At 37.2% G+C, this 144,179-nt stretch overlaps 5 protein-coding genes and 2 long non-coding RNA genes across 15 annotated transcripts in view; 5 read left to right on the top strand and 2 right to left on the bottom strand.

The window, feature by feature from the left end:
- The first annotated feature begins 24,699 nt into the window (after window positions 1-24,699).
- LOC148877822 (uncharacterized) lies at window positions 24,700-29,535 on the top strand. 4 transcript variants are annotated; one of them, XR_016105595.1, is made up of 5 exons: window positions 24,700-24,952; window positions 25,055-26,458; window positions 27,954-28,038; window positions 29,028-29,183; window positions 29,287-29,535. It is a non-coding gene; the product is annotated as an uncharacterized LOC148877822 (long non-coding RNA). The 4 variants fall into 4 exon arrangements; XR_016105596.1 differs by lacking the exons at window positions 29,028-29,183; window positions 29,287-29,535 and having other exon boundaries at window positions 24,717-24,952; window positions 25,055-25,347; window positions 25,623-26,458; window positions 27,954-28,411; XR_016105597.1 differs by lacking the exons at window positions 29,028-29,183; window positions 29,287-29,535 and having other exon boundaries at window positions 24,717-24,952; window positions 25,055-25,423; window positions 25,623-26,458; window positions 27,954-28,411.
- A 10,584-nt stretch (window positions 29,536-40,119) lies between these two features.
- On the top strand, window positions 40,120-50,744 carry LOC148877821 (uncharacterized). The gene is made up of 3 exons (XR_016099218.1): window positions 40,120-40,352; window positions 49,766-49,962; window positions 50,082-50,744. It is a non-coding gene; the product is annotated as an uncharacterized LOC148877821 (long non-coding RNA).
- A 9,804-nt stretch (window positions 50,745-60,548) lies between these two features.
- SFR6 (sensitive to freezing 6) lies at window positions 60,549-114,957 on the top strand. 2 transcript variants are annotated; one of them, XM_088944589.1, is made up of 17 exons: window positions 60,549-61,391; window positions 61,991-62,059; window positions 70,810-70,898; window positions 74,314-74,426; window positions 74,792-74,893; window positions 92,823-92,913; window positions 93,059-93,628; window positions 93,981-94,599; window positions 94,685-94,764; window positions 101,332-101,414; window positions 104,763-104,999; window positions 105,886-106,063; window positions 110,579-111,099; window positions 111,329-111,505; window positions 112,138-112,509; window positions 113,556-113,728; window positions 114,513-114,957. In XM_088944589.1, exons 1-16 carry the CDS (start codon window positions 61,141-61,143, stop codon window positions 113,697-113,699), a joined length of 3,696 nt encoding a protein of 1,231 aa, XP_088800715.1. In that variant the 5' UTR covers window positions 60,549-61,140; the 3' UTR covers window positions 113,700-113,728; window positions 114,513-114,957. The 2 variants fall into 2 exon arrangements, with proteins under 2 accessions (XP_088800715.1, XP_088800721.1); XM_088944595.1 differs by lacking the exons at window positions 93,981-94,599; window positions 94,685-94,764.
- A 4,221-nt stretch (window positions 114,958-119,178) lies between these two features.
- On the bottom strand, window positions 119,179-121,997 carry LOC148877819 (small ribosomal subunit protein eS25y-like). Of its 2 annotated transcripts, none has more exons than XM_088944567.1 (4): window positions 121,933-121,997; window positions 121,737-121,811; window positions 121,379-121,513; window positions 119,179-119,491 (listed from the first exon to the last, which is right to left on the bottom strand). In XM_088944567.1, exons 1-4 carry the CDS (start codon window positions 121,933-121,935, stop codon window positions 119,378-119,380), a joined length of 327 nt encoding a protein of 108 aa, XP_088800693.1. In that variant the 5' UTR covers window positions 121,936-121,997; the 3' UTR covers window positions 119,179-119,377. The 2 variants fall into 2 exon arrangements, with proteins under 2 accessions (XP_088800693.1, XP_088800703.1); XM_088944577.1 differs by lacking the exon at window positions 119,179-119,491 and adding an exon at window positions 119,701-120,189.
- A 158-nt stretch (window positions 121,998-122,155) lies between these two features.
- Window positions 122,156-123,171, top strand: EMB2184 (Ribosomal protein L31). Its single transcript, XM_088944557.1, has 2 exons — window positions 122,156-122,435; window positions 122,533-123,171. The coding sequence occupies exons 1-2, from the start codon at window positions 122,370-122,372 to the stop codon at window positions 122,872-122,874; spliced, it is 408 nt and encodes a 135-aa protein (XP_088800683.1). The 5' UTR covers window positions 122,156-122,369; the 3' UTR covers window positions 122,875-123,171.
- A 2,126-nt stretch (window positions 123,172-125,297) lies between these two features.
- LOC148877817 (uncharacterized) lies at window positions 125,298-139,144 on the top strand. 4 transcript variants are annotated; one of them, XM_088944531.1, is made up of 12 exons: window positions 125,298-126,178; window positions 126,287-126,371; window positions 128,163-128,293; window positions 128,426-128,528; window positions 128,716-128,730; window positions 132,334-132,479; window positions 132,636-132,831; window positions 135,372-135,446; window positions 137,761-137,874; window positions 138,152-138,196; window positions 138,479-138,577; window positions 138,731-139,144. In XM_088944531.1, exons 1-12 carry the CDS (start codon window positions 125,886-125,888, stop codon window positions 138,749-138,751), a joined length of 1,323 nt encoding a protein of 440 aa, XP_088800657.1. In that variant the 5' UTR covers window positions 125,298-125,885; the 3' UTR covers window positions 138,752-139,144. The 4 variants fall into 4 exon arrangements, with proteins under 4 accessions (XP_088800657.1, XP_088800654.1, XP_088800665.1 ...); XM_088944528.1 differs by having other exon boundaries at window positions 125,422-126,178; window positions 126,284-126,371; XM_088944539.1 differs by lacking the exon at window positions 128,716-128,730 and having other exon boundaries at window positions 125,422-126,178; window positions 126,284-126,371.
- A 4,136-nt stretch (window positions 139,145-143,280) lies between these two features.
- The window catches only part of LOC148877816 (stem-specific protein TSJT1-like), a 1,721-nt gene continuing 822 nt past the window's right edge, over window positions 143,281-144,179 (bottom strand). The window contains exons 3-4 of the mRNA XM_088944491.1: window positions 144,025-144,145; window positions 143,281-143,813 (exon numbers count right to left, since the gene is read on the bottom strand). Of these exons, the coding sequence (XP_088800617.1) occupies window positions 143,623-143,813; window positions 144,025-144,145 (312 nt within the window). The 3' untranslated portion in view covers window positions 143,281-143,622. The remainder of the gene's footprint in view (window positions 143,814-144,024; window positions 144,146-144,179) is intronic.

Genomic DNA, 144,179 nt, shown 5'->3' with positions numbered 1-144,179 from the left:
GGCTAGTATGCTCTATGCAACCTCACACTGCCCACAACTATATGTTCCTTCCAATAGCTAAGGACATTTGGGATAGGTTAAGAGCGAAGAACACGACTAGAATCTATTAGTTGTGGAGAGAAGCATGTAATATGTGACAGGGGGAGAAATCGGTGGTCATGTATTTCTCTTCCTTAGAATCAGTTTGGGAAGAAATGGACCATTTACAAACTTTGGAGTGGAAGGATCCTATTGATGCTGAACAATACATGAAGTGCATTGAGAAAAACTGAGTCTTTGATTTTCTTGCTGGACTAAATGTCGATTATGATTTCACCAGGCAACACATCCTTAGTGCTGATATTTTGTCACTCTCCATGGCATATTCTTTGGTGCAGAATGAAGAGAGTAGGAGGATTTCCATGATGCAAGTTCTTGTCAATGAGCACACAATTCTTGTGTCTACAAAACCCAAATAGAGTTCTGGTAAACCTAAAGATGTAGTTTGTGAATTTTGCAAGAAGCCAAGGCACACCAAGGATAGGTATTGGAAACCAAACCCCCACCTAAAGCCTGAGAAGTTTAAAACCAAAAAGAAGGTCAATGCTAATGTTGCTACAGCTAGTCATGATTCTCAGACTCACACGCTTGAGGGAAGTTCTTTTGCTCAGGCATCTACTCATGACACCTTTGATGTAATGGAAAAATTGAGAGGCATCTTGCTCCATCTTGAAAAGAGTGAGTTGTCTACATCTACTGGTTCACATACACCTTCCAATGCCTTTGCAAAATTAGGTGCTACACTTGTCTGTCATGCTTCATCCTCTGACTCTTGGATAATTGACATAGGAGCCAGTGATCATATGACTGGTATGCCTTCCTACTTTATCACGTATAAAATTTTTTCAGGGAAATGTAAGATTACTATTGCTGATGGATCTCAAATCCCAATCTCGGGTTTGAATGAAGTTAAACTTACCAACAATCTTTCTTTGAAATTAGTTCTCCATGTCCCATAACTACATAGAAATCTCTTATCTGTTAGCTCTCTTACAAAGTCTCATAATTGTTTTGTAACATTCTTTCCATCTTATTTTGTCTTCTAGGATTTGAGTACGAGGAAGATGATTGGCAATGGACATGAAGTTGGTGGAGTTTATCTTCTTGATCAGTCTCCAAAGTTTGGGTTAATGTGCTAGTTTGAGTCATGTCATGATGAAAAACTAAGTCTATTGAAATAGTGGCATCACCGTTTTGGACATGTGTCTTTTGGTTCATTGAAGTTTGTCAACTATCTACAATGTGAAGTTTGTCAACTATCAAAACAATGTAAAACCACATATTTTGCATGTAGCAAGAGAAATAATGTTGCTTTCCATTTAATATATACTGATGTTTGGGGACCTTAGTCTATTCCATGTATGGGTGGTTATAAATATTTTATTCTCTTTGTTGATGACTAATCGCAATATACTTGGTTGTATTCAATGAAGAGCCAAGATGAATTTCCTTCAATTATAAAAGGCTTTTTTAACATGGTGAAGACACAATTTGAAAAGAAGATTAAGATTATTAGATCTGACAATGCCAATGAATACTTTGAGAAGCACTTACAAACATTCCTTAAAGAGAGATGAGCAATTCACCAAATTTCATGTCCTCATACCCCCCAACAAAATGGACTATCAGAGAGGAAAAATAGACATGTAATTGAAGTTGCAAGGGGATTGTTATTCCAAACGCATGTCCCAACTCAGTTTTGGGAGGATGTTGTACAAATAGTTGTACATCTTATTAACAGACTTCCTTCGCGGGCCCTTCATCTCCAGTCTCCTCATCAGTTCCTTTTTCTCGATGAGGATCCCTTCCATCTTCCTCCTAAGGTCTTTGGGTGCCTTTTTCGTTCATGACATGAGTCCTTCTAGGTTGAAATTTGATCCAAAGTCTGTTAAGTGTGTCTTATTGGAATATTCTTTAGTCCAAAAAGGATACATTTGTTATGACCCTCACTCTGGAAAAAAGTATGTGTCCAAAGATGTTACATTCTTTGAGTCTACTCTCTTCTTTTTCTCTTCTTGTCCTTCTCTTTAGGGGGAGAATGCTAGTGAAGATCAAACTCCTTTTTGTATGTCGATTCCTGTTCCAATTGTAATTGGTATAGTCAATCCTTCTCCTTCTCCTCTTCCTCCTTGTGGGGGTAATAATACTCCTCCTGTGCCTCATATGCTTCCTCGCTCTTGGCACTAATGGTTTGTTAGACGAAAAAAGATGATGACCCTAGAGATTGAATGTCTATTACAATCTAACTTCCCAGACTCTGGTAATCTGGATTTTGAACCTCTTCTTGTTTCTGATATTTGCAATGAACTTGCTATTGAGCCTCATAGTATGGTTTTTGATCTTAACCTTCCTATTGTGATTCGTAAGGCAAAAAGGACATGTGCTAAATATCCTATCCCAAATTATGTCTCTTATAATATCTTATCTCCCTCTTATTGTGCCTATATCTCTTCCACTACTTCTATTTTTATCCCTCACAATGTTATTGAGGCAGTGTAGTTCCCTCATTGGAAGGATGCTATGAACTAGGAAATGAAGGCGCTTGAGAAAAATTAGGCATGGAAAATTGGTTCACTTCTAGTGGGAAAAGTTCATGTTGGCTGCAAGTAGGTTTACACAATGAAGCATAAAGCGGATGGTTCGGTTGAAAGGTATAAAGATGTACTTGTAGCAAAAGGCTACAGTCAATCTTACGACATTGATTATTAGGAAACATTTGCTCTAGTAGCCAAGATGAACTCAATTCGAGTAGTCATATCTCTTGCTGCCCATTAATCTTGGCCCTTGTAACAAATGGATGTTAAGAATGCATTCCTTAATGGCGACCTTCAGGAAGAAGCTTACATGGAACTTCCTCTTAGAGTGAACATCCCTAGGAGTGAAGGAAAGGTTTGTCGTTTGAAAAATTCCTTTATGGCCTTAAACAGTCCCCTAGAGCTTGGTTTGACAGATTCAGAAAAGCTATTTTAAAAATTGGCTTTGCTGAATCTCAAGTTGACCATACCTTGTTTATCAAGAGAGCGAATGGAAAAGTAAATATGTTGATAGTATATGTTGATGACATTGTTATTACAGGGGATGATATCTCTAGAATTGCTTAACTAAAGTATTTTCTTGCTACTAAATTTGAAATTAAAGATCTTGGAAATCTTCGGTATTTCCTAGGGATTGAGGTTACAAGGTCAAAGAAGGGCATTTATATTTCTCAGAGGAAATATGTCCTTGATCTGCTTTAGGAAGTGGGGAAATTAGATTGTAAACCAACTGAAACTACAATTAATCCCAATCATAAGTTGGGAGTTGATGATGGAGATGTCCTTCCTGACAAAGTTGTGTATCAAAGATGGTCACCTTCTCTACTTGTGTTTGACTAGACTAGATATATTATATGTTGTGAGTGTGATTGGCCAATATATTCACAAGCCTAGATCATCTCATTTGCAAGTAGTGAATAGAATACTAGACTATTTAAAATGATGTATAGGAAAAAGGATGTTGTATTATAATCATGGGCATCTCAAGGTCGAGGCTCATTCTGATGCTGATTGGGCAGGTTCTATTGATGATAGGCGATCTACTTCTGGCTATTGTACCTTGGTGGGTAGTAAAGTTGTATCTTGGAGAAGTAAGAAACAATCAGTTGTTGCTCGATCTAGTGTAGAGGTAGAGTATAGAGCTATGGCTCATGGAGTTTCCGAATTGTTATGGCTGAAGAACTTGTTGACAGAAATAGAGTGCAGATTAATACTCCAATGATATTATATTGTGATAATCAAGCATCCATAAACATAGCCCATAATCCTGTTCAACATGACCATACAAAGCATATAGAGGTTGATCAGCATTTCATTAGAGAAAGAGTTGCTAGTGGAGAAATTTGTTTACCTTTTGTGAGGTTTGAAGATCAATTGGCTGATTATCTTACTAAAAGTGTCTCCAAATCAAAGCTTGATAACAATTTGAACAAGCTGGGCTTGACAAATATCTATGCTCAGTTTAAGGAGAGTGTTGAGAATGTAAGGGAATTTATGTCATTTCATCCTTTTTTTGTATTTGGGCTCCTATTCAAGGGTCCATTTGTAATTTTCTTAAAAATGTTAAGAAAGCTCTTCAGGAATGAACAGTAACATACCTGATTTCTTCGACAAACTCATCTTCTTCCTCTCTTCTTCTTCTTCTCCTCCTCCCCTTCTTCTTCTCGAATCTCAAGTACTTTAACTGAAAGTTTTAGACAATTATGTGTTATTAGGGTTTTCATATATGGGAAAGATATGATATCCAAAAAAAACATCAAACCAATCAATTGGAATCATAAACTTGGCAGCCAATTAGGTGTTATTTATCAAAATTCATGGGTGGGTTTTGATTGGTCAAAACTCTTTCTATACCATGTCTTTTTGGCATAAAAAATTTTCCCGAGAGGTTATAGATAATGAATGTTAGTTTTTGTAAGGTGGGAGTTGCAAGCAATTGAATCAAATATACCTCGGGCCTATTGGTTTACTAATAAGATGGGGTATGTTCAATTTTCCTACATTCTTTTGCCATAAAGTAGGATCCATGAAAATTAAAATTTTCTTCTAGCCAATTTTTGGGCCACTTAGTGAATAAATCATGTACCCATGAAGGGTACATGTGAGACTTAAAATACCCCTACAAATATACAAAAAGAAAGGGTCTTTTAAGAAATTGCCTCATTTACAAGTTAACAATTTCCTAGTAAAAGAACACGGGTACATGTATTTACCAGGGTAACACTATCTGGACAAATACATTTATTGTGATAAATAACTTGCTCGCAAATGCACAAGGTTCAAATTCGATTCATTAATATTCAAATTCAAATAAAATCTTATATTGTATATCATAACTAAAATGATTTGAAAATAACTTCTATTAAAATTCAGCCCATGATTCTCTAGTAAACATACAACATTCAAACCAACTTTAAATTGTTGCATGTTAAATTTATATTATTATACAGATACTAGTGGGGTCGTGTAATGCATAGGAAATTTTGATATCCAATGTGATGAAGGAAAGAATTAAAAGAAATGAAATCAAAGAAGTAACCCTATGATATACAATACTAGTGGGGCCAAGGAATCTGAGTGCACCTAGGGTTGCTGGGGAATTTGAGTGCACCTGGGGTTTCCAGGGCCTTCCCGGGGTTGTCAGGGAATCTGAGTGTGCCTGGGGTTGCTAGGGAATGTAAGCGCGCCTGGGGTTGCCAGGGTCTTCCTTGGGTTTCCGGGGGAGTTCAGTGCAATCCTGGGGTTGCTAGGAGATAAGACTGTATATGGAAAGCATATTTGAGGGTTAGTACATAGATTGTATTGTTCAAAGCATGGAGTTATAAATTTTTCACGTCATCAAGATATTTGGATACATCAAGACTTTATCGTAAAAATTGTGGATTATCGCAGGATGCAAACTGTTAACATATATACTAGGAATTTATCACATTTATTCGCAAGTACAATTACATAAGAATACTTAGTAGGAAGCAGAGACATTGAGATAGTATTCTTGATATGTTTACTTCTGAAGTAAGTACATGCAATAATGAAATTACATCTTAAACCATGCTACTCAAAGTAAGGTTTCAACCAGTAGTCATTCATAGTTTCATCTTGTTCCTCTGTATCTACAGTCTTCAATACATAATAACCAAATGCATGAGTCTCTTTGATCATATACGTCCCTTCCCATGTTGGGGCAAATTTTCCAATAGACTTGCCTTGTCTAACACTTATCGTCGTCTTGAGTACCTTATCTCATTCTTTGAAGTTTTTGGGTCTCAATAGTTTGTTGAAATTTGTAGCTAGGGCTTGTTTGTATTTGGTCTGTCTCTATAGGGCCCTATCTCTCTCTTCATCTATTGCTTCTAGTTTGTCTGTTACTAGGTGATTCATATCCTCAAGTCATACCCTTTTTCCCATTGCAAAGGCTATGCGGGTAGACACAACTCGTATTTCTACTGAAAACACTACTTCTTGGTCATATACTAATGAGTAAGGTGTCGCCAGTGTGCTCTTCTTGATGGTTGTGCGATAGGCACAGAGGGTTTCTGACAACTGTTTTGCTCAGCATTCTTAGTAAGGTTTTATTGGTGGCTTCGGCTTACCCATTTCCTTGTGGGCAATATGTTGTCGATGTCCCTAATCTTCACCATATTGCCCTAGAAGGTCACGAACTTCTAGATTTTTGATAGATAGCTATTGTTTATCAGAATCCTCATTGGGACCCCGAATCGGTGAACTATGTGTTGCCTAAGGAAGTTGGCTATGTTCTCTCCGCAAATCCTTTGCAAGGGTATGACCTCTGCCCATTTAGTGAAATAATCTATGGCCACTATGATAAAGCAGTACCCTCTAGAAGGGGGATAGATCTTGCCTATGAGGTCTACTCCCCAAGTATGGAAGGGCCAGGGTGTGATGATTGGGTGAAGGTTGTTGGCGGGTTTGTGTATCCTTTCAGCATGGATCTAGCACTTATGACATTTGCACACATGTCTCTGAGTGTCTTCCATCATGGTTGACCAATAGAAGCCTAAATTCAGGATATGGTTGTATAGTGCTAACTGTTCCTGGTGAGCGACAGGTTCAGAGCTATGGGCTACCTCTAGTATTTCTTCAATCTCATAACCAGCCATGCATTGCAAGGGTTTCCCCATGTGTGACTTCTTGTATAGCATCCCTTCTTGGAGGTAAAACCACCTATCCTTAGATAGTAGCTTTCTCCTCAGTGTTGGGTCTATAGGCAATGTAATGTCTTCTAGGTACTTTATGTATATGCTCCTCCAGTCTTTCTTACAAACCACAAGGCACTCCCTCCCATCCACCTGTGGAATGCACCTATCGCACTCGCATTGTATCTTGGCAGAGCCTGACTTTATCACATGCCAATAGTATCCTAGCCTTTGTAATTTCCTGTATAGGGTGTTTGCAATATCTCCACAATAGGCCTTGTGTATCTCACTCAGGACTACTTCTGCCTCATCTTTTCCTAGGCATATCGTTCTCACTTTGTTCGACTGTCTATGGCATAGTACCCCATTCACCAGTTGAAATTTTGCAAGCAGTTTGCAATCATGCGTCCCTATGGTCTAACTGTTTAATTTCTGGATAATTTCATACCTCCAATTTCCTTTTCTACCCGATCTTTCATTCAGTCGGTTGATTGCTTGTCCATCGATTGGATGGTGATTTATATTGGCTCTTTCTTGGATAGTATTTTAGATCCTATGGTGGCTAGTGCATCAGCGAACCTATTTTTGGCTCTATTTTGGTGCTTGAAATCTACCTCCAGGTTGCAGATTAACCTCTGGATCAGAGTTGTATATGGCAGAATAGTTAACTTTTTCACTATTGTACTTTCGTCGAGCTGGCCAATCATTGATCACTTTGATTTTCTTTACACTGGACTCTATTGCTTTGATCAGACCTAGGACTAGAGCTTCATATTCTGCTATGTTGTGAAAACAAGGGAACTGGATCTTGAAAGAATAGGCGGACATCTGTCCGTCAGGTGAGGTTAAGGTGACCTCGGTGCTGACTAAGGTGCTGGTGCTACTTCCGTCAAAGGTTAGGACCCGCTCACTACTTTCGGCCAATGCAATCATAGGTATTTCTCTAGGTATTTCTTCTGATTTGGAAAAATCACCACTTGAGGGAAAGGTGGCCATTAGGTCTGCTGCTGCTTAACACTTAATGGCCATGGGTTGAGTGTATTCTATCATATACTCACTAAGCTGCGTCATCCACTTGACAAGTTTGCTGGAGAAGGGAGGTCTGTCTAGGAAAAACTTAATTGGGTCATTCCATGAAATGAATCTGACCTTTTGGCCTAAGATGTAGTGCCTAAATTTTTACGTGGCAAAGACTAGCGCTAAACACTAGTGTTCCATAAGGGAATAGTTCTTTTTGGCTAGCTTGAGGGTCATACTGGTATAATATATGGGAAATTCCACTCCTTCATCGTCTTCTTGTGCTAATAGACATCCTATGTCCTCAGAGCTTGATGCGATGTATATTCTGAATTCATGCCCCTCCTTGGGTGGTGACATGGTTGGGGCCCTAGCGAGGGTTGCCTTTAAATTTTCAAAGGTTTGTTGGTGCTCCTTGGTCCACTTGAACTCTACAGACTTCTTGACCAACTTCATTAATGGCAGTGCTGCATGTGCAAGGCCGGGAATGAATCTCCTCAGATACAAGACTTTTCCTAAGAAGGTTTTCAGTTGTAACTCATTAACTGAGGATGGGAGGTCTAAGACAACTTTAACTTTGCTCTCATCTGGGTGTATCCCTGTTTGATCTACTCTATAGCCCAAAAACTTGCATGACTGTACTCCAAATGTTCATTTCAATGGGTTGAGTCTTAGCTTAAAAGCCCTGCATTGGGTGAATACTTTTCTCAGAACCTCAGGGTGGTCATTCCTCTTCTTTTCATTGACCACTATATCATCCACATAACATATGATTTCCTTATGTAACATTTCATGGAAGACACTAGTCATTGCTCTTTGCTATCTGGCCCCGACATTCTTTAGGTGAAGGGAATCATCTTGTAATAGAAGTTCTCTATCAGTGTCCTAAAGGTTGTGTGGGGTGCATCTGCAGGATCCATGAAAATCTGATTGTATCCGTTATGGGCATCCAAGAATAAGAAGAGCTCATTTCCTGCAATTGAGTCTATTAGAATAACTAGGATAAAAACACTAACCTGGTAGAGTCAATGCAACACCTGTGATACGATGAGGTTAGTTTTCTGGTAGAGTACTAACGCTAAATAACTAGGATAAAAACACTAACCTGAGTTACCCATTCTTCTTCTTTAGTGGTACTATGTTGGCCAACCACCGGGGGTGTGCTATAGGCTTGATGAATCCTACTTTCAAGAGCTGCTCTACTTCTTTGATCTTTAGGGTTACTTCCGGTTTGAAAATCCTTTGCGGCTGCTTCATTGGTCTGAACTTAGGATCTATGCAGAGTGAGTATCTGATGAAATCTAAGTCTAGGCATCTAGTCGTATGACCAGGCGAAAACATCCTAAAATTTTATGAAAATACACATATTAGGATAATTTATCAGGTCTTAACGTTTTGCGATAAGGAAAGTTCCTTACCTTTCAACAATGCGATAAGCTTTTCTTTGTCTTTAGATCCTAATTTGGCCGATATGTATAGAATCCTCTTTTTTGTTCCTTCAGCCACTAGGTTAATCTCTTCTAAGGGTTCCTCCACCGCGTCAATGGAATCCAACATGCACTTCGGGGGGTGCTTGAACTTCGTCACAGTACTCTAATATATCCTCTCTCAACTCCTATCATCGTACATGTTATTTGATATTTGATTTTCCTGTGTTGTATTTGGTACACTTTTAATTCGATTCAATGTCGTACCTTTGTTTCATGCTCAGGGTGTGGTTTACTGTCTGATGACATTACAGTAGTGACATCAATTTGCAGAAATGATCCGACAAATTAGTGTTGGTTAAAACATTATTTAGAGTTCTTTGTTAGGGTGGAAATTATGATTATTTTTTAGCATAAAGGAGATAGTATGAGTGTACATTTATAAATGGTTTCACAAATATTTTTGAAAAAAATCACAACTTAAAATGAGCTTCTTTGAAGAACAACTTAGTTAGCAATTTTCAACACAACATGGTAGAAATCAAAACCTAAAGAAAATAACTCATACCTTAGGGATAACTTTTTTACTTGAAGGTGGTTCGTCATTATCGTAGTCTGCGGTGATGGTGTAATAGACCTTTTTGTCAGTCCTGGTTACCCGTACACATCTGGTTCTCTTCTTCTGTTCTACAGCTTCTAGAGGCTTGTTTTTTGCGAGGTCCAATAGCTTCGTCCCTTCGATCTTTGCTATTCTTGTTTCCCCTTCGTCTACCAGCTCTGTGTGGTATATGGTGTCCTATAGATGCATTTTTTATCATTGAAGGGAGCCCTGATGGCTGGGATTCTGATTGCGCATCCTCTGTATTTGTCTTTGATGCATGAGGGCCAGGTCGTGTATTGGGGGGCATCCTAGGAGAGCATGGTAAGCGGTCTTCCCCGGGATCACCTGAAACTCCTGCGTGATGGAGAATGGCCTAGTCATGACTTGTAGCTCGATGGACCTCTCTGTGATGGATGTGTTCCCGTTGAAATCTGTTACCTCTAGCGGAAATCCTTTGATATCTTCCTTTTGTATGTTCATCAGCTTCAATGTGTGGATGGAGATGAGATTGATAGAGCTTCCTGGATCGACCATTGATCTTCTCATTTCGGAGCCACCAATCTTCGCTGAGATGTACAATGTCCGGTTGTGATGGGGTTAGCGACTAACATGTCATCTGCTGTGAATCCTGTACTGATGCAGACACGACTGTAAGGTTGTAGCAAATGCTTGAAGACTCCTGCCAGTGCTCTAATGGCCAGCTTCTGTGTCATCGTGTTTTCCCCTTTCTTCCGGAAGAACTGCTCTAATTCTTGACTTTGTTCAAGTTTTTCTATTATGGCATCGAAGTAGTACTAATTGGCTGCTCCTACCACGTTGACACTGCCTTCCTGGGTATGGGCTAAGAGGGGATCAGTTTCCACGCGCGTTGGGTTTTTTTTATGAACTCATCAAGTTTCAACTTCTGTATGAACAACCTTCTCAGGGTGAAATAGTCGATTAGATTGTGGTGCAATGATTGGTGGAAGTTGCACCACCTTCTGCAGCATCTATCCTTTTCCGGGTCTACTCCTGCTGGCGGTGGTGGCAGGTTGATAACTCTATCCTCAACTAGCTTATTCATTATCATGATTACCTCCTCCCTTGTGCAGGGGAAAGGGGGAGGGACTGGTAGGTCACTTCTCTTTCCTGGGGCGATGCTGTGATAGTATGGCCCCTGTCTAGTTCCTCCATTATTTCTAGATTTTTGGTCAACTGCATATGCCTTGTTTCTCTCGTACGATGAGGTGTCCTTGACTATGTGTGCCATCATTTATCCACACCTCCATAGTCAACTGAACGTCTCCACCTCCACATCGTCGATGCCAATCCTGTAGGTGGGTCGCATACCTTGCACACATTGTTCGGTGAAACTCTTCTCTATGGCAAGCTCGTCAAAGACGGGGTGCATCAATTTCTAGAACCTCATGACATACACTAAGAGATCCTCTCCCGATCCTTGTTCTACATTCCTTAGGTCAGCCATTGTCAATTTTCTTTCTACGATGAACCACTTCGACAAGAACTTCTTGGCCAGTTCTCCCCACGAATCGATGCTTCCAATAGTGAGACTAACAGACCATGTATATGTTAGGCCGGTCAAAGACTTTGAGAAATCACGAACTTTGAGGTCCCCATCTAGAGAGAAGGAACCAAGGATGTTTTCGAACTTGCTTATGTGCTCTTGGGGACTACCCGTATGGTCGTCATACTACAACCACTGTCATGGAGCGGCATACCCGACGAGGTAGGGATTGTACAAGATTCAGTTGGAATATGGCTTCTGTAAGACAATCAAATCCTGCACCCGACTGCGGCTTTCCACCACAAATCCTTGAACATATTCCCTCAGCTCATTTCGGTTGAGCGGAGTTTCTGTCATCGGGTCCGTGTGGGGGAAGGCTTGAGACTAGTTGACAGGCTGGTGGCCTATCTGAGTTGGTGTTGGGTTGGCTCTATTGGGTTGCTTGGGATGGCGGGGATCGGGTTGGAAGTGTGGTGGCTGGTAGGGATGCCATTAGGAGCGGCGGTTGGGGTGAAGGGAGACTGCTCGGCTTGAGCAAAATGTTGAAGCAGGATTTGGAGAGCATTCTTCCTCTCCTCTTGCATTTGTTCGATCTTCTAGAATCGATTCTTGAAACGGGCCTCAAACTCCTACACCTTGTTCGAGAGTATTTCAATGTTGGCTTGGTTGGGTGCCTCTGTTTCGAACTAGTCCTCTACTGCCGGGTTTGTATTCTCTGGGATGTTGCTTTGTTTTGTGGGAATGGGTGTAAGTTTGATCCTTCTTGTGGTCATTGATCAAAGGCGAACCAGAGATTCTACTATAGGTAGGGTAAAGGCTAGATCGGGGAAGTGGTCCCTTTGAAAGAAAGAGAAAGACTAAGAGTTGGAGGGGATTGGTTCCCAGGCTAGGGTATCGAACTTGGGGTGGTAGAGCTGAGAGTTGATGGCAAAGGTACTTGATTGCTGAATGACTTTCATTACGAGGAGGACCTCTATTTATGGGGAGGGGGGATACCGAGATCCTAAAAGGAAGGAGATAAAGGTGTTCATCTCCTATTAGGAAAGAGAATATTGGGTTTCATGTCAATCATTAAGTGCAACACTAAGGCTTCTCCACGTGTCCCCATAAGGTGTTAGACAGTCTTGTATGCCCTTAGCTTCAATCGGATTTGATGTACTTTTGTTATTTAGTGGAAATAAATTAAAGTGCATGTTTGTTTCATGTTGTTTGGTATAATTCTGTGTAAGACCCTAAAACTTGACACTTATAAAAACTTGTATTAGTTTTAAATGTTCACAGCCATTGGATAAGTCTGGGGAGATTTATCCTGCCAAGGCTGATACTGATGTGCCACCAAGTGTTGGGATGGCTTGTTTCGGCCATCAGGGTAAGACCCAAGGCACATGCAGTATGGGATTGCTTGAACCCTTGAACTGGACCAGATTTCCAGTACTGCCCTAGACCTTGGAGACAGATGGGCAAAATTGGAAAGTTACACCTGACCCTTAGACTCGATTATGACACATCACTAGGTGTCAGATCGGGCTGTCTTTGATGTGTCAATCAATGAGATCCTTAGTGAGGGTCAAAACCTGGACATGTTGGGGAAGTCTGAGAATTCATCTGAGTGAGTGGTCATAGTGACAGGATCAGCCCCTTTGTCGGACAATGGTAATGATCGGGAATGCACTCTCTCTGATGGAAACCAAACTGTCGGCAGTTGATTTCAATCGTTGGAATTTTGTTTTGCAAAATTAATATATATATATATATATATATATATATATATATATATATATATATATATATATATATATATATATATGTATATGTACAGTTTCAAAAGATTTGCAAAATGTTTTAATTCTCGGGATCCATGTGAGTAGAGAGTGTGGCACTGTTCCTTGCAGCCGAGAGAGAGGTCTTCTCTTGTCGGGCAGTGCTTGATCATTAAGGGCTGAGAGGTTAAGTGTAAGACCATTTAGGATAATACCTGATGGGCTAATCTTGCACCTGCCCATAGTCCTTGGGTTTTTATAAGATGGCTTGGCCCAGGGACCACTTAATGTAAGTGTTGGTCCCATAGGGTCCATGTGATGGGATCAAGGGGGTCACTGAGTCTTTCAGTGAATTCAGATGGGTCTTGTAATAAAGGCTGAGCCGAACCCATGTGGCTGGTGCGTAGATCAATGCTTGGGTCCCACGCCATACAAAAAGCCCAACTAGGCAGCAGATTGGAAAATGGTTAAACACTGAACACTTAATGGGCCAAAAGCCCATTTAAAACTGGGCTGATATGATCACCTGTTCATGGGGCGAATCTGAGATTAATGTTAGTAAAAGGATTGGGTCTTTAACCTTATCAACTCTAAGAGACCAAATTCAAATTAGATTTGAATCTGGTAACCTCCTGATAAGATCAGGAGTGAACTAACTTGATCTGCAGATAGGATTAAGATTATCCCCTATCCAAATACAAATCTAGATTGGGATAACTCCCAAAATATTGGGAGGTTTCTTAATCAAGAAGAAAGAGGAGAAAACCCTAAGAAAAGATATCAGATTTCGAACTAGTGTTTTGTGTATGCAAGAGACACCTCCTGCAAATTGAGATTTGATCTCTCACAGACTCTGAGAGAAGAGACAGTTCTGCCCTCTTCGTCCTTGGATTTCTCCTCCTCCAGCCACTGCCATTCCCTGTTGGAAGGTTGGATCTTTGCAGCAATAGGAAGTCAAGAAATCAGTTCTTGACAACAGTTTTGCAAGAAAGACAAAAGGATTCGGTGTTCAAAGTTCCCAGAGGATTCTTGCGAAGAATCCAATGTGTAGGACGCACCCTGCTGGTTCCGTTCCATCCACAGTTATGTCATCTTCAGCAGGAGCGGATCTTGGTTTCTTCTTTGGGCGTGAACACCAACTTTGGGAGATATTGTTTCTCCGGATCAGGTATAATCTTTCCTGCTTCATTTGGTTCAGATCTGGTTTGATTATGGTTCAAGTAGAATCCTTGAATAACGTATTCTAAATTTAGGGAATATGATTCCCAGATAGAAGAAGGTAGAATTTTTTTTTTGAAATTCGCCCACCTATTCTACACCCTTCATGGCGTCCATTAGATGGATCATATCATTCCGCACCCTTCATCTCTTATTAGGAAAGAGAATATTGGGTTTCATGTCAATCATTAAGTGCAACACTAAGGCTTCTCCACGTGTTCCCATAAGAATCTTTTTAAGGATTGGCTTTCCTTTTGCTTGGGGACCATCATAATCCACGTGTGCTACTATCTTTTGTGTGCCATACTTAATTAATGTGGCACTAGTGGCGTTCCCGTTTGGCGGATGCTATCTTGTTGGCCTTACGTGGCACTTCGCTGTGTTCCTCCCCCAAGACATTGCATGCTTAGGTGATGCCTAGACATGGTTCCTTAGCGGGTCGTGGCATCGTGACAGTTAAGGGTTTATCGCAGGTCTGAGTGTATGCGAATCTCATCACCGGTTCAGCCCAGGTTTACCTTGTCTCTGGCTACGAGTGGGCTTGTTGAGAACATGCGGTGAATCGCGGGTTTATCGCGATTCTGCGATGCACACTGTGGATTCATCGCAGGTTCATTGCAGAGGGAAAATTAACTACTGGCTGATCACAGGTGTCCATGTGGTATCAATACAGTGTTTAATGTGCTCTGAGGAATTGAATGAGCACTATATACCTTTAGACTTAATTTGAGAGCCTGTAAACTAGCCGAGCAAATTCGGGTTGATGGAAAACGGGTCAGTCATGACCCATTTTGACTATCTTCTTCACCCGTTTGAGAACAAATCAGGTATACATAACTTGCAAGTTGCAACATAATGGTATCATTTTTTGGCCGTTTTCAGCATGTAAGTGGCCAAAAAAGCTATATGGTTATTATTTTCAAATCAAAATTTGTTTTCCATCTTTTTTTTATGAAATTAAGGCTTAGTTTGGAAGGAGTACAAATGCAAATATGTAAAGCGCAAAACCTCATATTTTGTAATATTTTGTGTGTACTCTTTCCAAAGTCAGTCTAAGAGGAAAACTGTAAAAAGAAAAAAAAAAAAAAAAGAATGCAACAGTTTGTTGTGGATTTCAAAGAATGAAGAATTAAGAAGAGTAGCTTATAGAATGGGAGCCAATAATAACGTAAGAAATTTAACAAAGAGAAACAAAACATTACAAAATTATCACAATTCATGGACAGACCTCTAAACTCTTCTCAAATCTTAGTTCGGTGGAGTACTTTATCTCAACCATCAATTACTTTATCTCCAATCTACTTAAAAAAATGCTAGTAAGGCTTAGTTTGGAAGGAGTACAAATACAAATATTGTAGAGTACAAAACCTTATATTTTGTATGTATTTATACTGTACATATTTGTATTTGTATTCCTTCTTAGTTGAGCCTAAGGAAAAAAGATCCAAATCTCAACTCTTAAATGTGAGTTTAGTTTCTTACAATTACCCTATCTCACCAATTGAGGGGTGGTTTGTTGGTGAATTAGCTAGTTCACTTTAGTATTGATGCAAAATTGATCCTGCAACCATTGATTTGGGAGAAAAAAGGGGGTTTATTAGTGGTGCATGTAGAGGTGTAAAATGGGTCATGATGTGTTGGCCCACGAGCTATCACAAGCCATGCCGTGTTTCCTGGTGAAAATTTTGGGTGTCGACCCAGCACGGCCCACGGCCCAGGCCCATGTGTGCCATGTCATGCCATGGGCCTAGGTCGAGCCGAGCTGCAGGCTATGTCATAGGTTTGGTTCGTGCTGGGCTGGGCCACATGGCGGGCCTTGGACCTAGGTCGAATCGGCCTAGACTAATTTTTCTGACTTTTTTTGTTTTTTTTTTGAAATTTTTTATTTCTTTTCTAGGTAAAAGTGTAAAACTAAAATATTTAATTGTCCTTTGAACTTTGGGAACTATTTGAAAAATTAAGAAATGAAAAATCTAAGTTATTTAACACATGAATGAAAAAAAAAATACTTAACCAAATAAGAATGATGGAATAACAAATTGGAAGAAAAATAGGAATTTTATTTCATTTAAATTTGAATGATACAAATTACAAATACAATGATTGGATCATTGGATACTTGGATGATTGAAATATGAAAATGGAATAAATTAATAAAATATAAAAAATACAATATAGTTACAAATTGAAAATACAAAATTACATTGTTAAAAAATTAGAAATAGCAAATAAATTAAATAAAATTAAAAAAATTACAATAATTTGAAAAAAATAAAAAATTCTATACAACTAGTCAACTTCATGAATCATGACTTTTATCATCTGCTTCAGGTGAAATATTCGGTGTAGTATCATGCCCTCCTTTGTCTTGTAATCTATCTTCTGCATCTAGCCAATCCTTAAAGCAAATGCATGTCTCTACACTTTCATTGTCCATGCAGCTTCTTTTGTCATCTAACACCCTGGTACCTGCACTAAAACAAGACTCTGATGGAACTATAGACACCAGAGGGGTTAGTAGATCATGTGTCATGGCGGCGAGAACTGGATAATTTTTTGAATGTTCACTCCACTAAGATAAAATATCAAAATTATTTATTCCCTCACCTAAGATAGAAAAATGTGCTTACAAATAAAAATTAAGTTCAGTAAATGAACTTGTTGTAGAAGTAGCAGATTTCTACCATCTTTCCTAATCCTAGGATGTAATATTTTAGCTAAACAATAAAAGGGAGAAATGTTCTCCTAATAATTTCTAAATTTATTTTCTATTATTTCAACAATACATTTAAATTGTGGATTATTTTTATATTTTGCAAAAACAATCACTAATTACCATTAATTGATAAGGTAAATTACAACTAGTTGGATAACAAATACCTGATAACTCATTGGTTGCATCATAAAAATATTTTAAAAAATCTCTTATACAAACTGTCATTTCCTAGTCTTCCTCAAATATAATATCATCTGGCATTTTTGCATTATAAAAATTAGTAAGAATTTGTTTATGAGAAATACAACTTTAAAATAGTAATTGCAACTTTATAATTTGTTTATGTTAAATTTAGATGTCCAAACATCAAAGTAATTGCAACTTTAGAATTAAAAATTGATAACAAATAAATTAAATTATGTTTATATGAATAAAAATTTTTAAAGCATATGATCTAATAGTATTCCTAGAAACTTTTTTATATTGTGGATTTACAAAATTATGCAACCATTTTTCAAGTTTAGTATCTTCAGGTAATATAAATGGTTGTTCTACATGTACAATATGCTTTGTTAATTATTGTCTCATTTTTTCTTGTGAATATTTAAATGTACCAAAACTCTCCCTCCCAATTTGTGTTTGTGTTGTTTCTCTCCCTTTTTCTTCTTCTTCTTCTTCTTCTTCCTTCACATGTGTGAGCAAATGTTTGCTCAAATAACCAATACCGTTGTTGCTAAAATAGCTAAAGTCTTTTCTACATTTTTGGCAAACTGCTCTTTTTCCCTTACCCTCAATATCCTCTACTTTAAAAAATTTCCAAACCAGGCTACTCAACTTACAAGCCATCTTTTTCTTTCCATTGGTATCAGTACTAGGGGTGAAAGTTCCACTTCCATCAATATCAATAGCATTAGTGCTAACACTATCATGATGCGATTGAATATCGTCTATAATGAACATGTTGGGGAATCAGTTTTGGGAAGAGCCAGCCATTTTTTTATTCTAAAAAAATGAAAATTAATTTAATTGGACTTACTCGGATTGTTGGTTCAGAATCCCAACTTGATTTCAATGGTTAAAACCTTTCACTAAGCCTCCCAAATTGAGATACTTGAGCTGGTTGAGCAAGCCTTCTTCTTGTTGAAACTTCAGTAAAGTTGAGAATTAAGAATTGGAGAATCAGACAATCAACTAATCAGAGTTTAGATTGTAGAGAATGTATGGGTATGAGAGAGAGAGAGAGAGAGATAGAGAGAGGAGATTTAAGATAATTGTTGAATTGGTGTAACGAGATTGGTGGAGGACAAGGCTATTTATAGGAATTGAACATAATTCAATTTCCCAAAATACCCTAAAAACTAATTATTTTTTAGTTGTTGGGAGGGGTATTTTGGTCATTGTATACCCAAAAATCCCCCCTAAACTAGTTGTTATATAGCTATTGGGGGGCACTTATGTCATTTTTTCTCCCCTTCATAAGCAAAATACATAAATACCCCCTACATAGCTAGTAGGGGGTATTTATGTAAAAAACTCCCAAAAAGAAACTAGCCGTTGGGCCCCCCAATAGCTAGTTTTCGAATGGGCCGAGCGCAGCCCATTACAGGCCCTATGGGTTGTGCCGTGCCAACCCATGGACTACGAACCCCTGGCCTAGTATAGCATGGACCATCGTGTCGGGCCTGACACGGCCCACGAGCTATCATGTCGTGTCGGGTCGAGCCGGGTGGATCCAATTTCATGTCGGGTTGTGGGTGACCCGGCCCGTTTTACACCTCTAGGTGCATGACACCAAATACCAAAAAAAGAAAAAAAACTGTCTCAACGATTGTAATGTGGGTGAGAGAAGGAAAAAATGGAAACAATGCAAAAATCATGAAAACACATGGGAGTGCGGGAATGAAGTGGATGTGGGAGCCAAAAAGAAAAAGAGAAAGAATGCAAAACTAATTGGAAACTTATTAATAGGTGAGTGTTAATGTTTGTTCAAACTTTCTTTAGATAGATATAACTATCAAATAGGTTGACTGGGTAATTTTTGATAACTTAGAATCGTAAGGCATTAGAAATATTCAAAGGGGTAGAGATGAGGGAGAAAAAAGGGTGCTTACTTGGTAGATTGGGAGTAATAGGAACTAGGAAAGGGAAAGGAAGAGACTTAAGCTATGTTTGGTTTGAAGGAAAAGGTAGGAACACCCATACAAGGTTTGTAAAGGTTTCTTTACCTTTCCCTTTCTTTCCCTACTTTTTCCTTCAAACCAAACACACCATTAAGGAAAAAGCAGGAAAGGAAGTTTGGAGAAAGGAGAGGCCATTTGACGTTGATTACTTTGTTTTATATACATACATACACGCATATATATATATATTACAAGTCCGGACCCGTGTGTTTGTTGCAATAAATTGAGACAAAAGGAATCTTATGCCATTCCTTATTGGGTTAAAGTGAGATTAAATCCATTGTAATTATTATTTTTATTGTATGTATTGTTTGATAAAGTTGTACTAAATTTCATAATTTTTTATATTTAATAATATTTATTGAGGTTGATTATGCCAATGTTTTAAAAATCAACCCAAACTAGAACCATTTTGGACACCAATTTCTAGGTCGATGGTTTGACCATCCAGTTCAAACGAATGGCTCATTGCAATCTAAAAGAAATAAAATTAAAATAATTAAAATAAAAATGGCTAAAAAACCATTATTTGGGTCAAACGGGTTGATGGCTCAATCGCTTGAGTTAGTGGGTCGCTAACCAAGTCAACAATTTTTTTGGCAAAGGAATGATTCAGGGGTGAAATGAAACTAGTTGTCTAGACAATTTCTGGGTCAAATTGTCTAACTGTTTGAGTCAATGACGGTTTAAAAATCATGGATTAACAATTATTTTATACAATACATAATATAAAATATTATGTTTTTGGGTAGAAAATATAATATATATATATATATATATTATAGGTGTCATATTATAATATTTATATATAAAATATAAAAGATAATATAAAATAATATATCGTACACATTATCTATTGGGAGGTTAGTGTTAGGCTTGGGGTGGGCTAGACAAATCATGGTTTCTAAACCATCGTTGAGCCAAACGGTTGGACTATTCAACCTGGAAACCGTCTAGGCAACCAATTCTGTTACACTCCTAAACCATCATTTGCCAAAAATTGCTGACTTGGTTAGCAACCATTGACCCTGGAGGTTAAATCATCAGCCCATTCAACCTGAACAATGGTTTTTTAGCTATTATTTATTGTAATTATTTTTTTAAATTGCAATAGGTCATTAATTCAAACCAGACAATCTAACCATTGACCCAAAAACAGGTGGCCAAAACAATTTTGGTTTGGATCGATTTTTAAAGCATGACGAATGCCACCCTACCTCATCCTCAGTTACCCAAGTTTGGGCTTCCCAGAAACCCACCCTACAACTATTCAACAGTTAAAACAATTGCCCTAATCAGGGTGGGGCAAGTTAGAGCCCTAGTAGGGGCGGGTTAGATTGCCATCTATACATGGGTTTTAAAATGCACTATAGAAAAATGCAATTGAAAAGATGAAAGTCCAGTTGGTATTGGGTTGGGCCCCTATAGGGTTGGGTTAGGTTTGGAAATTATACGTCACTATGTTAGGTTTGAGTAGAAGCATTGGAGGGTCATGTTAGGGTGATAACAAACCCATACTGAGCCAGACTTGTTTTTATTTTTCATTAGTTTAAAATTAAATTTAAATCAATTTTAAATTAGTAATTTTTTTACTTTTATTAAATTTTAATTCTTTTAGTAAATTGTTGTTGGTGTAATTCAAGTTATAACATTATGCTAAGCTTACTATTGTTTAAAAATTTTAATATTGTTAGAATTTTTTATTATAAATTAAGTGTGAAGACAAACCGATATTGAACCTAGCTTGTTGTGTTTGTTTTTCAATATTTTAATCGAATTTAAATCAATTTTAATTTATTTAGTAAATTGTTACTGATGTATAATTTAAGTTATGATATTATGCTAAGCTTACCACTGTTTAAAATTTTTAATAAAGTTATAATTTATTATTATAAATTAAAATTAAAAATCAATAATTTATTTTGGATTTTCTATTATATTAATCATTTTAAATGAAAATTAAATCAATAATTTCATGAATTAATTAGATTAATTAACTAATTAATTAATTTTGCAAACTATTATTGTTGATTGAGTTTAACTTACAATAGTATGGGCAATGTCAACACATGGGGCCCATATTGTATGTTATACTCACAAATAATTAAGTTGCCTCTCTATCTTTTCCCTAAGATGTCTGTATCTTATTGATCCATGTAAATGAATAGTAAGCAATTAGGAAAGTTTTAGGAGAAAACATGGGGTCAATTAAAGAGAGAGTTTTAGGAAGATTTAGGAGAGATTTTAGGGAAGGGGAGGGAGATTTTTGGGAAGATTTAGGAGAGAGAGAGAAAGAGAGAGAGAGAGAGAGAGAGAGAGAGAGAGAGAGAGATTTTAGGAAGATTTTTAGGTAATTTAGAAGTGGAGGCTAACAATAAGAGCCTTGTTGATGTGGCTCAATGAGAGGGAGGGGAGGGGGAATGGAGGAATTGGGATTTTCTCCTCACAAAGCGCACTCCACACCATCCTCACATCCCCATCCTACCATGTATTGGGAACATCTCTCCATGAATAGAAACACAAAGCATGGGAGATCTTCCCAATGTGCGGTTGAGACACATTGTGAGGTTGGTGTGAGGGGGGGTTTCGAGAAAAGATAGCCAATGTAACATGGACCACCTTACTTTATATATATAATATAGATAGATAATCATATATATTCAAATAATATTGGATTGGATCACATCAAATTAATTTGGGTTGATGCATATTTAGTCTACATATAAATGAATCCAATTTGGAATGTCTTTAGGATCCTTAACAAGACAGTTGCGAGTTGGGCCTTAAAATTGAAAAACCTTAAAATTTTATTTTATATGAATTTTGATATATACAATTGTTTATATATGAAATAATAAAAGGAAATTAAAAAAAAACTACAATACAATTGAAATAAAATAGCATAATAAAATTAAAAATAAAAATTTATATATATATTATATATTATTTTTATATATACATACATACATACATGACACGACCCGATTTACACCTATAAAAAAATAATTAAATTAGTCAAAATAAGGATTTTCATCAAAACAAATCCACCTAAAGATTTTCATTGTGCATTTTTAGGACCACAAATCATCTATAAGGATGTATATAAAAAGTTTGTGCATCACATGCGTCTTCACTAGTTTAATTGTGCAATATTGATTAGTTTAATTATGTAATATTGTTAGCCTATATCTTCACTCTTTACTTGGCCTTACACTAGTTTGTGTATGACAGTGGTGGATGTAAGACCTTTGATTAGTCGAGGCGCACCTCTAGCTTCCCCTCTTGGCTAGGCTTTTATTAAACCATGAAAAAAAGACACTATTTAAATCCAAGAAGTCAAATTTTATATGGCCCCCTACTATTTTATTTGAGTGGGGGCAATTGTAAAAAAATTAATTTTCTTCATATATATAATATGAGTCTTATATGTTTTTATAAATTTAAATATAAACCTAGATTAAAATTTTAATTTTTAAATAAAAATATAAATTATTAGGCAAGGGTATAGACCGGGCTGGGCTCTTATTCTCGAAAGCATGGTTTTCAAAACCGAACCAGACTGGATGGTTGGATCGGAAATACCGGGAACCGGTCAGGTGACGAGTTCCGTTTTACTCCATAACCATTATTTGGCCAAAAACCATTGATTTGGTCAGAAACCCACTAACCGGGAAATCAAACCATTTGAATCGTTCAACGGTTTTGACCATTTTTATTTTTTATTTTTTGTCAAAATAGGTCATCCATTACCATTAAACCCAGGAACCAAACCCTTGACCAATTCGTTGTCTGGTTCGATATTAAAAACCTTGCTCAAAAACAAGAAAAACCTTTTCCCTTTTGCCTGAATATTGTCTTTTTGGTAATAATGACTCCGGTTCTGGAGGTGGAAAAAAAGGGGTCGTGTAGTTGTCGTTTGGGAAGCAAATTAAATTTTGCTGTGGAAAAATGGTTAGAAAAGAGAGTAGGCTGGGACTGTGGGAAACAAAGAAGGACAAGATGGTTTGGGCACGATTGAGATTGGATTCAGTCCTCACAAGACTGTGTTGACACCATGTTTACAGTGACTTGCAGTTGAGATTTGTTTCTCTAACTTTCCTTTTCTTTCCCTACTGTTTAACATAACATAAAAACATCTCTCCATAAATGCACGGCTGAAAAAGCACTGTAAAAATGGTGTGAGCACTGAATCCCAATGCACAGCTTCAAGTGGCTGTAAGGACAGTGTGAACAGTCTTGTAAGCACTGAATCTATTCCACTGCTTTAAAAGGCATTTGCATGTAAAGCCGCCTATCTTTTTTCCTTCTGTTGCCACCAATTTACCAACCCAATGAACTACCTTGTACCTTTTAACTTCTTCAATCCCACACGCCTCATCGTAATGAATTAAATTCTACTCTCTTTCTCTCTCTCTTTTCCTCTAAAGGAGTTGTTGAACATGATATTAAATGATAGAGATGGAGTTGGTAACATGGTATGCTTATTTAGCTTTCGTCTCTTAGGTTATGTTTGGTTTGAAAGAAAAAGTAGGAAAAGAAAAGGAAAGGAAAAGAAATATGTACAAACCTTGTATAGGTTTTCCTATCTTACCCTTCCTTTACCTATCCTTTCCTTCAAATCAAACCCAACCTTGAGGATTAGTTATAACACATATCTAGATGCACTAATGCTACTTTGGCCAACTCAATATTTTTAATGCATTTATGGCATCCCTATTTAAATGCAGCAAGACCATCAATGAGCTCACTTGAAAACATCTCTCCATGAGGCATCCAACAGGCTATCTTTCAATGAATTGTTAAATTAGTATTGTTTTTTATTAAAAGCAAAATTAATGTGTGTATGTCTATGTGTATATGTATTAGTGTAAGAATACGTATTATATATGTTTGACCATATATGATGTACATGATATTTGGATATAATTTTTATGACTTCTATAGAATCTAAGTATCTACCTTATATAATATAGATATTAGCCAACATCCCAAGATTGCATCCACTCAATTGAGAAAATATAGTGCAACATCTATTTCTATGAACTTTTGCTTTTGAACTTTGGGCGATTAAAATATATTATAATCTAAAGCCAAAACACCTTTTAAGCCCCAAAGTAGAAAACCTAAGATTGGGATTTTGTCTTCTAAGCTTTAAAAATCACTAACCCCTTCTTTTGCTAAATGGGTTTCAAGGAATTTCTATCTTTGAACACTTGATATTCAAATAATGACAGTTATAAGAAAATAGGGGAGGTAAGAAAACATTTTGGGAGGTCATCTACCCCATAGCTTTTGCTTACAAAAACTCTTTCATTTATTTCCATCAAAATTGTCCAAATTGTTGCACCGAGATAGAGCACTGGGCATATCAAAATTGTCCAAATTTAAACTTACGGTCTATTTACCCTCCCCCTCACCAATAATCTCATAGCTAATCTTAGGAAAAAAAAACCATGGATTTTATTTTTAGAGAGTGAAATTGGTTGGACAAAGAATTTTTTAGTAAAAATAGAATCTATTCAGGCCCCATTTGGTTTTTAGGAGTAGGGGTTTGGAGTCCGAATCGAAATGGTCTATTCTGATTTCAATTGTTTGGTTGGGCGGAATTGGAGTCCTATTCCCATTCCTAGTGGAATGGCATTCTTTGATTTGAGAGAATGGTCATTCCCTCTCCCTCCCTTTGGAATGAGATCATATTCCTGTTGATTCCAATTCCCATTCCTGTTTAAATCAAACAAACTATGGGAATAGACCATTCTAGTTCTAACTGTAAATCAAATAGACTGGGGGTTTGAGGAGGTATTGCTTTATGCTCTCTAAGGCATTTTTGCATGCCTCATCCCACTCAAATGGGATATCTTTTTTCATTAGCTTGTTGAATGGTTGACAATGTCCTGTCAGGTTGGAGATGAATCGTCGAATGTAAGTCAGTCGTCCTTGAAGACTCTTCAACTCTTGTAGGTTCCGCGGCTCTGGCATGTTTTGGATGGTGTCAATTTTTTACTGATCTATTTCAATCCCTTGATGGTGATCAATGAACCCGAGGAACTTGCTTGAGGTGACACCAAATGCATACTTGAGAGGGTTCATCTTTAGCTGATACCTCCTTAGCCAATTGAAGATGCTATGCAAATCATCGAGATGGTCTTCTCTCTTCTTAGCCTTTACAACCAAATCATCGACATAGCACGCTAGTACGTAGCACTAGCATTCTTAAGCCCAAAAGGCATCACTTTGTAATAGTAGATCCCCTTTGGTGTTCGGAAGGTCGTGAGTTCTTCATCCTTAGGCGCCATATGAATTTGATTGTATTCAGATTAATTGTTCATAAAGGATAATACCTCGTGGCCTGTAGTTGCATCTATCATGAGTTTAGCGATAGGCAAAGGAAAGTCATCTTTTAGGCAAGCTTGATTTAGGTCTCGAAAGTCAACATAGACCCGAATTTGACCATTCTTCTTTCTCACAGGAACAATGTTTGCAATCTAAGTTGGATATTTCACCTGTCGAATGAAACCAGCTTCAATGATCTTGTTGATTTCTACTTCAATTTGCGGAATCAACTCGGGCCGAAATCGACATTGTGCTTGCTTGATTGGTCATACCCCATGCCTAATAGAGAGGTGGTGGACAACAACCTTTGGGTATAACCCAAGTATTTCCTTGTATGTCCAAGCAAAGACATCCTTGTTCTCCTGAAGTAGTTTGAAGTTTTTGACTTCTTTAGGGCTAAGGAGTGCACTGATGTAGATAGGTCTAGGTTCCTCTTCAGTTCCAAGGTTCAACTCCTTTAGGTCATCCACTGTTGCTTGGCCTCATTCTTCAAAGGTAGATGGAGCAGGCTCAAGTTCTTCATCTAAAGAAGTGTTTAATAGATCTTCGTCCTCCTTCTCCTTAATGGTGATGTGATTAAACGAGACAATGTCTTCATCCTCAGTTAGCCCTTCACTTTGTTCTTCCATGTCTTGTCTTGGTTGAAGGTTGAACTTTGATTAAGAAGATTATGGAGATGTGATGACAATAGTCTGTTGTTTAACTGTCAATGTCTCAATAAAAGAAACTTCCAAATTCGCCGCCCTCTTTGTATGAAAAGGAACAACACTTCGAGGCTCTGACTTCTCCTTTGTAGCAATGGCACATTGTAGGCTTTGACTTTGTTATCAGCCCTTTTTCTTCATATTGGCACCCTTGGGTCCTATGCGGGAGAGTACCGAAGTCCTTTGTGGTTAAGCAGATGACGTTGGAGCAGCATCTTGTCCTCTGAGCCTATCGAATATTGATTGTCTCTCTCGGTTCTCTTAACCGGTCAGTAATTATTTTATTAAATTAATAATATTTATCTGTAATAGTCAATAATTATAATATTTTATTAAATAATCAATAACAATACTTTTAATAACATTTTTAATTATTTTTAATATAACAATAATTACTAAATTTATTAACAATATTTATAACTTTAATTTAAAGTAAAATTAAAATAAATATCTATTTATTAATAATATTTATAATAACAGTAATTATTATTATAATCACTAATTATATATTTATTAAATTACTATAATAGTCAGTACTTATTAAATTACAGCAATTAATTACCATAATAATCGGTAGATTCCATTAATTATCCATTAATTACTGTAATTAATGGGTTGTGAGTTCTCATATGGGAATCTACATTCCATTTGTTGGAGAGAGAGCATCCGTTTTCTATATATATATAAAAGATTAGACATTGATTGATATATAAGAAAAAATCTTACTGTGCATGATAGGTGCTTAAACCATGAGATCAAGGTTCTAGAAGTGTCTTTCATTTTATATGAATGTGAATAGCTGTAAAGCATAAGTTTCCTTCAGTTCTCCTCACGGACTAATTTTAAGTAGTCTCCCACTAATAGAAGCTATCTATGTCAAGTGGGGCTATCTCATAATATAGTAGTTTAAGAAATCACAGGGTATAGATAAATAACTAAGGGTAAAAGACTTATCAGACCGATTTAGTCAATGGTGGATTGATTTGGTCGGACCATATTAGGTTTGTGTACGGGTTTGGGATTGAACCGACTAACTCGAAGCAGGTCAACGTAAGTAAATCAGGTCAGTCTAAATTTTGGTCGGGTTGTATGGATATTGGTCGTCCGGACGTTCCAAACCGGGCAAAGCGGGCACCAAACCATCCCATCTAAAACATTTCAAATTCGGGTTGACCCGGATCGGTTTGTATCGGGTCGATCGAGCTGTGTGAATTCTAGTTGGACCGGATGACCCAAACTGGACAAAGCAAGTGATACCAAACCATCTCGACCAGGTCTATTTTGGATTCAGGTTGCCCCAGATCAGTATATGGTGGATCAGGCTAGACCACGTTGAACTGGTCCGAACTTGGGTCAAATTGTTTTGGATTTATGCTGGGTGAAGTGTGTCGATTCAAGACAAAACTAAATTTAGTTAATAATTAATACATTAATTATAAATTATTTAATTCAAATAAAGAAAGTTAAAAAAAAGGCTAAGGAATTAATATTTATGTCTCTAATGGTTAACCAAATGGTTATCCACAACCCAATCCAACCCAAGCCATTTAAATGAGTGGATTGGATGATGGATTGATCACACAACCCACCAAGTAAATGGGCAAATTAGATGGGTTAGGTACTGGGTGGATTGGGTGGGCTCAACGGGTTGGATGAAAAATTGCCACCCCTATGTGAGATCCCCAACCTTTTGAAGAACCTCTGCACTAACTTTTGACTGTTGATGGTTGTTGAAGTTCAAACTCTTATTTTTGGCATTTCAGGAGATTAGTTGGCCATGCTGGTATTCAAAGGTACAGAGATCTAGTCGAACAGGGTTGTTGGTGGTGAAGGCACCATATTCTAGTGGTAATCTCCAAAACTCTTATTGTTGGGAATTTATGTTCTCTTCATTTTATTTATTTTGGTTCCAAGCTTCATTTCCCGGTAAATGATCATAAGAGGAAACTGCAAATGTCTACTTCAATCCATGTTCCTGAAGATACAATACATTGAAGTTCAAATCCAAAATATTTTGTCCACAAAATTTCACATCCCCATTTATTTAATTTTGCTGAATCTGTGAAGGGTTAACTCAACAAGCACTGTAATTTATTTGCCAATGTGGATCAGTTTGCTGTAGTTTGGTTTTGGATTTCCGTATGTTAATGCCAGTCAAATTTTGCGCTTGGTGCTAACATATCATCCACAAGTGAAGCGCCCAAGGCCTAATTTATTTGCATTCTCTTTGATTCATTATGAAAATTTGAAAGAAATAAAGGATAAGAGTGTGTTTCAGACCTTTTTTTTTTTTTTTTTTTGTTTTTTTGCAGCTGGTTCAGGGGGACCAGTTTAGGTCTCCTCTACCCCTGAACCGGTTAAACCTCCGATACACCTATTTTAAGGGCGTATCGAAGAAGCCCCAGAACAATATGTATCAGTGACCAATGTGTATCGATACTTTGTATCTTGGTTATAAGATATGTTTAAGTCCATTTTAAAACCTCAGGACATGTTTAAGTCCATTTCTAAAACCTCAGGGTACTTTTAAGTATTTTATCCAATAATTAACCCTCTTAATATATAAATTTGAGATTTGTAATTTAGATTGTCAAAAGAGAAAATACTCCTCACGAAAAAAAAATAGTGAAAAGTCAAGAGTTTGATGGGGCACTCAAATCATTTTCCATTTATTATATTATAATACTATTAAACAGTTTGACAATGCTATTTAATATATCATTTGTTTATTAAGAAACTGAAACACCAAATTCGTACATGTTGCTTTTATTTAGTTATGTTGTACTTTTCTTGGGAGAGAATGGTTTGGTTTAGTAATTAGTGGCTATTGTCCTCAGATGCAATGAATGGATTGATATTTTTGTGTCCAAGTGTAGCCATTGGGTGGATTAGATTGGGCTGGGTGCGAGTTGAATAGCAAGTGCGGGGTCGTTGCTGAGTGAGATTTTTTGGATCAAATCCTGTGAAAAAAACAAAGAACATGAAAACAGTTGGTAGGTTTTTTTCTTTCAATTAATTTTTATTTAATGTTTCGATTTTTTTTCAATTTAAATAAGATGGTTGAAAAGTTGAATCTCCTTTTGGCCTGCCTATCAGAGTAGGCTCCTTTGGTTGCACATCAAGGGAATGTGGAATCTCCACCCATCCATGTAATTAAAGAGAAAGACAGAGACAGAGAAGAGAGGGGGTACTCAATCCATCTAAATCAACGGAATGTGTGGTTCAACACATTTCTGTTTATGTAAGAGAGAGAGAGAGTAATACCCAATCCATCTACATCAACGCAATGTGTGGTTCAGCTCATATGTATTTATGTAAGAGAGAGAGGGCTACCTAATTCATCTATATCAACGCAATGTGTGGTTCAATACAATGATTAAAGTATAGTATCGGACAAATTAGATGTAGATACGGATATAGATACGTTTTGAAAACGCATAGATACGAACGAAAAATATGGATATGTTAAGGTAACACATAAAAATTTCATAATATATTAATAATATTAAATTTAAGGTCAAATAATCATAAATAATATATAAATATATAGAAAATGTATATTTAATGGTGTATATGAAAAAAATATATTACTATTAAAATAATATGATGCATAGATATCAGACAATTATATTGATAATGTATCATCGAGAGTCCAAAATGCAAAACATATTTTCTTATTATATATTAATTATTTTTGGTTTTACTATTTTTAGTTTATTACATTAACAAAAAGGTCAACCAAATATTAATTTCTCTATGTAAATTAAAATATCCATTAATAATTTATAAAATGTATAATCTCAACTTAAAATATATCAAATCTATTAAAATTTCTAAGATACATATCATATGCAAATTCACAAATTTTGACTTTTAAAATGATTATTCCATTATTATATTTTTATTCCTATAATTTTCTAATTAAAAATCTTTTTTTGGTATAAATATAGATTAGTAGCCTTCATAGGTTCAATTTAAGATTATATTCTAGAGTATTTTGTAAATGGTTTTTTATTTCCTTATATATAATGTTCAAATTTATAAATTTTAAGTATTAAAATAATTACTCTCCTATTAATATTATATTTTTATAAATTTTTTGAGATTCAAATCATACTTCGATATAAACATGGATTTGATATATTATTTATTTCTGTTATTTTATAAAATACTGATTTTAAATTTTACTTTTTAAATTTTTAGTTGGAATTAACTGTAATATGTATTATTTATTTGAATTGCATTTATGAAATAAGCAAATAAAATTTGTATTCATTTACTCATAAATACAAAAGGCGGAGTGACGTGTTGGTTTATAGGCACGGACGTTAAGCTCTCCCAGCTTCTAATGCGAGTTCGATTCCCTCCAACTTTATTTTTCAGAAGAATATGCGTGCATTGGCGTCTTGCGGGTGGTGTATCGATCTATATCGGTCCATATCATATGTATCAGACGATACTGTGTGACACGGACCGATACACACCCATATCAATGGGATACACATGACTAGCATGATACATATCCAGTCGTAACGTATCTCATGCCAAACACTAATGATACCAATACGGGGAATTCGGGATTAATCAACGAATATGGCACTAAACAAAAGCAAGTGGCGAAATAGAAATTCTCCCTAGCCGATGCCCCACACAATGGAAGTTTGCCACCTGTCATTCTGCACGAATTCCCCAATGCATGCATAGCTAACAGGACGGTTAACCCCACATTAGGGCACTAATGCTAGTCTTAGCCCCACATTTCCATGCCGGCTAACCCATCACACAACCAAGAGCCCATATTTCGGCTAGCGCCTTGTGTTCACTGCAGGTGATGGATTCCGACAGGTAAAGTGGAGAACCTCTTACGCCCCCCGCCTTCCGCTCTCTTGTCTTGGTCCCGCCTTCTTCACCAGCCCAAAATTGACAACCTTAATATCGTTGCTTCCACCTAGAGAAGAACAGAGGAGGTAACGAAGACCTCAGAGAACTAGTCTCGTGTAACGTCGAACATTAGATTCAAATAATGAACCACCTGATTTTTTGAGCAGGTCAACTAAAGTACCTCTAGAAGCGTACTCGAGGAAGATATTGTAAATTTGTTTCCCATTCTCAATGGTGAGATAGGTCATGATCTCTTTCTCCACTTGTAGCGAGGAAGACTCGAAAAACATAAGGATTTCACTACCATCAATTGTGTAACCTGAACTAGCAAACTGTTATTGATGGAATGCGATCTGGATACTCCGAGCTAGAGGGCAACTCGAACGTCGATTGCTTAGGTGGTCAATCAAACTTCAAATGAGGAAGGCTTAGAGTTAGGGGTGATCATGGGTCAGGCCAGGTCGGGCTTTGCACTTATGATAAGGGCTATAGCTTAGGCCCAGGGTTCTGGGCCTGAAACATAAGCCCTAGCCCAGGTCTGCACAGGCCTGATTCTAGGCCAATGTCTTTCATATATATAAATCATTACATATCTATAATATTTTATATTAAATGACATAACATGCATATAAACTTACTTTATACATTATATAATATAAAATATCACATATAATATAAACTATACATGTAATGTTATAATATTTATATATAAAATAGACAATATAATGTAAAATAACTTTTATACATATGTAAACATTATACACAAAATGTGTAAGTTTAAATATATGCAGACCGAGTCGGACCCGAGTTGGGGTTGAAGTATTAAACCCAAGCCCGACCCTAAATTTTGTGAGCCTGATGTGGGCCCGAGCCTAGGTCGGGGTGGCTTACCCGGTGTGGGTGCTCCAATGCTTAAGTTAGTATTTTGTTGAGCGAACTGAATGATGGTATGCTAGTGAAGGGAAGGGATATCCATCATATGGATGGCCGAACCATGTAGGGTGGCTGGGCAAATTTTCAAAAAATTTATTTCTCCCTTTTAGGAATCATATTCCCTGATTTAGAAAAACAACATTTTTCAAGGTTCGTTCTTGAAACAAACCAAACCAGATCTGCAACCAAAAGGAAGAAGGGATATACCTTATACGGAATCCACAAACGTAGCTTCAAACATAGGTGTTCACGCCCAAAGAGGTCACCAAAACCTTCTTCCACTGAAAATGATACAGCTTAGAATGAAGTAAGATCAACAAAGTTCTTCAGCAAGAACTGCAATCCTTCAATAAGGATCACGCAAGGGAGTGTGAGTACAACTTCAGATGTGATTTTTCTAGCAAAAGTCAGAATCAAGATCGAATCTTGATCAGTCTAAGACTATGGAGATCGAATAGGGTAGGGCAGCAAGAATAAAGGAAAGAACTGAACTCAGCAAAAGTGTTTAATAGAAGGAATTCACCCTCTATTTATAACCATTCAAGATCAGCTTCCTAATCCTATTAGGAAAGAGTTCTTTGATCCAAATCTTTATTTGGATCTGAACTCTTAAGTGGATAAGACTTATCTTATCCTCTTTCTAATCCATATCCAGATCTAAGCCCAAATTCACCCTCTTTTAATTAATATCATTAACCCAGTTCGAAATGGGCTTTAGGCCCATTAAGTTGTCATACTCACTTCCCTTTTAATTTGCTGGCTAGCTTGGTTCTCTTTGTATGGCGTGGGACCCTAACATTGATCTCTACAAAAACCATATGGGTTCAGTCTAGCCTCTATTACAATGCCTGGTCGGATTCACTATTGAACACAATGAACCCGTGAGCCCATCAGTATGAGCTCTTAACAGGCCCAACATTTATACTAAATGGTCATTGGGTCCAGCCACCTTATGAAGGCCCAAGGACTATGGTCTTAAGTGAGATTAGCCCATCAAGTCTATAAGCCCTAAATGGTCTTACACTTAACCTCTCAACCCATAATGATCAAACACTGCCCGACAAGAGAGGACCTCTCCCTCGGCTACATGGTACAGTGTCGCACTCTCTACTTGGGATGGATCCCGAGAATTAAAACCTTTTGCAAAACTTTTTCATAAATATATATATATATATATATATATATATATATATATATATATATATAACTTTTTCATAAATATATATATATATATATAAAACTTTTTCATAAATATATATATATATATATATATTTACCTATATAAATATATTTTGCAAAATAAATCTCAATCACGTTTGAAATCAACTACCGACAGTTTAGGTTTCTATTAAAGAGAGTTTAGTCCCCAATCATTCACTTTATTCAACAAAGGGTCTGGTTATGTCACTATAATCACCCACTCAGGTGAATTCTCAAACTGCCCCAACATACCCAAGTTTTGACCCCCGTTAAGGATCTCACTGATTGGCATATCAAAGGCAGCCCAGTCCAACACCTAGTGCAGTACCATAATTAAGTCTAGGGGTTAGGTGTAACTTTTCAACTTTGCCCATCTGTCTCCAAGGTCCAGGGCACAATTGGAAAATGGTCAAATTTAGAGTTTCAAGCAAACCCACACTACATGTGCTTCGGGTCTCACCCTCGTAGCTGAGACAAGCCACTCCAACCGACTTGGCAGCACATTAGTGTCAGCCTTAGTAGGATAAACCTCCTCAGGTCTATCCAACGGCTATGAACATTCTAAACTAACACGAGTCTCATAAGTGCCCAGTTTAAGGGTATTACCCGAAAACACACTAGATATAATATGAATCAATAATGTACTATTTTTCATTTACAATAAATGTCGAAAGTACATCAATTTGTTTGGAGCTAAGGGCATTCACTGTCTAACAGCTAGTAGGCTAGTGAGCAGTAAATCAAGTGTACCTTAAGACGTTGGGGTTGGTGCCCTTATATAGATGAGCTACCGTAGGTCTTAAAAAACACCTTTGAGACCTTCAGCCCGCACTACTAGGAATTCGTTCCACGCCAAGAGGTGGACTTCGTGCTAGTTGATAAGGCTTATCGAGTCTACCTGATTCGGGCGGGATGAGGATAAGGCTCACAGACATGCATCATGATCCCGGAGAGGTTTGAGATAGCTAGCTAGATTCTAGAAGTTGGCTATGTGTCACCTCGGCTGGTCGGGCCATCATGAGCTACTCAGACCTCGGCCTTAGCCGAGGTGCCCGAGGTACACAAACTGACCTGGCTTGCTGAGATGGCAGAAAGTGTCGAGTCATCGTCCAATCAGCAAGTCGCTTCCACATGTCCGAGTGTTGATAGATCGGGCCAAATTATCCCTCATCAATTATCACTTCTGGGTATTGCCAAATTTACGGTGGAAAAGCTTTCCCTGCCAACAGGCCTCCCTCTCATTCACGCCATGGATTTTGCTGAGTTAGATGTGATGCCAATGCCTATGGTTGTTAGCGGTGGCGTCTGAGGGTGAGAACATGGAGATTGGGTTTGGGGTGCTTTTGGAGTTAATGGGACGGTGGCGTCTGAGGGTGAGAACATGGAGATTGGGTTTGGGGTGCTTTTGGAGTTAATGGGACGATTAGCACCGCACGTGTTGAGGGGGAATTTGTGTGGGAAGACAGGTGGCGGGCTTCCATTGCATGAGGTGTTTATCGGACATAGATTTAAACTCACTTAGATGATGATTAGAATAATCAGATAGGGGTGATAGAGGTTAATAAGGACAAGGTTTTAAAATCCAGACTAGACAAGAAACTAGTTTTGGGGACGGACTCTTGGGTCGAATAGTTCAATTGTTTATAGTTAAATTCAAATGAATGGTTCATTCTGATTTAATAAATAATCTTAGGTCAATGATTTTTGACCTAAGATTGATTTTAGGGTGAAATAGAACTAATTGTCTAACTGATTCTCAAGTCAACCACTCTCACTGTCCCATCTGGTTCAATTTTCAAAACTAGAGTAAGGACACAAGGCGGATCCATTGACCATTTCACAGAAAGCCTGGAATTCAAGTCAACTATGGGTCATTTGGTAGATAAGTCACTGGTTTTTGGCTTAAAATTAAGGGATTTTTATTTTTAAAGAACAAATGTTTAACCTTATGCATTTTTGGAGAGTCCCGATTGGCTGGAGAAAAAATCATACACAGTACGCCTAGGCACCATGTGTGAACACGACAGTGTTTAGTAAGCATATTAGCATAAGATGCTGCTCCATATGGGCCCATGCGTACGAAGCATTGATGTATTCACTTGTAATAGGTTGCCTAGCCCGCTATGAATGATTTTGTCTTATGTCGGTTTTACGCACCGACTTCGTGACTTGTTTTGGCAAGTCAGTTGGTGTTGTTTAATTTGACTTTGCAAATGATTCCTAGTTGATGTATAAATTTGCTTACCATTTTTTTTTGTTGACAAGTCATCCAAATTTCTGATACCAGAATATACCTTCAACCCGGAGTTTTACATTCTAGTGCATTATTGCCTTATTGGAATGCTATAGAATTTCTATAAAGAAGATTATTTTTCTATCAATTTAGGCTCAGTTCGAAAATATAAATACAAATATGTGCAATGCAAATACATATAAAATATATGATTTTGTACTGTTCAATCATTTCCATCGATCTTATGGCATCTGGCTTCTAGTTAACCGGTCAAGTTTCATTGCCCTATCATGCCCTGATCGACTCTGTGTTGCAGCGGTAGGTTAGAAATGCATAGTGCAAGGATCAGAACAAGCTGAAGCATGGGCAATTCGTCGTGCTTTAATTTTTGCTATACACAGGACTCTTGCCATCATTGACTCGTCCATAATAGCTAGTAGTATACATTCTACCAATAACAGATGGATACATCAAGTCTTAGTTGCATTAAGGCCATGTTTGATTTAACTCTCATTCTTTCTCATTTTTATTCAAGATAAATTTTTAAAATGAAAAAGAATGAATTAAAATGGGCAGAATGAGAAAAATATTGATATGAACCAAATGATGTCTTTTTTCTTTTAGACTAACAAGTGCACTATATTGCTCATTTTTATTTTTCAAAAAAATTCTGTGCTAATGGTCATAAACTATCAACCTAGGCTTCCAAAACTGTTGGTATAGATGTTTACCAGCGGATGGCCAATGATCAGTATCTACCGGCATAAATTTCCATCAGTAAATGTGGATAACTGCATTCACTAGGTCATAAACTTTTAAGTCTAACAATACACACACATGCGCGCGTGCATACACACACACACAATGTTTTCCTTCTTTTCTCTTAAGCATCCTTCGATTGTTGGTATGTTCGGGTTGGTTTATAAAATTGTGTGGGATCCACGGTAATATAAACTTTTTACTAGGTAAGCTTTTAGATCGATTACTTGGAAAAGATTTACCCTTCTCTCATGTGGTTAAATTTTTCCATCAGAACGAGGGGGAAGAAGTCAAAATTAATTAGACTAAAGTGCCCCTACAAAAAAAAGGAATGGATAAGTGGTTGGGACAAGGATAAAAGTGATAATAGAGGAGCATGGTACATGGGTAATTTTACGACGGACTAGAGGGTGAAATGACAAATTTTTGCACGCGAGAGATTAAAAGGGATTTAAACACCCATAATTGGAGGGCGGATTTGGCACTGGACAAAATAAAATGGTGAAAAAGATTGATGTATCTAACCATACAATTGGGACAAGACTTAAATGATGATGATGCATGGGAGAATATTGGAAGATCAGTCTACATTTGATTTGATAAAGAGTATAGAGAATAAGGGATATTGAAAGTTTAGAGAAACATGGTACAAGCAAATATGAGTAATTTCGTCCTCTGTAGCCTAATTTGATACCTCTTATTATGTGGAGTGTACTGATTTGGGTATCAGCTAATTACCATGGCATATTGAGAGTAGTGCAAGGTATGTCCATTCTTTACCAAAATTTCTGAATGCCTCCTAAAAGAAACACCATTCCAGTTGTACGCTTCCTCCATGTCCATGCATATCTAGGTCCAACAGTCGAAAAGTTTGGCCTTTGGGCCCGTGTCAAATCCAACATAACTGTCAAAGCCCAAGTTGGTTCACTTAAAATTAAATCCAAAACAATTTGAGCCGGACTTGAGTTCGGTATGGGTGGTTGGCTATTATGTCTTTTTACTTACTTTTCGACATTTATCATTTCATTATCGTACATATTTAAAATATATATTCTATCTATTAGTAAAATTTATTTAGATTTTGAACCTTGCTTTTTACTAAATTGTCACAAGTTCAAGTTTTATACAAGTTAGTTAATTTTAATTTATTTTGTTCATGAAATACACTACCAAAGTCATTTTTAGTTTAATTTATAAAAAATATCTCATGAGATTGATAATTTTAGTTTATTTATATTATTCAATATTCAATTGCAATCTTTATTTGATTTGAATAACTTATAAACCGGCAGAGGGACTCTACTTCGCAGGGGCTGGAATGGAACTGTCGACCTGTTGATCTGTTGATCCAGTCTTTTGTCAAAAACTGTTGAATTGGTCAACGATCCATTAATTCGAGCAGTCGAACCGTCGACCTGTTCAATGGTTTTTTGCCATTTTTTTTTATTTTTTTCTTTGAAAACCATCCAAGCAGCCGGTTTTGTTTTATCCTAATCTCGATCCCTTGCCAAAAATCGTTGAATTGGTCAACAACTCATTGACCCAGGCGGTCGAACCGTTGACCCATTCAATGGTTTTTGGTCTTTTTTTTTATTTTTGTTGTCAGAACAGGCCATCCGTTTGAACCAAACAGTCGAACTGTCGACCCAAAAACCAGTGGCCAGAACGGTTTCGTCTACAAGTCGTATGAGTCACTCAATTTTTTTCCTGTAATTTGTTTTGTTAGAATGGGTCGTCCATTTTTTTTTTTAATTGGGTAACGTCCAGGCAACCAATTCCGTTTTACCCCAATCCCGGTCCCTAGCCAAAAACCGTTGAATCTGTCAATGACCCATTGACCCGAGTGGTCAAACCGTTAACCCGTTCAATGGTTTTTGGTTTTTGGTCTTTTTTTATATTTTTTGAATTGTTATTGTCAGAACGGGCCATCAGTTTGAACCGTTAACCCAAAAACCGATGGCTAGAATTGTTCCATTTTTAAGTCGTATGAGTCACACGCTTGAATGACATAACACATATGGTACTGCTTAAGTGGACCTCACACACTCAATTTTTTTCCTATAATTTTTGTTGTCAGAATGGGTCATTCATTCATATCGGACGATCAAACCGTCAACCTAAAAACTGGTGGCCAAAATGGTTTCGTAGTTTTTTGCTTCTAATTTTTTGTTGTCAAAATGGGTTGTTTGTTCGAACCGAACCATCGACCCAAAAACTAGTGGCCAAAACGATTCCGTTTTTGGGTCATAAGAGTCACATGCTCAAATGACATAACACGTATGATGCTATTTAATAGATATTTATAATTTTAATTTAAAGTAAAGTTAAAATAAATATCTATTTATTAACAATATTTATAATAACAGTAATTTTTAATTATAATCACTAATTATATATGTATTAAATTACTGTAATAATCAATTATTTATAACATTATTTTTTTAATAATAGTATTTATAATTTTAAAATAAATATCTAATTATGAACAATATTTATAATGACAATAATTATTAATTATAATGACTAATTATATATTTATTAATTACTGTTATTTATTTATAATAGTAATTAATAACAATAATTAATAACTGTTATAATAATATAATAATAATTTAAATAACAGTAATTACTGTTGTTGTAATTAATAGGATAGGGTGCTCTCACGTGGGAATGTACTGCTGCACGGAGAGAGCATCCCAATCGTATATATATATATTTGATGGATAAGATCCAATTTGATTTCGAATATAAATGAATCAAATTTGTTGACTCCATCCATTTGCAACCCTATTGATAAGATCTCGAAACTTTCGATTAAATCCTGTCATCAAAAAAGTGTGGTGTCATAAATAGCAGGGATGCTTGGCTTCGCTGGCCCACAAATTTCGAGCCTCGGTAACAGCTATTTTTCTTCCAAGCCTGGCCCAAATTGGACCTCCACCAAGCCTGCACATAATGTATGTTGGGACCGGACCAAGCAAACCCTAGCTCAAATATTTATGTCATGCATGCATGTATGTTTATAGGGTATTATATATTAATACAAAGATAATAAATATTTTATATATTTTTTTGTAATTTTATTTATAAATAAAATAAAATTAAATATTTAATTTAAAAAGCAGAGTTTATTAATAAGTATGGGCAAGCCCGGATGTCCGACCTGGGACTGGGCCCAGAGATATATTATCAAGCCCGGGGTGCGGGCTGGGCGGCCCTATAGAGCTTTAATGCAATGTCAAAACCTGGCCTGGTCCGGCACATGATCAAAAGTAAATACCTAGATACTCTGAAATTGGATTATTGGAAGGCAAACGAGTTTAGTGTAACGTTTTTACGTTTTAGTGACAAGTAGAGTTGTTAAGTGGGTTGTGCTGCAGCCCAGCCCATACCCTTCAATCGTGCCGGAGCCCAACCCATACACGACACAACCCGCAAGCGGGCCGGCCACATTACACCTCTTGTGTCATTTGTCAAGAGACTCAAAACTCAAGTGTCACAAATCGCAACAAGACAACATCAACACGTCCCCTATGCACTTATCGTTAAAACTTGGAACTTTCCGTAGGCGTTAAAACCGAAAATGTGCCTCTCTTTCCTTCCTCTGTTGCTTGCTCCTTAGAATTCAAAACTTCGTTGCTTTCATTCTGAATTCTGAATTGGTTGGTTTATTATGGGACTTGGGAAATAGGGCGTGCCCAGATCATATTGCATCCTAGAATCCTAAAACAATGGCTAAAAGAAGCGAAAGCACGACGAAGCGGAGTCTTGCAGACTCTTCGAATAAAGAAGAAAGCTTTCCGCATAGACCCGTACGGGCGCTTTTAAATGATCAATAAGGTTAAAAAGAAATAGAGCGATTCTCTAGTCTTTCGGAACAGAGAGAAGGTACTGATCAAGGGTTTCCGCCACATTGTATACAGGCAATTCCCAACACTCCTCCCCCCAAAGAAGAAGGAAAAACAAAAGAATCTTTCTTTCTGTGTTTCTTGATGAGGTTGATTTTAATGATCTGAAGGTACGGACTTTTAATGTTAACATATCTCTTTTGTCACACTGCAAGAAAGATACCAAAGTTCAGTCGAAAGAAAGCATAGGGTCAATGCGAAATGAGCTGGTTGAGCTGAGGAATTGTTCGTCCTGTTTGCTTTTTGAGGTAACTTTTGGAATTCTGTTGACCATTTTGTTGAATATTAATTGGGTTTTGTAATACCGTTTGGGTTTTAGTTATTGCAAAGAATGGAAGTATCCCTGAAAATTCTTGATTGATGGTTAAGAAAGTATTCCAAAGGTTACAAACCCGTGTACTTAAACTTAGTGGATTGGTGTGATGTGGAAACCATTCGGTGCGGAAAAGAAGGATGTACAGATAAGTAACAATGCTTATGGTGCTTCATTGCATCCATTAACATAAATGGATTTATACAATTGAAAAAATTGTATGCAAGATATAATGTTGATCTGATGCTACTTGGAAGTTGGCACTTTGAAGGTCACATTTTCCTATCTAGTTTTAATCTAATGACAATGTAACTGAAATGACACCATGTCTTGATGTTGCTTTCCAAAGTTCTCTCAATAGGCAAATAGGAAGTTATTCTATTGAACCAAAAAATAAAGTAAAAGAAAATTAATCTTTTGAAATTGCGTGATATGCATTGCATTTTCACTTATTAGCTAAGTCTTCTCCTGTGTGAATTTCTCCTTTTTTTGCTGATGTTCAATCCTGTTGGGTTAATCTTTTTTTCCCCATTTTTTATCCCAGTGTCTAGGTTTACTAACAGCTTTCATGAACAGGTCTGGGAAATTTGTCTTCACCTGATCATACCTCTTCTGGTACCACCCATCCCCTCATTCCCTTCAAATAAAATCAACCTATCTCCTTGGAAAAGAAAGTAGCATGATTGTCATTTGTTTGTCTATAAAATAGAATATGGGGTTCATGTTGAAGATATTTTGTCTAAAATCTCTTCTTAGTTTATTGCCTTTTTTTCTTGAGAGTATGTAAGAAGAGCATTTAGTGAAGATATTTTAGCATTATTTAGTCGGTCCAACTTACCTCTTCATTAATTAGATATTTTAATTTGAAGTTAACATCTTTCTCTCAGTCTCTCTAATAGGTAAGGGATAGAATTGTGGGGATGACGAAGGCACATTTGTATTAGCATGAGACATGCTTACTTCTTTTTCCTTTAATAATAAGATCATGCTTACATTATTCACCTGATTTATAGCTTCATAGATCCTCCAGTTGTGTAGTTTTTAAATGCCACCTTGATAAGACAGGGCATATCTCTTTCTGTGTTTGTGTGTCTTAGCTATTTGCACGTTGGTTGCTCTGGTTGGTGACTTTATCTCAGTCTTTTGCCTTCAAATATGACATGTGAAAAATGAACAGTTTGATTTCGAATGTTTTGAATTCAAGTTACGAGTGGCATACTGATGGTAGGAAGTCTTAAATGTTTTTAGGAAAAATTTTCAGGAAATAGTATTATTTAATTATTTGTTTATATACAAATAATAGTAGTTATTCCCATTGATTTAATGTTTCTTTTTGTGTTAAACTGGTTTTAAAACACAACTGGACATTTATGAATCTGGCAATAACTAATAAGCAGGAAAGGAAATTGCTTTGGAGAATACAATACACTCAATTTTAAAAGTTAAAGTTAGATTTTATATATGATAAAATCTATTAACAATGCAAAAGGGGAGCATATTTGAGATTCTAATGCTGCATAATGGGAAGGTGGAGTGAGAAGAACAGAATGCTTGGGATGGTAGACATGAGTATAACTGCATCCTAGAAAATTCAAGGAACACCTAGATGTATTTGAAAGAAGAAATATGAAAAGAAGAAAGGGATTAGGCTTGTAACCTTCACATGCATTTTGATTTAAGATGTTATTGGCTGAAAAATGGTTGCATTCCTAATGGGAATGACTGAAAGATGCTTTGCTATGCAGTTCATCAAGCTTTTGGTGATTGTTTCTAGTTCCTAATGGGGATGACTGAAAAAAAAGGCCCATTAAGCTTTTGATGATTGATTTTAGTTTCTAATGGGGATGACTGAAAAAAGGTTCATTAAGCTTTTCGTGATTCGTTACTCCCCCTCCTAACCCCCAGGTCTCCCATTGATGGATGATTGGGAGTTTTATCTTAATTACAATTCTTTCTTCTTCCGATCAAGTCGTCAAGACCCCATTTTCTCCAACCTCTAAGCTTCATAAGTCAAGAGAAGCTCCATTTATCGTTAAGCATGACAAGATCTCAATTTTCTTCTAAAAGGGCATCCCAGTGCACAAGACTCCTGCCAATGCAGGGTCTAGGGAGGGGCAGATGTACACAGCCTTACCCCTGTTCATACAGATGTACACAAGATTTCAATCTTCTTCTCTTCTTGATTATTTGGTCATAAACTTCCTGTCTTTTCCTTTTTTATTTACTTATTTTTTTGCCTTTTTGGCCAGTAACCAGATCAAAAAAGCTTGTTAATGTAAAAACTGAGAAACTGTGAAATACAAAGTTTCCAATAAAGAAAAACTAGGCTTAAAAAAAAAAAAAAAAACGTAAGCAGCATCACATACTGGTTTATAAGCACCAGTACTAAGTCTACAATATCATGGTTATCCCATGTAGCATGCAATGGTTGTTGTTAAAGTGAGCCGAATAGGGGTAGTTTAGTCATCTCATGTTTGTTAAGTACCTTGCTTATGTGGCAGTTTTATTAGAGATACTCTACCCCACACTTAAGTAAGGGCAGTTTAGTCTTTGTAAATGTTATTAGAACCTAGTAAGCATTAGGGGGTCGAATGAATAGTGAATCAATCAGTTTCAACTAAACCCTCCTGTTTTCTCTTTCTCTTTTCTTCTTCTTCTTCATCTTCTTCTTCCTTCTCTCCTGGTTCGGGTTACTGTAGATGCATTCGAAACATGGTATCAGAGTGAGGTTCCTGACTTGCTTCAGTTTGTAAAGCATCTCAGTTGTGTTCGTGACACCTTCTTCTTCGTCTTTGGTTAGTTAATGGAGAGAACTGGTTTGCCCTAGGTCTGAGACATCACAGCTCGTTTCTCTCTGCTGCGCACAGTCTTCTTCATCAAGGAAAGTGATTTCAGCAGTGAATGGTTGGCTGATACTCTCAAAGGAAGGCTGGTTATCTAGTCCTTTTGTGTTGCTGGTATTTCTGGGTAGAAACCCTTTAAGAATCAGTTAGTACTGATTAGAACCTAGAGAACTAGGTTCATTGTTGCCTTAGAACGGGCTGTGTACAGTAGCCGAATGGTGTAGGGGCTGTTGTAAGTGGTTGAGTGGGTTAGGGCTGCTGCAGGTGGCCGAGTGGTGTAAGGTGTAGTGCAGTGACCTTACCGAGTTCTTTGTGGTTGTGTAATGCCCTCTTAAATGTGTTAAACAAGTCTGAATTGGGTGTAGCAGATTTAACTGTGTTATGGTGCTTGTGGTGCACAACTTTTATTGAGTGGTTGTAAGAGGGCCTACATGTGATTAGTGAGTGCTAAATTGATGCTTATGTGGTTCGTGGGTTTGTGAAGTCAGCAATAGTGTGAATAAGAACAAGGCGTGGGCTCTCACTGTTGTGTTTAGGGGCTGCAATAGGTGCTGAAATATCAAACTGTGAATAACATCAGTCAGCTTGTAGCTGAGAAGTCAGGTTAGAGGCAACTGTGAAAGAGTACAATGGCAGCAATAGGAGATGGGTACAATGATCAGAAACCTAGTGTGATGGTTTCCCCCGACTACCTAGGGGTACAGACGACCTCAATTAAACTGAATGGGGAAAACTACGTTCCATGGGCTAAATCTATGGAAGTTTTTCTCAAGGCAAAGAGGAAAGTGAAGCATGTAAAAGATGAGAAGCCACCGGCTAACACTCCAGGGCTTGATGATTGGGAACAAGAAGATGCTCAAATCATGACTTGGCTGTGGAATAGTATGGAGCCCAAAATTAGTGCCAACTTCATGTTCCTTGATACGGCTAAGGATATATGGGAGCATGCTAAGAAGCTATGTTCTGGACAGGATAACACAACAAGAGTATATCAGCTTTATCAAGAGTACTTTGATTTACAGCAAGGAACCAAAACACTAGAAGAGTATTATGCCTACATGAAGAATATAAGGAATGAACTCAATGTCTATCATCCCCTCACTTCAGATATTAAAGTTCAGCAACAGCAAAGGGAACAACTAGATGTTACAAGATTTTTAGTGGGGTTGAAGTCGGAGTATGAACCAGTTAGAGCCCAAATATTGGCGGGCTCTTCTCTTCCTATACTTGAGGAAGTATTCTCAAGGCTTCATAGAATTTCTTTGGGACAGACAGAGAACTCCACACAGTTTGATAGATCAACACTTGGACAACTAGAGGAGGTGGGCATTGTACAAGAGGGGGAGGTCATGCTCCCCGAGGAGGCTGTGGCAGTTCCATGATTGGTCGGGGTGGTCGTGACTCAGGGGGAGGTCGTGGCTGAGGGAAGAATAACTCTACAAGGAAGTGTACTCATTGTGGTAGGGAATGACACACAATGAATTTCTGTTATGACCTACATGGCCCTCCCTCTAAATGGGTTAATCATGTTGTAGCAGGTGAGGTTGATATCAATGACAATAAACAGGCAGATCGGACTCCTCCCACATCTACATCTACTTCTGGGAGGGAGATGGTGAGTGTACCCCGTGATGAGTATGAACGGTTCCTTCAAACTACTTCGCAGCATACCATTGCCACACTTGCCCAATCAAGTATTGCTTGCATGTCATCTAAAACCCCTCCCTGGATTATTGACTCTAGAGCCTCAGATCATATGACCGGGACTCCAGGTGTGTTCTCTTCTCTTTCTGAAACATCCACATCACATACTGTTACACTTGCCAATGGGTCCTTATCTCCCATCTGTGGTGTTGGTAATGTTGACATGGCTTCTGTGCCCTTGTCATCGTCAGTGTGGTGAGCCAATTCATGCAGAACCCTCATATACCTCACTAGGATGCAGTTCTTAGAATTGTAAGGTATCTAAAAAGAGCTCCAGGCCGTAGACTATTGTATAAACCAAGAGAAAAACTTGAAGTAGTGGGGTATACAAATGCAGACTGGGCAGGCTCAGTGAATGATAGAAGACCTACTACAGGCTATTGCACATTCCTTGGAGGAAATCTTGTGACGTGGAGAGTAAAAAGCAGACAGTTGTGGCCAAAAATAGTGCTGAAGCTAAGTATAGGGCCATGGCACATACTACCTGTGAGTTAGTGTGGTTGATGAATCTTCTACAAGAAATTGGGTTTCACATGGATAAACCTATGAGGCTGTATTGTGACAACCAAGTTGCATTCCATATTTCATCCAATCATGTATTTCATGAGAGAACAAGGCATATAGAGGTTGATTGCCACTTTGTGAGGGAGAAGGTCCTTGCTGGAGAGATAAATACAAAACATGTGGGCTCGAATGATCAATGGGCAGATTTGTTTACAAAAGCTCTAAGCTTAGGGAAAGTGAACTATCTATGTAACAAGCTGGGATTATATGACATATATTCTCCAGCTTGAGGGGGAGTGTTAAAGTGAGCCGAATAGGGGTAGTTTAGTCATCTCATGTTTGTTAAGTACCTTGCTTATGTGCAGTTTTATTAGAGATACTCTGCCCCACACTTAAGTAAGGGCAGTTTAGTCTTTGTAAATGTTATTAGAACCTAATAAACATTAGGGGGTCAAATGAATAGTGAATCAATCAGTTTCGACTAAGCCCTCTTGTTCTCTCTTTCTCTTTTCTTCTTCTTCATCTTCTTCTTCCTTCTCTCCTGGTTCGGGTTACTGTAGCTGCATTCGAAACAGTTGTTATGTGCACAATCCAACTATAGTGAAATGTATCCTTCCTTGTCTTTCATTAGCTTTACTCCTTTTTTTAGCATGTTGTGTTGTTTGACTAGTGGTAAATATGTTTATTTTTCTTTTCTGTTTTTGGAGAGGGCCCTGTATATTTTTGACAAGTGGTGCTTATGCTGTGTAAAGAGACTGAGCTGAATGGTCCTTAGTATCTTTTCTTGTAGTATGTTTTATTTATTTGTTAGCTAATGGGCATATCTTAATGGGCCTGTTATTGCTTTTACTGGTTCTCTTTATGTTACTGCCTAGCTGGCCACCCACCTAAGGGTATACTTGTAATTATGTTAAGATTGAAGTTTAGTAAAAGGATTAGAGAAGGGAGGGAAGAGACATTCGAACTCTTCTTCTTCTTCCTCCTCTTTTCTACATCTTTCTTCTCTTGTACTGTTGTTCTCTTCTTTTCTTCCTCTTTTTTCTCTAATTTTCCCAAGTTTACATCAGATTTAGAGGACTGATTTACAACTTGCTGGGGTAGTGATCCACCATCCATTGTTTCTAGATGATTTTATGGGTCAAGTGAAATGGTTGGAACTATTTGATCAATAGCATTCACTTTATTATTTGGAAAAGTTTGCTATGGTTTGAAATCTATGTATATGCAAAAGATCAGGATCATTATGTTAGACAGTTGTGATATAGGCAGTCACATCTGAGATTCTGACCATGTTCTTTTATTTTTCTATGCATAAAACATATGACATGGGAATAGGAATATGAGACTTTTCAAAGTATTTGTAAGAATACCCATATTTTTTATTCCCTATGAAAATTACTTATCTGAGATACTAATTAGGAAAAAACTTTACTTACCTGGGACCTCTGAGTACTCAAAAACTGAGAAGAGACTAAGTTTACATATAGGTTCATTCTAACCTATTTTATAGTTATCCAATTTCCAATCTGATGATGCCATTTATATGTAGGGATAATTAAATCTGCTGCTGTGAAAACTAGGAATGCAACTTGGGTTGGGTTGAGCTGGGGATTTGTTAAAATTTCAATGGGGAGCCTGATGTAATTGAAATTCTTCAAATTGGGCAACCTGACTTCAACCCCTAATGAAAACATGACATCATTCAATTCTAGTCAACTGCATATGATATATTGACACATTCATTTCTTTTGATAGATATTTGGCACTCCAAAAGACCACATGAATCTAAGCCTTTCCATGACCACATTTTTGTGCAAATCTGTTATCGATGATCACATGTGGTTTTGCAATTACCAGGTACAGTTTGCATCTCTTTTGTATGTATGTGTGGGTCTGTGTGTTTTGCTCAAGGGTTTGCATTGTTCGTTGGGTCATTTTGTTCAGGCCCTTAATTTAACTGTTTCTTTACATTGGCTTTGAGCATTGTAAATATTGGCTCTGCCTTTCCCCATATCATGCATGTCCTTACCTTTGAACCATTCCTCAGCATGCAATACGTGTTCCACCTATTGGGAAGTCTATAACTAGAATATTATCCTGATGTTTTTTCACATTTACAACTTCAACATGAAACCTTCTGACAGCTCTATTGTCAGCTCACGCATACATGAACCACATGCAGTTGTTTGTTTGTTTGATCAATTATGCATCCTGGCCCACCAAAACTTTAAGTGTTGTTCACAAACTGTCCAAGTGTTTTACCAGTAGCAGATGAATGAGAATTATTTTGAGACATAAATAAAGAAATTCTGGGCTGAAACCAGCCTGCTAATGGCTAACTATAAGAACTTCCCATGCACAATGTACCCTTTCTCACTGGCCTACCCCTCAGGGAGAGGAGGGGTACAAGTCATTCCTATCAGCTCCATCTGTAGCTAAAGCATATGCTAAGGAATTGGCAGATCCTAATGGATTGAAAATGTATCCATGAATCAGATTCCTTGCCCCCTTATCCACCCAATTATTACTTGAGAGTTTCCTTCAATCTCCAATCTATCATAACCCATGGAGGCTGACAACCTTAGCCCCCATAGAAGAGGCAACAGATCAGTGTGATTGGAGTTCTCGTTTACAATAGGACCTAAATAGACTTACATGATTTCACATTCTTGGTTTCTGAATGACTTTCCTGTACCTGATCTTACTTGGTATTGCACTGCTTCATCCAACAAAAGCTTAATTTAGCCACATTGTGGGACTGGTTAAGACAAAATAGTTGCAATCTTCTACTTGAAGATGAAACTGCAATATGCCAGCTCAAAAAGATGTTTTCATTGCTCAAGTGTTTGTACTGTTTTCTTGTTTTGAGCCAGTGGGCCATTCTCACTATAACAGTCTAAGCTCTCTCTCTCTCTCTCTCTCTCTCTCTCATCTGGAAACTCTCAAATCTGAATTTAAAATTAAGTTGTTTTTTATAAGCTTACCCACATAAATATGGCTCCACTGGACCCACCTGAAATTGTGAGCAATAACGGGACAATGCTTAAGCATGTGGTCTTTTGTTTCCAACCAACGGATGGCATATGTGTTCTCATTGATATGGTCTGTTCAGTGAATGACTAGTACTAATCTAGTCCAAGAATAGAAATACCAGATATTCCCCCATTCTTTTGGACATCTACCAGATGGGATGGGTAAATCACTGAGGAAAAGTTACCAAATGGTTAGTTCATTCAATTGAGTTGACTTTCTGGGCTACAAGGTCTTGTACTAATCGTTGATTGGATAGTCTGGATTTTGTGTGATCATAATAACATGGTTAGAAGTTTTACCATATTGAAACAGTTCCATTCAAATCCTCACCTTATTTGCTCCCGGATTCTGTTATATTATTTCTTCTTTTCTTCTATTATTCCAAAACAACTTTTCATGATGCTGATGCTTTTTTCTTCACAGATTTCTGTTCCTCACAATGAAACAGAGAAAGTAGATTGGGGGTGGTATTGACAAAATGACCCTTGTGGAGGTTTTTCATCATAAGCTTTCAGTTTAAGATATCTCAAATTTGAAACAATAATAGGTGCATAATTAACATAGGAACTGATTATAGATAGGAATTTGATCAATATATATGGTGGCAGCTTTGGAGGTTCAGCATTTACAAGAACCCATTTTACATATCCCCAAACCAGGTTTCCCTCTCCCCCTCTATACATGTGTTCTTTTATTTTGTTTTCTCTTTCTTCGTCATGGATTGTGCACTTGTGATGTCTATACTGTTGTGCTGAAATTGAGAGTGATTAAACCGGGGAGGATGCAAAAGCTCATCCATCCTGTCAAAGTGGCCATCTTATACTGTTATACAAAACTGCACAAGATCTAGTGGGTAGTATGTGCTGTGCATGTATATAACAATGAACCTATGATGCCTAGATATGGATATGAACACAGACACGGATATCCCATGTAATTTTCTTCTGTCATGCATTTATATCTTGTTTTTGAAGCTAAATATCATTTCTCAAGACTTGTGCATTGCCAAGTTTAATTAAAATTTTAACATATGCAGATTCTTTTATAGTATAATTTTGTTAAAGCATATCCAAGTATAATAGGTGGACAAAAAAAACAATCTAGTGGGAAGAATGTATGTACTTTGGTGAAGAATCTACACCCCATATATACTAGTCTACTCATACTTCTTTGGTATTTGCTATAGAGAATGGAAAATGAATGATATGCCTACTTGCATTAGTGAGATGAAGAGGCCTGATTCTGTTTGTTTATTTTCATGTAGGACATGGGCCATGTGGTATGTTTTGGTACTTGAAGAATCACTGAATTGGACACATCTAAAATAGGTAGTATGAGAATATATCACGATATCTCATCAGTAGGAGCTAACGTCCCAGAATTTATTCTATACCTTACATGCAGTGAAGCCTTGTGCCTAAGCAGTTATTATCAGCATAAGAGTTTCGTGTACGTGTGTAGGTAGATGGATTCTTTAAGTACATTATCTTCACTTTTACCCATAGAGATTCTCTTGGTTTTGTTGCTTTGAGGGTCCCCTGATGACACAATATTCTCTTTCTTTATGAATCTCTACTCAGATTTCTGCAGTAGAAAAGAAGAAAAAAGCTGGCAAATATGCAAAGAAAAAGAAGATTGGGACAAAGACGAGGAAGATGCATGGGCTGTCAAATCCAGTGGAGCCTGACGAGTTTGTAGATTTGTGGAAAGAATAATATGCTGATCAGTGGATGATGTGTTTGTAATTTTGGGTCGGGGTGTCAATGGACCGGTTTTGGGTTGGACCCATCCAAATAAAATTCAATTTGGACAGATTGAATGGACCAATAAGGCATTGATTTGGACCAGTTCCAGATTTAATGGTCCAAAGTATTTATTGGATTGGATTGGATATGGTCCATCCGTAATGAACTTATATTGGATTGGTTCGGATCGAACCAATATCCGGTCCATTCCATTAATAGAAGATAAGAATACTGAATACAGGTGTCAATGGACCAGATTTGGACCAAATCTGGGCCAATTGACACCATAAAATTCCTTGTTTGCAGTGTAAGGGCAGATTTGGTTTAGACTTTAGAGTTATTCCCCCCGAGACCACCCTTGTTCCTTGTGAAGAAGCATGTCCTAACAACTCTTCATGTTGAAGGGTGGTTAATTTTAAAAGATTAAGAAAATATTTTGGCAGGTAAAATATTTGCATGAAGAAACAATTATTTATAAAAATACTTTTTTCATTAAAACTTCCAATGTTTGGTTGCAGCTCTGAAAATATGGTCATGGCAGAATTATTTTGATGATTCAATCAAAACATCAACACAACATACGCAACAATTGAGTATCACGCGATTCAGAAGGGACAATGCCCTTTTTTTTTCAGTATAGTATTTCAAGGATAAACATCTTAGGATGGGGTTTAAAGCTTTTATTTTATATAAAGAAATCCCGACCGTACAGTATTTTTTTATATGATATGATATAATATTGGGTAAAAGACTTGAACATGCTTTGAGTTTTTCAAATAGTTGATAACATGTGTAAATTGGGTTGGAAGAAAACAGTTAATCCCATCTGTTCAATGAAATGTCTGAATGGGGGTTAGTCAAAAACCCCTCTCCTTGTTTTAAGGTAGAAGACAACCCCATTTCCTCAATTGCTTGGGCAATAGTGGTGACTTCATGCCTATGGGTGGGACTGGTTGAGATAACCAAAGTTCAAAGTAGCGACATAGGCTGATACACTAGTAGGGCGTATCGGCCTGTATCGGTGTTTTTTAAGTTTTATTTATTTTTTTCAAAACTGGTTCAGAGGGGTTGATTTAAGGCCCAGCTACCCTCTGAACCATCGTCCGACCCGATGCAACCCCAGGAGGGGCATATCGGGAAGCTATTGGCATGACACATATCAGTCAATGCATATTGATACTTTGAACCTTGGTCATAACTGAATTTGAGAGATGTCAAGTACAGTGGGGTCCAAGTTCTTGTTTCCAAGGTATGTATGTGTTTCGGGACTGGCAGTGTGTATGAGTATGGATATGCCCTCCAAGGTTCTAAATATTGACACGAGTCGATTGGCCTATGTCAGTACATTTTTTTTAAGTTTTATGTATTTTTTTTTAAACCAGTTTAGAAGGATCGATTTAAGGCCTGGCTACCTAACCGGTGGTTGACCCGATACAACCCTTGAAGGGGCGTATCGGTAAGCCACCAACACAATACGTATCAATCAATACGGGTTGATACGTATCAATACTTTGAACCTTGATGCCCTCTTATATGAGTTAGCTTATTTTGTATGCTGGAAGAAGCCACCAATTTATAGGGTGATGTCTTAAAAACAACCCTATATCATATCTTATATAAGGGTAAAATTGTCTTTTCTATTCAAACCGTTAAAGGTAATTGTGGGAAGGTATATTTAAGTCTAATTGAAAAACTCCTAGTATGTTTGGGTCAATTTATGAAAAGTCAGGTATGTTTAAGTCTTGCTCTTGCCTATGATATCTTAAATTTTGACTTGAATCAAGAGTTTCAATGGATGAGATTGATCTAAACAGACAGTTATACAGTAGAACTTAAAAAAAAAACAACAACAAATAGTTTAGGTAGAATGACTCGCTCTTAAGAGGAGCTGGTCATCCTATCCCATTCTCAATATAGTTTTGATTAATATTTACTAAAAACCAAATATTAAATCATCACCATCCATCATATAGCCTTCGACCCAACCAAAAGGGGTCGACTACATGAATCATGTTTAATCATTCCCTGTTGTCATATTCATCGCTAAATTATGGGTATTTAAATCATTTTTTTAACTCTAAAATATTATTATATATAACCAATTGCACTTTGCACCCAACCATTATCAAATGTTACAAGGTACAACTACATCTGGCCCCAGGCTCTCCACAGAGCACATCCCAAAAACGCCCCACATACACATCTTAGCATGCATTGAGAACATCCCTTGTACTTGTCATTAGGAGATGTTCCCAATACACAGTTAGGATGTTTTGTGAGATGTTTTTGGGACGCTTTTTGGGCCCTATTGAACAATCATCAATCGATCATTCTTTGAGGAGAGACATGTAAAATTCAATTAGGGATAAGTAAACTGTACTTCCCTTCATAAATCCGATCTATCTATCTATCTATCTATATATATATATATATATATATATTAAAATTAGTCTGTCCATGTCAGTATGTCTCTCCTTTGAGAGAAGCTATCTATCTATTTTCTCTATTTTTTGCATTTTTTCTTATTTTCTTTTGTTTTAAAAATATAAAACAGTAATCATTGTTTATCTTGATTAGATTAATAAAGATGCACACTATTAGAGAAAGACCTTTGGGTTTTCCAATGCCTCTTATTTTAATACATGTTATTATTACATTTAAGAGAGAGAGAGAAAGAGAGAGTAGTAATAATATAAATCAAATAATATAAATAGGTTGAGGTTAAACAATCAAAAATATATTAATTTAAAAATCCACTAAACTTTCACTAAAAATAAATATTAACAAAGCATAGTAAATATTAAAAATGTGTTTCAATTCCACTTAAAAATCAAACTTACTAAACGCTAATAAAAATAAGAAATTTAAATATAAAAATATTAATTGATAGTTTTAATAATATCATTAGACAACTTATGAGTTGAAATCTTAATTGTGCATAATGAACTCATTAAAAATGATAAAAAATAATTAAAATTTAAATTTTAGAGCCCATTTTATTAACAATATTTTATTGCAAAAATTATTGAATAATAATGAAAAAATACCAACAATTAATTAAAAGTAAGAAATTTAAATATAAAAATATTATCTAATAGTTTTAATAATACTATTAGATAACTTTGTATTGATGCACTTTTAATTAATTAATTAATTAATTTTATGAACTAAGACCTTTATTGTGCATAATGAAATTAAAAATGATAAAAGTTAATGAAAATTTAAAATGCATAACCTATTTTATTAACAGTATTTTATTGCAAAAATTACTCATATACAAAAATTACTGAATAATAATGAAAAAATACCAACAATTAATTAAAAATCCAAAAAATTCTAAAAAACCTAAACATAATTAAAATAGTACAAATAATTAAATAATATTGAAAATTAACAATATTTTATATTATAAGGGTATTTACTAAAAATAATCAATAGTATTTTATTATTAAAAAATATCAAAAATTATTAAAAAAAGACCCAAGCTAGAAATTATTAAAAAAATATTAAAAATTAGTTGTGTTTTTTTATTAACTATGGTGTTTATTTAGTTATTTAATTTATTTCATTGAGAGTAGTGCAAATCAATTTTGTAGTGACTAATATGCAAAAATAAATGTTGAAAATACTAAAAATTATTGAAAAACACTCATATGTAAATGGACCTCTCATAGCTTGGCTTGGTTCGTGGCTTGGCTTGGCCCAAGGCATGGAACGGGTTTGTGCGGGCTCGAGTAGTGGGTCGTGCTGAATTGACCCCCCCAAATTATCCCAAGGGAGGGAGGCATGGCTAGGACACCTGCACTTTGTGCATGCCGCTTGTGGGTCGTGTCGTGCTGACCCGGCACAACCCGATTTACACCTCTACTTGAACCCACTTGACACTAGGGACAGGGCAAGGATGAAGTAGAGTGTCTTGACTATTGGGCAAGGACAGGGATAGGGTGCCCTTCTCTGAAACCACCCCGTTGCCATTCTTATATAATGTTAATTATTAGTGAAATTAATAAAAATGCTAGCTTTTGCAATTATTTTTATTTATTTAAATTTAATCAAATTTTTATTTAAAAATAATAAAAACAATAACATTTATTAAAATTACTACAAATTATTAATAAACTAAATTTATTAAAAAATATTTGTTCATTTTAAATTAACAATAATTATTTTCTATAAATCAATATTAAATGAAAAAAATTATTTTTAAAAATTTAGATATTAACAATAACTTTGAATACTTTTAGTTAATTAACAACAAATTTTGATTATTAATTTAATATTAATTAATAGTAAATAAAATTATTAAATCTTTTAGATTTTCCCATGTATCGCATGGGTCCCCGCTAGTCTATATATATATATATATATGGATGGTCCATGTCAACATGTTTCTCCTTTGAGAGAAGCTATTTATCTATTTTTCTTAATTTTTTGCATTTTCTATTTTCTTTTATTTTAAAATATAAATAAAAAAGTTCTCATTGTCTATTTTGATTAGATCAATAAAGTTGTACTCTATTATAATGAGAGAGAGAGAGAGAGAGAGATTTGGGTTTTCCAAAGCCTCTTATTTTAATGCATGTTAGTATTACATTTAAAAAAGACATTTGAGAGAAAGAGGGGGGGGGGAATAGTAATACAACATAACAAAGTAAAATATTAATAAATCAAATAATATAAGTAGGTTGAGGTTAAGCAACCAAATATAAAACAACAAAATTAAAAACATTATTTTAAAAAAATTATTAATTTAAAAATCCACTAGACTTCCAATTAAACATGGGTTTGATAAATTTAAATACAAAAATGTTAATTAATAGTTTTAATAATATTATGATTTAAACATTGGTTTGATATATTACAAATAGAACCCACGGTCTAATGTTGTATTTTGTTTTGTTTATTCTTTTTATTTTATTATATGACTTTGTATTAATGTATTTTTAATTAATTAATATTATTACTAAAATTAATAATTTTATGAGTTGAGACATTTACTATGCATAGTGCCTATCACAAGAGACTTATAAGTTTTATTGAAAATTTAAAATGTGGAACCCATTTTATCACTAAGACAAAGAAGACAAGTTAAATGGGTCTATATTGACCCATTTTCGAAAATGGTTATGGTTTATCTACATAATAAATATAATAATAATAATAATAATAATAATAATAATAATAATAATAATTTGAAACTAAAAACTTTAATTAATAAAAACTTAATAAATATAATTAATATTAATAAGAAAATTAAAATTAACAATAAAAAGTTAGGATAATTTAAAAAATAAAATAATAATAATAATAATTAATTATGACATAAGACTCCTACTTAGGGATGACCATTTATAACTTATCCCAACCTTGGGCTCAAGCAAATAATGCATATAAAATTAATAAAAATTAGTATTGATAGGATAATTAAAATTAATAATAAAAGTAACAAATCTTATATAACTTAGCCTAACCTGGTTAGATCTATAATTTAGATGCTCAAACAACTTTTTTTTTTTAGTTAGGTATAGTTCAAAGATGCACCAAGCCCTCACATAATGTGGGTAGTAGGGTTGTAAACGGATTATATTCAAATCAAACTGGTGGCTTGGCCTAGGCGCGACCTGGTGGCTTGGCCTAGGCGCGACCTGGTGGCCTGGCACAGGCGCCAACCTGGTGACATGCGAGACGTGCTCGCCGACAAATTTGGATGCATATCCTAACACTCCCACGACCCTTGGAAGTTGGCCCATGTGCCGAACGATTCGGAGGGTGGTCAACGTGCATGGCAGTTGCCTCAGGGAATCTCAAACCACTTAGATGACTTCTCGAAAATCTTGGATGCGGTGTGTGAAGCCCATGCCAAACAATGCCTATATAAAGGCACCAACCCCAATGGCATAGGTGGGGGGGGGCAAGTAAGCATGTTCTAGCTCTCATGCTTTGTGATTTTTAGCTCGCAGTCTACTATGAGAGTACTGACTTAAGTATCGGAGCGACCTAGCCGGGTTAGCCACCACGGATCCTCTGACATTGATTCCTTGCAGGTCTCTAAAGAACTATGAAGCTCAACAATCAATCCAGTTCGGCCCTCTGGTCAGCTCAACGCCTAACCAGCCTAGCTCGCCCCAATCAGCTCGTCACCTAACCTGCCTAGCTCGACCCAGTTAACTCGGTACCTAATCTGCCCCCAGCTCGGCATCTAGGTCCTCATCCAGTAAAAGTTCACTTCGGCCTCTGAGTCATCGGCCACTTGGAAGAAGACCAAATGATGAGGTACTTAGCACAAAAAATTGATACATCACCAAAAAATGATTCATCAATTGACATCGTCTGTTGGAAATGCTACAAAAGGCTAAGTTCTCATCCTCCGAAAGGCTAAGTCTTCCTCTTCTAGAAAGCTAAGTTCTCACCTTTTAGAAACTAAAAGCTCTCACTTTCTAGTTTCCATTTTTCATGAACTCAAAGACTATGCAGGAAGTTGATGGCCAACAGACTAAGCAGCTCTACCAACTTTATTTCAACTTGGATAAAGCCTCATCAGTCCTCTTCGCAAGGTACCCTCTACAATGATGAGCTCTTTGTGGCTTCCGTGGGAGTAGGCGTTCAACAGATTGCATGGACGCCCCTGCTGGTTGAGCCTTCCAAGGCTCCCGTGCGAGCCGGTGACCTAAATTCAGTAGTACTACCCCTGTAGGTCGAGCTCCTAGTAGCTTCTTGTAAGAGTGGGTAACCAACGTCACTAACGAGGCTGATGCATCGTAGTCATAGCTCTAAGATGTCAAGTTGATAAAAGACCTCGGCACCACATAAGATCCAGTCGTCTCTTCGGCATGGGCAAAATCAAAGATCAAGGAGAGTAGACTATGAGTTGCTCCCAGAGCTTAAGGGATAAAGTGTCGAACTGGAAAAGACTTCAGCACCACATAAGACCCAGTCGCCTCTTCGGCATGGGCAAAATCAAGGGTAAGGAGAGTGGACTATGAGTCGCTCCTAGAGCCTAAGGAATTGAATCGACACTTACGAGCTCATCGAATTAGTCATTTCAGGCTAAAAGGAACAATCTACTCCCTTCGTCGAGCTACTTTTAGCTCGAGAGTGGGGTGCAAATGATGAGGGCGGATTTGGCCCTCCAATGATTTTTTGACGCATGGCATCTCAGAACAATTAGGTGACACCCGAAACCACTTAGGCAACAACCTACCTTAGCCAAGTTGATGGTGTCCCACCTAGCGACTTGGCCCAGGCGCGACTTGGTGACCTGGCCCAGGCGCCGACCTAGTGGCCTGGCACGGGCGCCGACCTGGCAGTCTGGCCCAGGTGCGAACTAGCGGCTTGGCATTGGCGCCGACCTAGTGACCTACGAGATGTGCTCGCTGAAAAATTCGGCATGCATATCCTAACACTCCCACTATCCTTGAAAGTTGGCCTACGTGCCGAACGATCCAGAGGGTGGTCAGCGTGCATGGTGGTTGCCTCAGGGAATCTTGGACCACTTAGACGACTTCTCGGAAATCTCAAATGCAGTGCGTGAAGCCCATGCCAAACAATGCCTATATAAAGGCACCAACCTCAATGGCATAGGGGGGCAAGTAAGCATATTCTAGCTCTCATACTTGTGATTTTTAGCTCACAGTCTACTATGAGAGTACTGACTTAAGCATCGAAGCGACTTCGTTGGGTTAGCCACCTCGGGTCCTCTGGCATTGATTCCTTGCAGGTCTCTAAAGACCTACGAAGCTCAACAATCAATCCAGCTTGCCACCAGGCACTCGGCCCTCTGGTCAGCTCAACACTCTGGTTAGCTCGGCGCCTAACCTACCTAACTCGGCCCAGTAAGCTCGTCACCTAACCTGCCTAGCTCGACCCAGTCAGTTCGGCACCTAACCTGCCTAGCTCGGCCCAGTTAACTCGGCACCTAATCTGCCCCTAGCTCGGCCTGGTCAGCTTGGCATCCAGGTCCTCATCCAGCAGAAGTTCACTTCGACCTCTAAGTCATCGACCACTTGGAAGCAGATCAAATGACGAGGTACTTAGCACAAAAAAATGATACATCACCAAAAATTGATTAATTAAATAATAATAATAATAATAATAATAATAATAATATTATTATTATTATTATTATGTTGGAATTTGCATATGTTAATATCTGTGTATACAATAACTATACTACACAATATTTTCAAAAACGGACTGGACCGGATGGTTGGACTAGAACAAACTAGAAAACAGTCACCTAACCAATTCCATTTTACCTCAGAACCGTTTTTTTGGCTAAAAACATTGAATTAGTTAGCAAACCATTGATCCGGGTAGTTGAACTGCCCAATGGTTTTTGGTTGTTTTTTTTTGTATTTTTTTTGTTAGAATGGGTCATCCACTCGGTTCAAAAGGTCAGACTGTTTGACCCGAGAATCAAACCCCTGAAGGATTGGATGTGGATTTAACCCTAGACAAATATCACTACACTTAAGGTGTAGGTTGGGCTAGGCTAGACAACCTTAAAAACTACTAATGCACTATTAAAATTTAGCCTAAGAATTTAATTTTTTTTGGTTCATTGGGCTACACAATGGGGGTAACCCATCTTTCATAGCTACTTTAGCTTTAATATTATCTAAAAATAATTAAAAAAACCAAAAAATAATGCATGCATGAGTTTCACATGGTTTGTTCAATCTAATTGCGAATATTACGATGCATACAACTTGGGTGGATTGGGTCAGAATGAGGATCAATCCAAGTCTAATCAAAAGTCTTAAACCTTAAGTTTGGGCTTAGATTAATTTAATTATGACTAAAAAAGTTAATTATATATTAATTTAATCATGAATATAGCTTAATTTTATATATTTACTGATATTTAGGTATTTTAAATATTTAAGTGATATTTACAAACAATTGAAACATTTAATCATTAATAAAGTAAAATAAATAAAATGGAACACTAACAAATAATATGGAAAAATAATTATTTTATTAAGTAATTAGCAATAATTTATTTATTTTTGTTAAAAAAGATTAATATAATTAATTCAAATGACTAAGATACTAAATGAATAAAACATTTTTATAACAAATTATTAAAATAAAGATTTAATTATTTTAAATAACATTACATTCTTTCATTAGTTTTAAGATCATTTCCTTGATAAATTCCATGCATCATACGGATCCTCACTAATTAATTAATTATAAAGCATTTTGTTGGACATTCCGAAGCATCTCTGGTGGGATTCACATTAACAAACAAACTAGTCCTTGACCTTTTACGGTGATTCATGATGGCTTCCCTTTCTGAAGTGGTTGGAATTTTAGGCTGGCGTCTGTGCTTGAGCAGTTGAGTGAGACGATAAGGAGAAACAAATCGTCAGGACTTTTTTTGCCTTTTGCTTTGCTCTTGCCTAGCCGGCAACAAGATTATCTTGAAGACAATACGTCACCGTTGATATTTTTCTTCATATATAATTCCAACCATAGTTCTATTCAGCATTGATGTGTTCGCATGCATGCTGTTTTACTACTTTGCATCACTAAAATGGAAATGTCATAAATTGTATTCATTAATATTGACCTTAAGCCACCAATTAAGCTAACTTTTAATTAGGTTTCATTGATTCATTTTGTATAGTATAAATATATTGTTTTTTTGAAAAAGGATTGTTACTTGTAATAATTATACCGTGGATTTTCATGAGAGGGAGTGATATTAAATCGCCAAGAATGATATTTCTTGAATCACCATCGTGATCTTGAATTGCCATGGTAATGTGACAAATGAAAATTAAAATAAAAAAGGGATAACCTAGCAACCTTAAAGGTCAAAGGCCAACAATTTTAAGGTATAACTAATGCATCACGGGCGAGCAGTAATGGACTCTCAAGCTTGTGAGGCAAACCATTCATTTGGGTAGGGACTCCATTAAGTTGTAGTTTCCTTTGTCTAAGTTGGGCTCAAATGCAGTACTAGATTGCATTTGTTTTCTGTTCAATGCTCAGAAAATTTGTGTCCTTTTTTACACTGGAACAAACGGTGAAGAAAAGCAAAGGCCTTTTTTTTCTTCTCCCATCGGCAGAGGTTTCATGTGATCGAAAGTTGAAACATTGCAACTTCTACATGGGACCGGGTTTTTGGCCGTCACCCAGCTGCCAGGTGCAAACCTGCCCCTGTTTCATCAGCAGGTTATTGTCGTGGTCTTTTTTGGTCTTTTCCTATTGGTGTGCATAGCACATACGGCGCAGATTAGCACATTATCCACTCTGGATGATCTCTTTAATCTTCCCCGCCGTCGATTAAGGATTAACTAAAACTCGACGCCGGCCGGTCTCGATAAAAGGCACGGACAAAACTGAAAAGCAGAGTTTCCCACTTAACCACTCACTTCTCTCGCGCTGACGTCTCCAGTCTCGTCGTCTGCTTTCCTCCTTTCCGCCATTTAAAAAGAAAAATTTTATTATTTCAAAAACCTAGAGTAGAAAAGGCAAACCAGCGACCACCAATCAACCGAACCAACCAACCAATGAATACGGATCGCGAATGCAGTAGGGTTTAAAAGCCAAAAATCAAAGACGTTGACAGGGAGAGGACATTAATGGAACCAAGAATCCTAACACCTGGAATCTCTCCATTGTCTCCAAGCGCCCACCACATCGCAACACGCAAACCCTAGTTCACCGCCTTCCGGGTTTAGTGTTAGAGAGAGAAAGAGGGGGTTGGGGGGGGCAGAGAGAGAAAGAGGGAAAGGGTCTTTCACGCTAGCCCCACCAAAGATCCTCTCTCTCTACAGTGATTCCTGTCGCCCTCAATCACGACTTTCCAACTCTTGTTTCACCTTCCATTCTCTCTCTTACCCGCTTTGTGTCTATTTATTAATTGGTGTTCGTTTGTCTTCAAATGAATTCCGCCTCGGTTGTCAAAGACTCCGAAGAAGGGGCTGTCTCTGATACAACTGTCCTCGAGGCTTCTAGGGCTTCTGACAGAGCTGAAGCTGCTGACAACGTAGAGGAGGAGGCCGTGGACAAGAGAGGCGACCCGATGGAAGAGGACTCCGCCTCTCCGCCTACCGTCTTCCGCATCAGACTTAAGCAGCCTAATTCCAATTTGCGCCACAAAATGAGTGTTCCCGAGCTATGTCGTAATTTCAGGTATAATTTTTCCTTGTTTTATCTGTTGAATTTGTGTTGGTTGTAATTGAACCTGTTGAGCTATAGTCTGCAGCACTTCATTTTACTAGTGTTGCTTGAATTGGTAATATTCTGTGCTAATTCCCGGTTTGTGGGTTTGCTGGAAGAGAATTCTCTTTTCCGACTTGAACCTCGAATGTTTTCCTTTTTCTTTTTGAGTTTTCTTTTTTCTTTTAATGCCGTACATAAGATTCTAGTGGGCAATGGTTATATCCAGAGGAAATTGCATTAAATGGAAGTCCATGGATTTACTGAAGTGTCTGCATTTTTTTCCGGGAGCCTTATATTCGCTATATGCTACTAATAATCTGTACTGTGTCCTAAGTTCGATTGCTGAATTTTTTGTTCTGCGTTTAGTTTTTTATAATATTTTCTATTCTATTCTTTTATACCTCTCTCTCTCTCTCCCCCCCCCCCCTCCCCCCCCCACACACACATGCACCAAGTGGTATGATTCTTCTTTTGGTTATGGTTGCTGGTTTGGCATTTAATTTTTTTTCCTTTTTCTAAGAATCAATTAAAAAGAACTTATATTTTCCTATTTCTCTTATGTTTGTTAGTTCGGTTTCGTGGTGTGGGAAGCTGAACATTATAGCATGTGCCTCAGAGACTTGTGCAAGAATTCCAAGGTTTGCCTATCTCATCTTAAATCATGCAATTGACATTTTAGTATAGTAGATGCATGTATTTTAGTATGTGATAGTTAGACGCAGAATCATATTGAAATAGGGTACTGATAAATATGGAGAATACTTTGAAGACAAAATAGAACTTAAGAAATAGAATTTAAGCCAAGAAAGCTACATTTTCCACTGATTGCTATTCTTCTTTGTTGCACTAACACTGCTTTGGTGAAAGTGAAATGATGAGAGGCCCATCATATGGATTGTCGAACCTTGCAGGTAGGTAGGGCGAAATTTCAAAATTTCTTTCTCTCTCATATGAGAATTACATTCCCTGTTTTAGAAAACTGCATTTTCAAGGTTCAATCTTGAACCCTAAACCGGATCAGATCTGAAACCAATGGTAGGAGAGGGATGTACCTGATACGAAGTAGCAGTAACTCCTAACGAAGATGTTCACGCCCAAGGAAAACGCCAAAGACTGCTCTTACTGAAAATGACACAGCGTAGGGTGGAGTAGAATCAACAGGTGGTTCTTCAGCAAGAACCGAACTCTTTAGCAAGAATTTGATGGAGGGTGAGTGAGCACGACTTCATATTAGTTTTTCACCAAAAACTGATATCAAGAACGTTTCTTGATCGCTCCTACAGGTGGAGATCGAACTGGCTATGGCGGCAGCAATAGAGGGAGGCAAGAGCAGAAAATGGCGTCAGTCTTACTGGAGCTGTCTTCTCTCTTGATTTTGTAATCTTGTTGGGTGAACCCTAGTTCACCCTCCTCCTCTATTTATAGCCTTAAAGAGAGCTCCTCCTAATCCTATTAGGAGTTTCTTAATCCAAATTTTATTTGGATCTGGACTCTCTTTAAGAGATAAGGATAGACCGTTATCATATCTGCATATAAAGATCAACCCTCCTAATCTTATTAGGAGTTTCCTAATCCAAATCTTTATTTGGATCTGGACTCTCTGAGTGGATAGGGATATCCCTATCCTATTTGCTGATTTAAATCCCAGAATCGCCCCTCTTTAAATAATCAAATTAAACCAGTTCGATTTGGGCTTTAGGCCCATTAAGTCAATGTGCTCATTCAGCCTCCAAACTGTTGCCCAGTTGGGTATCATTGTATGGTGTGGGACCCAAGCATTGATTTACACATTAGTCACATGGGTTCAGTCCATCCCCTGTTACAAGGCCTAGCCGAATTCACTGTAGGAAACAGTGAATCCTTAAGCCCATCACCATGGGCTCTTAATGGACCCAACACTTACACTAAGTGGTCCATTGGTTAAGCCACCTTATGAAAACCTAAGGACTGTGAGCAGATGCAAGATTAGCCCATCAGGTATTACCCTCAATGGTCTTACACTTAACCTCTCAACCCATAATGATCAAACACTGCCCCACAAGAGAGGACCTCTCCCTCAACTGCAAGGAACAGTGCTGCATTCTATACTCACATGGATCCCGGGAATTAAAACCTTTTGCAAACATTTTGAGACCGCAATATATATATATATGTATATCTCTATATAAATATATTTTGCAAAACAAATTTCAACGATTGAAATCAACTGTCGACAGTTTTTGTTTCTATCAGAGAGAGTGCATCCTCAATCATTCACTCTGTCCGACAAATGGGCTGATCTTGTCACTATGATCACTCACTCAAATGAATTTTCGGACTGTCCCAACATACCCAGGTTTTAACCCCCTCTAAGGATCTCATTGATTAACATATCAAAGACAGTCCAATCCGACACCTAGTGCAGTATCATAATCGGGTTTAGGGGTCAGGTGTAACATTCCAGTTTTGCTCATCAATTTCCAAGGTCCAGGGAAATACTGGAATTCTAGTTCAGTTCAGGGTTTCAAGAAAACCCACACTACATGTACCTCAGGCCCTGACAGTTGAGACAAGTCACCCCAACCAACTTGGTGGCACATCAGTTTCAGCCTTGATAGGATAAATCCAAATCTATTCAACGGCTGTGAAGATTCTAAACTAACACGAGTCTCATATGTGTCAAGTTTAAGGGTATTACATAGAAACACACCATAATAACATAAATCAAATATGTACTTTATTCATTTACAATAAATGTCATAATGTACATCATTCTGATTAGAGGTACGGGCATACACTGTCTAATAGCTCCCACTTGTATTTAGGTCCAATTTGGTATAAGCCGGAGTCCCATACTTTCCACGTGTTTCTCAAACACTTTCTGTGTCAGTGGCTTAGTCAATGGGTCTGCTACATTCTCCGCTGATGCTACTTTCTGAATCAGGACGTCCCCTCTTCCAACTATTTCTCGCAGTACATGATACTTCCTCTCGATGTGCTTCGACTTCGAGTGGGCTCGTGTTTCCTTAGCCTGAGCGATAGCTCTGGTGTTGTCACACAACAATGGAATGGGTGATGTACTGGATGGAATTATTCCCAATTCATGAGTGAACTTCTTCATCAATACGACTTCTTTGGCAGCTTCATTTGCGGCAATGTATTCGACTTCGGTTGTGGAATCCGCCGTGGACCCCTGTTTGCAACAAACAGCACACAATCCTATCGTGAAAACATACCCAGATGTAGACTTTCTATCATCTGGATCTGACTAGAAGTCGGCTTCAATATACCCCTGGATTTGTAATGTGCTACCATTGAAAACAAGACAAAACTCTTTTGTTTTTCGAAGGTACTTAAGTATGTTCTTTACAACAGTCCAATGCTCTTGCCCTAGGTTGGCCTGGAATCTACTTACTACACTCACTGCTTGAGCAATGTCAGGACGAGTGCACAGCATGACATACATGATGCTCTCTACGGTTGAGGCATAGGGAACGTCTTTCATGCCCTCAATCTCCTTGGGAGTCTTGGGAGACATGCTCTTGGAGAGAGTGACTCTATGCCTGAAAGGAACATTTCCTTTCTTGGAGTTCTCCATGCTGTCTCTTAACTATCTTGTTAATGTAAGCAGATTGGGATAATCCTATTATCCTCTTCGATCTATCTATATAGAGTCGAAAACCTAGTATTTAGGAGGTTCTCTAAGATCTTTCATGGAGAATTGCTGTGAAAGCCACACTTTCACCGTAGTCAACATTCCTACATTATTCCTAATGAGTAGAATGTCGTCTACATACAGAACCAGAAACGTAATCTTATCACCACTGGATTTCCTATAAACACAAGGCTCGTCCAGGTTTTGCCCAAAGTCATAATTTTTGACAATAGTCAAACCGGATATTTCAACTCCTAGAAGCTTGCTTAAGTCCATATATGAGTCTATTTAACTTACATACCATGTGTTCCTGACCTGCAACTATGAAACTTTGCAGTTGCTGCATATAGATATTTTCAGTAAGATCTCCATTCAGGAACGTAGTTTTGACATCCATTTGCCAAATCTCGTAGTCATGGTATGCTGCTACAGCTAGCAGGATCCTAATGGATTTAAGCATGTCCACCGACGATAAGGTTTTCTCATAATCGATGCATTCTTTTTGAGTATACCCTTTCGCCACCAAACGAGCCTTGTAGGTCTCAACCTTACCATTGGGGCCCTTCTTCCTCTTATAGATCCATTTGCAACCAATTGCTTTTACCCCAGGGGGCGGATCTACTAGAGTCCAGACTCCATTGGTCTCCATCGAGTTCATCTCACCTCTCATGGCATCTACCCACTTCAAGGAATCTATGTCTAACATAGCTTCCGTATAAGTCACGGGATCCTTCTCACTGGTCGTAGCTTCCACCAGGTAACTATCCTGATCATAGCCGAGACGAACCGGAGGCTTGGAAACCCGGGTAGATCTTCTAGGTTGGTCATTACCTAGAACTTGTGGGACACCTCCCACTGACCCTGAACTCTCCTCATCAAGAACAACTTCTTGATGATGATTGTTTAGGATATAATCGTCCTCCAAGAAATGGGCATTTCGGCTACAAAACTCCTTCTGTTCTCCTAGGTCATAGAATAGGTAATTCATAGAGCCCTTAGGGCCTACGAATAGGCAACGACTGGTCTTGGTTTTCAATTTGTCTGCACTCGTTCTTTTAACATGTGCCAGGCAACCCCAAATCTTCAAGTGTCTTACATTTGGTTTCTTTCCGGTCCAAAGCTCATAGGGAGTCTTCGGAATTGATTTGGTTGGAACCCGGTTCAGCACGCATATCGCAGTCTCCAATGCGAAGCTCCAGAAGGATGTGGGCAACTCTGAGTGTACGAGAAGTGACCGTACCATATCTAATAAGGTCTTATTCCTCTTCTCTGAAACACCGTTTAGCTGTGGTGTAGCAGAAGGAGCTAACTGTGATACTATCTCGTTGACCTTTAAGTAGTCCCTGAATTTGCCAGAGAGATACCCGCCACCTCGATCCGATCGAAGGGTCTTAATTTCTCTCCCTAACTGTTTCTCGACCTCTTGTTTGAAATCTTTGAACGTTTCAAATGATTCAGACTTGTGTCTCATTAGGTACACGTAACCATACTGAGAATAATCATCGGTGAATGTAATAAAATACACGTGCTAGTTACGAGTCCTAACACTCATGGGACCACATACATCAGTATGTATAAGGTCAAGTGTGCCTGTACATCTTTCGGGCTTATCGTTAAATGGTCGTTTCGTCATCTTACCCTGAAGGCAAGGTTCATAGGTGGGGAGATCTTCTACGGTTAGAAAATCCAAAGGACCATCCTTTACCAACCTTGTGATACGATCTATATTAATATGGCTAAGTTGGTAATGCCACATGCACTTGGGATTAACTGTATCACGGGTTCGTTTCTTGGGGATATCATTTGACATAGTTTCGGATATGTTAGTTTCCAGAGAAGGATGGAGAACATAGAGACCATTCTCAAGTTCTCCGTATGCGATGAATTTGTTATTTCTTTTAACAGTAATCGTATTACCAAAAAGAATAGAATATCCATCCGCACAAATTTGAGAAGAAATCAAATTTCTTCTCCAGTTTTGCACATAAAGACAATCTTTTAGTACAATAGATCATTCTCTGAAAAATAACTCTACGGTTTCTATAGTCGTAGCTGCAACACTTGCAGAAGTCCCCAACTAAAGAGTTACTTCTTTGTCACTCGGTCTTTTGCTTATCCTGAACCCCTACAGTGAATTACATGCATGAGTTGAAGCCCAGAGTCAATACACCAGGAAGCAGAAGTTACCAACAAATTGGTTTTTATGACACAGGATTCGAAATTACCTTGTTTCTTGGATTCCAGGTACTGAGGACAATTCCTCTGTCATTCTTCTGCCTCTTAGACTTGGCAACCTTCTTCTGGGGCATTCTCTTAGCCTTCCTCTTCTTCTTGCCCGATTTGCCAGATTCGACAAGCATGGCTATGGGCTTATCTTTCTTTATCAGTTCTTCGGCCCTCTGCAACATATTGCTGAGTTCCTGGATACTAACATTCAGCTTGTTCATGTTATAGTTCATGATGAAATGATTGAAGGAAGGAGGCAGAGAATTTAGGATGGCGTCTACCTTCGTGACACGGTCAAGCCCGAATCCAAGAGCCTCATTCGGGCCTCAAAAGCCCCATCACCCGGACGCTCCAGGGTAGGATTCTTAGCTACTTTGTCTAATTTTTCAGAGGTTAGGACCAACATAAGATTACAGTACTAGTCAGCATAGTTAGGTCCCTTAAGCTTGTTGTCGTCCAATAGCTTAGCGAATTGTCCGTTTGCCATTTCTGATAAAAAGCAAACATTAGTCCACAATCTAATTTGGTTCATGTTATCTACATAGATATGGCTTTTAATCTATGTTCAATTCCCATTTGTTTATCTCTGAGATTTCCCTCCTATCTTAGTGACGGAGACTACGAATTATGTCTCTGGAAATGTGGGAAGTCACATTGGGTGCATGGAGCCACTGTTTCAGCTGCATAAGCCCACCACCTTTATGTGAAGGATCATATCCACTCATCGTATGCGCTTTCCCTTTGGCCTTTGTCAGACAAGGTTCATTGCCATTTTAGGTTAAACCTTTCTGTCCAGCGAGTGCTCACCCATCATATTCGTGAACGCCAAGGTACTGCGAGAGAGTTTGATTTTAGGATAGGCCCCTCCCACATTGGTCTATGACGCCTCTATCATCTTATGAAACATTCCAACAGATCCATTAGCAAATGGATAACCCAATTTTATGGTGCATTTCCTCATTACTGAAGGACCCATCTTCATGCTAATGACGGAAGGCCTTTAGAGAGTTCATCACATGAATCTTCCCATCACATGCACTTCTATTTCAGGAGGGAACAAAAGTTATGCCCTAATTTAATTTAGGTCAAACCAAAGTGGCTCTCATTGGCTTTCATAAAGCCAGATTTAGGTGGGCCTTAAACGGCTAGGGTTTCGCATGATTCCTCTTTAGGGGAGGTGTGGGGCCCACCACGAAGGGAGGATCATCCAATGATCTTAAGGACACCATGGCAATGATGTGCATTCAGCCATGGTGTGCACAAGAGCCACTATCGTATCAACATAGGCCAAGTACTTATGGCCCATGAACGTTGCACATCACACATCCATACATCACATGTAGGGATAGAATTGATCCAATCAATTAATATCTGTAAAGCCCATCATCAAAGCCCATAATGATTCATAATATTACTGATTAACATTATCTAGGTATATGGGCTGAATAGCAAAGAGCAGTTCGGCCCATATAGCTTTTATGCAGTTAGTGGGCTTAAGCAATTTTAACACTTAAAAAAACTGGGCTTTATAGGGGTGGGCCGAATTAGGTATTGCAATTAAATATCAATCTCTTGACCCAAGAGTGGGAAATTAGGGCTGAGAACAGCCCCCATCGAACCACAGATTCAGTCCAACTAGTTTGGTCCAATCTGGTTGGAATGGGTCCAGAGTTTGATTTTTAATCCAAGAATTAATTCACTCTAATTTGCTTATGAATCAATAAACTTATTATTATTCATAAAAAAAAAATTAAATTACTGATTAAAGATAATAAAAAATCAGTACTAGGGCTTTTCGCACATCTACTACCTGCAAAACAGATGTTAGATCACAGTTTGTAGTTTCACAAACTACAAATCGCAGATAGCGAATTCTCAATCTGCGAAATCTCCACCTTCTGCGCAACCAGCTTTGATCTTGATAAAATAAAATAGAAAAGCCCTAATTTTCTATTAATATTACATCAGATCGAATTCCTATACATTCAGTCTAGAAATTAAAAAAAAATAATTACGACCAAAAGTAAAAGAATTGCAAAAGCACAGATTTCTTGTGCCAATAAAGACTTCGATCTCCACCGTACGAACAACCCATAAATAAAAAAAATATATAAAGAACCATTCTAAATATAATTCAGATATATAAAGATTTAATTTCAGATCAACAACCCTTAATTTGGGAACCGATTTCCCAGAAAATCAATTATCTGCGCAAATCGGGTAGAACCCCTTCTGCCCATTTGCGCAAGTTCAGATCTGATCTATTTATTTTGGTTCAAGACTTGAACCTCGCTCTGATACCACTAAAGGGATGAGAGATCCATCATATGGATAAATCTCCCAGATCTATCCAACGGCTGTGAAGATTCTAAACTAACACGAGTCTCATATGTGTCTAGTTTAAGGGTATTACATAGAAACACACCATAATAACATGAATAAAATATGTACTTTATTCATTTACAATAAATGTCATAATGTACATCATTCTGATTGGAGATAAGGGCATGCACTGTCTAACAGAAAGAAATGCCATGATGGTGGTGGAAAATACGTAAACATTATCTCAAATTAAAATACATAAAGATAACATGTAAAACACATTTAAAATGAAAATTTTAAAAATAAAATCAAGCATAACATATAAAACATTTTCAAGCACATAAACTCTTAACCACTTTATCTTTTCCCAATTGCATTATTTCAAATAGATAATGTGATGTTAAACATTATGCATTCCTGATTCTACAAGCCACCTTTGTACCAAGACCCTTATGGCAAGTCCAAACAAGTCCATGTTAGGGTCTTAAATTCTTAATCCCTATAAAAATGTTTTATAACTTAAGTGTCTTTTAAAAAATATCTTTTATTAGGATAAATGAATGAGAAACATTAGCAAAAAAAAAAAAGAAAAGAAAAAATGCACAGATTTTCAAAAGGCATATGCCTGGGCTGAAGTGCAAGGTGCAGTAGGTGCATCGGGAGCTCGCCTTTTGAAAGTACTGTACCTAGGACCTAGGCGAGGTGCATACCCTAAAACGTGCTTTGCCTGTGCACCTAGGTGTGCCTTTTAAATTACTGTAATGGGCCATATCCCCCCAATTCCCAAAGTATTTAAACATTCTTTATATGCATTGGAGATGATAAGAGGTGCCCCCTCCCTACTTTCTAATAGACTGCTCTCCCCAAAATTTTTAAGATTTATAGTGTCCACACAAATGAAAAATCCTGGCTTTGCCTTTGGCAATACATGATGCTGCTAATATGATGATTACTAAACAATAACAAAACAAGAGGGATGGAGGTAGGAAAAATGTGACGCAAAAGTGGATTGCTAACAAATTTGAGGGAAAACTGAAAAGGAAATGATATTTTTGATGGTTTAAATCCAATGTTTGGGTTTGTGATAGTGTTCTAATGCTGTTTTTTTGATAGTGTTCTAAGCTTTCCTTTGTTTTTTCTCTTTTCATTCTACATCTCAGCACTGATAAAAAAAGTTCCCTCATTTCTTTTCTTTTTCTTTTGTAGTTCTAATGCAAACCCTCCATTCTGGATCCCCATACACATTGTGAACCCTGAGCGACCTACAGAATGTGCAGTATTCAATGTCATAGCAGGTGCGTAATGTGTGATGCTGAATATCATGGCAGGTGTGTAGTGTGACATAATGAGAATTTTGTAGCATAATTATTCAGTGATGGAAAAGTTGATACTAAGCTTATTGCAATCATGACTATGATTTAGAGTCTGAGCTACATATTATCTATTGGATTGTCATCACATGGCCAAATGGTACTTTTTTTTTTTTTTAATAAAAGTTGTATTTCTGAAAGCAAGGGAGAGCTTCCCTCAAAAAGCAGTACAAAAGCAACTATCCATATTCCCAAAAAATTATGGACATTATCCTTACAACCAAAGGTTAGCTTATGAAATTTGGGTAAAAAATAATCCTCTCCCAATGAGAGGAGAAATGAGACTGTTTGATGGAGGAGAACTTCTGGATACAAGCCCATCTTTTAAAGAATTTCTCCATTTTGCCTATCAAGTATTCCTTAGGTTCAGCTTTCCCTGTAAAGATTCTTTCATTCCACTCCAACAGATGGATTAGCATATCACAAATAGGACCTTGACAGGATGGTACCCCTCTTGCTAGAAGGGTTGACTGGCCATGACAACATCAGAGCACCAATGTCCTCTGGAAGCACCAGCTCCATCTTGAATAGATAAGCCCAGTGAGACCAGATACTGTAGGTAACCAGACAATGTTACTATTTTGTAAGTTGTGTATCAATGGGAATATACAGCAGTTGCTTGTGATATTGTTGTAGCTGTTATAGGTTTGCTTTCATTTCTTATTCTCCTTGCATTCCAATTAAATAGTTGCTGCTATATAAATCCAGACTGCAAGGTCATAGTATCTTGTTTTGTATTTCTTTGTGTGTGTGTGTGTGTTTTTCCTTTTTCATCATGCACAGCCAAACAGGAACCCGTCATATGACTTACAGTAAGTGTACAACAGATTACCAAGAAAAACAACCATGCAGGCATGCACTGGTTGGTTATGAACAGTTGTAAATATGCATTGCATGAGCAAGAGAATGAATGAAATCTTATCCAATCAAGATTTTTATTCCACAAGTTAGTGTTTCTTTCTCAAAAGAGCCTTAGTTATAATACGATATCTATATATATACTTATTACGGAATGGGTGCTCTCTGCACTCAGGAAATGGAATCTACTCGTGCGAGCACCCATTTCCAGTAATTAATTATTAATTAATAACAGTAATTACTAATTAATTACTAACTAATAACAATAATTATTAATTAATTACAGTAATTAATAGTGTAATAACATGCACCCATTTCCAATAATTAATTACAGTAAATAATTACTAATTAATTATTAATTAATAACAGTAAATAATTACTAATTAATTATTAATTAATAACAATAATTACTAATTAATTACAGTAATTAATAGTGTAATTATATAATTACTGTAATAATAATTACTGATTATTACAGTACCTAATTAATTACTAATTAATAACAATAATTACTAAGTAATTACTGTAATAATAATTACTGATTATTACAGTAATTTAATAAATATATAATTAGTGATTATAATTAATAATTATTGTTATTATAAATATTGTTAATAAATAGATATTTACTTAAATTTTACTTTAAATTAAATATATAAATACTGTAATAAATATAGTAATTATTGTTATATTCAAATTAATTAAAAATGTTATTGATTATTTAATAAAATATTATAATTACTGACTATTACTAATAAATACTGTTAATTTAATTTAATTTTGGTAATTATTAATTTAATGAATATTGTTAATAAATCCCCTTCATAAATTTAATAATTACTGTTATATTAAAAATTACTAAATAATATTATTCAAACTATCATTAATGATTATTTAGTTAAATATTATAATTACTTACTATTATTGATAAATGTTATTAATAATGTTTTGACAACTGACGGTTCGACCGTTCGGTTTGAACGGAGGGTCCATTTTGACAACAAAAATTACAAGCAAAAAATTACAAAACCATTATGGCCATCGGTTTTCGGGTCGACGGTTCGATCATCTGGTTTGAATGGATAGTCTGTTCTGTCAACAAAAATTATAGGCAAAAAATTGAGTTTGTGAGGTCCATTAAGTAGTATCATATGTGTTGTTATGTCATTTGAGCGTGTGACTCATATGACCCCAAAACGGAACCGTTTTGGCCACCGGTTTTTGGATCAATGGCTTGATCGTTCGGTTTGAACGGATGGCCCGTTCTGACAACAAAAAATTATAAGCAAAAATTTACATAACCGTTTTGGCCACCGGTTTTTAGGTCGGCGGTTTGATCGTCCAGTTCGAACGGACAGTCCGTTCTGACAACAAAACTTACACGCAAAAATTTGAGTGTGTGAGGTCCATTGAGCAGTATCATACATGTTATGTCATTTGAGCGTGTGACTCATATGACCCAAAAATGGAACCATTCCAGTCACTGGTTTTTGGGTCGATGATTTGATCGTCCGGTTTGAACGAACGATCCGTTATGACAACAAAAATTATAAAAATAAAAGAAAAGCAAAAAAAAAACAGGTTAATGGGTTGATGGTTTGACAACTCAGGTCAATGGGTCATTGACCTATTCAATGGTTTGGCCAAGGACTAGGATTGGGGTAAAACGGAACTGGTTGCTTGGACAGTTTCCGATTAAAAAAAAAAAACGAATGACCCATTTTGACAACAAAAATTACATGCAAAAAATTGAGTGTGTGAGGTCCATTAAGCATTACTATACATGTTATGTCATTTGAGCGTGTGACTTGTACAACCTGAAAACAGAACCGTTTTGGCCACCAGTTTTTGGGTCAACGGTTCGACTATTCAGTTCAAACGGATGGCCCGTTCTGATAATAGAAATTAAAAAAATAAAAAAACGACCAAAAACCATTAAACAGGTCAATGGTTTCACTGCTCGGGTCAATGGGTTGTTGACCGATTCAACGATTTTTGGCTATGGACCGAGATTAGGATAAAACGGAACCGGTTGCCTAGATGGCCGATTAAAAAAATAAAAAACAGCCAAAAACCATTGAACAAATCAATGGGTCAATGGTTCGACTGCTTAGGTCAATGGGTCATTGACCGATTCAATGATTTTTGGCCAAGGACTCGGTCAACGGGTCGATGGATCAACGGTTCCATTCCAACCCCTGCGAAGTAGGGCCCCTCTGCTAGTGTACATATTATTCCAAATGGGTTGAGTAGATAGAGGGCACTCTACCTATTATCTCTCTTTTTGCGTGTATCATTCTAAACTCTGCAAATCTGTCAGAGGAGCTTCCTCTCTTCCTTTGTGAAACCAGTATCAGCTTCTACACCATGGTATAAGGTGCAGTACTTATATTTATTTACTTATTTTTTCCTGTACCATACTACTTTTGCTTCCAGAATGGGCTTTGATATCGTTATTAGTTGCATGGGTTACATTTGGCAGATTCTCCACGCGATTCGGTTCAGTTTATTGAATGGTCCCCAGCTTCTTGCCCTCGTGCTTTACTAATTGCCAATTTTCATGGGAGGATAACTATCTGGACTCAGCCCTCTCAAGTAAGTCAAGGTTGCTCTTTCTTTTCATCTTTACAAAATCACCTTGTTCATTTATTGTTTTTTATGGTTTTAATGCTGGTTCAACTTATTTCAATTTTAAGTATATAAATCATGTTTTACAGTTCCTGATACTCCACTTAGTTTTAACTTTAGAATATAGTTTTATTTCTCAATCCTTATTTTACTGAACTTTAAGCCTATCTTAACATAGTAATTAATCCTTACATGTATACGGAAAAAGGAAAAGAAAAGAGAAATTCACTCTATCCAAGCTCTCATTCTGGCATGTTAATGGATTCTTTCTTTTCTTGATTTTTTAATTTGTTTATTCTCTCAGCTTAATTTATTTAATTTTTCAAATTCAGGGGCCTGTCAATCTGGTACGAGATGCCAGCTGCTGGCAATGTGAATATGAATGGCGTCAAGATATTGCAGTAGTTACAAAGTGGTTGTCAGGAATGTCGCCGGTATGCCATTGACATTCTCTTGTTAATTGTGGTAATGTGGTTCTATATGTATGGTGTAAAGCTACATTCTTCTGTACTCCTTTGCTCCTTATTAGGTAGATGGGTGAGAGATGAGCTACAAATGCAAGTATTCTTTAATCATCTCTAACCTGTTCCAATGACAAATTTATGTTGCCCGCCACCTTAATCTAATCAACTTATGGCATATTCATCCATCTTATTATTTCTTGGTCTATGTCATGTGTCTGGTATCAATGACTCCCTTTGATATATTGTTTCCATTTTTTTTGGATCAGTAACCATGAAACTTATTCACATGGATAAAAGAATATCGTGTACAGAAATTACATTATCAAAGATGTTAGGCTAACCCCTGCTACCTAACTTTACAATCTGATTTTAGTTACATTATAACCCTCCAATCCAGGGGTGGCTATTTCTGACCCAATCTATCCACTGACAACCCACCCATACCCATTCATTTAAGATGTGGGTGGAATATGGGTTGAACAGCCCATTGAGTCAATTAAAAGGGTTGGGTTATGGGTATCCATTTGAGTCAATCTATCCACTGACAACCCACCCATACCCATTTATTTAAGATGTGGGTGGAATATGGGTTGAACAGCCCATTGAGTCAATTAAAAGGGTTGGGTTATGGTTATCCATTTGGGTCAAGACATAAAGGGTTGGTTTACATATTTTCTCATTCTTTATCTTTTTAATAAGGATGCATTCATATAAGTTTAATTATTCAAATGGGTTGAGCAGCCCATTGGGTCAATTAAAAAGGGTTGGGTTATGGTTATCCATTTGGGTCAAGACATGAAGGTTTTCTTTTTTTTTTTGGTAGGCAACTATGTGAAAGAAGTTGGTTCACATATCTTCTCAGTCTGTCTTTTTAATTAGGATGTATTCACTTGGGTTCAAGTATTCAAATGGGTCAACATGTGTGGTTTTGGTTGGGTTCTGTTGTTAGGACTGCTATTAGGCTCGTATTGCACTGTTATTATTTATCTTTTCTTTGTTAAGTTGTAACCAAAAGACTGCTCTGTTAGCTTATATCAGAAGCTGGTTTACATATATTCTTAGTGAGGCAGCTGCCACTGACACTTTTCCAGTAAATATTCTTTCTTCTTCTCTGCTGTCCTAGATGGTATCAGAGCAGGATTGATAGAAGTTGAAGATTGGATCTGTTTTTTTCCTTTCCTCCCACTCAGATTTCCTCTAGAATTGACTGAACTTTCGAAATCTGAAAGAGAACTGATCAAGTAAGTGTTTTCTGTTATTCTTCTTTTCCTTTTGGTTAGAACCAAAAGGGTTATTGTTTTGGCTGTTTTCTCCCTTTGTATGATGAGTTTTTGAGTTTGAGGAGTTTCTTCAGTGTTCTTTTGTTGTTGAGGTTTGAGATCCATTCGGCTGTGTGTTGTGCCCTGTTTTATGGATCTCACACCAAATTCAGACCTGACAATCTGTATTGTGGTGTTTTGGGGCTTGAGAAGTTCTCTTTCCCCTGCACATCTGTTGTTTTGCAGCGTACAGACTGTGAGGGTCGGCTGGAGGTGTTCTCTCTTTCCTTTTTTGGACTGGTGGTGTTTGAAGGTTTTTCTAGGTTTTGTGTCTTCTAGCCACTTGTAGGTGCTGTTAATGGATAAACAAGTCTGGATTTGTGGTTTTTCTAGGTTTTATGTAAAGACAATGTCTACTGAAGATTCAGTTGTCTCAGAAGTTACTGGGAACCAAAATATGACTAGTTCAGGCAGTGAGAGTTGGGGTTTTCCTGTTGCTATCATTGTCCTTGATGAACTAAATTATTTGGAGTGGGCAAAAAGTGTGAAATTATATATGGGCTCAAGAGGTAAGCTTGGGTATTTGTCTGGTGATGTTCCTCAACTTAAGGAGGCTGGTTTGGTTCGTGATAAGTGGGACCAAGACAACTACTTGATCATGTCTTGGCTAGTGACCTTTATTCACCCTATGCTCGTATATGTCAGCTTCACGTAGAGTCATCCACTTGCAAACAGGGGGAGAAAAGTTTATCATATTATTCTTCTCTCAATTCCATGTGAAAGGAACCTGATTATTATCTGTCTGTTGACTGGAAAAATGAATAAGATGCAAAGGATTATAAGGAACTTGTAAATCAACAGCAGATGTTTGCTTTCTTGGTTGGTCTTAATCCTAGTTATGAGCCCATTCGAGTTAAGATATTAGGGAGTAAGGAGCTCCCATCAATTCAGGAAGTGCACTCCCTAGTTCAATCTGAGGAGAGTAGGAGGTTAGCCATGAATCCTCCAGAGGGGGGTAGCAAGTCGGTCTCTTGGCCAAAGGGAGTGGCGGAAGAAGGGTAGCGATGCTATGAAGAGGATTGAAGCTGTTGATAAAGATAAGTTGAGATGTTCTCATTGTGGTAGAACTCAACATACCAAAGAAATATGTTGGGACCTTGTGGGCAAGTCAAAGAACTTCCATTCCTTCCAGAAGAAGCAACCACAATAGTATGGAAAGAAATCTAGTTCAGCCAATGCAAGTTTCTGGTGACTCATCTCAGGAGAGTATCTTTACAGGCTCTAACTACAGGGAGGGGATGCTAAATTCCTTACGTGATTAGTTGGAAGAGTATGGTAGGACTTTCTGACATCTTGAAGAGTCCTTTGTCACTCCTACCTCACATGTGTCCACTTCAGGTAACCAGGCCTCTACATTCCATGTGTTTAGTTGTCTACTTCATCTCCCAACCCTTAGATCATTGATTTTGAGGTCACCAACCACATGACTGGAACGCCAAGTTTATTTTCAGCATATCGTTTACTTTGGTAAGGACAAAGTTAGGCTAGCTGATGGTTCTCACACTACCATTGCTGGCCAGAGTACTATATCCTTACAAAATGGTGTTTTTTTTTTTTTTTTTTATCAATAACAGTGAATTTTATTAAAGATTGAGAAATTACATAGCTAAGGAGCTAAAAAATCTTAACTCCCTAATACATCAATGTATAGCCAAACCGTAAATCAATTACAAAATAGCCCAAAAAATTGATTTTCTATTCACCCCTTGCCTAGCTAAACCATCTGCCAATGAGTTTGCACTTCTCTTTGTCCATGTACAACTGACTTCAATGTCCTTAGTCAGCCACTTAAATTTCCTCTTTTCATTGCTGTAGTTCCAAAGCTTGGAGTTGTCCTCTTTTAACCAGTTCACTACAATTTCAGAATCACCTTCTACAATCAATTTATTAATATGCATGTCCTTGACCCTTTGTACCCCTTCAAGAGCTCCTAGTATCTCAGCCCTTAAGGAATCTCCCACCCCAATTGGACCAGAATACATAGCTAACAGATTCCCTTTCTCATCTCTTATCACTTCCCCTATTCCAGAGGGCCCTGGGTTGCCCAAACTACTGCCATCAAAGTTCAGTTTGATAAGGCCGTGAGGTGGAGGGGTCCAACAAGAACTTGATGCTTTCTTAGCTGAAGCTGATTCTACAATTTCCTTCCAATTCCTTAACATTTCATCAACTGAGAAATCTGCAAACAATTCCAAAGTTTTCAACCAATGTGTTACCTTAATGTGAATAATCTCCAATATTACTTCCAAGCTTCTCTCTTTATCTAAAAAAATCCGTGAATTTCTCTCCTCCCAAACAGTCCAACATACTGCAGCCCTAACACATCTCCACATGATCTTGGCCCTTTTTGTTGGGCAGTTGGGCATGGAAGTGAATAAGCTTTGCACATTCAAAGGGGGGAGTCCACCCGCACCCAAACAAAGAAGTAAACCATTCCCAAATGGCATGGAAGTGAATAAGCTTTTGCACATCCTTACAAAATGGCATTCACCTATAGTCTACCGTGTTCCTAAATTTCCCACTAACCCTTTATCTATTAGTTGTATTACCAAGTCATTGGATTGTAGTGTAACATTTTTTCTTCTTGATTCTTGTGTTTTCCAAGATATGATTTATGGGAGAGTGATTGGTAAGGGACGCGTGGTTGATGATCTCTATATATTGGATGATGTTGCTGTTTTCAAGTCAAGTAATACACAAGTTTTGTGGGTCATTATGAGAGTCCTTGTAATAAAGCCAGATCTTGCTTTGGCACTACTGTCTTGGCCATTTGTCTTTTTCAGCCTGAGGGTCTTGTTCCGGTAGAAATCTGCTGAATTAAAAAAATATGAAAGAAAGGAGAGAAGGAAGAGATTTGTTTATTTTTATTCATCAAAAAAAAAAAAGGAGAGAAGGAAGAGAGAAGGAGAAGAAGAGAAGAAGAGAAGTTGAAAGAAAAGAGAGCAATAATCTGGCTGCCCCCTTCACTTATTATTTATACTAAAATAATAGAATAGTACAAAGACAACTATGCCCTTATAGGGTGGCAAAACATAAAACAACATATATAACACTCAAAAAAATAATAAAATTTGGACTCAGATAACTACTGTGGTCCCCACCTCCTAGCTAACAACTAACATGAAACATCTACTCAGAAAAACATCATAAAACTAATTAATCTTCAACACTCCCCCTCAAGTTGGGAGTAAATGTCACACATTCCCAACTTGCATAGATCATGTTCAAGCTTGTTCCTTGCCACCCCTTTAGAGAGAACATCAGCCAGCTGCAACTCTGAAGAGACATAAGGCAAACAAACTTCTCCGGTTGTTACCCTTTCTCTTATAAAGTGTCTGTCAACTTGAATGTGTTTTGTCTATCATGCTGAATTGGATTGTGGGCAATATTGATTGCAGCCTGATTGTCACAGTATAACATCATAGGTTCTTCTGCTTTCACCCCAATCTCACTCAAAAGAGATCTAACCCAAAGAAGTTCTGAGATACCATGAGCCATGGATCTGTACTCAGCCTCTGCACTTGACCTTGCCACAACCGCTTGCTTCTTACTCTTCCAGGAGATCAAGTTTCCTCCTACAAAGGTACACACTCCTGATGTAGACCTCTTGTTATCTAAGCATCCTGCCTAGTCTGCATCTGTATAGGATTCTAGCTTCAGATTCTCATGATTTGAGAAAAGAATGCCTCTGCCAGGGTGTTTTTTCAGATATGCAAGTATTCTCTCAATAGCTTTCTCTTCCTAGAGGATAGAGTTATATCATTGGTCACTCTAACTGTCCCCTTCCCAGCAATGGGCATATGTGAACCATCTGTTGTAGAGACTCTGTCTCTACCAGAGCACAACTAATAGGAACTGAAAATGCTAGGGGCATTAGTCATATGCTCAGATGCTCTTGAGTCTATAATCCAGGGAGGCCCCTCCTAACCTGAAGTGGATGCAAGATTCGCAGTTGCATATGAACTACCTGTATGTGCAAAGGAAGTGGTGTAGTTGGCTCCTGCATTCTACTGTCCATCTGGAAGGCTAGAGCTGGGTGAATCTTTCTTACTCATAAGCTGTCCAAACCTCTCCAATTTTGTTCTCATTGCTGTTACTCCAATGGATTCCCAATCAGTTTGAGAGAGAGGGGCTGAAGAGTCTCCTGTAGTGGCTACATTTGCATTTCCCTTGTTTCTTATTCGAGCAGGCATAAGATTTGGATGAAGCTTCCAACAAGTGTCCCTGGTATGCTTAGGCTTCTTGCAATAATCACACACCAGTCCTTCTTATCTTCCCTTCTAGTCTCACTACTCCCCCTGTCTCCATTCGGCTTAGGTTTTGTTATACCAACTATAGCCAACTGGTCAATCCCAAGCTGTCTCAGCATTACATTCCTCCTACTCTCCTCTCCAGAGACAAAAGCATAGGTTTGAGAGAGTGTCACACCCTCCCTAGAAAGAATATGCTACCTAGCAATGTCAAATTCAGGGTTCAGCCCTGCCAAGAACTCAAAAACCCTATTCCTCTCTACCAGTTTGTGATAAGTCACTGCATCATTTACACTTTCCCATACCACAGTTTCTAAGTAATCTATTTCCTGCCATAGGGTTTTCAGCATGGAGAAATACACAACAAGAGGTTTTTCTCCCCGTTTCATACTTATCACCTGATTTCTTAATTGATAGGCTCTGGCTTCATTTTGCTTCTGAGAGTAAGTTTCAGTCACTCCATCCCAAATCTCCTTAGCAGTATTAGCCCATAGGAAATTTTTTGCAATATGAGGTAACATATTTTCCACGAGCATCAGGAAGAGTCTGTATCATGTTTCTTCTCCTCCCTGGTGAGATACCCTAATTTTCCACGGGCACCAATAGCCATCTTAGCTGATTGTGGCTCCAAATAATTTGTACCATCAAGTTTTACTATACTAATGATCCCAAACCCAAAAATATCACTACTACCTCCAACACCTAGTCCCATAGTACCGATAGATTTCATCTCAGTATTCCAACTCTCCATTTTACTTCAAACAATTCAATAGTAAGAAAAAAAATAGATTGGAGACCTTTAAAAAATAATTTAATACCACACACATAGAAACCAACCCTTCCGGAAGAAGAAAACCCTAGATGGAGGGAAATCTCTCCTCCTCACACCTCCCAACAGAGAGAAAAGTGATTCGATCACTCCGGGAGGCCTAGAAAAATTCAGAAACCAAATCGCCCTCTTTAGAAAATCAAAAGAAAACTAACAATACCTGGGCGCCTAAGATCAGATAAAAAACTAAGAGTCCAACTTTTCTGGGACTCTTCCCTGTACTCCAGTTCTTCTTGATTTTGATGCCGAACAGTAGATCACCTTCCTGATGTCCAGATCCCACCAAAAACTCCAAGAACTGGGCAATCTATAGCAGATCGATCAACCCTTTACTTCTTCATGCAGTCGACTGATCTAAGGCTGCATGAGAATGCTTGAAGAAACTGAAAGGAATGGTAGGATCCATCGTATGGACGCCAAAACTATTGCGGAATGGGTGGGCGAATTTCAAAAATTTCCTACCTTCCAACTGGGAATCATATTCCCTGATTTTAGAATCAAAATTCAAGGATCCTACTTGAACCAAACCAAACCAGATTTGAACCAAAAGACAAGGAAGGGATTATACATGATCTAGAGAAGCAGTATCTCCCAAAGTTGGTGTTCACGCCCAAAGAAGATCCCAAGATCAGCTCCCATTGAAGATGACACAGTGATGATGGAGCTGAATCAGCAGTGTTTGTCCCACGAACCAGACTCTTCTGAAGAATTCGATGGAAAAGACTGTGAGCACCACACGAACAATCAAGAACCTTTCTTGATCTTCTCTAACTGAGAACTCGAATTGGCAGAAAAGGGTGGCGGTGGCTACTGAAGGAGAATGCTAGAGAAGAAGATGGCGAACTACTATTCCCTTCTCTAGGGTTATCTAAGATCCTATCTCAAGAATGCAGAGTTGTCTGCTCAAACTCCTAGGGTTCGAATTCAAGTAAGTCGAATTAGGGTTTTCCTTCTCTTTCTTAATGATTAAGAAAACCTCATAATCATATCAGGAGTTGCCTTATCCAAATCTGTATTTGGATTAGGACTCTTCTTAATCTTATCTGCAGATTAGATCAGCTTTTGGGCTTAACCTAATCTCATATCTGCCCCTTAAGTGACTGATCAAATCAGCCCAGATCGAAATGGGCTTTAGGTCCAATATGTATTTAGTGCTCAATAGTCTTCTAAACTGCTGCCCAGTTGGGCCTCTTTGTATGGCGTGGGACCCAAGCATTGATCTACACACCAGCCACATGGGTTCGGTCCAACCTCTGTTACAAGGCCTAGCCGAATTCACTGGAAAGCCCAGTGAACCCCCTGAGCCCATCACATGGACCCTATGGGCGCAACACTTACACTAAGTGGTCCCTGGGCCAAGCCATTTTATAAAAACCCAGGGACTGTGGGCAGATGCAAGATTAGCCCATCAGGTATCATCCTAAATGGCCTTACACTCAATCTCTCAGCCCATAATGATCAAGCACTGCTCGACAAGAGAGGACCTCTCCTTCGGCTGCAAGGAATAGTGCTGCACTCTTTACTCACATGGATCCTGGGAATTAAAACCATTTGCAACCATTTTGAAACCATACATATCTATATATATCATATATATAAATTTTGCAAAACAAATTCCAACGATTGAAATCAATTGCCGGCAGTTTGGTTTCCATTAGAGGGAGTGCATCCCCGATCATTACCTTTGTTTGACAAAGGGGTTGATCCCGTCACTATGATCACCCACTCAGATGAATTCTGAGACTGTCCCAACATACCCAGGTTTTGACCCCTACTAAGGATCTCACTGATTGGCATATCAAAGACAGCCCGATCCGACATCTAGCGTAGTACCATAATCGGGTCTAGGGGTCAGGTGTAACTTTCTAGTTTTGCCCATCAATCTCCAAGGTCCAGGGCAATACTGGAAATCTGGTCTGGTTCAAGGGTTCAAGTAATCCTATACTGTGTGTGCCTTGGGTCTTACCCTGGCGGCTGAGAGAAGCCACCCCAACAGTTGGCAGCACACCAGTGTCAGCCTTGGCAGGATAAATCTCCCCAGACTTATCCAACGGCTGCGAACATTTAAAACCAACACAAGTCTCATTAAGTGTCCAGTTTTAGGGTCTTACACAGAAGCATACCACACAACATGAATCAAACATGTACTTTATTTATTTACATTAAATATCAAAAGTACATCAAAACTGATTGAAGCTAAGGGCATACAAAAACTGTCCAACAGAAACCCTAGCCGATGCTCTGATACCAAGTAGAAATCTACTGAATTAAAAAAATATGAAAGTAATTTCTTGAAGAGAGAAGGAGAAGAAGAGAAGAAGAGAAGTTGAAAGAAAAGAGAGCAATAATCTGGCCGCCCCCTTCACTTAAAATTTATACTAAAATAATAGAACAATACAAAGAGAACTATGCCCTTATAGGGCGGCAAAACATAAAACAACATATGTAACACTCAAAAAACATAATAAAATTTGGACTCACATAACTACTGTGGTCCTCATCTCCTATCTAACAACTAACATAAAACATCTACTTAGAAAAAACATCACAAAACTAATTAATCTTCAACAGTTCCCAAAATTATTTAAGTTAGTTTTTGAATCTTCACTTTGATGTCCAACCTCTCTTTTGAGCAAGCATTGTGGATCAGATTTTCCTCTAAGAAATAAAATTACTGAATTTCCTTTTTCAAATTATTCACCCAGATGTGTCGGGTCCTACTACTATTATTGTAGAAGGAGGTTACAAATATTTTATTAGTTTCCTTAATGATTTCTTGCATTATACTTGAATTTACTTGCTTTACTTATGGTATGAAGTTCCTAAAGTAATATAGGATTTCCAAAGACTGATTTTCACTCAATTTCATGTAGAAGTACAAATATTTTACTTAGAAAATGCTCGTGAGTATTTTAAAGATGATCAAAATCAATTTTTTTTTCTTAGTATGGTATTCATCAAAGTACATGTCCAAGAACTCCTCAATAGAATGGTATTGCTAAGTGGAAGAAGCGACATCTCCTAGAAGTGGCTCATGGTTTAATCTTGCATATGCATGTTCCAAAAAGATTTTGGGCTGATGTCGTGTTGACTGTTGACAATTGAGTTTCTTATCACAGGATGCCCACATGTATTCTCAAGTTCAAGGCCCCATATTGGCTTTTGTTTCTTAAGCCCCCAGTGTTCTTCATTTCTGTTTGTACATTTGGATGTCGATGTTTCGTCTAGGATTTGTCCATATCTCGTGGTAAGCTTGACCCTTGTTCCATTCCTTGTATTTTTCTTGGCTATCTCTTGGCCTAAAAGGAATATAAATGTTATGATCCTACTTCTCGGTGTACATTCATTTCTATGGACTTATCTTTTGTTGAGTCTCAACCCTTCTTTCCTGCTTCTCTTCAAGGGTAGAATAGTAGTTAAGAGCAAGGTTCACAATTTTGATACGTAAGGGCTGTATCATATTGTGTGCTTCCCAATACGCCCCTACGAGAGGTGTTTCGGGGTCTAACCCGGTTCAGGGGGTAGATGGGCCTTAAATCGACCCCTCTGAACTAGGTTGGAAAAAAACTGAAAAAAGGGATGTGAGCTTCAATATGATCCTATACACTCCTACTAGCATACCAGACTGTATCGATATTTTGAACCTTGGTCAAGAGGAGAAGCATGTCCTTCCCTCGACTCTTGCTCCATCTAATGTTGTTCTTATCCCTCCTGTTGTTAATAGGAGCAACATACATCACTAGGTGAGGAGGTACTTGACACTACATTTCCTAAACCAATGGAAGGCAAACTTGAAGAGTAGTGCATATCCTGTTGAACCAAGTAATGCTCCCTTCCCTTGTGTGACCCTAGTTGTGATCTTGATCTTCCTAATGTTGTTCATAAAGGTACCCATTCATGCATTACTAAACATTGTATCAGTCACTTCACCACTTGTTCCAACTTGTCTCCCTCTTATTGTTCTTTTCTTTATGCTATTTCTAGTGTTCATAAAGGTAGCTTATACTTACTATTTATGTGGATGGCATTATTATTACATGGAACTGGGAGGCAGGGATATTGAAGTTAAAGGGATTTCTCGGTGCCTAGTTTGAATTGAAAGATATAGGCCCCTTAAAGTATTTCCTTGGAATTGAAGTTGCAAGGTCGGATAAAAGGCATCTTTGACCCCGTTTGGCATCATTTCGGAGAATTGCTTGTGGCGATTCTCATGATTCTTCGGAGTAGAATTGCATTTGGATTTACTTGCTCTAGAGAATCCTTCCATTTTTGGATGGAATTTTTCACCCCAAAGCCCATTTTTCCGGGGTGATATTTTTTAGCTTCTCAGGATGAGAAATTTTCATCTAGCTCATTCTTGCTATTATCTTAATGCAATTACAAATACATGTGATCCTCAAACACATGAAAATAGGGGCTTTTTGGTCATTTCTCCACAAAACATAACGTGGAATGTGAAAGGCCCTGAAGCCCCTGTTTCTCTTTTCCTCGTCTTCGCTCAATGGGCCTCTGTACTCTCCTCTTCTAAACAATGCAAAAGAGAAGGTCCTATTCTCAGATAAGAATAGAGACCTTGTATCCAAAATCTGTACTCTCCACCTTCTAAATGATGCAAATGATGCAAAATGGTCCTCTGTACTCTCCACTTTCCTCCCCTCCTCAATTCCTTATATCTGAAATCTGAAAGCCCTGGTAATCATCTCCAACAACAAATCCACTTCCCAGAAACCCTAGTCCATCACTTTTCTTTATCAAGGAATTAGGATTAAAGAAGCCCAATTTGTTGAGTACTGTCATTGCTTATCTGTTGAATACTCGCACCAAGAGGCTTGTTCAAAAGTATAGGTTCTTGAAGAGCTTAGGGTTTTTGAATGAGTAGTCTACTTGAGTTTGTGCACGGCGATCTTCGATTTAAGCATTGAAAATGACCTTAGGCCAAAGATTGATTTCTTGGTGAATGAGATGAAGAGAGATTTTGAAAAATCGAACGTGTGTCTGTAATGTTTGGATTTGAAGGAGAGAAGAACAGTATAAGCTTCATTACAGAGGATGCTATTATCGAAGATTTTATGCAAAATGCTAGTGAAATTCAGTACGTAATTACTCATTTATCCTTCATCACTTGACTCTCTCATTTTAGTTTTACCTAGTCCAATTCAGATACCTGAATTTGGGAATTATTAATTGGAAAATAGTGTTTATAAAGGTTAGCAATCAACAAAAAAAGATCTCACACTATCCTTTTGAGAAGAAAAATGTTCCTTTTATTTATTTATTTTTATGTTTTGCATGCTGAACATTTGATCAAAGAAGACATGTTAAACATGGATTTCAACATTTGGACCAAACTAAAGGTGAGTTTTCTTTCAACACATTTGTCCAAATCGTTCTGGATGTTTTTTAAATGGTTTTTTTTATTTTTATTTTTCAAATAGTTGAAATAGGGATTTTCTAAATCATTATGTTATCACAAATCCCATATGCGATTTGCATTTTTTGGGCATTGGATGTTGAAGAAAAAGGAGTTCAAACTTGGTTTCCAAATTGTTTTCAACAGCCACGTAGTTCAGACCTGGTTTTCAAATTATAGCTAGGATCAAATGTTATAAAAGTTTTACTTGATTTTATTATAATTTGAATCCCATCATTTAAAGGCAATAGAGTACCATGTAACTTCATTTGAACTTATATTCAGACCTGGTTTTCAAATTATAGCTAGGATCAAATGTTATAAAAGTTTTACTTGATTTTATTATAATTTGAATCCCATCATTTAAAGGCAATAGAGTACCATGTAACTTCATTTGAACTTATATTTATTAGAATTGCTATGGTTTTGTATATCAATCATCTAGAGAATTGATTCCATGAAATTGGTTGCTGTCAAACGTGATTCTATTTCTGAGAAACAGGAATCAGATGACTGCCAAACATGGCCTTTATTTCTCAGAGGAAGTACATCCTAGATCTTCTTCATGACATTGGTAAACTTGGAGCCAAACCAGTAGATACTCCAATTGATGTTAATCATAAACTTGGGGAAGAAGGTAGTGAGCCCCTCTCTGATGTGAGACAGTTTCAACGGCTTGTTGGGAGATTTTTATTCTTGTTTAGTACATACTTGATATTGCCTATGTGGCGGGGGTGCTTAGCCAATATATGCATGCTCAGAAAACCACTCATCTTGTTGCAACAGAGAGGGTTCTTAGGTGCCTGAAGAAGTTCCTTAGTAGAGTACTAGAGTTATTCTCTTCTCCAAGCATGGTTATTTAAGGGTAGAAACTTTTATGGATGCTGATTGGGCAGGTTCGATTGACGATAGAAGATCTGTCACAAGTTGTTGTGCCTTTATTGGAGATAATTTGGTAACTTGGAGAAGTAAAAAGCAAGCTGTGGTTGTCAGTTTGGAGGCTGAGTATAGAGCCACGGCACATCTCGCAGCTGAAATGTTATGGTTGAAGAATATGTTTATGGAGTTGGGAGTTGAAGTTCAACATCCAATGTCATTGTATTGTGATAATAAGGCAGCGACTAATATTGCCCACAATCCTGTGATGTATGAGAGGACAAAACATATTGAAGTGGATAAGCATTTCATTCATGAGAAGATTGAAGATGGTGAAGTCTGCATTCCATATGTTAATTCTACGGATCAATTGGGTAATATCTTCACTAGGAGTGTTACTTGTACCTGACATGTTGATATTTGTACCAAGTTGGGAATGATTGATATATACAGCCCAACTTGAGGGGGAGTGTTGTTAGGGCTGCTGTTAGGCTCTTATTAGACTGCTATTATTATCTTTTCTTTGTTAAGTTGTAACCAAGAGTAACGTTGTAATTTTCTCTTTTCTTTAAACACCCTCATATGTAAGTCAGTGAGGTAGCCGCCACTGACACTTTTCCAGCAAACATTCTTTCTTCTCTGCTGTTTCTCCTCCTCCCTTCCTCTCTTTACTTCTAGAGGTTGCAACCCATGTCATGATCATCATCTTTGTCTAAGCCTTGTCCCAACTATATGGGATTGGCTACTTGAATCCTGTTTTTCCATTCACTTCTATTCAGTGCCATTTCTATTGTTAAATTATAGGCATTTAAATCATTTCTTACTACTTCCACCCAATTCCTTTTTAGTTGCAACCCATGTACATAATAGAAATATGGATTACTAATGGATGTGGGTGGTCGGTGGATAGGTTGGCCTTCAACTGTCATCCAACCCAACCCAACCCATCCATTTACCACCTCTAAAGACAACTTTTCCCTGTTTACCCCTTGTCTTGCAAGTCAGTCAGCAACAACCTTTGTAGCTCTATACATCAATATCCAAATCACTCTCATTTCTCTAGTCGACTGCTTAGCTTGTGTTAAGGTATGCTAATGTTGCCATTTGCACAGAATATCCTTAGTTTTGGGATCTCCTTCAACTATTATATTGTCCGGGTTTAACCTCTTACAACTCTTCAGACCTTGTAGTACAGCTTGTAACTCTGCTCTTGTGGAGTCTCCTCCAATTGTACCTAAAAATAGAGCAGTAAAAGATCCCGAGTTGTCTATACTCTAACAACTCCACCAATACCAGAGGATCCAGGGTTTACCCATGCTACAGCCTTCAAAATTGAGTTTGACATGGTTCAAAGGTGGTCGACACCATTCCCATATTATGTTTGGCCTTGAAGATGAGTATCCTGTCATGTATTCCCATTCTCTCAAAATATCATCCATGGAGAAAGGCTCAAAGATCCTTAATGTCTCCACCCAACTTGTCACCCTCAAAAAGTTAGATTCAATGATAGCCTCCTTGTTCTTGTAACTCATTAAAAACTCTGTTATTTCTTTCCTCCCAAATAGATCATAAAGTAGGTGCCCTAGTGCATCTCCAAAGTAGCTTACCCCTCCTTGTCTTTGAACTATAGAAGTTTACTTTGAATAAAGATTCAATGTACCCCGGGGGAAGCCACCCACTACCAAAGAAAGAAGAGATAGCCCCAAATATTCAAGGTCTCAGATTGGCTAAACAATGGGGACTGCAACAACTAGATGTGGACGGAGATTCCAATCTGGTAATAGGCTGGCAGCAAACAAGAAGCTTGGCAACTTGGGCCTTCAGACAGCATATAAGAGAGATTATGTGTCTAGTAAGGGAGCTTGGGGTGCAGGTTAAATGGACTAGAAGATCACCGAATGGAATGGTTGACACTTTAGCAAAGCAAGGAGTCAACAGGGAGGCTTTGTTTTGGGCTTGTTTGTAATTCTGTTTCGTTTAAGGGCTCACCATCAGACCATCTTTTTGGGTGGTGACAGTCGTACTCTTTAATTAATTAATGAAGTTACCATTTCCTATAAAAAGAGATAGGCCCAAATACTGGAATTATAACTGCATGAGATTAGTAGATGCAATTTAGATTTCTTACTTGCTTCACAAAGAGAGCATATGTGCGGTGGGATGCACCAGTTATGACTCCTCTTTTGAAAAGTATTGATCTTCAAATGGCAAACCTCCCAACAAAAACCCCTAATTTATGTTCTGTTTCCAGTTTTTTGTTGAGCCACTTGTTTTTTATATATTGTTCACAAACTTCATTACAGGATCTGCACATGGTTGCATACTTGCATTTCATGGACTCTTTTGAGGCCACCTGGTAAACTTTATAGGCTTTGGTATTCTTCTCCCTGTCCTAATAAAGATATTTCTAGCCTTATTTAATTTGCCCATATCTCTTGTGTCTCAACAGTTATGCTTTATGTTCACTAACTTCTTCAATATGTTTCTCATGGCCAAAATGTTCCATATTTTTGTCCATCCCCTTTTGTTGTTGTGCTTCACCTATACTAAATCTGAGTTGCAATGTTTTTAAATCTGACCCAGAAGCTGACCTATTTTTTCCTCTAGGTGGCGGGCCAGAAGTTCAACCATTCTGTGTATATATTATTTTATTTTATTTTTTATTTAATTTTTTATATAAATTAAAAGGGCAAATTTCTTAAACTACCCCTAAGGTTTAAGAAATTGACTAACTATTACCCTTACTATTGTAGTGTTCTTTAAAGTATAAAGTACCCCTATTGTTTTTGACAATTGTTGCACAACTCCCTTCCCGTTAACTCTCCATCATAGATCGTTTACTCGTGACTTCACATGTTTGATTTAATGTTAAACTATACCCAAAATATCCTTTAATGGTCGGAAATGCCCTTTTCACATACGTCGGAGTTCCGAACGTCGTATGCAATAGACCATCCGGGTTCAAATGCTTGGAGAACACGCTAAGCCTAAAATTTGTATCCTTTAGATTTCCTTCTTCGTTGAGTAGGAGATTCTCAAGATTTAGATCCTGGTAGTATACACTATAGCTCTGGTAGAAATCAACGACGGAGATAAGTTGTTGGAAGTAAGCGCGTGCAACGTCTTCCTTCAGTCGACCCTTTGCAACCTTGCAGAAAAGCTCATCGCCTCGTCTCGGACAAGCTCCATGGTGAAGTAGATCTTGGACTTGCTAGCGTGGACTTCATTGAGCTCGACAATGTTGGGATGCTTCACCATCTTCATTATCAAAATCTCCCACTTCACCTGTTCCATCATTCCAACCTTGATCACCTTTTCCTTCCCAACAACCTTCATTGCCATGCTCTTGCCAGTCTGTAGGTTCTTGGCATGGTAGATCTTAGCGAATGGCCCCTGCATTGATATTGTAGGGATGAATCCCTTGTATAGTGCCATTGTCTCCTCTGCCCTCACTGTCTTCAATGCGTAATCTAGTACATCGGAGTAAGGCACTACCGTCCTTGCCTCCAAGGGCGAAAAGCTCAGTTTGAAGGCTTTGGAGCTGCTTGGAGAGCTCTAGTCTGGGAATGAACCCCAAATCTTTTTCTCATGACCATTGCCATGTAGACATTGTGCTAATCGAACAACACAACTACCACTCAGATTCTTCTCTCTTGGATTTTGATTTTTGCCTCAGCGAAAGCTTCCGACCAGAACTATCCATTATTATTTCATATTTGTTGATTTTAATTTGTGGATTTTGATTTTTGGTAGAAATTCTTGATCGAGAGGGCGAATCATCTCTTCACTTGCTTGTTAAAGCTTTTGATTTTGTACTTGTTGTTTATGAAGGTTTCTGCAACTTATCTCTAGTTCGTTTTCTTCTCTCTCTCTCTCGCTCTCTCTCTCTCCTTATTTTCTTAATTTTGGTTGAGTCTAATTTTGTTGGAAATATTGAAGGTGGATCTTAAACTTAAGATTTGTAGAGTACTGCAAAGTACTATGCAAGATAACTCTCCAAACTTGTGATTCCCTCCTGGTTCGACATTCTTGTGAAGGCATCGATTATGCTCTTGTAGTTGCACCGTTGGGCGGGGGAAGGCGGCCATCGGCCTGCATTTTTGCTTCATGGCATCGTAGAGACCCATACGCATGGTGGAGTATAGTGTTTGCCGTAGGACGAAAGCCGGAATGCCATAGAAGAGGGGAGTGATGCCTTTTGTTTGAACAATCCAAATCTTAACGGAGATAGGTCCATGTGAACAGACCATTCAAGGCTAGCAATACTGGCATCAATGTTTCTAAATTCTAATTTGGAGAGACGACGGTGATGACTCATCGTCGCACCATCGAACAGAAGTTGTAGTGGTTGTCATTGTAGGTGACGATGTTCTTCTCCACTCCAGCAACGATGTATGTTCTTCTCTACTCGGGAACATCTCTACGTCTGTTGTGTTATAAATATAGGGTCAAAATAGTAATTTACTATTTGGTGCCCTTTCTTAACATAAGGGCAAAAATGACTTTTTGTGTCTCCGTTATGATTTAATGATGGCGACAATTGTTAGAAACAGTATGTGTACTTTAAGACAATACTTAAATAGTAGGGGTATAGTTGTCAATTTCCTAAACCTTAGGGGTAGTTTAAGAAATTTGCCCAATTAAAAATAAGCTAAAAATTGAAATTTGAGGCCAAAAAGGGTATTTTTGGGCAAAATTGAATAGATCATGAAAAAGTTACCCAAAATCTAAAAAATAATCGCTTGATCTGATTATTGAGTCTAAAGTTATGGCCTTCGGAAGTTTTCACATATATTGTAATTTGTAACCTGTGACCTGTTGATTGGGTCAAGTGGGTAGACGGTTCAACCACCCAGTTCAGTGGGTTACTGACTAAGTCTTCCTTTTTTTTTTTTCTTTCTTGAACAAGGACTCTTTTGGGGTTAACCTGAACTGGAATCATGACAGAGTGACTGGTTGAATGGTCTCCCACTGGCTGGGTCAATGACAGGTTGGAAAGACTGCTTAGTTGTATGTACATTTTTTACTTGTTTGTGGCCATTAATGTATTTTATCATTGAAGTGCTTGCATTCCAGAGATTCTTTTGGGGTATTTCTGTAGTATGGGATTTTAATTTTGATTGTTAAAATATGTCTTCAGTTGGTGCTTCTTTTCATATTTCTTTCTTGTAAGTTCTAAAATATTTCATTTTTGTTTTACTTTTTCCACACTCAGTATAGGTGGGTTTCCTCGAATTCAAGTAGCTCTGCAAACTCAAAATCAACTTTTGAGGAAAAGTTTCTTTCACAGCAGCCTCAAACTTCAGGTGTGTTGCAAATTTGCAAATTCTCCCAGGCGTTCAGAATTAACATGCCTGGATGTTCTTGAGATGGATATACTATATTTAGAGTACAAATTCTTATCCTACCTTTTGGACATGCATAATGTCTTTTGGACATGCTATATTTCAGCTAGGTGGCCAAATTTTCTTTGCGTTTGTTCCGTTTTCTCCTCGGGATCTGTTCAACTTCACTGGTCTCAGTGGCCTCCTAACCAGACTGGTGCAGCATCAAAGTGGTTTTCCACAAGCAAAGGATTGTTAGGAGCTGGGCCTAGTGGTATCATGGCTGCTGATGCTATCATTACTGAAGCAGGTACAATGCATGTAGCTGGTGTTCCAATTGTAAACCCATCTACTGTTGTTGTTTGGGAAGTTACACCAGGCCCTGGGAATGGAATTCAGGCAACTCCAAAAACAACTACCACTAATGGGGTCCCACCATCAGTAAACCCCCCTAGCTGGGCAGGTTTTGCCCCTCTGGCTGCATATTTATTCAGTTGGCAAGAGTATTTGGGATCTGAAGGAACGTTAAAGGATACAGTGTCACTTCATTGTTCGCCAGTTTCGAACTTTTCTGCGTATGTGAGTCCTGAAGCAGCATCTCAGTCATCAGCAACCACCACATGGGGTTCTGGAGTAACTGCAGTTGCTTTTGATCCAACACGGGGCGGGTCTGTCATAACTGTTGTGATTGTTGAAGGTACTTGTATCGTAACTTGGAGAAAAACTTCTATATTGTTATTCTTATACATTAACCTGCAGTGCATCCTTTTCTAGCAGTGTGTTATGTTTGCATTTTATCTGTTTATGTGCACAGTTATCTCTATGTAGTGAGTCAGAAATTCAGTTGTCATTGCCTTAGACCTCTTTATAGATTAGGCCCTGTGCAGTAAAAAAGGTCTCTTTTGAAGAAAACTTACATGGTAGAGTCATCCAAATCCTAAATTGCTTCTCATTTTCTTCACAATAATGGGTTCCTGTACTAGATTGCACCCATGTTTGTCTCTTTTATGTGATACTGAGCTAAGAAATAAGGGATGGCACTTTTTCAGGGCAGTACATGTCCCCTTATGATCCCGATGAGGGCCCATCAATCACAGGATGGAGAGTGCAGCGCTGGGAATCATCTCTCCAAGCTGTTGTCCTTCATCCAATATTTGGTAACCCCACATCCAGTTTTGGTGCGCAGGCACCAATGCAAACTGTTTGGCTGACTAGAGTTAATAAAAGCATTCCACCAACAAGTGATTTTAAAAGTCCATCAGCCGGTCAATCAGGACCGATCCCCAACGAACGAAGTACACCTGATTCCTCGGTTGATAAAGGAAACAGGGTTTATTTTGATCCCTTTGATCTGCCTAGTGATATTCGCACTCTAGCTCGAATTGTTTATTCTGCTCATGGTGGTGAGGTTGCTGTAGCTTTTCTCCGGGGTGGGGTCCACATATTTTCTGGGGCAAGCTTCACAGAAGTTGATAACTACATTGTTAGTGTTGGCTCTGCAATTGCTACACCTGCTTTCTCTTCTACTAGCTGCTGTTTAGCTACTGTTTGGCATGATAACAACAAGGACCGAACTATTTTGAAGATAATCCGTGTTCTTCCTCCTGCTGTTCCTAGTAGTCAAGTGAAGGTTAATGCAGCAACCTGGGAGCGTGCGATTGCAGACAGGTGCCCCAACAATTGAGTAACAAGATTAAGGAGGCATTTATTATTGTATACCTATGCTTATTAAATTCTTGTTTTGCTGGAGCAGGTTTTGGTGGAGCCTTTTGGTTGGAGTTGATTGGTGGGATGCAGTTGGCTGTACACAGAGTGCTGCAGAAGATGGTATTGGTAAGGAAAAAAAATTTTGAGGATGAATTTAGGGTTTTGATATCTGTAGACAGTATATATTGGGTTGGTTTTCTGTTTTGCAAAATATCCTTTCCTTTTAACCATTGCCAATCATGTCTACAAAATGTGAAGGTCATGTGAAGTATATTGGTGTCTTATAATTTGAATTGGATACATGTCAATTGAGTTGGGGATATCTGAATCCTGTCCAGCTACTACTAGAAGAAATCAATAATTGCAGATTTAGTCAAGTTTCTTGTGAAAGGAAAGAAGGGGAAGATGAAGATTTCAGCAGTAGAGAAGAAAGGAGAAGAAGAAAAGAGTAGGAAGTCAACCAGGATTGTAAAATTAACCTAGCCGCCTACCTCTCATTATATTTATACGTAAGGATGAGATATTATAAGGATGCCCTTAGTAGGGCGGCTACTAATATAGATGAACAGTCACAACTTAAAAAAACATAAACTAATGGGCCTAAAGCCCAACAACTTCCTAACTAAATAAAAAACAACTCGGACCAACTCAACACTCCCCCTCAAGTTGGGAGTAAATGTCACACATTCCCAACTTGCATAGATCATGCTCAGCTTGTTCTTTGCAACACCTTTTGTGAGAACATCAGATTCTTTGCAACACCTTTTGTGAGAACATCAGCGAGCTGCAGATCAGAAGCAATGTATGGAAGACAAACTTTTCCAGAAGTTACCCTTTCTCTGATAAAATGTCTATCCACTTCAATGTGCTTGGTTCGATCATGTTGGACTGGGTTATGGACAATGTTAATTGTTGCTTGGTTATCACAGTATAACATTATGGGTTCTTCTGCCTGTACACCAATTTCTTCTAATAGGGAACGGATCCAGAGAAGATCTGAAACTCCATGTGCCATGGCCCTGTATTCGGCTTCAACACTTGATCTTGCCACAACTGTTTGTTTCTTACTCTTCCATGAGACAAGATTACCCCCAACAAGGGTGCACACTCCTGAAGTTGATCTCCTGTCATCAAGGCATCCTGCCCAATCTGCATCTATATAAGCCTCTAGTTTCAACTGTCCATGATTAGTAAACAATATGCCTTTGCCCGGGTGTCCCTTCAGATAAGCAAGAATCTTGTCAATTGCCTCCCAATGCTGGACTCGTGGAGCATGCATGTATTGATTTACTACACGTACTGCATAGGAAATGTTTGGTCTTGCCATACACAACTATAGCAGCCGACCCACAAGTCTTTGATATCTCCTAATGTTCTTTATTGGTTCACCTTCTGATGCATTGATTTTATGGTTCTGATTAATATGGGTGCTGATTGCCTTTGTTCCAAGCTTCCCTGTCTCTTGAAGAAGATCCAAGACATATTTCATTTGAGAGATAAAAATTCCATGTTTTGATCTTGCAACTTCAATGCCTTAGAAGTATCTCAGTTCTCCAAGATTCTTAATTTCAAGTTCTTTATGTAGGTTCCTTTTTAGACTATCAATCTCACTCAGATCATTCCCGGTGACAACAATATCATCCACATAAACAATTAGGACTGACACCAAAGATCCTCTTCGCTTCACAAACAAGGTGTGGTCGAATTGAGTCTGAGTGTAGCCAAAAGCAATCAAGGCCTTTCTAAATCTGTCAAACCATGCTCTGGGAGATTGTTTCAAGCCATAAAGTGACTTCTTAAGCCTGCATACCTTTCCCTTTTCAGTATCATTGTAAAAGCCAGCAAGAAGATCCATATACACTTCTTCTTGCAGATCCCCATTTAGGAATGCATTATTCACATCAAGTTGAAACAAGGGCCAAGAGTATGAGGCAACAAGAGAAAGAAGTATCCGAACAGATGTCATCTTTGCAATTGGTGCAAAGGTCTCTAAGTAATCAATGCCATAGGTCTGTATGTACCATTTTGCAACAAGTCTTGCCTTGTACCTTTCTATACTTCCATCTGCCTTATATTTTACTGTGTAAACCCATCTGCATACAACTGTCTCCTTGCCTTCTGGTAGACCCACAATGTCCCACGTCTGATTCTTAATCAAAGTTGCCATCTCTTCCTGCATAGTTGTCTTCCACTCAGGTTTGGAGAGAGCCTCACTAACACCCTTGGGTATAGACATTGAATCAAGAGAGGAAAGAAAAGCACGGTAGGAAGGAGAAAGTCCACTGTAGGATAAGTACTGTGAAATACAATGAACAGTACAATTTCTCATCCCTTTTCTGAGAGCAATAGGGAGATCAAGGTTATCTGTAACAGTATTAGTAGGATCAATGGGAACTGAAACAGTAGCGAGACCAAGAGGAATACTTGAATCCATGTCAGCCGAATTTGGAGTCTCTAAGGAATCGACAGGAAGTGATGCGAGTTCTGCTGTAGTGGAATCAACCTCCTTGTGAAGTCTTTGTTGTAAGTAATGCTGAGAAGCAGAATGCAAAGGAGGTGGCAAGGTAGGTGACACAAGGTGGTGGTCAAGCACAGGAGTAGACACAGGGACTGGAACTAGGAGAGGAATAGACTATTGACTCACTTCCCCAAAACACTCCCCCTGAGAAGGATTCTTTGAGAAGAAGTACGTGGATTCAAAAAATGTGACATCCATGGTAACATACTGGCTCCCAGAGACTGGATCATTGCAATAGTACCCTTTCTGATTCTCTGCATATCCAAGGAAGACACTTCTTTGCCTTGGGATCAAGCTACGAGCGTTGAGGACCAAGGATATGTGCAAAGTAGACACACCCAAACACCCTAAGAGGAATATGAAACATCTCCCATGAGGAAAATGGAGACTGAATGGGGTGTTGAATCCAAGTATACGAGAGGGCACCCTGTTAATCAGATATACTGCTGTGAGAACTGCATCACCCCAAAACCGAACTGGAACTATAGATGTGATCATCATGCTTTTTGCAATCTCAACAATGTGTCTGTTCTTCCTTTCTGCAACACCATTCTGCTGTGGACTGTAGGGACAACTGCTCTGATGGAAAATACTATATTCTAACAGATATGAGGCAAGGTGTCTTTCAAAATATTCCTTGGCATTGTCGGATCTAAACACCTTTATTCTTGTTCCAAACTGTGTTAGTACCATCTGATGAAATTGCCTCACCAAGGATGGTACTTCATCGTGGGATTTCATTAGGTAAATCCAAGAGTATCGTGAGAAATCATCCACAAATAAGAGAAAATAGCAATAGCCTCCCATAGATGGAACATGGTAAGGGCCCCACACATCCGAATGGATAACATCAAAAGAAGAAGAACATCTTTTATTACTAGGTTTAAATGAATGTCTACAATGCTTTCCAAGTTGACAACCTTCACACTCCAGACTTGACAAACTAACAGACTCAAAAAGTTTTGGAAACAAAAAACTCAAAGAAGAAAAAGGTAAATGGCCCGAACGATTATGCCAAAGCATAATTTGACCCACAGACCCTTACTCACTATCCCTGCTGACATGATGACTGATGAGGAGGAAGTACATCCAGGAGGTAGATTCCATTCACTTCACGACCACTCCCAATTGTCCTCTTTGAATCCATATCCTGCAAAATACAATGACCAAGAGAAAAAATTATTGAGCAGATCAGGTTCTTAGTCAAACTACTAACAAATAACAAATTAGTGCTCAATTTGGGAACATGAAGGACAAAGTGTAGAGAAATAGAATTACCAATCTTGATAGATCCTTTCCCAGCAATAGGAACATGGGATCCATCAGCTGTGGAGACCCTATCTCTGCCTAAACAGAGCTGGTAAGTTGAAAAAATAGTAGAGCTCTGGGTCATGTGCTCTGAGGCTCTAGAATCTATAATCCAAGGAGGTCCCTCCTTACTTGAAGTAGAAACATAATTTGCAGTGACGTGTGAACTACCTATGTGAGCAAAGGAAGTAGAGTGGACTCCACCAGTGCCACCTGTACCTTGCTGTCCGCTTGCAGCTGAATTGGAACTAGCTGTATCCCGCTGGTTCAAAAGTAGCCCATGCCTCTCAAGTTCGGCTCTTACTTCAACAACTGCAACAGACTCCCGAGCAGCTATAGTAGGAGGGGCCAGAATGTCACCAGTAACTGCCATGTGTGCATTTCCCTTCTTATTTTTCAATCTAGTCGGCACAAGATGTGGGTGAAGCTTCCAGCAAGTATCTCTTGTGTGTTTAGGCTTCTTACAGTAGTCACAGATCAAATCTCTTTTATCTTCCTTCTTGATTTCATTGCCACCTTGATCTCCACTTTGTTTAGGTTTCACAGCACTTACCATGGTAGACTGATCAGGAATAAGGTCTTTCATCATCACATCTCTCCTGCTCTCCTCCGCTGACATAGATGCATATGCCTGTGAGAGAGTAACATTGCCTTTGGAAAGAAGGTGGTGTTGTGCAATATCATACTCAGGATTAAGGCCAACAAGAAATTCAAACACTCTATACTTCTCTAGATGTTTCTGATAGGTAGTTGCATCCTTAGTGGTTTCCTAAGCAAATGTCTCTAAATGGTCAATCTCCTGCCACAGGGTTTTAAGGGCTGAAAAATAGGCTGCAACAGGTCTATCTCTCTGCCTTGTAGAAATAATCTGATTTCTCAATTGATAAGCTCTAGCAACATTCTCCCTTTGTGAATAGGTTTCTGCAATCCCATCCCATATTTCCTTGGCTGTATTTGCCCATAAAAATTTTTTACTTATATGGGGCAACATGGAATTACCCAACAAAGTCATCACCATATAATTCTCCTATACCCACCGGGAGTTGCTAGTTTTGGGTTTCACCTCTTCAGCAGTTATATACCCTAATTTCCCACGAGCACCAATGGCCATCTTTGCAGATTGTGGCCATTCTAAGCAATTTGCACCATCCAACCTAACTGTAGTAATGGTCCCAGCCCCGAAAGGGTCTCTAGCACCACCCACTGGTCCCATTTCATTCTCGGGCTTATTTTCAACTCTGTGGCCCTCCATGCTTCTCAAAAAATGTAAAGAAAATAACTAAAATTTGCAACAAGATCAAACAAAACACTTTTTGGAACCAACAACACCTTTTTGGTGTCCTAGACTTTCTTCCCACAAAAGATTCATTTTCTGTGGGATCGGAGAAGAGAGGGGAGGCAGTCGCTCTCTCTAGAAGCCTCCAAATCAGGCAGGACTCGAATCGCCCCTTACAAAAAACTCCAAGGAACCCTAAAAAATTAGGGCGTCACTTCCTAGGTCAAAATTGAAGAGTCCAATAGAAACAAGACTCTTTCCCTTTCTCTAGTTTTTCCTGATTTTGATGAGAAACCCTAGACTAGCTACAGGGCACACAGATCCACCAAAAAAATAAAAAAATTGGGCTTACCTGAGAGCTTCGATCAACCTCTTAAATCACCATGTAGTCGGCCGATCTAGGGCTGCATGAGAGAACAACTTCAAGGAACCTTCGGCCCGCTCCGATACCAAGAAGAAATCACTAATTGCAGATTTAGTCGAGTTTCTTATGAAGGGAAAGAGGGGGAAGATGAAGATTTCAGCAGTAGAGAAGAAAGGAGAAGAAGAAAAGAGTAGGAAGTCAACCAGGATTGTAAAATTAACCCTAGCCGCCTACCTCTCATTATATTTATACTTAAGGATGAGATATTACAAGGAAGCCCTTGGTAGGGCGGTTATTAATATAGCTGAACAGTCACAACTTAAAAAAACATAAACTAATGGGCCTAAAGCCCAACAACTTCCTAACTAAATAAAAAACAACTCGGACCAACTCAACACTACTAATTCTTATTGTGACATCAAAATTTAATTTCACATAAGTAATTTATGATATAATTTAGGATGAGTTGGCAAATTGGATTCAGATTTTAATCTGATCTATTGGCAGCCCTAGATTCAAAGTGTCAATCTTAGTCATCCTTCTATTAGAGCTTTATATCTTATGATGCAAACAACATCTTTTCAAGATATAAGGGGTAAGTTTACTTGACCATGCTATTTTAAAGAAGTGAATTGCATGTAATCCAAAGTCTATCATGTGAGTGCATGGCTGTGTGTGGATATATATTGGTACATAACTGGATCTGCAGCATTTTTTCAATTATTTCCAGATTGTGAACTCATTGGCCATTCTGGCACTTGTTTGCCATGCCTTTGGTGTAATTTTCCTTGGAAGGCATTTTATATTGATTGTTATTTTAATGGTGCTATTTCTAAAGACTATCTTATCTCCTTCTTGGTAGTTACTTGAGTTCAGTTCTTTTTTTGCATGTCTGTTGAGAGAGGTTAGAGGTAGGTTTCATGTGCATGTTCACATGCATGTTGTTCTGTTGATCTATGAACTTGTATTTGTAGCTGTGGGTGCTTGTGTCTTGTGCTTCTATGTGTTTGTGTGGTGTTAAGGCTAGGATGATATGTGCCATGTGCATATGTGAAAGCATGTAATTTTTAAAGCTGACCTGGTGACCTGGTCTGAGTTATTAGGGTAGTCTCATTTTTGTGACTGCTGTTAGTGTTTTGTTTATGTGCCACCGTGTAACGTCTGGTTCAATTACATTCTTAAAACATTGTGGGCCCATTTTGTTAACTCATTTTCATTTTGTTTCAGTCTCACTAAACAGTGTCATTGCGGTATTGGATGCGGATTTTCATTTTCTTCCATCTACTCAGCATAGACAACAACATGGCCCTGTATTTTTCTACTGCCTTTTTCTTCCTGTTCCAGTTGAAAGAGATTTATTTATTTATTTTTGTGTATATGTGTGTGCACGGGCATGTGTTTCATTTTTGTAAAGGGTGCCATTATTTTAACAGGAGTGAATCTACTTGTAAAAAACACTGCTAGGGCAGGCACATCAAAGGCTTGTTTCACCTGTCCATAAGACCATAACACTTTGGCAAGATATATATGCACATTGATTTTTGAAATGGTGAAACAGGAATCATGTAATTGATCCCATATAGTTGGGATGAGGCTTCAATGATGATGATTTGTAAAAACTCTCAAGAGTGTAGGACAGGTGGGGCAAACCTATGATGTGCCTAGCATTTATTATTACTAGCAGATAAGGACTCTATTTGAATGTGCTTGAATGGGGCATCTACAGATGCTTGTTTCAACAGATTTTCTTCTGTGGTCCCCCCCTCCTTTTTTTATTTTATTTTATTTCTAAGCATGTTTTTCAGAATATCCTCATTTTTTACTCTTTGGTGTTTTCACTAGTGCTAATCAAGTATGAGCATCCCATATAAGGAATCTCATTTTCTTTAGCTTCAAGAGGCTTATTTGCAAAGGATGCTTGGGGATTGTTTAATTTAAAAAGTTATCAACTTTTTGGATCATTAACAGATCCAAGAGAATTTTATTAATTATGAAAGGATCAGTAAATTACATCAAGTCTCCTTAATTTGAGACCACTCTATTTTTGAGTCTTCAGTTCCCTTTTTCTTTTTTACATTTCCTTATCCCTCAGTTTACCCTCTTAGGTGGATTCATGTACATCTTAACCTGATCCACAACCCTCCTTGCTAGAGAATCAACATATTTTCCACTCTACTAATAATAAACCATTCAAATGGAGGAGTTCAAATTACAGCCCAAAAATCTTGCTTCTCTAAAACAAGTCTGAACTCCCAAGGGTTATTGTTACACCCATCATTGATCAAATCGCCATCTGTGAATCTCCTCCTTCCACCTCTAACCTAGATGATAGTAAGTTTGAAGAGCTGGAAGCATGCTCTATGATACCCGGATATCTGAATACACCTAACGTACCAGTATGGATGTGATACTGGATACTGCATGGGTAGTTTTAGATATTCTTTATAGCATTAACACTTATAAAACATGTGAAGTAGTATGTTTTGACAAATTATACATAAAAATATCTTCACATGTTTGAATATTTATAAAAAAATCTTCACATGCTAGAAATTTATTAAATTTGGTCCTGAGAAGTGGCATTTAGCTTCAAAAACTAGGTATAAATACATGATGTTAGCATATAACATTGGATACCTGTACCTGTATCTGTGTCCAGAGTTTTATAGGAGCTGAAGAGTTGTATCCCTATATCCCATAATGGGGTTTCCCACTCTAATAGATCCACAATGCTCTGATAAGATCATCTGTTCTTGGTTCAGCTTCAGGAATCTCAATCAATGGTGCTATCACCTTGATGAAATTTAACAGTTCCTTCCATCATCTTGTGGTTATTTTATGATATTTTAGGAAAATCATTTTTTAATGGTTAAATAAAATAAAAATGGCCCACTTCGGAAATTTGGAAAAAAAACTTAAAAAGCGGAAGGTTCAAAGTACCAATGCACATCTTCCACCGTATTAGGGATTTTGAACCTTGTTCTATCCTACTGCAATCTAGTCAAGCCGCTGACAATAGGGTTGAGATCCCTGGAATGAACTTACTGATGATATATGCTTCGAATTTTGGTTGAATAGTTTTTTGCTTTAAAGGTTCAGTTAACTTACTGTCTTGTATGTGTGTCTGTGCCTTGGAAGTTGAAAAAACAATGTTTAGAAGCGGACCAGGCATCAACCCGTAAAAGGGAGAGGTTCAACCAGGATCGAACCGTGATGATGTAATATAAGAAAAAAATTCAAAAAAAAAAAGCAAAAACAAAAAAAAACTAAACATGAAGGAAAATAATGCAAAATACAAATAACAATTCAATTTTAGCAATCACAAAGGCATTCAAGAATCTTAATTCAAAACTTAATAAATTATAATGCATACAATCGATTTTAATTCAACAATTTTAGAACATGCATGTGATAAATTTTAAAAGTTGCATTTGCCTACAGACAATTTAAAAATTTTAAATTCAACAAACAATTACAAGTTTTAAAAGCTGTATAGTGCATACAAATAATTGTAAATGCATTTCAGTAATCTACAAACAATTTTCAATTTATTTACAAACAATTATAAATTTTGAAAGCTGCAGGGTACATACAAATAATTTTTAAATGGCATTCTAGCATTCTACAAACAATTTGCAATTTTTTTACAAGCAATTATACGTTTTAGAAGCTGTATGATTCATACAAATAATTTTTGATGGGTGGAAAAATAAAAAATAAGGTTGCAGCCGCTAACCTCATTGAGATGTCCAACCCAAGGTATGAAGGTAGCCACCACGAATTGAAATTAACCAATGATTAAACAGGAATGACCAATGATTAAAAGCTATAAAGATGCAATGATCAATAATTAAACAGGGGATTGAATGCCGGGAGGAGGAAAGATGAGCAGCAACATAGGGACAGTGAGAAGGGTGATGGCTAACCTGGTGGTGTGGCGAGTGGTGGCTGTGGCTGTGGCCTGGCAGCTATGGGCAGTGGTTGTGCCACTGTTGCATGGTTTGAACGGAAGGAGATGAGATGAAAAGGGGAAATTGAGGGTTTTGGGGCTTTTAGAACGAGGAGGCATCCAATCCCATTTTATTTTTTTTTGTCTTTTTGCCTTTAAAGGCAGGAAAAAAGGCAATGGAAAAAACTGGCCAGTTATGCAAAACTGTGATTGGGTCACCAGTTCATAGGTCAGATGGGTCGGGTGGGTGGTTTTATGCGGTTTTAGGGGTATGACTGGACCGGCCATGTGCCCAGGCATGGTTCAACTGGTTTGACTGGCTTGCCTGGTCTGGTTTTCTAAACATTGGAAAAAAAACACTTTCAAGAGTAGGACTAAAAAAGGATATGCAATGCAAAGGAGAAATATACAATGAAGTAACGTGTGAATTGTGGAATGCTTGCATTAGAACTTCATGTCTGGACTTTATGGAACATTTCCATTTTCATACTTGTTTGACCTGTTGCTGAGGTTAGTTATATTGTATACTTCAAATTGTGATGCATTTGTCCTCCTATCTTATTTGATATCTAGATTAGAACTTCATCCTAGCTGGCCCCATATAGCTGGGACATGACTTAAATGATGGTGATAATGATTGGAACTTCATCCTATGATGCAACCAGTGTTGTGAATTCTGAAATTGAATCTGTTTTGTGGTTTCATGCAGAGCCTAGATAGGATAAAGTGCAGGCTGCTGGAAGGTACAAATGCTCAGGAGGTTAGGGCTCTAGTTTTAGATATGCAAGCAAGGTTACTGCTCGACATGCTAGGAAAAGGAATTGAATCAGCTCTAATAAATCCTGCGAATTTAGTAAGTGAGCCTTGGCAGGCTTCTGGGGAGATGTTATCTGGAATAGACCCAGATGCAATGACTGTTGAACCAGCACTAGTCTCAAGCATCCAGGTTTTACTTTGGTTCTTCCATTGCATCTTTCGTTTTTTTATCAGTAAAGATGTATTTTATTTTATCAAACTTGCTTAACAGAAATTAGTACAACTTGGTAGTGGGAGTGTCGTTCACCAACTTCAAGCCCAAAATATTACCACCAGCAATTCCAAATTACATGGGAGCCCAAAAAAGTTGTTGCCTCAGAGCCCCTTGTTTGGATAATTCCATTGCATCTTTCATTGTGTACCTATTTTCATTTCAGTTTTGAATATATGATGTATATTTGTGTTATGCTTATGGAAAAAGGGAGTAAGGTCATCTCCCCTACACAAAATTATTTAATGTTGGTATTTCTGACAGTTTATCAACTAAATGCCTGGGTTTATCAGATGGTTGTTCTTTCCTCTAATATGGTCCATTTTTTATGGACTATGTTTGTCATCTAGGATACTCTGACTACTTTTTTGATTTTCTGTTGGATGTTTCATGAGACTTGACCTATATATCCTGTGTTGCATTCTCATACCTATTCTGGATTGTTTAGGAGGATTTCCTTGGATTAGAAACTCATCAAAGCTTTTATGCAAATGCTATGCAAGAACTTCTCGAATGATGGTTGAATATGATTTTCTGGCTTAAGTTATGGTGGTAATTTTGGTGGATCTACATCCATGGGCTGGGTTTTTCAACCTAACCCAGGTTGAAACTCAAGTGCTAGGGAAGTCAAACTTGAGTCCTAGTTACACATGGTCTTGGAGGACAGTTGTGCAGCTCCATCTAGACCCATATATGGATGAAGATCCTCATCAGTCAGTGTCCTGCTTATGTTCACTCATAGTGATTGTTATTCTTTATCTATGATGTTACCCCAAGGTTAAAAGTCATCTTAAATATATTGCAGGCATATGTTGATGCAGTGCTTGATCTTGCGTCACACTTCATCACACGCTTGCGCCGTTATGCAAGTTTCTGCCGTACATTGGCCAGTCATGCTGTTGGAGCGACTTCTAGCACAGGCAGCAGTAGAAATATGGTTACAAGTCCTACCCATAGCTCATCATCTTCTGTAACCAGTCAGGGTAAGTATAGGCCTTCTCCCACTTATATTCAATTAGCAGGGACTCGTGCGTTGCACAGGATTTGTCAAGGAAAAGTGAAACAATGGAAACCAATTTTTTAAAAACCGACCCGAAGGTCGAGCCATTTTTGCCTCCAGGTTGCGGGTCACCGGTTTGGTTCAGACCGTGCCACGTCATTGCATATATATATTAAGTATATATTTTTATATACATATATATATATATATATATATATTAGTGTGTGTGTGTGTGTGTGTGTAAATATATATTTTAGCAATAAATAATGTATAAATATGTTTTAGTTATGTTATATGTATTATTTTATATTTAATTTATGTTTTTAATTCAGTTCTTAATTTTTTAATTATAAAAACTTTTAAAAATTACGATTTGAGGCCAATAAAAGGGTTTTTTTTTTCCGCAAAAATAGTGGGGTAAGGTGCCTACGGCTCCTTGGAACGCATAGATCTCGAAAAGTTACCCAAAATTTAAAAAAACACCCCAATTGGACATCGGAGTGCAAAGTTATGGCCTTCGATTGCATGCATTGAGTGTGCATCCCGTGACCCAGTCACCGGGTCGAACGGGTCAACAGTTGAACCAGATGGGTTGAACGGTTCTTGACCAGGTTAGCAGTTTTTGACCATTTGACGAGTCTTGACTGAATCGGACCCGGAATCCTGGTCGGGCGACAGTTAAAACGGTTCAATCGGCCGGGTCAAAGATGGAAATTGATAACTATATTTATAATTTTAGTAATTTGTTATAAAAATAATTTAAATATTTAGATCAATTATATTTGTAATTTTTAATAGAAAATAATAAATTATTGCTAACTACTCGATAAATAATTATTTTTTTATTTTATCTGTTAGTGTTTTATTTTATTTATTTTACTTTATTATTCATTAAATGTTATAATTAAATTAATCTGTAGATTAACTTCTTTAGTCATAATTAAACTAATCTAAGTCCAAGCTCAAGGTTTGAGATTGTGAAACAAATCCTTGTCCCCATCCTTGGTTGGGTATCATTATCAATCCTCATCCTTGCCAAGGCAATATACATCCTCAGCCCCATCGGGTCGGGGAAGCTGTGTACCTGATGGGATGGGGAACATTGCCATCCTTATTCGCATTCGAATTCTATTAATTGGTTATTTGTCATAAAATTGTAATTCAAAACCTAATAAATAAAATTAAATTTTAGCAGTTTTTTTATCTAGCAACTATTAAAAATTAAGAAATTCATAAAAATTAGTAATTCATAAAATAATAATAAAAAATTATTAAAAATAATAAAATAAACCACTTGCGTTCCATTTAAAAACTATAAAATTTAATTAAAATATTAAAACTAATAAAGACCTAATTATAAATGTCTAAAGACTCCTACTTGGGGATGATCATTTATAACTTGGTCTAAACCTGGCTAAATCGACAAATTTTCAGGCTAAAGCAACTATTTTCTTCTAAGCTAGGTCTAGCTTAGACTTACACCAACCCCACACAATATAGACAGTAAATGGTTTGGATTCAGATTTGAACCAACTGCATCTGCATCTGCATCTACATTTATTTTTTTGATAAATTATTTATATACATATATACTTTAAAAATAATTGGTTTTTTAAAACTTCTTTAATTTTTTGTCATTTTAAACACAATAAGATGGTTGCAAATTAAATGCGAAGATGATCCAAAACTGAACATGCTAATCAGATGCAAAATGTGGTTTTGTATCATGAGTTCTTTAGTCCATAAGGGGGGCCTAAAATACCCAAACGTCCTTACATCACCCCCTCTCTCTTTAATAAATATAAGGCCCTATTTGGTTCGTAGGAATAGGGGTTTGGAATCGGAATTGGAATTGGCTATTTTGATTCCAACTCTTTGGTTGGGCGGAATTGAAATCCCATTCTCATTCCTGCTTGAATGGCATTCCCCCATTTGAGGGAATTATCATTCCCTGCCCCTCCCTTGGGAATGAAATCCCATTCCTGCTGATTCCAATTCCCATTCCCATTCCCATTCCTATCTGAACCAAATAGACTATGGGAATATGCCATTCCGATTCTAATTCCAAAGGATTTCGATTCCGATTCCGACTGCGAACCAAATGGACTCTAAATGCTCTCTTTCTCTCTTTCTCATTAATACTGTCTTTTAATTGTTTCTCTTTTGTAAAATAATTTCTCTTTAATATTATAATATCTTGGTAATAGTGCGCAACTTTAAATATTAATGGTATACAATTTTGTTAATGACAATAATTATTATTTTATATTTTTAAAACAAAAGAAAATAAGAAAAATACGAAAAAGGAGAAAATAGATAAATACCTATTCTGATTTTTCTAAATACAAATATAATTATTATTTTATTATTTTTATAAATTTTTACTTTTTATTATTAATTTTAATTATCCTATTAATATTAATTATACTAATTTTTATAAATGATCATCCCTAAGTACAAATTAATACTAATTTTTATTAATTCCTTAACTTTTAATAGTTGCTAGATAAAAACTTGCTAAATTTTGATCTTTGTATTAACTTTAGTAATTTTTATTAATTATAGTTATTAAGTTTAGAGTTATATATAAATTATTATTATTATTATTATTATTATTATTATTATTGTATGTCGTGTATCACACATTACGGGTTTCTAGATAGACCCATTTAGCTTGTCTTCTTTGTATAAGTGATAAAACGGGTTCTACATTTTAAATTTGCATTAGTTTGTTATTTTTATATCATTTTTAATGGGTCTTCTATTTTTTACAAGTCTCTTGTGTAGTATGGGCACTATGCACAATAAAGGTCTCAATTCATAAAAATTATTTATTTAACAATATTATTAATTAATTAATAAAAAATATATTAATACAAAGTTATCTAATAAAATAAAAAAGAATAAACAAAACAAAATACAACATTAAAACATGGTTTCTATTTGCAATATATTAAATCCATATTTAAATCATAATATTATTAAAACTATCAATTAATATTTTTTGTATTTAAATTTCTTATTTTTATTAGTGTTTATAAAGTTTCATTTTTATTAGTGTTTTTGATTTTTACCAAGTTTTGTTAATATTTGTTAGTTTTAAGTGGAGATTTAGTGGATTTTTAAATTAATAATTTTTGAAACAATATTTTTTATTTTTGTTGCTTTATATTTGATTGTTTAACCTCAACGTATTTATATTATTTGACTTATTAATATTTGACTTTATTATGTTGTATTACTCTCTCTCTCTCTCTCTCTCTCTCTCTCTCTCTCTTAAATGCCTTTTTAAATGTAATAATAACATGCATTAAAATATGATGCCTTGGAAAACCCAAAGGTCTCTCTCTCTCTCTTTTTCTCTCTAATAGTGTGCAGATTTATTAATCTAATCAAAATAGGTAATGATTACTTTTTATATTTTTAAAACAAAAGAAAATAGGAAAAAATGCAAAAAATGGAGAAATAGATAAATAGCTTCTCTCAAAGGAGAGACATGTTGGCATGGACTGTCCAATTTGATAATATATATATATTAGAGTGCATGATCTTGTGATCTATTTGAACTTACTCTTCTTTATATGCTGTGATTTAGGAAGAAAAAGCCAGTCAAATACTAAAATTTCATTCTAGAAGGCTGAAATGCTTTGCCATCCCCGACCCACCACACCCCACCAAGAAAGAAAAGAAAAGAATAAAAGAAACACCATACAAAGGATAAAGAATTGAGACTGGACAACTGAATTGATGGTGGTAACTTGTAACATGTGTCAGCATCACAATCTTTCTTAATCCTTTATCTAGCAAAAACCGGTTCTTATTTTCCCTTGCATTAACAATGGAAACTTTAAATAAACATGAAATACTAAAATATTGAGGCATGTTTTGTGGCAATTCTTGCCATTTTGGACCCATTTCGAAGGTGTGAGATGAATGCTTCTGTATGGCATTACTCAATGCTTGTTTTTCCTTCCATTGAAAATGATTAATAGAAATAACATGAAATGATTGCCATTTTGGACCCATTTTAGAGGTGTGGGATGCTTGCTTCAGTTCAGCTTACATACTTGTGTCAAATGATTCATGCTGAGTTCAATTGGGTGGGCTTCTAACCAGGAGGTGGGACCTTGGAGATTGGATCATTTTGATAAATGAAATTTGTGTTCTCTCCTCTCTTCTTTCTTGCTCCTTCAGATGGATTCCTAGAGAGGTTAATGCTATGGCTGATTCCTTAGATAAATCAGGGGTGGATGGGGGCCTTTTTGTATAGTGCTATCATTTTGCCATTGTAATTTCTGTTTTGTAGCTTCTTGGTTTTGTACATCACCCCCCACCCCCTCCTTGCCTTGATGAGTTCAATGAAAGTTACCCTTTCTCAAAAACTCATGCTACTTTCTTTTGAATCTTCCTTTACACACATGGAATGAATACAAATTTTATACGACAATGATTTATTTTTTGAATAAATATGACATTGATTCTGTTATCATGTTTCCAGGAGGTCAAAGTGGAACAAGTTCCACTGGAAACTCCCAGATGCAAGCTTGGATGCAAGGTGCTATTGCTAAAATTAGTAGCAGTAGTGATGGAGTTTATTATTCAACACCAAACCCTATGAGTGGTCCAGCTCCCTTTATGCCAATTAGTATCAATACAGGAACTTTTCCAGGAACTCCTGCTGTCAGGCTCATTGGGGATTGCCATTTTCTTCATAGATTATGCCAACTTCTGCTTTTTTGCTTTTTCTTTCGGCGAAAGCAGATGCCTCGTTATATAGGGGGTGCACAGAGAAACACTGATTCAAATATGCAAAAGCCTCAGCCTGTCGCCCCTGGAAAGGTGGAGGAAGTAAACTCTGTGCCAGCAAGACCAGCACCAGGGATGACCAGGTCAGAGGATGTCCAGGGAGCTCGGACTGGGCAGCCTGTTTCTGGAGCAAAAGGGGTTGAAGAAGGTCCAGTTAGCCGGTCAGTCAGAGTAGGTTCTGGAAATGCTGGTCAAGGGTACACTTTTGATGAGGTAAGTTAATGATCTTTCCCATCCACTTTTCCCTCATTTTTGTTTAGATGCAGAATGTAAAGAAAAGTGTCATTGCCTATGTGTTGCCGTTTTATGTTTTTCTTATTTGCTTGAGTAATACTCGTGATTTTTTATTTCTAAAATCTTAGTTTGGCATTTATTGTCTGTAGGAAACCACAAAATTACTTAAAGACTTGGAGATAACTTCATTAATATTAATATCATGCAGGTTAAGGTTCTTTTCCTCATCCTAATGGATCTCTGTAGAAGAACAGCAGGTTTGGCACATCCATTGCCAGTTTCTCAGGTTGGAGGAAGCAATATCCAGATCCGCTTGCACTATATTGATGGGAACTACACCGTTCTACCTGAGGTCGTAGAAGCATCCCTTGGTCCACATATGCAGGTATTTATATTTTTTTGATGAATGTGGTATTTATATTTATTACTAGCTTTGCTCAGAAACTAACAAAGTTGGAAGAGATAAATAAAAGGTCACCTATGAGTTTGACAAGTGTTATGAATGAATTGCTGTAAAGGAATGGAGATGTTCCTTTTCTGTATTTTATACTGTCACATGCAGCAGGGTGTTTTGTTCACCATGTGATGGATCTTACTGATGTTTTTGAAGGCACTGTTTGTTATCAGTTGGTGATGCTACCATGAAATCTATGTCCGATATAACACAAGTTCCAAACATGAGTGGAAGCTTGGGTTCATGCCCACTTGTATGGGCATTAGGCAGCATAACCCAAGTTTTATTTTAGGCCCCCATGAAGCAATTCAGGATTAAATTTCAATTGTGTCAGGCTGGGCCTTGGGTTTTGTGCTTCTTAAAAATTTAACAAATTCCAACTCAGTATACCTCTTTAAGGGCAGCCTAGTACAGAGGTATTCCTCACTATACCTCTTTCCTGTTTTAAAGTTGAACTCTTTTTAACTGATGCAGCCTCCTGGTCCCATGCATCACTTTTCTTTTTATATTTATTTATTTATTTATTTATTTGTTCATACTTCTCTGATGTGCTTACAATGCAGAATATGCCACGTCCTAGAGGTGCGGATGCTGCTGGTTTGCTACTTCGTGAGTTGGAACTCCATCCTCCAGCTGAAGAGTGGCATAGACGTAATATGTTTGGTGGCCCCTGGTCTGATCCTGAAGGTGCTATAGATGATAACTCCAAACTGAGCAATTCTTTTGGCCCATTTGAGTTTAATTCCTCTGAAGATTACAATAGTTATTATGGAGACCTTGGCCTCTGGCCAAGGAAGCGCAGGATATCTGAGAGGGATGCGGCTTTTGGCTTGAAAACTTCAGTGGGCTTGGGAGCATATTTTGGTATCATGGGATCTCGAAGAGATGTTGTCACTGGTGTGTGGAAAACAGGTCTTGAAGGGGTTTGGTACAAGGTTTGATGCTAACCTCTGTTTCCTGTGCTTATAATTTTTCTTGCCATTATTATCAATAGATCACCGAGGACAATTAACGGATGTGAGAAAGTCTCATATTAAGGCTGTGGAGGGTATTGAAATTAATCATACATTGGGTTCCATGCTCCCATCTACATGATTTTCTTGGTGGAAAGTCATCCCATTATGCTGGTTATGGACCATAGGTTTATTTGATGCTTTTAACAAACAGAAAGGTGGTGAGCTGAGATGCTTAGGAATAGCAGTTCTTTTTCTTTCTTTTGCCTGAAACTTTTGGGGCCCCATTTGTTTTCTCTAAACCATTCACCTGGGTAAATGCACTTGGCAGTGTTCTTTTGATCGAAAAGTGCTACCCAGGTTAGTGTTCTTTTGACCATTTGTACCCATAGAATGCAATTATTAGAAGGGGCAATTTTGTCCCATAATGTTTTTTGGCAACCGGCAACTTTTCCCCAGGCGAGAAAGTTACCCACCTGGGAGATGGGTTTCACTTAAGTAATACATAGGGAAAAGCAATATACAGTGGGACCCTCAGTTTACTGAAAAAGCGAACATGGGATTATTGGTCAATGGGAACCACCGACCAACCTTCCCCTTCCATTGACTGAAAAATGAATATGGAATGCTACTGTATGCATTTACTTCAAGTTCAGATTTCCTCCTCACAGCATCGGTCCTCACACACCTCACTGCCCTTGCTAGTACATCCGGAACATCTTGGATGTTTTTATTCATGGGGAGATGTTCCCAATGCACAGCTGCAGATCTCAGAATGCCGGCTCCTAATCTGTGTGTGTGTGGTGGGGTGCATTTGAATTGTTGCTTTTGTGAGAGACCTCTCTCATTAGACCATACAAACCAAAACCGAACGCTTGCAAATCTTGGATGATATGAATCATGCACTTAGAGATCTGTATTCCACATGAAATGTTATAGCATTATTTTTTTTTCTATTATTCTTTCCCCCTTTATGCTATTGCTAGGTGTAATTTTTTTGGTGTGGATTCTTTTGTGACTTAATGCAGTGCATAAGATGTTTACGGCAAACTTCTGCATTTGCTTCACCTGGAAGTGCTAGTCCTAATCAAAATGACCGAGAGGCATGGTGGATAAGCCGCTGGTGTTATGGTTGCCCAATGTGCGGTGGATCATGGGTTCGAGTTGTATAGGAAGTTGGATGCAGTGTTTCAGCTATCAGGTGGGTATATAAATCAAAGACCTTTTCTTCAGCTTCTGAGTTGAGTTAAAAAGGTTAATGTTTTTATAGACCATAAATATGGCAAATAGTGGCGTAGCATCATGCCCTAGGGCTATGGAATAGATGCAAGCAAGGTTCAAAGTATCGTAGGTCGATACGTGTTGTTCTGGCACCCCACCGATATGCCCCTACAGTGGGTGTATCGGTGGTCTGACCGGTTCAGGGTGTGGTGAAAACCTAAACTGGCTCTCCTGAACCAGTTGGCCAAAAAAATAAAAGTAAAAAACAAACACCAAAAGGAGTACTGATTTGCCTGATATGCCCATACAGGCATATCGGGCGTATCGATATTTTGAACCTTGGATGCAAGAGTTGGGTGATTTACCTGAACCAGGACGAAAAGCAGGCAGGGTGGAATGTTGGGTGGTGAATATTACTTTGCCCTGCTAGTCTGGTTCTTTACAGGCTTCAAGAGGGAAATAGGCTGATGTTCAGAAAGATTTCTAGTTGAGTTGTTGGCATCTTAACAGTTTGGCTGACCAGGCATTTACTCCCATCCCAGAAAAAAAACAATTGCTCTATTTTTTGTGCACTTAGATGTTTGCCCTATTTAGATGTTTTCGGGTTATAGTTTAATCATGGGAAAATGGAAGCTACGGTTTTATTAGCCTTTTATATATATACTAATCTTCTAAAAACGGGCCTTTGCTTTTGGTCTTGCAATGTTTAGTTTAGTCATGTTTCACATATTAAAATTCGGAACTATGTTAAAACTTTTGACTAGGGGTGCGAGATGCCAAATCAGTTTCAGTCAGAAGTGGATCATCTTACCAGGTGGAGTTGGACTTGGCTAAGAAGTGGCAGTAACGGTCAGTATTGCATTGAGAAAATCCAGGGCCCTATCACGCTGGTAGAATGCATGAAGACGAAGTCTGTCGAGTTGGGAATGTTTTAGTCAATTGCACCAAATGAGCATGGGCAAGGGCAATAATAGCTCGTATTGCCCGACAGATGTTCGTGATCTTTCTTTTCTTCGTCATGTTCATTGAGCATGGCAACATAATTGTGAATTTATCGGGGCATGAAATCACCTATTCTTTTTGGGTTTCAACTTCCAACCTATTGAGAAAAGAAAATTTATTCTCCCCTTGAAAAAAATTTTATATTTGTAATTTAGAGACGAATCAGTGTCATGGTATAATTTTGAGTATTTGAGTATTAAGCATTAAGCATCAGTTTGAGAAGTGAGCAAATTTGCCCCCCACAACGTCTCATAGCACATTCAAGTCGTGTATTGGGAACATCTTCTGGTGATACCAGAAATGATGATGATCATCGGGAAATGTTTACGATATATGGTGGAGATGTGCTATGGGACGTTGGGGGGGGGCAGATTTGAATTTGTTTGTAAATGCTTATTTTTTAAGCACTTGTTTGAATAAACACTTATCTTAGGTGAGGATTACAACAGTAGACGCTTGCATGCATTTGAGGAAAATGTCGAATAAGTGTTTATTTCATAAAATAAGTTTGTTTTGAATAAGTTGGATTTTTTTGCTTATTTTTAAGCACTCTTTAAAAAATGGTCTTATTGCCTTTTTAACAGTTTTGGCCTGTCATGTAATTTCAATATGCTTATATTACCCTGCATGAAAGAGGCCTTATATGTTAAATAGTTGTATGTTCTTAGTTCATATTAGAATGATGTACATTATGAAATTATTGTAAATGAATAAAACATATATTTGATTCATGTTCCTATGGTGTGTTTCTGTGTAATATTCTTAAATTGGATATTTATGAGACTTGTGTGAGGTGATTTATTCTGTAAAGGCTGATACTGATATATTATAAAATGTTTGGATGACATGTTTCAATTGTTAGGGTGAGACTTAAGGCATATATAGTGTAGGGATGACATGTTTCAAATGTTGGGATGATATGTTTCAATTGTTAGGGTGAGACTTAAGGCATATATAGTGTAGGGATGACATGTTTCAAATGTTGGGATGACATGTTTCAATTGAATCTTTGAATTGGACCAGATTTTCAGTATTGTCTTAAATCGTGGAGATTGATATGCAAAATTGGAAAGTTGCACCTAATCCCTAGACTTGATTATGATATTACACTAGGTGTCGGATTGAACTATCTTTGATATATCAATCAGTGAAATCCTTAGCAGAGGTCAAAACCTGAGTATGTTGGGATAGTCTGGGAATTCATCTGAGTGGTTCATCATAGTGACATGATCAACCTCTTTGTCGGATAAAGGTAATGATCGATGATGCACTCTTTGATGGAAACAAAGATTGGTGGCAATCGATTTCAATCGTTGATATTTGTTTTATAAAATATATTTTATATGCGCTGAGAAATTATATATATATATATTACGATTTCTAATTGTTTGTAAAAAATTTTAATTCCCGGGATCTGTGAGTAGAGAAGAGCATTGTTCCTTGTAGTCGAGAGAGATTTTTTCTTGGCGGACAGTGTTTGATCATTATACGCTGAGAAATTAGGTGTAAGATCATTGAGAATAATACTTGATGGTCTAATCTTGCGTCTGCCCAGTCTTTGAGTGTTACAAGGTAGCTTGGTCCAACGACTATTTAAGGTAAGTGTTGGGTTCATAGAGCCCATGTGATGGATTTCAGGGATGTAATGTCCATAACAGTGTATTTGATCAGTTCTTGTAATAAAGGCCAGACTGAATCAATGTGACTGATGTACAGATCAATGTTTGGGTTACATGTTATACAAGAAAATCTAATTGGATAGTAGTTTGGAATGCTAAGTGAGTATATAACCTTATTGGGTCTAAAACACATTTTGAACTGGACTGATTTGATCAGTTAAATAAGGGGCAAATTCTTAGATTAAATTAACAGATAGGATTGTGTCTTAACTCTATCCACTTAGAGAGTTTAGATTTGAATGTGATTCAGATCTAGAAACCTCCTTAGGAGTTTGATCTAATTTGTAGATAAGATAAGGGTTTATCCTTATCACTTAAAAGGAAATTTTGATCCAAATATGATTTGAATCAGCAACTCCTAATAGGATTAAGAATTGATCCCTTTAAGCTTGTAAAAGGAGGAATGGGCGACAACTTTAAGAAGATACATATTTCACATCCTCTTCAGAGGTGAACACAAAAGAAAGAATTCAGTACCTCTGCGCAAATTCTTTTTTGCTACCTCCTTCCTGTCGCCACTACATCTGCCAGTTCGTTCTCTTGTCAGTAGAGGATCTTGATATCAATCCTTTGTGAAAGGGCTGATTGGAAGTAGTGCTTACATGACTACGTGTTATCTAGCTGATTCTTGTGAAGAATGTTGCTGATTCTGTTCTATTCTACACTTTGTCATATTCAGTGAGAGTAGTTTTTTGTCCATTTTTTAGGCATAAACACCTCTATTGGAAGATATTATTTTTTCGTATCAAGTATATCACTCTTACTGTTTTTGTCCATATCTGATTTGATTCTTAGTTCAAAATTGATCATTGAAAAATATATTTTTTTTAAAATAAAGAATGCAATTTCTAATAAAATTGAGAGAATTTTTGAAATTCGCTCATTCTATTCCACAAGATTAGGGTGTCCATACGATGAATATGTCATCCATTCACTATGGGCCTATATATGAGCTTTGACCAATCAAAACCTTCTCATGAATTTTGATAAATACCACCCAATTTGTTACCACTTTTTTAAACCAGTTGATTTAAAGTTTTTAACAATGCTAGTCACTTGTACGTTACCTCTTTTTGGCATCATAGATTCATAGTTTAACCCTTTTACTAAACACTCGTAATCACTTATTATATCACTTATTATAATAACCACTCGTGAATAAGCATTCAAGAGCCGATAAGCACATTTTAATAAGCATGCAATTGCAAGGGTCAAGCAAATTATTAGATTTTTCTACAAAGAGCAACTGAGCAATTGTGCAAATGCCTTGTGGCAAAAACTCGTTGTACACCTTCAATCAACACAAAAGAAAACTAAGCTTTATGCAGTTTAAAACGTTCTACTTCCGTCCACAAAAAGGTAGCAAAGGTTCAAGGTATCGATAGGATGCATTCCATATCAAGTGTATTGTACCGTGTCTTTTGGTCTCCCAATACACAATTAATAAAAATTACAAAAAAAAGAGTATCATATCATATCGAAAGGATTGAAATTGAGTATATGAAGGTTTAAAATATCACAACATATCATTCCAATAAGAAACCGATAAATGGAACATCTAAAAATCATGTGTTCCATTTCTTTTCGTATGTGCCGACCAATATAGGTTTGTATCGGGCTGTTCCAGATCTGTATCAGTTAATACAAAACCAAAAAAGGCCAATACAAACCAAACCGTTTCGGTTCCCCTTGTTCCATTAATTTATATTTAATACCATTTTTTTTTATAAATGAGATTTAATACCAAATTTATTACTCCTATATTTAAGGTAAATTTCAATTTCAATTTGAATTTTAGCATCTAATTACAATTCTTTCATTAATTCTATTAATTAATGATTCTCTCTCATTAATTTCATTTTATTAGTATACTACCAATAGAAAGACTTGAACCCTAATAATTAGATTATAATGCCCATAATTTTGCCATTAAACCACTTCAATTTGTTTGTTGTAATTATATGCATTTTTAGTTATAAGTCAATTTTCTGTTTTCTTAATGGTGCTTATTAATAAATGCTAAAATTAATTATTAAAACGTATATAATTATACAATTTAATAATTATACATTAAATCATACAAGTCAATTCTCTTTTCAACGATTATTAATTATATCTCAATATGTCACATTTCATATAAACATTAAATTATGGACTTTTACATCTAAATGACTTATTTAAAATCATGTAAAACTTGTAATTATTGTTAATAATATATTAATTTATTTTATTTTCCTAACATTTGTACCTATCTTAATTTTTCGTCTGTATCCTTACATATCCAAAACATATCCCAATGCATTTCTTAAAATCGTCTTTCTAATACACATTTCATTTCCGATACTTGACAACTTTAATCTAGAGTTCAGGAGAATAATTTAAAATTTAAAACTTTTAAGTATTAGTTCAAGACCTATACCCATTTAAAATTTAAAACTTTTAAGTATTCAGGTCCTATACCCATTTATATCACCGTTACTTCTTGGCTACCATAAGGGTTTATGGGATTACTACAAGTTTATAAGAGCCACTGTAGCAAACAGGAATATTGAGTGCCTAGATTCCCACAGGCCACAAGTACAATTTCGCTAATAGACTATATTGGCAAAACATGGACATAAATAAAGAAAGAAAAAGAAACATCACCTCCGACCCAACAGGCATCCTTATATGGAATAAAAGAAAAAAAAAATCAACGTATTACTGTCTTGATACCAAAAGACCATAAAATCCAAAACCGCACAACAAATTCTCCAACACCAGAACAAAATTACTGTCAAAATTTCCACCAATGCAACATAATCAAACAAAGGTCTAAGCACCGAAAAAAAACATTGTCTAATAAGGCGGACATTGTATTTTGTCTCAACAAAAACGACAACATAAAAATTTTGGTTTTAAGTTAATCATCAATATCCAGAACATATAACAGGATAAAGATGGAACACCTAGGTATTGGTTGCCCTAGTGTAAATCTGCTGACTTGCGTGGGCAGATACCATCCTAATAAGACCTCTTGCCATCAATTCCCTGATAGCCTTCCGTGCAAGTGACCCATTGATCTGAGAATGACACAAATAAATGAATGATAACTGTATACAATAGTTAAATAGAAATACATGTGGCATTAGTAGATTATGGAGAAAAGCAACATGTCTCAGTTAATTTGGGACAGAACAGATCTGTCTTTTGGTGAAACAAAACAAAAAACAGACAAATTAATACGTTATTGACCGAAAATCTTAAGGAGTTACGTTTAATTAGATTTCCATTTTCCCAAAATACGAGCTGCTTCAATATTTTCATTATTTGTTCCCCATTCAAGCTTTCTTAATATCCCAATTTAATAATAAAAGAAAAACAATTCATCCCAATAAAAGGATGAATTATGGGATACAAAATACAAATATTTTAGGGGGGCACAAGCATATCCATTAAAGTGACTTCTTTTTGGACAATTAATACTGATTTGAAGAGAATAATTGACAATAACAAAAATGGAACCTCTACCTCAAATTCATTCTTGGAAGATTTGAGACATAGAAACATCAGTCAGCACTGTTACAGTAAAACACAGTTACGCGAAAACAGATGGTCTTCATTGTCAAAGACCCCAACTTGAGTCGGCCAATCCTAGGCTCTCTTGCTAAAATTATCGGCATGAGCATTAGTTATTCTGGGTGTCCACTTGAATGGGCTGTTCAATATAGAGGTCGATGCTTTAGATTCTAATGAGATGCATGAAAGCCCCAAGACCCATCTGTATTTAAAGCCATTCAACCAATTACAACACCAAAACATATCATATTAGCAGACAATCCATTATCAAATTGCTAAGGGAGTCTAACATTTAACACCTTTTAACAGAGAGAAATTCTGCTTGAACTCTCAGTTCGTCCAGAATACAATATACCATTGTACTTTCCCCATTCTCATCCCAAAAAACTCCTAAATAAGAAGATCGCATGGTTGTCAACTGACCACTCATAGAAATTCATTTCAATGCCATCAAACTAATTACAATCCCACAGTCCCCTTGTACTAGCAGCCAGTCTAATTGCAAGGTTGTCAACTGACCACTCATAGAAATTCATTTCAATGCCATCGAACTATTTACAATTCCTCAGTCCCCTTATACTAGCGGCCAATCTAATTTAATTGCAAGGTTACACAAGCTTTAAGCACCATTTTAACACAGAATTTCTGCTTTAAGGTAATTCCCCCAATTGATCCAGGATTTACCATCACAAATTTTCCATTATTATTTTTCTGATAGGTTAAATTTTCCATTATTATCCCCACATGTCTTAACTCTACCCTGATCAAAGTGGTTCTCAAAACTGAACCGTTGACCACTTTACTGCCTTAGTGGAGCAGAATGTGGTACTGCTTGCAAACCTGTATTGATGGAGTCCACAATAAGTCCCATTGAACCCTTCTCTTGTTAAAACTCATTGAGTTGCTATTATTGTTTTCTATTTGACAAATACACCCTGATTTGTTGTAAAAAATTCTTACTCCCCTTGCATATGCACTCCAAAGGACAGAGGTTCTAGTATACCTCCAAAATAGCTTAGTCTAATCTTGAATTTTCTATATTACTCGAAAGAATGGTTTATTAACCCTACAAGACGTTTGATGGAAATAGAGCAAAAACCAAGGACTCCAATAATCATATCCGACATAAACCTCCATATGTATTAACTTTCTCAGTTACTTTATCTGCTTCATGTAATGTAAATTAATTGTACCCTATACCTTGCACCATAGCAGCACAATAACATTGAAGCTACATGAACTTGGTAAAATACTAATCACAGTTATTAACTCGACCGAACAATATACAAGTCATGCACAAACTGATAACCAGAACTAATAAATCTAGGAAGTTAGATAATTAACAGAAGATAGGAAAGCATAAAAAATTGGTAGATGGTATCATGCATTACCCTCAATCTGTCCGACAGAATGGAAGGGGTGATGAGCTTGTATTTGGGTGCTTCGGAGAGAAGTTTGTCATAGGTGGCCTGATCAAACAACACCATATTGTTCACCTTCTCCTTCTGCTTTCCCTTGCTCCACTTCTGTATTAAGAAAATAGGAATAAAAAATATATAAATAAACGGAGAAAGCCCAACTCTTAAACCAAGGAAATCAAACAAAAGAACTAAAACCAAATCCAGTCCCAACGACGAAAAACTGCTGCAAACCTTCCAGAAATATAAAAATTTTGGAAGATCTAAAAGATAAATAAATAAGCAGAAGAGATCATGTATAAGAGAGGTAAAGATCCAGGATTTTGTTAACCTTCTTCTTCTGTTTACCGCCTCCAGATTTAGCGGGCTTAGAAGATGGAGGGGGAGCCTTTTCCTTCTTTGGCGCCTGAAAACAAAACAACGAAGTTCGTTAGGGTCAGTTCTTTAGCCAAATCTACTGGAATCATTAAACTGGCCAGTAACAGAGTAAGACTGGCAAAATAAGGATCAGAAACGAAAGTGCCCACCATCCGATTTGAAGTTGTGAAGAGTTTCTGAGGAGGAACAGAGAGGCCTCACGAAGTTTTGCCTTGAAAAACCCTAGCAATGGTTTCTCTGTGCTTTTTATAGGAATTCTAGCGAGTGGTAACGCATACGGGGGGTTCTAATGGATCGGGTCTACGGTTGCCCGATATGATCATCGGGTTTGTTGCACACCGATTAGCTCATGTCCAGTCACTCGACCCGAGAAGACTGTCTCCAAACAGAACAGAAGCCGGTGGTGGTGGTGGATTTGACGATTTGACGGAACGACCAATGGTATAATCGTGATTTTACTGAAAAGTCAGGGATAATTACGTAAATTAAGTGGTTATCTTATTCTTCACTTCTCAAAGAACTGCTACGCCCCCGGAGAAGGATAAGACTCCTCTCCTCCCAGAAATTTTGCAGAAGAAAGGAAGAAATGGCGCTAACTCTATCCAACACTTTCCTCCAGCGGAAGCCCTCCCCTTCCGTCCTCCCCGTCAAGGTGATTGAATTCCGAGAGGAACCCAATCTGTTCCTACCTTAAACCTAGCGGTGTTTCTGTAGAAATTGACAGTGTATTTATTTGTTTGTTTGTTCAGGTGAAGAGTGGTGCGGGAACCAGCAGTGGATCCCCGCAGTGGACGTGCAGGAAGAAGGATATACACCCGGAGTTCTATGAGGACGCGAAGGTGTACTGCAACGGGGAGCTTGTTATGACAACCGGTGGTACCCAGAAGGAGTATGTGGTGGACGTATGGTCTGGCAACAATCCTTTCTATTTGGGCAACCGCTCGGCCATGGTCGTCGATGCCGATCAGGTCGAGAAGTTCCGTAAAAGGTTCGGCGAGCTCTCCCAAATCATGGAGATTCCGGTGCTCAAGTATGGTGAGATCGTCCTCCCCAGCAAGCGCAAGGCTGCTGGCAAAGGCAAGAAGAAATAGAGAAGTTCAAATTATTTTTTGCTCTACCTGGCCCTTTCTTTTTTTGAAATTTGGGGTTTTCCTCCGTTTCCTGTTCCATACCTCACCCTTGTTTCATATCTACTTGTTTAAGTATCACTATTGTTATTAGTTAATGTGCTGATTAAATCAATGGGTGATTCTGTGCGGTATTTCCTGCCTCGGAACTTATTGACAGTGGTAGAATAAGGTCCAGCTTTGTATGAGGGAAAAAAGGTGAAGTTTTATCAGTTTGATATTTATACAGGAGATGAATGATGCCCGATCTTGTTCCTCTCAGCTCATTTCTAAGATTGTTTAGTCATTTATAAAATTTAGAAGAGGACTCATCATCTGAAACCCCTTCACAACTGCTGTGGTGCTTCTACAAGCGTTTAAGAAGGAAGCAAAGAAATCAAAAGTTCTAATTGGGGTGAAAGGGTGTGCGAGCAGTCATGGTCTAAATTCTCAATGTGATCTACATTTGTACATTACCTTGATCACAGCCAAAACCTATCTCTTCCATGGTCTTTTGCTTCTCCAATTCATTCTTACATCTTTAATGGCTTCTTGAATTTGAATTATTTAGGAACCTTGTCCAATTTTTCCAGGAACATTCACCCTTTGTTTCATGGATCCTCTAGGTATAACCTCTCAAGAAGGTGAAAACTCTTTCTCTCTCCCCACACCTCTCACCAACCAGATGAAATTATTTGGAAATTATCTCCAAGTCTGTGTGGTGGAGTTTTAGATGCAGATGCATGGCTGACTTATTAACATTTCTCTTCATTTGACATTGCTTTGTTGTATCTTTTATCCTATGTATAACATAAGCCTGCATTTAGATAGAAACCCTCTGATTTAATAGAAGGTTCTTGGCTACATGATCTAAGTATCCCTGGGTCTGCTTCCACTGGCCATATCTACCCTCAGTCCCATGATTTATTGAAAAGTTGCTTGAAAAGTAAGCTTAGCTTGGATATGTACCAGGAGCTTTGGGCCTGAAACTGGCTTCCTAAAAAGAAAATGTGGAGAATAGAGGACCACCTGGTGCTGGAGGGCTTTTGATCTATTTGCATAAAATTGTTAGCTTTGAGTCTACCATCATTCTTTTCTAGTTTTCCATTGTTGATATGCAAGATTTGTGGGGGATGAGGATTCCAACGGCTCCCAGTTGAGAACTTGAGATGGCAATTGATCGGAACTTGGTGATGAAAGGGTTAATTTTAACCCTATGAGACATGCCAAATTAATTGTTGGGCTATACAGCCAAGAATCCATTGAGACCAACAAAAAAAAAGAGTTAAATAAAAATCAATCCAGTTGCCTTTCTTGTTACGTGAAAGTGTTGATACGGAATTTTGGATTGCAAAAGCAAGAATCAAGCCAATGTGCTTATAATCTTTTTTTGGTTAATTCAAAATAACAATAAAAATGGTTATCCCAGCATAGAAAGAAACCCTGAATGGGTTGTAGGTGGATCAACTATAAAATATGTACGTAGAATCCAATTCAAATCTTCACTACAATCTGATTCTGGACAAAATCATTCTGGTGCTATCTCAGGTCTCCAAAATCCTTACGATTCATGTTGTGTTCTGACCGGGCAGTTCAAAATTCAAAGAAAACTTGGCCCCGCCTCGATTCATCATCATCATGACTGAGCGGTTAAAACTTAAAAAGCAAAGAAGGGTTTGCTGTAATCCTTTTCTAACACGCACTCGGGTTGATGAACTTGATGGTTATGTGGTTCCTGGCATTTATTGAAATGTCCAATTCTTGTTTGTCACAATGCTCTAATGTTTTATGAGATGAAATGCTTATGTGACATGTTTTATAGGGTATTAATATGAGGTGGAAAGTAAAAAAATGTTTAAACTGATGTTTAACAAAACAAGAAAAGCATATTTTCAAATAAATGTTTAAAGTATTAAACACCCTATCTATAAATACCTAATAACCAAACACATATTAAATGTTTTGTGGGACCTATTGATGGGCTGGATGGCCCGACTTGTTTTATATCGGGTTTGAACATAATTTTAGGCTGGTGGGTTTGGGTTTGAAATTTCTCAAATAAGTTACAGCCAATAATATTAAGGCCCATTTGCTTCACATAAACAAGGATTTTGAATAGGAATGGCAATAAGGAGTGCATGAATGGAGAGCCACTCGCTAGCAGGGACAAGATTATCCCCATCCCCATCTCCACAGAGATAGGGGTGAAATATATATGTCGGATCGGATAGGGGTGATTCAGATTCGATCTGATTTCTGATCGGGTCATACTATCCGATCCAAATTCGATCCCCTACAACAAGTCCTGCCGTCCTGGCGTTATCTTATTGGTTACAAACTACACAGCCCCTTAAACATTCATAACATTCAGCTAAAAGATCAGACGGTCTTAAACCGGTAACGCCTGCGACGTATTTAGTCAAGTCAACTGCAAGTCTGCAATTTAAACCGGTTAATGGATCGGACCCTGTTGCGGTCTCCATCTAGTCTAGGGCTTTTCATGTACCTGTTCAACTCTCAATTACATATCTTGTCTTTGGTAGAAAATCTCTCGACGATTATTATTGGAGCCGAAGCGGCAAAAATACAGGGTTCGGTGAAAACCCAATTTTCCGGTGGCATAGTCGGATCTCACGGTCTCCTCCAAAATTCATCGTCACCGGCGACGGTCACGGAATTCGGCAGTCACACACACATGGCTAAGTCGCTAACCAGTAAGGCAGTAACCACTAAACCCCACCCTGGCTACCGTCAATTGAAATCTGAATGACACGTGGGTATATAAACTATCCCGCTTTCATGGGTTTCTTTCATTTCATTGGATAAAAGGAGGAAACCCTGCATTTTAGACGGAGTAAAAGCAAATTTGGAAGGGAACGGAGCAGGAATTCAGGGAAGGCTATAAACATAACAAAAGAACAGCGGCCATTCTTATTCCATCGGCTTCCGCTTGCACCTGAATTGAGAGAGATTGGGACAAGAGGAAGTGGAGAGACATGAGCGCCACAGCGGGATCACACTCCCTGGCGTTCAGGGTGATGCGCCTCTGCAGGCCGTCATTCCACGTCGAAAATCCCCTCCATCTCGACCCTCTCGATCTCCTTACAGGAGAAGACATCTTCGATGACCCCAGTGCCGCCTCTCATCTCCCTCGCCTCTTCAGTCGCAGCAAAGCCAGCACTAACAAATCTGGCGAAGCCGATCTCACCTATCGCAACCGCTTTGAGCTCCAGAATCCCACTGATGCCATGGGCATCCCAGGCTTCCTCGTCCTCCCCCAATCCTTTGGGTCTCTCTCTTCTCTCTCTCTCTCTCTCTCTCTCTCTCTCTCTCTCGTTTCTTGTTGATCAATCTAATTAAGTTCTGAAGATTATGTCTCCATAATTTGTATCAGCAGAGCAATTTATCTCGGGGAGACCTTCTGCAGCTATATCAGCATCAATAACAGTTCTAGTTTCGAAGTCAAGGACGTTATGATTAAGGTGACTATGCCTCTTCATAACAGATCAAAACAAGATGATATTTTTTTTCGTGTTTCTTTCTCCCACAATTTGGTAGTAGATAAGTTGCCGATTTTAGTTTCTGTTTGTTGATTGTAAATTGTAATAATAATACTCGCCATTTTAAAGAAGCAATGGCACTATATGTAATTGCTCAACAAGCTGCTTAATCTAAGTTCGATGTTTAATGTATAAGTTGCATTACCATGATGATGGTGATGATGAGAGAGGTTAAAGGATTTAAGATTTAGTAAGAAGTCTTCGGTAAAGGAACTGGAAGATAACTAAGGCATGAGATTTTTTATTGGAATTTTTTGATCGATAATTTTTTATTGGAATGATCAAGTTATGAATCGAAGGAGCTGTCTGAGAAATAATTAGTATGGGAACTAGACCCTAATGGTTTGTTCTTGGCTATATCTTTCTATGACATGCTAATTGGGGTGAGGAGAGATGCTCTATACCATTATGGTGGATTTGGTCCCCACCTATCTCATCAAAGTGTGTTTCTTCATTTGTACGGTCCACCTCATCAAGATCCTAATAATTCATCATCTCATATCGAGGGAATGGGGTTTAAAGAGTAAATGCTATTTTTGTGGTTTGTTACCAGAATCAGTGTCTCATCTTTTCCATTGCAAATTTTATATCTAGGCTATGGACCAATTTGTCAAGTTATTTGGATGATATAGTTTCATACCAAGGGGAAGGGACCTAGGATGTTAAATTGGGCCATGGCTGGTGGAAGGTTTCAGCAAATAGAGCTGCACCTTCTGGAATTTGACACAGTTTGCTGTTTGTTTGTGTATATAGAGGGAGATAAACTACAGAATTTCGGAAGGAAAAGATGTTAAGATAGGTTATCAGCAAGCTAGAACTCACCATATCTTTTTGGCATCAATTTCATCAGATTTTAGTAGATTTAACTTTTTTTCTATTTTGTAACAATTGGGAGAGTGCCATTTCTATTATCAACATGAGGGTTAGTTGTATATGGTGTATATGGGCTGAAAGCATATAATTGTATCTAGCTGTATGGGCTTTTTGCATTTAACACACTACTTGTACATTTTACATGCAAAATATAAAAGGGAAAAAGAAAGGAGAGAAAACATGCAAACATCTCTGTCCTTCTTCTTGCCTTTAATAGAAGGGCTGCTGCAGAACCTTAAGGGCATGCTCGGTCTGGTTATTTTGGTTCTTTTTCCCTTATCAAGCCTTTTCTTTTCATAAATAATAGAAGTCAAGATACAAGGGAACTCCACAAGATACACTCTTACCCATAAGCCAATTAGTGTCAGGAGGAGGGGTTCTGTTTAAGGATGGAGGTTAACCAGGAAAAGGGTACGAATAACAACAGAATCTGTTTACATTTCAACCATGTCCCAAGTCACTAAGCCCTACATTGACAAGAAAGAGATTAAAGATGTAGGTTTTATCCAGTTTTTTTACGACCAGATTTGGCCTTGCATTTAATCATTCTTGGACAGTTCATCTTGTTGGTGTAGTTTGTACTTTTGAGAGTTGTTTGTATTCTTTTGCTCAAGTAAGCAACTGTCTTATTTATTTGCAGAGTGACAGGAGATGCCCTTGTAAGTTTGTTAGCCATTTAGTTAGTGTCTATGCTTAAATATACACAAAGCAGGGGTTTTACGATATCATATCAATAAAATATTTATTATCTTTATTTGATTTGTTTAAATCCCAACAGTAATATTATTTTCATTCTAATAACTATGATTCTATGCTTTAAATGTCTGTGACTAAATGCAGGCAGAAATTCAAACAGAGAGGCAGCGTATACTGTTATTGGATACTTCAAAATCACCTGTTGAATCAATACGCTCAGGGGGGCGGTATGATTTCATTGTGGAACATGATGTCAAGGAGCTTGGGGCTCATACGTAAGTCTTGTATGGGAATGGATGATTAAAATCTTCCACTGTTTTATACATCTATTTTATTTTTTATCAGCAATATACATCTATTTTATTTATCTACAAATTGATTATGCTATCTCTGCATGCAATCTTTAGGCTGGTTTGCACTGCTCTATACAATGATAATGATGGTGAGCGCAAATATCTTCCACAATTTTTCAAGTTCATTGTGGCAAACCCACTTTCTGTCAGAACAAAGGTACCACCCTTGAGTTTTTATGGCTTGCTGCTAATCTGGTACATATTGGACTTACCAATAATTGATTCCTGAAAAAAAAAAAACAGATACTTGAAAGTTTGTTTTTAAACATTCTGTTATGTGTCCATCTATTATCATTCCTTGTGTGAGTTCTCCCATTTAATGATACAAAGTTTTCATTGTGCAGGTTCGTACTGTCAAGGTAGGTCCTTGCTGGTTCATTGAGTGTAAGTACCAATGGGTATTATACACACACATCACCTGCTTTATAAGAGCTTTTGCACATATACTATTACTGGACACCATATTCAGTGTATTTCATGAATTGAATTTGGGAGAGTGAGTCATGCCTTATTCCAAGAATAGAAACTAAATAAACAGTATACGTTTTACTTGATAGATTAGAAGGGATAAGAAACAACTGAGTTGAGCAGTTGCACTTGAAATTGCATATAAGCCAATAAGTAAGTTCACGTCTTCTGGTCATAAAACTAATTGATCTTTTTTTTCAGTATGAAAATTTCTGATAATTAATCTTAAAACGAATACAGGTATAGGATTTTTTTTCTTTACATTTATATTTAGAAGTAGAAAAATAAGAGGATCAATGTCTAAAATATGTTAGACTGTGTGGACCAAACTATGTAGACAAGATCAGCTTGAGTATATTTTATTTCTAAGTTGTCATGTCGATTGTGTATAGATAACATGATCATTCTTTCATGTATTGGATGTTTATATATGCTTCAAATGAAGACCACAGATCCTTGGTTGGGACTGAATAACCAACCAGATATCTTGAAAACATTCCATGCCCTCCCTCAAAACCACTTTTACCTTGATACATGGCATCAATGCCAGGGATTCAGATGTCCACATTGTCTGGCATGATAACCTAAAAAATTTGTGTCATGGGAACATGCCAATAAAATAAATGTTAAGTTACGAAAAAAAAATCAATGTACTCCAGGAAGCTAAAGAAAACATTAAAATTATGTTGGCTCCTTACTGTGTGTCTGCACATGATACCATGTTTATGAATGCTAAGTACTGAGATGCCTTCATTATGATTCTACAAGTATCATGCCCAGTGCCAAGTGTTGGCATGGCTAGACTCATTAATTTCCAAACGTCCTGATAACACTGATTGAAACTTTCTCTTCTCGATTTTTTTTGGATCAATCTTTCTCTTCTCGATTTTGGTGTTAGAAATTTAGCAAAATAACTAAAGGTCTCTCTCTCTCTCTCTCTCTCTCTCCATGCACAGACACACACATGCACATACACATATGCGATACTTCTTGTGTGTATCTTGCAAGCATTGCGCTTCCCCTCTGCAAACTTTCTTTTGCCTCTGTAAATACTTTTAAACATTTAACCCACAAACTACCTCATCGGTCGATAATTATTATAAGCATATTTTCAGTGGTTGAAGTGCCAGTTGGCATTACCTAAGTAACATCCAACTTTGTTTATGCACTTCAGTGGTTGAAGTGCCAGTTGGCTAAAGATCTGCCTCGGTGACCTATCTGGGGTGCTCCATCTGGAAGGTAATCATGGAAGTCTTCCCACTGATAAATAGGGGTCTTTCGGTTAAGCTGGGAAATGGACAGAGGGTAAAGTTTTGGAAGGATGTTTGGTGCAATAGCAGATCTTTAGCTGAGTTGTTTCCTCAGTTGTACCAGATTGCAGAGAATCAAGATGGCTTGGTGGCTGACTGCTGTGAGATCCGAGACAACATCCGAGTTTGGTGCCCTTCTTCTAGAAGAAACTTTCAGGATTGGGAGCTGGACCTTGTTTCTAATTTGTTGGAATTGTTTTCCAACCAGAACCTTGTGGAAGAAGATACCTGGAACTGGAATTGGAGTAATGATGGTGTATTCTCTGTTAACTCCTTTGCCAGATACCTAGTAAGTGGTTCTCAAGCTGAGTTTCCTGCTGAAAAAGTCTGGAGTCAGGTTGTCCCTTCAAAGATAAGTGCTTTGCTCTGGGCCATGGCGTTGAACAAGTGTCTCACCAAAAAGAATCTGGTGAGAGGAATCATGCTCCATGATCTGTCCTGTGTGTTTTGTAATCAAGTGGAAGAAGATAGTAACCACCTATTTCTGCACTGTTCTGTCTCCACTACAATCTGGAACCACCTCTTGTCCCTCTGGCATCTTCATTGGGCTATGCTAGCGACTGTGTGCGACCTACCATGGTGCTGGGATCAAAGAGGTCTGTCCAAGGTAGCAAAAAGTGTATGGTCCTCTATCCCTGCTGCAGTAATCAATAACATTTGGGTGGAAAGAAACAGCAGAATCTTCAAGAATTAAGCATAGTGGAGTGGATCAATTAATCTCCTTTACTTTTGGGAAGTTAGTCTCTTGGACTGCTGCTGTGAAAAGGGGTTCAATAAAGGGTCTTGGGAGCCCAGCTGATGGCTGATGATATCTTGTAATGTATTCTTGCTTTTAGGCCCCAGTTATGTTGAGGGGCCGGTTGTATTCTGTATTCTGGTTCTCTTTAATAATATTTACCTTACCTTTTTCAAAAAAAAAAACTTTGTTTATGTGCTTCTCTCCATCCATTGAGTTGGTGGGAGGCTACTTAACATAGTCTTTAGAGAAGAATCAAGTTGGAGAAGCCAGCGTAGAAAGCCAATCCAATATACAATCAAATGCATGCACCTTTTGACTACTCTCTCGAGTGTGCCGTCCATACTCACTGTGATGGATGAATGCAGAAAGAACAATTCTATCTCAGCATAGTGAGGCAGCCCAGGTGCCTGGTGTGTATTTCTTTAGCCTTGACTTAGCTGGCACCAAAGATAAGGTTGTTGAGGATTAGCACTTTAGATGCATGGAGAGATCATCAAACAAAAGAAAAGGAAAACAGCAATGAAATATTTATTCAAAATTTGTTACATTTATTTTACAACCTTTTGACAAATTAGCACTTGGACACGTTCATAAAATTTTCTGACAAAACTACTTCTAGGACAATTTCCTACCAAATAAGTCCTAAAACCAAGGAGCTATTTAGTACTTGGTAGCATTCTATAATCTAGATTCTATCAAAAGTTAGATTCTAGTGAGAATCCCAGGCAATTGTTTCATATTCTATACAGATTCTATGATCAGTCCTAGAATCCACCAAGAAGGATCAATCTTAGAAATTGAAATTATATGGATTTAACAGATTGGATATTCTAAAGGCTCCAGATTTTAGAATGTTTATCCAAGTGCCCCTCATGTCTAGGTTCAAGCTCTAGCATATAAATGCCAAAATCTGCTACTGAGAGTCAATGGTCTTGCAAAAAGTAGTGGCTCTAGGCTTGGCTGCAATATCAGAATATTAATGCAGTTGTTTGTCCTGGCCTTGGTTCTTTATTTTGAGTCAGATCTTCTCCTTTGTCCCCTTTAATTAATTAATTAATTTATTTATTTATTTATTTTTGGTTCCAAGTTTTCATTTTGTTCTTAATTTAAAAAAGTTGAGAGGTAAAGCCTCAGAAATCAATTGATCAGGTATAAAGCTCAAAAGGCAAGACTATGTTATAAAGTTTTTTGTTTTTATTTGAATCAAAGTCCAACTTGGCAACTGAATTTTGGTACAATTACTCTTCCAGTCCAATCATGTCAAAGTTTAATAATTGATGGGCCTAATTCATTGGTTTATGTCCCTTCTGTCTTGGATTATGATTATTGCATAGATAGTTCAATTGTGTGGATGCTATCTGGATGTTTAATCCTAGAAAATTAAATCTAGTGCTGCCATATATCCTAATCCATCTTTCTTAAGATAGTTGTGATCTCCTTCCCAGGACAATACATTTTTGGAAGCCTGCATTGAAAACCATACAAAATCAAACCTTTACATGGATCAAGTTGATTTTGAGCCAGCTCAGAACTGGAGCACAACAATATTGAAAGCTGATGAGCACTATTCAGAGATCAATTGTCAAACCAGGTGGCACAGATGTTTCTTTTTTTTGGATTTACTTGCAGATTTCACTTAAAGTGTGGCTGGAATATGCTTTTCTTTATTATCCTTGTGATTATTTGATTATACATAAAATTGATATAAATATCTTCTTGTCAATCTTCCGATTATATCAATTGACAGAGAGATATTTAAGCCACCCATTCTCATTAGATCTGGGGGAGGAATTTACAATTATCTCTATCAGTTGAGGATGTCCTCGCATGGATCTGAACAAGTGAAAGTTGAGGGAAGTAATATCCTTGGTAAGTTTCAAATTACATGGCGTGCCAATTTGGGTGAACCTGGGAGGCTACAAACACAACATATTCTTGGCAGTGTAAGTTCATATTCTTTTTCTATATTGAAATGGTACTTCATTTATGGAATTATAACATATAATGATGCTATTTTTGAGGAATAAGTTCTTTTCTTTTTCATTTTTTTCTTTCCTCTTTTGGATATGGTTTCATGGACTTACATTTATATACAACATTCCATTATAGATATTTTTCTTTGTTTTCATTGGATGTGGATGTGCATTTTATTTGTCATCTTCCAGTTCTACTTGGATACATGTCAGTGTTTTTCTTGAACCAGTATATAAAAAATTTGAACCTGCAGTTATCACAATTACGAGAACATATTAGAACATTGGCAAGTCCCTGGGCTCATTCTTTTTAGGAGGGGAGAATTTTGCTAGGAGATCTTTTGAAGCCTTTGAAAGGAAGAGGAAGGAGGTTGGGAAGAGTTTGGAGAGGTTGAAGATTAATTGAACTTTGTTGGAGCCTATTTGCTTCTAATGTATTATTGCAAGGTTGGTTTCATTTGAGCTTCTTCTTCTGAAGTCTGTTTTAGTTTGGGTGGGAGTTTTTCTGGTGTGTTTGTGGGGTGTTATCTTAACACCTGTTGCTTGGTTGTATTCATTTTTTTTTCCTTTAATAAAATTTTCCTTTTACCTGTAAAAAAATGTGGTTCCTGAAAAGTTCACACCTAGATTCTAGGTATTTTAATAAACCTCTAGGTGTAAGCTAATAGATTTGGCACTCATGATCTGACTCTGAAGGTTTGAGAAAGATAGCCATGGAAGCAATGTCAATGGTTGGTTGCAGGGGGGGGGGGGATGAGGAGAGAGAATATGGGTCTCTCTCCCATAATGGGTCTATTGAGGATATTTGGGTGTATTGAATGTATTGGTGTTGGGTCCCCATGGGTATGGCCTATGGGGCCTTTATTTATAATGTCTTTGGGCCTCATACATTCTAAATTTTTCTTATATTTGGGTTTTTACCTGTTTTTACCCTTCAATTGATATTCTAGAATATTCTAGCACTTGGGTTCATGCCAGGTCAACCGAGTTAATATACTTTTATAAATTCCACTGTCTTACACTAGGCACAACCCCCTCAATACTTCTTGCATTACAAGAGGAACCTAGACTTCTCTTATCAAACACAGTATAATATGTAGTACTCGTCTTTATTACTTACCAAGTATGCTATTACTTACTACTAAATAATATATGCTAAATTTTGAGGCTTCCATTTTTAATTGACACTCCATTTCGTTTTTTCTGATTATTTTTTTTAACTGTTAATTTCTTGCTAACTATTTTAACAATATTCAAGAGAAAAAAGCCTGGCAAATTAATATTAAAGAAAGAGATAAGCAAAAAAGTTAGAAAAAATAAGAAATAAAAGCAATATGTCATTGAGGTTTAGTTTGGGAACAGTGCAAATACAAATATGTACAGTGCAAAACCTTGAATATGGTCTCTCTAAATCTTAATTTGTACTGTACATATTTGTATTTACACTTTTACACTCTTCCCAAACTGAACCTAACAAACAATTAGGAAACCAAACATCCTGCCCATGTTGCTTGGTGTTTTTAATCCCCATGTCATTAACTTCCTTTTTCTTCAAAGAAGACCAAACTTCTATTCTCTTCTTTCTCCAACCAATAAACCAAAATGCCATTTTACTAAGGAAAGCAAACAAAAAAGAAACAAGCAGCAATATAGTTCTGATTGATTCCAATTTTATAAGAGTATGTTGTGACCTTTTTTTTTTTTTAATTTTAATGACATTACTACATATTACGATGCTTTTTTTCTTTCCTTTCTAAGCATTTCTACCTCTTATTTTTTGTTTTTATTTATTTATATTATTTTACTTAAAACTATTTCTATACCAGACTTTATAAAATCATTGATTTTAAATTTTCTATGGAGGCATTTTAACATTTTTGTTTTAGTGGAATACGAAAAATGATTTTTAGATTTGTGTAAAAGCATCAACTAAGTGAATCACTGAAATTGTTATTGCTATCTAAAATTGTCAGTGTATATATATATATATATATCTTTTTCATAAATTTATGTAATCCTTATTGGCCTTTGTTACAACTTAAAAGTATATTAGTACTGTTTATTCCTGAATGAGATATTTCCACTATGCAATACGACACATCCTTATGGTACCAGCTTAGCACAAATTAAAGTGAAATGTTCAGAGACAGAGACCAATAAAAAGCCCTCTTTAATTATATTGAAGTGAATGCCCTTACATATCCTTACTAGTTACCATAATGTTAGTAGGATCAGGTAGTTATTCATATTTGTGCAAGACTTCTTCCACCTGTGAATGAAAGGATTTTTCTATAAGAGATCCCCCATGGTCTTGTACACCGCTAAAATGATGTAGTTGTAATTGGAATTATATCTCTATGCATTTACTCTTATTTTCCATATATAATATGTATGCATGTATTTACATATGTATGTATTTATTTCTCTTTTCCATCTTTCATGCATGTAAGCCATATCTTGTGTTCATTGGAGGTTCACATCTCAAAAAGATTAATTTGTTCCTTTTGTAGCCAATTTCGCACAAAGAGATCGAATTACAGCTTGTCGAGGTTCCATCCAAAACCATCTCAGGGATGCCCTTTTTGGTAATACTTCACTCCATAGACAATTTTTGGGTTATAATGAGATATAAGTTTACAACCTAATTAACTTGAAACTTCAATACACATCATGTTTTCTTTCAATAACTTGTAGGATGCAGATAAACATGCACCTCTGGAATCTCAGTTGCAGGTTTAGGACATCTCTCCGGACCATAAATTGGGCCACATATGAGCTACTTGGAGCTCCCGAAATGCCCAAGATCCCTAGATTGGATTACTTAAGGGTTGGACTGCATGGGTCCTTTTTTTTATTTTTTTGAAATAATGATGAGTTTTCGTGGTTAAGGTTGATTGTGCAGCCCTATCACTTTTTTGTTTTTTCACATTTTTAGGTATTTTAGAATATATATATATATATATATATATATATATATATATATATATATATATATATATTGTGAATGAGATTTTTTTAAGTAATCCAATCTCATTCACGGGGTTACTTGAAGTGGATCATAATGTGACTTTTCTGATGCCTTCATTTTAAGGGTTTTTAATTATTTGACACTATAATTATAAGATTTCCACTTTATCTTTGAATCAATATAAAGGTCCGTCTATTTACTCCCAGTTAAAGGGTCATCATGAATATATGCCCATTGTACACAAATTAACTGACATTATTTAGGTCTAGATACAGATATATAATTTTGTTAATTTGATGGTTAAGAATCATATGATCAAAGGGTGTCTGTAGGGTGGCAGTTGGATAAGTTTGGGACTTTGGGTGGATTAGAAGTGGGTTGAGGTACAAGCCACCCATTACATTTATCCTAATCAGGAGTAGCCTAACCCTCTGAACTCACACCTAACCAGCACCCACCCAAACCTTACTATTAAAGAACTAGCAAATGTGGATGTGCTTTGAACATGGAAATTTTAGATATGATGATGATGATAATATATGTCTAATTTTTTTCGTACAACTTTTTATATTCCTATGTGTACAAAGGTAATGCTCATTTCTCGCATTTATTTTTGCTTAATAATGATGATTGATGAATATATAATATTATAGGTGTGCCCAAATATTTTCTTCAAAACTCCTGTATTTTTTATAATTTTTTGTGCCTTTATCCTTTTTTAATTCTTATTATTTAATTATGACATCAAGGGTAACATATTTGACCTGAAAGGGTGAACTGTGTTGACCCACCACCAAGCAGTAAAACAATTCCATTTTTGGGTTGGTTTTAGATTTTGTATTTCATTTCCATTATCAATAAAAACAGTTATTGTTTATCACATTTATTTTTCTTGAATATGATTGATATAAAATATTAGAAATGTGTCCAAAACTCCAAATTGTTCTACAAAATTTTTACTTTTATATTTATTTCTATTTTAAAAATTTTAGTATTTAAGTATAACATCATGGATTGACTCGTTTGAAGTAGATGGTTGAATTGGTTACTTGCCACCTAGATGGAAGAAAGGTTTTGTTTTTTGCATTGGTTTTAAAAAGCATGGATTTTATATTGTTAAAAGTAATGGATATAGATCTAATTAGTAGAACTTATTGGTGAGAAATAATAACTTAAATATGGGATTCAGTGAGAGAGAATGGGAGTAGATACCTTAAATATGAGACTTAATGAGGGGGAATAGAGTGCGGTGAAAAGTAGTAGTTCAAATTACATTTTCTGCATTTACAATTATAGAGGGACCAAATTCAAAAATAGGGTATTTTAGTCAAAAAGAAAAGTTTCACTAGCTCGTTCCTACTTTTAATTGTAGTTCAGATATAGATATAGACTTAACATGTTATTTGGTAATAATTTCTTCATCCCTTTGGATTGCCTAACTTAGTGGAGAGCAAGATTGGGACTCATCCTGTCCCTGACTATATAACTAGGTTCCAATGGTTATTTTACATGGGCACAGCTTGGTTAAGGTGTCCGGAACTTACCCTCAAAATTTATCTGTCCAACACAGGTACATCAATCCGCATCATAATCCATTTTGAAGTGCCCATGCGATATAGCCTAAAGGGTACTTATTACCCAACCCAACAAATTTAAATTCCACTCATTAGGTGAATCAACCTTTGGTGAACATGCCAAGTGAAAACCCAAAGCAGACACTTATTTAATGAGTGGATTGAATGGGTTGATTAGAAATTGCCACATGAGACATGTCATGAAAGTTGTGTATCCCATCATTAACACAAAATTGTATAGAAGAAATATTTGCCTCTTTTGCTTTTTAATCTTGAATTACTAGACCCTATAGTCACTTTTCTAGAGTAACAAGTAATTAGCATGACTTGAAAGTTGATCTAATGTGTCTTTTGCAGATACACTTGAAACTCATAAACCAGACAGACAAGGAAATGGGGCCTTTTGAAGTTTGGATGTCCGGAGGCAATTCCTATGAGAAATCTATTACTGTTAATGGACTTCAGAAATTGGTAAGACTTTAATCACCAAGTTATACGACCTATATGCTATCAAGTCAAGCATAGAACCTATTTCAGCAGTTGAATGGTCACAATTGCTGAATGTAATATCATCTGAATTTTTATAGGTTTACATGGTTCTTTAGATGTAGTGTATGACAAGATGAGGTAGTAGATACAACCTCAGACTGCATTTATACAAAGCGATCTTTTCTTCTGCCCTCTAAAACTTGTATGCACTAAAATCTTGTTTTGGCATGTGATTTTTGACATCAGCATCTATGTGCAGGTTCTACCAAAGGTGGAGGCATCTGGATCGACAGATTTCAACCTGGTGAGGAGCTACAACTAGTTTTAACATTCTAAACCAGTAGTTGGGAGTTGGAATTTGGAGTTTTTCTTAAGTTACTACTGATAAAAAATTAGTGTTAATGTCTTTTTGAAGGGGATAAACAAAGACATGTTTTTCTATGCTTGCAGCTTGGGGCTATTGGATACTTAGAGCGTTAAGTGCATTTGTTGGGTGCTTACATTGCATGCATTTCTATGTGCGTAGAGAACATTGTTAAATAGGTTTTTGTGTGCTTCTTGGTAAGATCTTTTCTCTTTATTGCAGAACCTGATTGCCACTAGACTTGGGGTTCAGAAAATCACAGGAATTACAGTGTTTGACGTAAGAGACAAGAAAACATACGATCCTTTACCAGATCTGGAGGTTAGTGGTCTGTAGCAATTTTGTTAGTCCATTGTTTTCTGACATACAGGTTTCCAAAAACAGGAGGATTGAATGCTTTTCTGATCCTTGAATATGAAAGTGGCAACAAGTATTGTTCTAACAAATTGTTTGACCATGGATTTCATGTTGCAGATATTTGTTGATGCAGATTGATTTATTGATGCATTTGCTTCTCAGCTTTCGAAGTATTGGTCTGTAGAGGCCATAATTCTCCTCCTTTTTCAGGGATTGTGGGGTTATTATCCGGGAGATCCACTAGAGAATTGATTCCTTCTCGTTGCAGGAAGGAATGCTCCATGCTCAGATAATGCATCATCCACGCTCTTTGCAAGTGGTTCTTTCATTGATCACAAGATCCGCTGGGACTTGACCTGTAGAACGATACCTGCGCTTTGGCAGTTCATGGCTTTTATTTATTACGTTGTTAACTTGGGTCATCGTGTGGTTTTAGATTTTGGACTTCACTTCCCCACTGTAAGAAGAGCACAGTCATGATGTTCTGGTAATACTTAAGAAATCTTTACAATGAAATCATTTCTAGTAGAATTTCTCTTTCTTATACACAAAAGTCGTTTCACTGGTAAACCTGTATTAACAATAATACACACGCTATGCACCTGATTGCCATTTCGTATTAGGATACTCGATGGTTAGATACTCTTTTCTAGCAAGATAACAATAATCATTATTTCAACAAAATAGTTACAAAATATGAGAAATATTATCATCGAATGAGTCAAATTGTTCAAAGCTACATATGGAAGTCAACAATCCAAAACATCAAAGACGACTATTACCATCTGACAATCAGGTTTACTCATCATCATCATCATAAACCCTTGTCCCAACTATTGGCTACATGAATCCTGTTCACCACTAAGACAATCAGGATGCATGTGCATGATCAAAGCTTTAGCACCTTCCTTTATCTCGATTTGGGACTGCAGTGTAAGACTGCGTGCTGGGCCGCCCTTGATCTGATTTCAGATGGTCCTCATGTCCCACTTTTTTTATGACATGAAAGGACCACCACTATTGCTTGATTTGAGAACCCATTTATCCATTTGTTGAATCTCAAACATGGAGTTGTCAGAAGACTCTATAACCGATCCAACTCATACTTTGGCTTTGGGAAAGACATTTGCAACACTTCACAAGTGTTGTAGTTTTTATGGTTTAACAAGGACTCAATAACCTTTAGACTTAGGTCTGAAAATGAAGAATGATATGCATATTTTTGCCTAGCCTAAGAAGGTAGGTTGGGCCCTTAGATGGAAAGGTCTACTATGGATCTGTTACAGATAATGTTCTAATTTTACACCCATAGGATAGTCATGACTTAGGGGGTGCAAATGGATACGATCTGAGACCCGATTTTATTTGGTCGAATTTGGATTATCCCTGCTTGGATCTTCCAATTGGATCGGATAATATGATTCGATCAGAAATCGGATCAGAGTTGGATCACCCTTATCCAATCTGAGAAGATCTAATCCAATGTATATTATATATTTATAAATATAAATATATAATACATATATATGTTATTTATTTATTTATAAATATATTTTTATACTACATTTTTATAAATTTGTTATATTATTTATTTTTTATAAAAAAAAACATGTATGTATAATAAAAAATACTTATATTTTTGTTTTTACTTTATTTAAATTAGTATATTTTATTTTTCTTTTAATAATTTATTAATTTTTAAAGAAAACAAGTTGGATCGGATCAAATCCGAAGACACGACTTACTGATAGGGTTCAAATTTATTGGGATATGCATGGATAGAGTAGAAAAATTAGGATAGTACGAATACATGGGAAAACTCAAATAAATCCTAAAAATACGTTATAACAATAAGGTATGTAAACATAAAAATCACATACTTCAATAATTTTATATAAAGTAGGAACTACTAGGACATTCAGAACAAGTCACATATGGAATGTATATCTTAATTTTTTAAAAAATAAATATAATTATTGTTTATATTTATAAAATATATAAATTTTAATAATCCATTGTTTTTTAATTTTGCTAATAAGTATGAGCAAAGAAGAGAAAATATAAGTTAGAATATAGAACTCAAATAATTATGACAAGTAATTGAAGCATGGTCTTGTGGTAGGTTTATTGCTACCCAACTTTTTTTTTTTTTTTTTTTATCATAAGTTTCCTCCCAACCTAGATACTTAGGTTTTGCCTGCCAAAAAAAGGCCTCCTAAATACTTGGTTCAAATCTCCTTGTTTGTGGACGTTTTGGGAGTTCAAGTAGTGAATTGGAATGTTTAGAAATTCAGGTACCAAAGTGAGACTTGGCCCAAAATACAGGGCACTGGTCTGCAATTTACACTAAAAGTTAAATTGGGTTGATGAAGTGAGAAAAATATAATGGGAACTGAATTAGATCTATACAGTATCAACCATTTCACCTGTACTGCGTGCCACTAAACTACAAAACCAATATATATGAGTCTGGATCTCCTGCCCAAAAGAATTATGCCCACGTCTATCCACATAACATCGCAGTTATACATAGGGAACATCTCATCCTCCTATATAGTATTATGCACGGGGAGATGTTCACAATGCATGGAGGTAATGTATTGTGGATTGACGTGGACATAGTTCTTATGGGAGGAGATCCGGAGTATATATATATAGGTCAACATTACCAATCCATATTGATAAATAAACCATGGCCCCAAAGGCCCAAACCACAAACTGGTGAGGGCCATCAGTTTGACGTGGGAATTCAATCTTGATTCAAATACATTGGTGGCACATGTTAAAGGCAATCCAACACTCTAGATTCTAGGCAAGAAACTCCTCAAGAGAAACTGAGCATCTGGGCATGTACATTTTCGTCTTCTTGTGACTAGTATACATGGCAACTGAGCAAAATCCAATTGTCCATAGAGGGTGCTCTCATGCATATAGGAAGTAGCCGACATGGATTAATGGATACCTAAACCTTTTCTTTTTTTTTTTCTTCTTTTTGGAGTTTCATCAAGGAAAACGACGAAAGATTTTAAACCAAAATGAAGCCTATGGTTATTTAATTATTGACCGGAGGCGGAGGGTTCCGATCATTTAAGCCCATGCTCTTGAGTCTTGCCTTGCTAGTGAAGTGAAGGCCACTTTATTATTAGTATACTTTTCTGGATTCCCTTGTATTTTTTAAAAGTTGCTTTTGCCAAATGAAATGAAGCTCCCTTCGCAAGCTTAAGCTTAAACTTAAAGTTTTATTATCTCTCTTCGTCCTGTGATGTGGGGGTTGATTGGTTAAAATTCTTTTTAGTATCATATTCGTTAAAATTCTTTTTAATGTACCGAGTTCAAATCAACCCCATAGTTTCCTACAATGTCCCAGAGCATATTTTTGCCCTGTATTGAAATCATCTCTCACTGATAATAACAGAAGTGATGAGACATCATCAGAAGATGTTCCTAATACACAACGGAGAGTGCTGTGGGACATTGTGAAAAACTATCTTGTGGAGGGCTGATTTCAACTCCTAGTACCACTTAAGTCTCAATGGACATGAGATAACGCTGTTGGGGGGCCAGCAGCATACTCTCTTTGGACGGGACACATCCACCTATTCACGCCCATATCTTTCTTTTTTTATCAAAATAAAGTAAAACAAAATTATTAATTTACCCACTCTCGTGGTAACGTGGCATATGAAATTTTATTGATTACTTTATGCCATGGTGCTAGGTCTTTAGTGTAGGAGATTTAGATACACGGCGTGAGTGAAAATATATCTACATGTTCATTGGCCTTATCTGCAGATATAATCATATATACAAGTTCATCTATACTTTTAAAATTTATATATTGTATATTCATTTCATTTTCACACAAGTTGGTTTGAATGCTATGCTTTTACTAAATAGTCCTAGATTCAAGTCTCATACAACTGATTTTTAATTAATTTTGTTCATTTTTTGTTAGAACAAATTAGGAATACAATGACAAAGTTTACATATATTTAGTTCATTTTATTAATGATATAAAATATTTTAGTCATTTTTAAGTTTAAATTATTTATACTATCTAATATCCAAATGCAATCTGATGGTTTCAAATTTGAACGTAAACGAGTATATACTATTCAATTCGATCCATTTGCAGTCCTAAATGAACCTTTTTTGTTTGGGCATAACATCTTCAAAGCTTAATTTGAAGGCTAATTTCCTTCCCTTACTCCTCGTATGGGGAATTCCAAATCAGACAGAATAAGAAATTTCTGGAGTTGTGTGGAACTTTGGATCTCTGTTTGGGACCCTAACCCTTTGGAGAGAGAGAGGAGATAATTACGAAAATTATGTTATTTTGGTTCACCATATCATATTATGTACAGGCATTGAGACAGAGGAGATGGGGAATTCCAAATCAGACAGAATAAGTAGTTTCTGGAGTTGTGTGGAACTTTGGATCTCTGTTTGGGACCCTTACCCTGTGGAGAGTGAGAAAGAGAGAAGAGATAATTACGAAAATTATGTTATTTTGGTTCACCATATCATATTATGTAGTGTCATTGAGACAGAGGAGATGGGGAATTCCAAATCAGACAGAATAAGTAGTTTCTGGAGTTGTGTGGAACTTTGGATCTCTGTTTGGGACCCTTACCCTGTGGAGAGAGAGAAAGAGAGAGAAGAGATAATTACGAAAATTATGTTATTTTGGTTCACCATATCATAATATGTACAGTCATTAAGACAGAGGAGATGGGGATACAGTGATACAGACATACAGCAGCCATCTGATACACATGTTATACATGCATAATCTTAAGGAGGGACCCACGTGGAACCTAGAGATCGGTAATCCAGACTCGAGAGGAAGAAAAGAAAACAAAAACAGAACGATGTAGAAAGAAAAGAAAGTAAAAGGAAAAGGGTGTTTGGTGGGGCCAGAGTGAGTGTGTGTTATATTGATCACATTTTGCACCAAGCCACCAACACAACACACTCGGCCTTCTCTTCTGTTTGTCTTGGTTGATATTTTAATTCGAATCCCATGTCATCCAGTTGGTCTCGCTTCCGACACGTGGCATGCTGTGGATCCTCGAGTACGCATCAACCTTAAAATTGGCCCCACACATCACCCCTTCACTATCAACCCTGGGCATCGCCTTCACCTTGTTCATCGGATGTTCGAAGCTCATCAGTCCTCCTTCGCTGTGGAACATGAACCCTGCACCACCACCACCAAACCCTTACGTCATAAATCATAAATCATAATTAGGTCCCACACACTCTCTGAGCCCTTTATTTCTGTCCTACGCTACTACTGGCATGTAGGTTGTACACATTTCTAATTAATTAATTAATTTTGTAAAGAAAGGTTAGTAAGATGTATTTGTTGTGGGCCATGACTTTTAATCACCAAAATGCCCCTTACGTACCAGTAGGAAATGGCGCAAAGGATTTTGCGCAGCTTCCTTTTATGACCTCCAACTCGTCGGAAATTACCACCGACCCGTCCGCTGCAATGCCCCAGTATAGTTTAACCCCTCCATCGGAACCCTGCCAAACCCAAACCAATTAAACCACCATGGAG

Source organism: Nelumbo lutea, chromosome 1, assembly GCF_056320005.1.
Source record: "Nelumbo lutea isolate HS-2025 chromosome 1, American lotus-T2T, whole genome shotgun sequence".
Classification (NCBI taxonomy): Eukaryota; Viridiplantae; Streptophyta; class Magnoliopsida; order Proteales; family Nelumbonaceae; genus Nelumbo; species Nelumbo lutea.
Note: the sequence above shows the minus strand (reverse complement) of the source record. Positions and strands in the feature narration are given on the sequence as shown.

Bases quoted from the DNA above. Each gene is read 5' to 3' on its own strand.
- EMB2184 (XM_088944557.1), top strand. From the start codon at position 122,370: ATGGCGCTAACTCTATCCAACACTTTCCTCCAGCGGAAGCCCTCCCCT. The intron at 122,436-122,532 runs GTGATTGAATTC...TTGTTTGTTCAG, and splicing joins CTTCCGTCCTCCCCGTCAAG to GTGAAGAGTGGTGCGGGAAC.
- SFR6 (XM_088944589.1), top strand. From the start codon at position 61,141: ATGAATTCCGCCTCGGTTGTCAAAGACTCCGAAGAAGGGGCTGTCTCT. The intron at 74,894-92,822 runs GTATGCCATTGA...TTCCACACTCAG, and splicing joins GGTTGTCAGGAATGTCGCCG to TATAGGTGGGTTTCCTCGAA. The intron at 111,100-111,328 runs GTAAGTTAATGA...AATATCATGCAG, and splicing joins AAGGGTACACTTTTGATGAG to GTTAAGGTTCTTTTCCTCAT.
- LOC148877819 (XM_088944567.1), bottom strand. The intron at 121,514-121,736 runs GTTAACAAAATC...TTCTTAATACAG, and splicing joins GCGGTAAACAGAAGAAGAAG to AAGTGGAGCAAGGGAAAGCA. The intron at 119,492-121,378 runs GTAATGCATGAT...TGTCATTCTCAG, and splicing joins TTCTGTCGGACAGATTGAGG to ATCAATGGGTCACTTGCACG.
- LOC148877817 (XM_088944528.1), top strand. From the start codon at position 125,886: ATGAGCGCCACAGCGGGATCACACTCCCTGGCGTTCAGGGTGATGCGC. The intron at 126,372-128,162 runs GTGACTATGCCT...GACTAAATGCAG, and splicing joins TCAAGGACGTTATGATTAAG to GCAGAAATTCAAACAGAGAG. The intron at 138,197-138,478 runs GTGAGGAGCTAC...TCTTTATTGCAG, and splicing joins GATCGACAGATTTCAACCTG to AACCTGATTGCCACTAGACT.